This window comes from Leptonotus elevatus, chromosome 18 (genome assembly GCF_054856555.1).
Source record: "Leptonotus elevatus isolate MCC_2025b chromosome 18, RoL_Lele_1.0, whole genome shotgun sequence".
Classification (NCBI taxonomy): domain Eukaryota; kingdom Metazoa; phylum Chordata; class Actinopteri; order Syngnathiformes; family Syngnathidae; genus Leptonotus; species Leptonotus elevatus.
Genome location: NC_141256.1, coordinates 16534503 through 16672253, shown reverse-complemented (window position 1 = coordinate 16672253; position 137751 = coordinate 16534503). Strand labels below are relative to the sequence as shown.

At 42.1% G+C, this 137751-nt stretch overlaps 12 protein-coding genes, 1 long non-coding RNA gene and 6 other non-coding genes across 38 annotated transcripts in view; 7 read left to right on the top strand and 12 right to left on the bottom strand.

Moving 5' to 3' along the window:
- Positions 1-1034, bottom strand: part of LOC147158933 (low density lipoprotein receptor adapter protein 1) — a 15570-nt gene extending 14536 nt beyond the window's left edge. For 2 of the 5 annotated variants that reach the window (XM_086061014.1, XM_086061015.1), the window contains exon 1: positions 685-1034. In XM_086061014.1, coding sequence (XP_085917140.1) covers positions 685-769 — 85 coding nt within the window. In that variant the 5' untranslated portion in view covers positions 770-1034. The remainder of the gene's footprint in view (positions 1-684) is intronic. The other 3 variants (XM_086061016.1, XM_086061018.1, XM_086061017.1) reach the window with 2 other exon arrangements.
- A 563-nt stretch (positions 1035-1597) lies between these two features.
- LOC147158932 (E3 ubiquitin-protein ligase RNF19B) lies at positions 1598-13278 on the bottom strand. Its single transcript, XM_086061011.1, has 11 exons — positions 12971-13278; positions 10476-10626; positions 10201-10377; positions 7748-8250; positions 7210-7418; positions 6961-7108; positions 4631-4793; positions 4424-4538; positions 4229-4348; positions 3843-4086; positions 1598-3488 (listed from the first exon to the last, which is right to left on the bottom strand). Exons 3-11 carry the CDS (start codon positions 10354-10356, stop codon positions 3317-3319), a joined length of 1830 nt encoding a protein of 609 aa, XP_085917137.1. The 5' UTR covers positions 10357-10377; positions 10476-10626; positions 12971-13278; the 3' UTR covers positions 1598-3316.
- A 1785-nt stretch (positions 13279-15063) lies between these two features.
- Positions 15064-22176, top strand: znf513a (zinc finger protein 513a). Of its 4 annotated transcripts, none has more exons than XM_086061608.1 (5): positions 15064-15328; positions 16997-17121; positions 17217-17351; positions 19666-20439; positions 20854-22176. In XM_086061608.1, exons 2-5 carry the CDS (start codon positions 17082-17084, stop codon positions 21816-21818), a joined length of 1914 nt encoding a protein of 637 aa, XP_085917734.1. In that variant the 5' UTR covers positions 15064-15328; positions 16997-17081; the 3' UTR covers positions 21819-22176. The 4 variants fall into 4 exon arrangements, with proteins under 4 accessions (XP_085917734.1, XP_085917735.1, XP_085917738.1 ...); XM_086061609.1 differs by lacking the exon at positions 15064-15328 and adding an exon at positions 16386-16708; XM_086061612.1 differs by lacking the exons at positions 15064-15328; positions 16997-17121 and having other exon boundaries at positions 19718-20439.
- Positions 22177-24397: 2221 nt separating this feature from the next.
- snx17 (sorting nexin 17) lies at positions 24398-41605 on the bottom strand. Its single transcript, XM_086061552.1, has 15 exons — positions 41057-41605; positions 37080-37154; positions 35894-36011; positions 34330-34394; positions 32972-33082; positions 32791-32881; positions 31865-31952; positions 30567-30636; positions 30398-30490; positions 28840-29043; positions 27198-27326; positions 27012-27089; positions 26612-26686; positions 26454-26495; positions 24398-26143 (listed from the first exon to the last, which is right to left on the bottom strand). Exons 1-15 carry the CDS (start codon positions 41114-41116, stop codon positions 26024-26026), a joined length of 1419 nt encoding a protein of 472 aa, XP_085917678.1. The 5' UTR covers positions 41117-41605; the 3' UTR covers positions 24398-26023.
- Positions 41606-42211: 606 nt separating this feature from the next.
- On the top strand, positions 42212-44962 carry atraid (all-trans retinoic acid-induced differentiation factor). Its single transcript, XM_086061125.1, has 7 exons — positions 42212-42340; positions 42500-42630; positions 43301-43369; positions 43466-43537; positions 43636-43757; positions 43830-43930; positions 44011-44962. Exons 1-7 carry the CDS (start codon positions 42248-42250, stop codon positions 44113-44115), a joined length of 693 nt encoding a protein of 230 aa, XP_085917251.1. The 5' UTR covers positions 42212-42247; the 3' UTR covers positions 44116-44962.
- Positions 44963-45271: 309 nt separating this feature from the next.
- On the bottom strand, positions 45272-51808 carry eif2b4 (eukaryotic translation initiation factor 2B, subunit 4 delta). 2 transcript variants are annotated; one of them, XM_086061127.1, is made up of 13 exons: positions 51775-51808; positions 50994-51031; positions 50781-50916; positions 50499-50708; positions 50352-50434; positions 48741-48832; positions 48447-48561; positions 48290-48366; positions 47610-47712; positions 47316-47443; positions 47069-47246; positions 46282-46462; positions 45272-46137 (listed from the first exon to the last, which is right to left on the bottom strand). In XM_086061127.1, exons 1-13 carry the CDS (start codon positions 51794-51796, stop codon positions 45938-45940), a joined length of 1563 nt encoding a protein of 520 aa, XP_085917253.1. In that variant the 5' UTR covers positions 51797-51808; the 3' UTR covers positions 45272-45937. The 2 variants fall into 2 exon arrangements, with proteins under 2 accessions (XP_085917253.1, XP_085917252.1); XM_086061126.1 differs by having other exon boundaries at positions 50994-51034; positions 51775-51806.
- Positions 51809-60908: 9100 nt separating this feature from the next.
- On the bottom strand, positions 60909-62757 carry LOC147158927 (uncharacterized). Its single transcript, XM_086061526.1, has 3 exons — positions 62550-62757; positions 61251-61928; positions 60909-61178 (listed from the first exon to the last, which is right to left on the bottom strand). The coding sequence occupies exons 1-3, from the start codon at positions 62625-62627 to the stop codon at positions 61137-61139; spliced, it is 798 nt and encodes a 265-aa protein (XP_085917652.1). The 5' UTR covers positions 62628-62757; the 3' UTR covers positions 60909-61136.
- Positions 62758-63289: 532 nt separating this feature from the next.
- Positions 63290-68663, top strand: nme6 (NME/NM23 nucleoside diphosphate kinase 6). Of its 3 annotated transcripts, none has more exons than XM_086061528.1 (6): positions 63290-63487; positions 63651-63745; positions 65324-65363; positions 65772-65932; positions 66535-66625; positions 68630-68663. In XM_086061528.1, the coding sequence occupies exons 1-6, from the start codon at positions 63306-63308 to the stop codon at positions 68634-68636; spliced, it is 576 nt and encodes a 191-aa protein (XP_085917654.1). In that variant the 5' UTR covers positions 63290-63305; the 3' UTR covers positions 68637-68663. The 3 variants fall into 3 exon arrangements, with proteins under 3 accessions (XP_085917654.1, XP_085917653.1, XP_085917655.1); XM_086061529.1 differs by lacking the exon at positions 68630-68663 and adding an exon at positions 64755-64857 and having other exon boundaries at positions 63339-63487; positions 66535-67305; XM_086061527.1 differs by lacking the exon at positions 68630-68663 and having other exon boundaries at positions 66535-67305.
- baalcb (BAALC binder of MAP3K1 and KLF4 b) lies at positions 65989-70617 on the bottom strand. Of its 2 annotated transcripts, none has more exons than XM_086061530.1 (4): positions 70536-70617; positions 69812-70006; positions 68619-68839; positions 65989-67992 (listed from the first exon to the last, which is right to left on the bottom strand). In XM_086061530.1, coding segments are annotated over exons 1-4 (582 nt in total). In that variant the 5' UTR covers positions 70537-70617; the 3' UTR covers positions 65989-67827. The 2 variants fall into 2 exon arrangements, with proteins under 2 accessions (XP_085917656.1, XP_085917657.1); XM_086061531.1 differs by having other exon boundaries at positions 69812-70022; positions 70536-70610.
- A 1225-nt stretch (positions 70618-71842) lies between these two features.
- On the top strand, positions 71843-71925 carry trnal-cag (transfer RNA leucine (anticodon CAG)). Its single transcript has one exon. It is a non-coding gene; the product is annotated as a tRNA-Leu (tRNA).
- Positions 71926-72300: 375 nt separating this feature from the next.
- On the top strand, positions 72301-108516 carry LOC147158923 (uncharacterized). 6 transcript variants are annotated; one of them, XM_086061835.1, is made up of 9 exons: positions 72301-72348; positions 72734-72813; positions 77370-77476; positions 79774-79913; positions 80682-80773; positions 96960-97050; positions 103937-104163; positions 106069-106577; positions 106801-107865. In XM_086061835.1, exons 8-9 carry the CDS (start codon positions 106075-106077, stop codon positions 106937-106939), a joined length of 642 nt encoding a protein of 213 aa, XP_085917961.1. In that variant the 5' UTR covers positions 72301-72348; positions 72734-72813; positions 77370-77476; positions 79774-79913; positions 80682-80773; positions 96960-97050; positions 103937-104163; positions 106069-106074; the 3' UTR covers positions 106940-107865. The 6 variants fall into 6 exon arrangements, 5 of the variants coding, with proteins under 5 accessions (XP_085917961.1, XP_085917964.1, XP_085917960.1 ...); XM_086061838.1 differs by lacking the exons at positions 77370-77476; positions 106801-107865 and adding an exon at positions 108433-108516 and having other exon boundaries at positions 72302-72348; XM_086061834.1 differs by lacking the exon at positions 77370-77476 and having other exon boundaries at positions 72302-72348.
- On the top strand, positions 108336-120014 carry chrna2b (cholinergic receptor, nicotinic, alpha 2b (neuronal)). 3 transcript variants are annotated; one of them, XM_086061832.1, is made up of 6 exons: positions 108336-108712; positions 113159-113310; positions 113455-113499; positions 113599-113708; positions 115570-116623; positions 117049-120014. In XM_086061832.1, exons 1-6 carry the CDS (start codon positions 108640-108642, stop codon positions 117172-117174), a joined length of 1560 nt encoding a protein of 519 aa, XP_085917958.1. In that variant the 5' UTR covers positions 108336-108639; the 3' UTR covers positions 117175-120014. The 3 variants fall into 3 exon arrangements, with proteins under 3 accessions (XP_085917958.1, XP_085917957.1, XP_085917959.1); XM_086061831.1 differs by having other exon boundaries at positions 113455-113708; XM_086061833.1 differs by lacking the exon at positions 108336-108712 and having other exon boundaries at positions 113178-113310; positions 113390-113499.
- trnal-uaa (transfer RNA leucine (anticodon UAA)) lies at positions 110729-110811 on the bottom strand. The gene has a single exon. It is a non-coding gene; the product is annotated as a tRNA-Leu (tRNA).
- Positions 111271-111353, bottom strand: trnal-uaa (transfer RNA leucine (anticodon UAA)). Its single transcript has one exon. It is a non-coding gene; the product is annotated as a tRNA-Leu (tRNA).
- Positions 111793-111875, bottom strand: trnal-uaa (transfer RNA leucine (anticodon UAA)). Its single transcript has one exon. It is a non-coding gene; the product is annotated as a tRNA-Leu (tRNA).
- On the bottom strand, positions 112313-112395 carry trnal-uaa (transfer RNA leucine (anticodon UAA)). The gene has a single exon. It is a non-coding gene; the product is annotated as a tRNA-Leu (tRNA).
- On the bottom strand, positions 112774-112856 carry trnal-uaa (transfer RNA leucine (anticodon UAA)). The gene has a single exon. It is a non-coding gene; the product is annotated as a tRNA-Leu (tRNA).
- Positions 117435-134063, bottom strand: ptk2bb (protein tyrosine kinase 2 beta, b). 2 transcript variants are annotated; one of them, XM_086061830.1, is made up of 31 exons: positions 133932-134063; positions 131452-131682; positions 130067-130245; positions 129907-129994; positions 129336-129415; positions 129199-129261; positions 129049-129103; positions 128825-128965; positions 128669-128743; positions 128338-128439; positions 128122-128239; positions 127590-127629; positions 127476-127510; positions 127334-127378; positions 127003-127100; positions 126520-126601; positions 126337-126437; positions 125304-125419; positions 125110-125210; positions 124504-124593; positions 124095-124299; positions 123166-123274; positions 123038-123097; positions 122825-122941; positions 120839-120991; positions 120602-120637; positions 120492-120516; positions 119620-119654; positions 119408-119542; positions 118910-118990; positions 117435-117871 (listed from the first exon to the last, which is right to left on the bottom strand). In XM_086061830.1, the coding sequence occupies exons 2-31, from the start codon at positions 131650-131652 to the stop codon at positions 117656-117658; spliced, it is 2982 nt and encodes a 993-aa protein (XP_085917956.1). In that variant the 5' UTR covers positions 131653-131682; positions 133932-134063; the 3' UTR covers positions 117435-117655. The 2 variants fall into 2 exon arrangements, with proteins under 2 accessions (XP_085917956.1, XP_085917955.1); XM_086061829.1 differs by having other exon boundaries at positions 120602-120991.
- LOC147158916 (uncharacterized) lies at positions 121764-123323 on the top strand. Its single transcript, XR_015090999.1, has 3 exons — positions 121764-121967; positions 122814-122908; positions 123145-123323. It is a non-coding gene; the product is annotated as an uncharacterized LOC147158916 (long non-coding RNA).
- Positions 134064-137751: the final 3688 nt, after the last annotated feature.

Below are 137751 nucleotides of genomic sequence, written 5' to 3'. Positions count from 1 at the left end.
CTAATTAATTTTCGGTCGACAAAATGGTGCAGATACACGGCATTGTTTCAGTCGCTTTTGTTGCTCAGCCTCTTATTTGAAGAATTGTGTGCAAGGGAGTCTTTTTTTTCATTCTCTTAAAGTGGATGCTATACAATAGTCACAATGCTCTCGTCCTCATGGGAAATGTGGTCTTCATTCAGGCATAGCATTACCACTTTTGTCTATATGGCGCCGCCATCATCAACATAAACTGAAAGTTCCTTTGTGTCGCTTTAAAAGGTTACAAAACAATCAATTAAATGGTGAAACTAATGAGAAGTCATCTATTCTTTTTAAGCAAGAAATCCAGGAAGTAGTAATTGATAATTTTTTCGAAGATCACAGCGAACAACTGCCAAGAAGTAAATTAAGGATTACTGTATTTTTCAAATACTTGTCCCGACTAATGATGTCGAAAGTTGCGTTGAAGATCGCCAGATATTTTGGCAGGAACAGCACTTGGTGAATGTTCGCATCCTTTCCGGCCATTTTGTTTGTTGTGGTTCTTTTTTTTTTTTTTTTACTTTATTTGTCACAATTTCCCACAAAGTTCACAATAACTCAAATGAACACTGACAGAAACAACAATAAATATCAGACAAAACGGAAGAACAAAAACACATTATTTCGAATGATTTCCGCCATTTTGCGAGTCTGACTTACTTTCGTGCTTGGAAGTTCCCCAGTTGTGCCGCGGGACGCCGGGGCTCTTGATGATCGCCCTGCCGGCGTTTTTCAGCGCGTCCATGGCCGACGGTCGAAGTGTGCCGGTGGGGCAGCCTCGGGTCCGAGGCGGGAGGCTCCGCTCGACAAGCACAGGCAGGCGGCCAAGAGGCAGGAAGAGAGCCCGCCACCTCGCCTCGTCGTCCGGCTTTGCCACTCTCGAGGTGACCCGTTCGCTCCCCGCCGGTGGTTGTACTTCCTGGAACCCGCTGGCGAGCAACTGAAGCCGCCGAGCGCAGCTCCACACGAGCCGGCGTGTCTCCGGTGTGGAGGGGCGTGTCTTCCCGGGATCCAGAGGTGGGCGCCCTCACGCCCCCCAAACTTATACATATTTATGGTGTTTGTTTTGAGGAGGGAATGTTATTTGAAATGATTTGTTTGTCACATTTAATCGTATTATATGTTAGTATCATTTTTATCTCTCTCTCTTTAAAAAAACAAAAACAAACATTAAATACGTTTATTTAAATGGATTTATAATATGGATGTGAGTGATATAGTTTTCATTTTTTACGCAATGTAACGACTTCTTTAAAAGAGAAATCAAGAGTAGTGCGCATTAAAAAAAAATACAAATTCCAACATATATATCCAATTTTCTGCATGTTGGCGTCCTCTAGCGTTTTTAGCGAGTCATTGCAGCCCGTTGTACTCATGGACTTTCTGTGTACTTATTATATACTTCTTAAATCATTACAAAAGCGTTTATTCAAATTCAAACAAGAAAATATATTGCAATTATTCCATATAGTTTATATTTAAAAAAATATATATATTTTTATGAATTGGTTCATATGTGTATATTTCATATCTATGCAAATGCTTTCTTCTCAAGTCAACAGATGCACAAGCCTTGCACTGTAACATCGTGTGATTTTTATTAACTTATTATCATTTTTTTGTCACACTCATGAAGCAAAGCAGTGCCTGAACAGTCACCTTATTGTTCTGCTCGTTATGCATGGAGTGCTGGCCCGAGGTGGTGTTGGTGGTGTTGTTGTTGGTGGTGGCATCAACATGCTGCTGCTGTGCTGCTGCTGCTACAAGAAAGGTGGTGCCGTGTTCATTTCTGAGGCGTCAATCCCTGCCTGGCACATGCACACGACGCATGTTCCACGAGTGCGCGCGTGTTTGTGCGTGTGTGTTTAAGTGGAAGGTTAACAGACGCGCGCCTTGGACAAAAAAAGTATTGGGACACGTGCCTCTTGGCTAATCCAATATACCGCACCAGGATGCATCGGGTTTATTGTCATTCGTGTGTTGCATTAATAAAAAAATGATTGTCATTTATTCCATTAAGTTTGTTAAGAGTGGCTTTTTGCACTAAACCACTTTCGCGGGATCAAATCAAGAGCATGTAAACATCTGTATTAGTCTTTATGTATTTATTATTATTATTATTATTATTTATTATGTATTCACAGATTTTTTTTAAATCCATCCTGCACTATTCATAAAAAAAATTATCAATCGTTTCTGTGTTAAGGCCAAAGCAATAAAAACGATTTTTTGGCGCCCTCTTGTGGCACGTTGGTGCCAAGGAACTACGTTGAAATGAGTTGAGCAGCATTATTTTTGACAAATCTAGTACTTTGCTACCGTGTTAATAACTCACGGGTTTTCACCATGTGCGGTGTGTATAACCCTATTTATTTCTATTTAATTTCCGAGCAACGAGGGGCTGCTCCCTTGTACTTGCCACGTGTCCCAATACTTTTGTCGGCACGGCGTGTGATTTTCCAGCATTCTTAAGACCTGCGCCAGCGCCACAAAGTCACCTTGGCCTGCAGTTTCACGCGTGAGCGGCTTGGCCCGCCGGGTGCCGACTCAGCATAATAAATATCCTGATATATATCATACAATGTGTGTTTGGGGTACGGGGTATAAAATCCTACATCCTTTTCAGTCCAGAACTCATGCTTGCGAGGGGCCCTTTTTTGTTGTTTAAAGGGGTGCTAAATGAGAGAAGAACCCCAACGGAGAAGGCTGACATGCTCAAATGTTCCGGTGAGCTTTCGCCACGTGGACGTTTTCCAGATTGCTTCGAAACAGGGGTGGGCAAACTTTCGCACTCAAGGGCCACTTCTCATTTTCAGAGGGGACAATGGGGGGGGGGGGGGGGGTTATCATTAATTTGATTAATAATGACTCAATTAACATGCTATTGAATGACATATAAATGTATAAATATTTTAACAATTTTAGAACAAAAAAAGACCAAATTAATGAAACAAATCATACACTTCACACAATTTATCATTGAACAAATGAGTGAATTTGATAAAAGACTACAAAAATGAAAGAAGAAAAAAAAAACAATTACAGGATACTAAACAATACAAAAGCTTGGTGGGCTGGATTAAAAAACGCAGCTGGACCCCATTTGCCCACCCCTGTTTTAAAATGAAAGTCATGTTAATTCAACACACACGCACACGCACACGCGCGCGTCATTCATTAGCGTCTTCCTCACACTTAAAGGCATCTGGTGGGAGGGAAGCAGAAGTCGGCCATTGGGGGTCCATCAGCGCCCCCCGTTCCTTTTAAGGGCGGGTCGTTCCCGTGGCGGCAGTCATACATCCTCCGATTCAAAGACGGGGAAGGAGTTCCCGTCCGCCCTCCCCGAGCGTCCCAGGGACTCGGTGGACAGGCTGCGGCTGGACAGGACGCTGCTGAGGCTGGACTGGCGAGCGCCTCGGGGCCGCCGCTCGATCTCCACGCGCACTTCGATGTTGGTTCCGTCTCTGCGGCCACAAAGCAAAACAAAAATCCAGGTAACAAACCAAGGCATTCCAGTGGTCGTGACTTGTACATTTTCTTAGGAATGCCCACCTTGGCCACTGAAGGGGGGGGGGGCAGTCTAATACATTCATTGTCCATCCATAAATGATATGGCCCGCTTATGTCACTATTTTCAATTGTGGTTGGTGACCACCAGCTACGAGGGTTCCAAAACCCCCACATTCTGTAGATGCTAATCATTAGCATGCCAATTACTTTCCCATTGTAAGTTAGCATTAAGCTAGCAATGCCTTTCTTTAAACAACATCCAATCACAATCCAAGCAAAAACTCGCATCTCAAGTCCAACTCGTTTACCTCGAAGCGCCGTCGCACTCCAATTGTCCGTCGTCTCGGGGGTGCCCGCGGCGTTCCGGGGACTCTTCCGCCGCGTCGTATTCGTGTGCGGTGCCGGAGCTGGGGAGCGGGGGGGCCAGGGGGAGCGGGATGGGGAGGGGGGCGTCCGCTTCCTGCGTGCTGACCTCCTGCACGCTGGTGTCGGCCAGCGCCGGGCTGCTCTGAGTCCGCCAGTGGTCGCTCACCACGTGAGAGAACAAAAGATCTACAGAGTGAAGAAGACAACACAGATGGGTTCGATCACTGGTAACCAACCAGCGGCCTGCGGGCCACTTGGTACCAGATTGCAAAAAAAAAAATGACAACATTTTCGAATTGATCCCGGCAGATGTAATTGAGTCACTCACAGCTAGCGAGGTCCTCCAACGTGTCGGGCGCGTCGGCGGGCGGCCGACACCAACCGTTCCTGCACAGCGACATGGGCACCACCCCGTACACGTACGTCAACATGAGCGGCACGCCCACACCTGCACACATTCACCGCATTTACTTGGACTGCATTTTCACAACAAATAGATGCGCGGGATGTTCTTAAGTCTTACCGACGGTGACGGCCGCTATGACGGGCGAGACAAAAACCGACATCATCACGCCACTGGCCACCGTCAAGTAGTGCTTACTTCCTGAGATATTGTTTTTCTTACAACGACCGTGGACCTGCAAATGGGGACCAGACAAGGAAGTGATCTGATCTTTCAAGATCAAGCGGCTTCCTGCGTCGACACGGAGGAAAGCGGAGCGACGCGTACCTTTCGGCCCATGTAGATGGGTATGCCCACGATGATGACGGGGATGGCGAGGCCGGCGATGAGCGATATGAGCACGGGGGCGCCCAACAACATGCCCACCTGCCAGAGAACTTTGCGGGTCTGAGACCATGGCTTCTTGCCCCAGAAGGTGCATCCTGAGGGACTGAAGCACAAACGCCACACGGGGCTATCAAATGTCACGTTGCTCGATGCAACTGCTGCACCTCTGGAAATGGGCAAAATCAGGGCTTTGAAACAAAATGGCAGACTTTCTCTATCTTTTAAGCCGTGGGTTCCTGAGATTTTTTGTAGGTCTACCTACGACAGAAATGGCTGTTACGTTTCAGATTGCTCAGGGGCTGAATTTTCTTGGAACGGTTTCCTGGCAATGGCTAAACGGATGGCTTTGACGCAAAATGGCAGACTTCCTGTATATTTTCAGGCATGGGTTCTTGAGACTTTTTTGTGGGTCTACCTACGACGGAAATGGCTATTACGTTTCAGATTGCTCAGTGAAATTGGCTTCAGGGGCTGAATTTTCTTGGAACGGTTTCCTGGAAATGGCTAAACGGATGGCTTTGACGCAAAATGGCAGACTTCCTGTATATTTTCAGGCATGGGTTCTTGAGACTTTTTTGTGGGTCTACCTACGACGGAAATGGCTATTACGTTTCAGATTGCTCAGTGAAATTGGCTTCAGGGGCTGAATTTTCTTGGAACGGTTTCCTGGAAATGGCTAAACGGATGGCTTTGGCGCAAAATGGCAGACTTCCTGTATATTTTTAGGAATGGGTTCATGAGACTTTTTTGTGGGTCTACCTATGATGGACATGGCTATTAAATTTCATGTTGTTTAATGAACCTGGTTTTGGGGGCTGGATTTTCTTGTAATGACACCTGCAAACGGTCAAAAGGCCCCCAAATTGGACATTTTGAACCAAAATAGCAGACTTCCCGTGTCTTTTCAGGCATGTGTTCTTGAGACTTTTTGGTAGGTCAACTTATGACAGACATGGCTATTAAATTTCATGTTGTTAAAAGAAACTGGTTTCAGGGGCTGAATTTTCTTGGACGGAACCCTGCAAACGGTCAAAAGGGCCCCAAAATGGACATTTTGAACCAAAATAGCAGACTTCCCGTGTCTTTTCAGGCATGGGTTCTTGAGACTTTTTGGTAGGTCAACTTATGACAGACATGGCTATTAAATTTCATGTTGTTAAAAGAAACTGGTTTCAGGGGCTGAATTTTCTTGGAAGGAACCCTGCAAACGGTCAAAAGGGCCCCAAAATGGACATTTTGAACCAAAATAGCAGACTTCCCGTGTCTTTTCAGGCATGTGTTCTTGAGACTTTTTGGTAGGTCAACTTATGACAGACATGGCTATTAAATTTCATGTTGTTAAAAGAAACTGGTTTCAGGGGCTAAATTTTCTTGGAACGGTTTCCTGGAAATGGCTAAACGGATGGCTTTGACGCAAAATGGCAGACTTCCTGTATATTTTCAGGCATGGGTTCTTGAGACTTTTTTGTGGGTCTACCTATGATGGACATGGCTATTAAATTTCATGTTGTTTAATGAACCTGGTTTTGGGGGCTGGATTTTCTTGTAATGACACCTGCAAATGGTCAAAAGGCCCCCAAATTGGACATTTTGAACCAAAATAGCAGACTTCCCGTGTCTTTTCAGGCATGTGTTCTTGAGACTTTTTGGTAGGTCAACTTATGACAGACATGGCTATTAAATTTCATGTTGTTAAAAGAAACTGGTTTCAGGGGCTAAATTTTCTTGGAACGGTTTCCTGGAAATGGCTAAACGGATGGCTTTGACACAAAATGGCAGACTTCCTGTATATTTTCAGGCATGGGTTCTTGAGACTTTTTTGTGGGTCTTCCTATGATGGACATGGCTATTAAATTTCATGTTGTTTAATGAACCTGGTTTTGGGGGCTGGATTTTCTTGTAATGACACCTGCAAACGGTCAAAAGGGCCCCAAATTGGACATTTTGAACCAAAATAGCAGACTTCCCGTGTCTTTTCAGGCATGTGTTCTTGAGACTTTTTGGTAGGTCAACTTATGACAGACATGGCTATTAAATTTCATGTTGTTAAAAGAAACTGGTTTCAGGGGCTGAATTTTCTTGGAAGGAACCCTGCAAATGGTCAAAAGGGCCCCAAAATGGACATTTTCAACCAAAACAGTAGACGGTAACGTCCAATGTGAAGTGAGCTGAGTGAATACAGCGCTCGTATCTCAAATTTTCGCTTGCAAGTCAAAGAAAAAAAAACGTCATGGCGGATTTCCTTCTGGTCACGCGGACTAAGACTGTACCTGAGGTAGTGCACGTCGGTGATCTCCTGCATGCACAGCCAGCAGAACTGGCAAGCGCACACCGTACAGTTCATGCGGTTACAGCTGCCGTCGTTGGTCTTCATGATGTAAGCGCCGCAGCGAGGGCATGGCTTGATCTCCTCCGCATCTGCGGCAGGAAAAAGTGCAAAAAAGGTCCCGTTGATATGTTGTGCTCGCGCCAAAATTGAGCCCCGACCGAATTGATACCCGACTTGATAGCGTACGCACCTCCTGGTTCTTCATTGAAGACGTAGAGCGCGGCGGCGGCGGCGTCCTTGCTGCCCAGCGCGTAGCGTGCGCGCTGCCGCCGCGCCTGGTCGCAGGTCTGGTTGGGGTGCCACAGCTGGCGGCAGTGGTAGCAGAACTCGGCGTCGCAGCCGTCGCGGCCGCACTTCAGCTTGGGACACTCGGCGCAGCCGTACGCGATTACTGCGTAGCTGCGGATGAGGAACGACTTCAATTCTTCAGGCTTCAATGAATTCACACGTACGCAAGAGATCTCGCACCTGTTCTGCATTAATTATGAAAATCCTAGATTTGTTTTGGATTGATTGGCTACTTGTTGCTAGGCAGAATTCTTCAGGCTTCAGTGAATTCACACGTACACAGAGATCTCGCACCTGTTCTGTATTAATTATGAAAATCCTAGATTTGTTTTGGATTGATTGGCTACTTGTTGCTAGGCAGAATTCTTCAGGCTTCAATGAATTCCCACATCCCAGTCAAGTTCCCTTCTGTCCTAACTAACAAACGAAAGGAGGCAGACCTGCAGTCCGGCGCGGGACACCAACGCGTGTCCGGGTCGGCGGCCAGGAAGCGCCGCAGGTGGTACTCCTCGAACCTCTCCAGCAGCGCCGGGTCATCCAGGATGGTGCGCACGTCCAGGGGGGCCAGGGCCTCCGGGCACTGCGGGCACGCGATACCCACGCGGCTCTCGGAGATCTCGATGCGCAGGTACCGGCGCAGGCAGTCGGTGCAGGTGCGGTGCGGGCACGTCAGCAATCTGGGAAAGCGGCGGCGCGGCTGGCTCAGCAGGCACAGTGGGCACTCCTCCAGGCGCTCGTCCGCCGCCGGCTGCTCCCGGCTAGATGAGGACAGCGACAGGACGTCGGCGCCGGCGGCGCCGGCGGCGCCTGTAACTGCGGGCAGGCTGGACGCCGTGGACGCCGTGGACGCCGTGGCGGCGCAGTCCTCTGTGGGCGCAGTGGTGCCGCCGACGCTTTCTGCTGCGGAAAGTCTCCAATCGCCGGATTCTTCGGCTGACTGATCCTACACAGACGAGAATAAACGCTCACGCTCTTAAATGACACAATTCAACCCCAATCTGGCCTTGAAACCCGAAGCCTGTTTTTGAACCCAACTCAACTCAGTCTTGAAAGTCTAACTTTTGAAACCATAACTTAAAACGTTATCATAGCCTAACCTTATATCAAACCCAACTTTCAAACCTGAATCCTGGCATCAACCCCATAACCCTGATTTGAGACCCCAACCCTATTGACCCTATTTCGAAACCCTCCTTTGAAACCCCAACCCTGAATTGAAACCCAGTCTTGAAAGTCTAACTTTGTTTTGAAACTTAAAATTTAAACCTTAACATATTGAACCCAAACTTTCAAACCTGAATCCTGGCATCAACCCCATAACCCTGATTTGAGACCCCAACCCTATTGACCCTATTTCGAAACCCTCCTTTGAAACCCCAACCCTGAATTGAAACCCAGTCTTGAAAGTCTAACTTTGTTTTGAAACTTAAAATTTAAACCTTAACATATTGAACCCAAACTTTCAAACCTGAATCCTGGCATCAACCCCATAACCCTGATTTTCGACCCCAACCCTATTGACCCTATTTTGAAACCCTCCTTTGAAACCCAACCCTGAATTGAAACCCAGTCTTGAAAGTCGAACTCTGTTTTGAAACCGTAACTTAAAATTTAAACCTTAACATATTGAACCCAAACTTTAAAACCTGAATCCTGGCATCAACCCCATAACCCTGATTTTCGACACCAACCCTCTATTGACCCTATTTTGAAACCCTAACCTTGTCTCGAAACCTTGAAATAAGCAGTGGATTTTTTTGCAATCAACCAATAACCGGAGCGACTTTTAAACGCACGTCTGCAGTTAAGTAGCGACTGAAGGTGCATGCTGGTTGCGCCGCGCCGACTCCGGTTGCTAGGCAACCTCATTTAGGCAAATTAGCAATTCATTAAGTCAACACGCTAATGGATTTGGGCTGTAACAGGCGCAGGCAGCAGCTGAGCCGTCACAAGTTAATCATCTACAACCTCGCTCTCTCTCTCTCTCTCTCTCCCTCGCTCGCTCTCTCTTAATGCTCCTCTCTCAGCTTCCTGTCGGGACATCGTTGACGTTTATGTTTCATGACAAAGGGTCTCGTTTGTATCATTCGGGAAAAACGTGTTGTGGAAACGAATGAGGACTTCACGCTCGTGTTGTCCTCCTCACAAAATCCCAGACCGAGACTTTCCAGAGACTGGAACTCACCAAGACCAAGACAAGATCAAGACTTTTGGGAGTGGAGACCAAGGCCATAAAAATATTTTTTAACTCATTTGCTCCCAAAAACATATGAAAAATTATATTTGAAATATTGCCATGGTCCTAAAACTGTTTTTACACGTTTTTTTTTTTTTATGCAAGAGCATACAGAAGGCTTTGATGCAGCCTCTGACCTGAAGCGGTCGCTTCAAGCAATGGTAGTTATTACAAAAAAACGCCAGCAGGAGGCAGCAGAGTATAAGAGATCAACCAGGGTCTTGTTAAAAAAAATTGTTTAATTTACTCACAGTTCTAAATAGATTTGTGAATAATAATGAAACTTCGCTATATTCTAATGCTAATTGCTAATGCTAATTGCTGCAAAACGGAAACAAATGTACTTTTTTGATGAAAGACGAGACTCTAATCTTTCTTTTGGTAGGTTCCATGTTTTTATAACAATAGAACACAATATTCTGTGGGCCTTGCAAAAAATCTGTCAAAATCCAGTAAAACAGCCGTGGAGCGAAGAGGGTTGCTTCGGTCGAAGCTGAACATTTAACACTCAACACAGACAATAGAAAATACGACATCTAAAAAAAAATTTTGAGAGCCCTTGCGCTTATTTGAATCGCAAAAGTGTCAATGACGTTCATCCTGGCCAAATGAATCCAAATTGGAGTTTGTCAATGAAGGCGTGGAAGTCGTGCTTACCCGTGGCGGGTGTTGGCTGAGGGTGAGCGTGATGGCCACCTCCTCTTTGGGCCGGGCCTCGGCGGGCTTTTCGGGCCGCGCTTCCGATTTGGGCTTTCGGCTGAAGAAGTTGAGGAAGCTGAGCGGCCCCCCCGTCTGCTGCTTGGGCCTCTTCATGGTCGGCGGCTGGAGCGGCGACTGAGGATGAGCGCGGGTTCCGTGACAATTAGCGCCAGTGCGGTGTGTGTGCGTGTGCGCGCGTGCGTGCGTGCGTGTGCGTGTGTGTGCGTTCTCACAGTAAGAGAGGGAGCGATGGCGGTGACCGAGGGGAGGCGACCCCCGTCAGGAGGGGAACATCACTGCTACGGATTCATTGAAAAGTTTCCGCTTCCTCCTGATTGTACTCGAGTACTTTTTAGGCCTCCTCGTCACATCTGCAGCCAGCACCTGCATGCGGAAAAAAATTAATCCAACTGGAATTCAAGTCAAAAATCTAACCATCCAACCAGATTAAACATATTATTCACATTAATTTTGTGTTTATGGAATGAGCCTATACTGGAATATGAATGAAGCAGCAAAATCCAGGCTTTTTTTTCATCCATCTGAGGGTGCGGCCATTTTGCCACTTGCTGCCGACTGAAAATGACATCGCAGTTGCTCAGGGCTTAGGTAACAACCAATCACGGCTCACCTTTTTGTCTGGGTTTGGTCACGTTACATTCGCAAACTAAGCCCGTTTTTTATTTTTAAACGTGTTTGCATTATTTGTATGTTTAAAGACTTCATCAATTAAGTGCCATAGATGTAAGCCTAGATTCACTAGCATCTGGAATGGAATTAATATATAAATGTTATTAAATACAAAAATAAAATACTATTTTAAAATATGGGCAAAATATGTGGTCTTAATATAATTGATTTTTCATAATACATTTTTCAATGCAAACACAAGTTTGCCACAAACAACATGATTTATTTATTTATTCATCCATTTATTTATTTATTTTTGTGCAATGCATCAAAATCTGCCAAACATCATCCAACTCAAGTTGACTATTTTTTTCACAAAACCAAATGATATCATTATTGAGGTTCATCTTATCCTGCATGTCCATTCCACATCTGCAAAAAAAACAAAAAAATGATGAGGCCTACTCATGTTGCAAGGCCGGATATAAGTGCAACTCGGTCATGTCTGCCACCTAGTGGCGAATGGTGATATTACAACTTCACAATGTGTGTGTGATGGTTTAACATACTGTAATTTGCCATCACGTTGGCTAAATTCTTGCACGAGGCTTGTTAATGAACAACAAAATGACGCGACAGATGGGAACCTGACACACGCAGCATCTGTCACCGCCTTCACGCATTTCAAAGCCTCTCACGTGTTCACAATCCACGGACGAGGGAATTTGGAAGCAGCGCGCGTGCCTGTGTTGTTTTTGTTTTGCACCCCCCCCCCCCCTCCCACCTTGTAAAGCAGGAGGGAAACCTGAGGATGCTGCTGATGCTGCGGCCCTCCCCAACCTCACCCCCCCCCCCTCACCCACCCCCTCCCTCCCTCGGTGCAATCCTCTCTGGACGCCAGCCCACAGCAGCAATGCGGCTTTTCACGAGGGTGACCTCAGCCTGCCCGCGCATGCACACGCACACGCACACGCACAGCCGTCCTCTCGCACGGGGTCGGGGAAGCAAATATGTAAAGATGTATGTAACATATGTGTTTGTTTTTTTTGGGTCTATTTATTGACATCACTCGACTCAAAAGCATTCCTGACACTGATATGACAAATTGCATTCCTGCATTGTAGTGAATGTGCTACTGTCGATGTGCTTCGAAACTAATAAAGGTTTGAATGTAAGTTGTTTTTTTTAATATATATTTGAATTTTGTTTATTGTGTTTGTTTGAGCTCACTTGTTTACGTTGGAAATCAAGATTCCAATCAAAGTAACACAACTTGCCCTTAGTTGCATTTTTACCATCCAACTACAGTCTTGAATTTCGCTTCAACGCAGCCTGCAACACAAAGCACTTCAGTTACGTGCTGGCTCAGTCTGAACACTAGGGGGCACAATGACAAATGACTACATAGATAATAGACAAAGAAGACCAAATTTGGACATAGAGTGGCGCCTTCGATTTGCGTTTTTCCATCACCATGCGAGGAACTGAAAACACAAAATCATTCTTCCACCATAAAATGAAAGAAACCCCTTTTTACCAAATTTTTCAGACAAATACGAGTACTCAACGCTTGAGTAGTCGCCGTGACGATACCAAGTACCAATAACACTAGTACTTTTGATATAACATTAGTGTAACATGTAAACACAGAAAAACTGTTGTTCTTCTTCTGTGGGGTTTATTGGCGGAAGGCAAACCAGCTTCATTGTACATTAGCGCCACCAACTGATATGTTCCCGCCACTGCAGGGAAACCAACAACCAAGCGATGATGGCCCGGATGTCAAGGGAAGGCACCTGCGTCCGCGCTTTCTTCCCAACAGCGACGAAATACGCAACAAACAGATGCCTGGCGTGTTTTGAAACCAGAAGTCAAGGAAAACAGTTTGCCTGCTGTTGAATTTCGTAACTGTTGCAGCTTATTATTCAGCGAAAACGCAGCCTGCCCCGACTTGACGTGATGTGCACGCGTCGCGCACTCAAGCAAGGGAGTGGCGCTTTTCACGAGCTTGGCTTTTTTCGAAAGGAGCGCTTTGGACGCAACAAGAGGCCACGAAAACAAGTGTAGGGAAAGATGCATTACGTAAACGGCTTCCTACCTCGCTGTGCGCGGCGCATTACACGGAATGGCTCCTCCCCTAAAGCAGCATGGAAGATCCTCACACGGCGCTCAAGCCTGGTCGGACGCTGCCCTCCGTCGAGCCGGCAGGTGCAACCCGGGCGACGGGGTGCTGGCCGCTGGCGGGCGGTGGGGGTCGGCGGCCGGGCAAGAGTCGAACCGCGGCGAGGCGAGGCGATGGAGAGCCTTGGCCCGGCGTGCACTTGCTGACGACGGGCCCGGAGGGGTGGCACACTGCGGTGACATGGACCAATGGGATGACGCAGGAAGATGAGGATTCTCCTATTCATGAAATAAAAAAAAAATACAAATAACATCAAATTGAGATCGAGCTCACACTCCGTTTTTTTTTTTTTATTTCGCTGGAAAACAAACAAATATGAGATTCCGCTACGTCTTTATTAAATAAATACTCGCACGCTGATTCCCGACTACACATCATCAGGTGGGCAACAGGAAATAATCCAATATTACTCATTGGTCTGAAAATGACCATTTATTTATTTACCAAAAAATCAGTTCACTGTCACTCCCCTAGATGGGCAACCTAAATTCTAATATTTGCTCCATGAAACTGTATTAATTAATTAATCCCTGTCCTGCCAACTCTCCGTTACACAGTACTTCTCTTGACAGCACTGCTTCTAATACATGTGTATATGGCACTTTTTTTTTGTGTCCAATCAGATTTTAGCCCCTGTGTTGCCATGTCAATCTAATTCTCAGAATAAGTATGCTAGCCCATTTAATTAGCAATGAGCCTGTTTCTTGAACCAACCAGATTATTTATTTTTTTGCACTCACACAAACACGCACAAATACAAACATGGTCTCTCCCAGGCAGAGAAGCGAACCCACGGCAACCTGCGCCGTAGGCAAGTACAGCCCTGAACCAAACAGATTTCAAATTTGCTGCTGAACTCGATGATGTCGGCGTTCTCTGGTCTCAGCAAAAAAGTTGTTACAATCAACTTCTACTAGGCTGAATGACTTGAGACCTTTTCACACTGCACTTAGCAGAGCGCAGCGCACCATTGATGATCACAATCATTGTGTAATGTGAATGTACTGTCATGTCGGAACGGGCTTTGGCGGAGTGATTTCGGAGTGCGGAACGTAATTTAGAACATAGAGGAGGTAATAATTCATGTGGTGTCCCAGCATCCCAAGCTTTGGTAGAAACAAATGAAATTCATGTTCAAACAGCGGAAAAAGTCTCCTACTTCCAAATATGGGTAAGATGAGTGGCAAGCCCTTCCAAATACACCGAAGCACCGTGGTCCTTGCCACGCGGTGAACACCAAGAAAATCATGTTTATTTGAACAAGCATTTAAGTTTGTTTTTGTTGTTTTTTACTTAATACTGAGGTAACATGCACAAAGCCTCAAGAAATTTACTTTTTTGGGGGGTAACAAATTGGATGGAAAGCTTTAAGGGCTCATGAGACTTCATCTAGCCATCACTACCCCAAAAAAATTATATATACATATTATAACAGGTTTTTTTTTAACCACATAAAGAAAAACATCAAATTCTTCATGTTTTTTATCTTCTTAAAATAATATAAAATTTAAAATAAAAACGTGTATTGTCGTACGTGACTTCATCAGAAAACAAGATTTTAATTTTATTATTTCCCCTAATGTCTTCATAGGACAGTTTGCTCGTTAAAGCAAGGAGAACTCCTCCCCCTCCGAAATGCAGCTCTACCGTGACGTATTATCCGGTACTGACTTCGACCTATTTCAAAATAAAAGTCAGTCCTTTGTCATTGTAACTACCAAAGGAGTTTTAAGAAAACAGTCAGACGTAGAATAGAGAGACTAATGTCATAATTGCATGGATAAACAAGACAACAATCGAGATGTGTTTGAAACGCCGGTTGTTAGAAACACGGCAATGAGCTGGTGCATGTGTCCTTAATGTTGTGACCAAGCAACGATGAAAACAAACAAAGGTCTCCTTATATTTCGCGTTAATTACATCATGAAACGACGTCTAGCTCTAAATGAGCATTTTGACTTTGTTAAAAGGAACGTATGAAAGAACGCCGTAATGCCGCAATGGGTGACGCTCGCTTTAACTGTGAAGGAGCGCCTGCCCCCCGCGCCGGAAGTTCCCTTGTTGTTCCTCGCTGGGAGCTCACACAGGCGAATCAGAAAATCAATTAAGTTATGAAAAATACCATTAATTGCCTTTCTTTGTCGCCGCGGCTCGCGAAGAAATGGCGGACGTTCGTGTGTGGCGCTCTCGCGGAGCCACACTTCTTCTTTGACGGGGTGCGCTGCGGCGGCGACGACGACGAGGAGGAGGAGCAGGACTACTTTCTCCCTTTCGGTGAGTTAGCATGATTGCTCACTTGGACAAGTTGACGTTAGCTTACTCGTTTCAACAAAATAAAATGGGGGGGAAGCTACGCCGTGATTACCGGTAGCTGATGACATTTTAGGACGAGGCTCGTAAAAGAGGCGCTTTTGTGTGTGCCTCGCGGGGGTGACTATGTGTCAATCGGTGGCCTAAAATGTGGAATTGTGTGGCGTTTTCTCCGTATGTTGGCTGCTGCTAGCCGCATGCTCTTTTGTGGACATGTTGTCATTAAGTCTCCCCCCCTCCCCCTTGCATAAACAGCTGCTAATATTGTCTGCATTTTTCATGCTACAAGATGAATTATTCATTTACTCCCCAATCACTGTTGGGGTTTCTCTGCAGCGGACTATATAGTTAGTTACCTCATCTCATCAGTCATCTGAAAATGACAATGTTTTTCAACAACACTCGGGCGCGTCGTAAATGAGTCATTGTTGTCGCATAATTACTACGTCACTTAGTGGCCCTTCCGAAAAAAAAAAATATGGGGCAGATAATGAACTTAAATGACAGTGTAACATCATTACGTGGTTCATGAAGAGTGAATTTTACAAAACGAATACACATAAGGCGTTATGTCCGTCTGTGTCGTGCCTTGAGATTCGAGTTGAATCCGTTCCATGACCATGCTCGCTACGCAAAACACACGTATCTCAAGGCATTTCAAAGTCCCCGTCGGAAGGGAATGGAAATGACAAAATTTGTTACAGCCCTCCCCAAAAGGTTGTAACCTACTTTTAAGTAAGAATAGCCCTCTCTATACAGCATTCTATTTGATAAAAACATGCATTGATAACCTAATCAAATGCAATGCAAAAAAATTAAAACAGTTTGTGCATCACGATTTCCTGCTTGAACTCAACACTGCGTGCAGTTCATTTTGCTGTACGTGCCTTTGCCACCAGGGGGCAGTGTGATAAGACAGAATAGACATCAATAGGGTCACAACTGCTCAGTAAGATGCAGTAATGAGTACGTTTTTTTTTTGCAGGGGATAAACATTTTGTATTTGTTTTATGTTTTTTTTTTTTATATATATAAATGAATACAATGAAAATAAATATCAAGACGTCCTTTGTTTGTGGTGAAGGGAACAGTACGGTGGGCTGATGCTCTTCATTGCCACAAGTGGTAACAGAGTGCGCATTGATTCAAGAGCCGTTATTGGCCGCAGCTTGACGACCGGTCACCAAGCAAGCGCGCACGCCGCCTGCATCACTTAAAAGGCCAACCTGCACTTCCAACTCTAAAGACATCACAGACACGCTGTGACAAAGCAAATGACGGGCAACTTTTGGCTTCGCCGCCACTTCTAAGCGGCTGCCGTCGTTTTTCGAAGTTAAAAACAAGGTGCTTTTTTTTTTTTAAACCACATTTTCTATAGGCAATATTGCACAGAAAATCTTAACAAAAACAAGCTTAACAAGTCTTGACTTGTTCGTTGTTATGAATCTGAATTGAATAAAACACGCTTGATGAACGTATTCAGCGGTGGCAGTAAAAATGTTGGCTTGATGATGAAAATATGACAAAACGGCTCTCCAAAATGTTAATCCGCACATTGAGTCATGACCTATTCAACATCCTAACTAGATGTTGTTTTCCAAAGAATATTCCAGATTTTTTTTTTGTCTCCAGAATTTTCTGAAAATCCCTCACAGATGTACGACGACGAGGAAGTCAGCGGGAAGACGTCGCCAGCAAAGGAGAGGCTGACTGGAAGATGCCAAGGAAAAAACAGCAGCATCCACAGCCAGTCAAGTGTAAGTCCTCCCGACGCGTGCGGTTCGAGTGACCACTTGCACCACCAGCGGCGTCTCAATTCTTTTTTTCTTTTTTTTTTCTTTTCCGCCGTCAGTGGATGCAAAAGCTGCTGTAGCCGTCGAAAGTGCAGGAAACCTCGCCTTGGACACGGACTTCCTTCTGGAACACGACCTTCAATTTGGTGATCCTTATCGCAGCGGCAAGATTCTTGGCCTGGAAAAATTCTCAGGTTGGTCATCGACATTGTTTTGACTTTCCAAAATGTCCGCGTGTGGGGCCAACTGTGTTGGAAAAAAAGGAAACATTCTCAAAAAGCGGCAGACGTCAAACAAAAAGTATTTTTTTGCTGGTTCCTCCTGGATGTGAGTGGATCTGCAACGTACCCTCACGTGATAAATTTTACATACAAAATGTAAACTGGCAAAGCAGCAGGTGGCGCTATCACGGTTCGGAGTTTTTAGCCAATCAGAAGCCTGAAGGAAGCAGTTAGTGGCAAAAAGACAATGGCAACAAAAGTGATGGGGAAAAAATGAGGAAAGGTCAATGTGATACATACAATATGGGAAAAAATCAAACCAACAGGGGGCGCTATAACAGTAGGTTGTTTTTAGCCAATTGGAAACCAGAAGAAGGATATAAAAACAGAAGGGAATTAAATTCATCATCGACAGCAGCCGAAGCTTTTACATTATAAAATTCTGACTTGTATTGAGTGATGTCAAGTTATGACATTTTTTAAAATGTAAAATTCTGTTATGGATACTCATGAAATTGGACTGTTGTGACTTTAATGTTCCCATTTTGTCATGTGATTTATTTACTTTCTCCATAAAATTGTGACTTTCCTCGCAGAAACGTACAACGAAGATCTTGTTCATTGTAAAATCATTACAACTTCTTCGTATGTTCCAACTTATTTCTTGCCGTCATTTTATTTATGTATTTCCTACAGATGGCTTTTGTCAAAAATAAATCACAGCTGGCATAGTTTATCTTTAGCGCAAATAAACGCCTTCGACTTGAGCAAGCACATCCAAACTGCTCCGTTTCCTGTTGCGGGGTGAAATACAAGCACAAAACGTACAAAGGAAACGCGACGCCATTATTCTATAAAGTACGGAAAAAGAAAAAGAAAAAAGAAAAAGGAACGTATGACCATTACCATCAAGGACACCATCACGAGGGCAGCACATTCATCATCATCATCATCATCATCATCATCATCATCATCATCATCATCATCATCTGCTGTTGCCTCTGCTATTATCATTACCACATCATCATCATCATCATCATCATCATTACCATCAGCCCTCACAAGCATGGTCATCATCATCATCATCATCATCATCATCATCATCATCATCATCAGGCTCTGTAATCATCCACCAGGAAGGCAAGGTGGGGGGGGGGGTGTAGGTGGAGGGGGTGGGGGTTACCACCAAAAAGGGGGCGACCCAAACTCTTTGCTCACATTCTCTCTCGGCGTCTTGTGAGGCAAAGTCCCGTTTTGCGAGGCAAGCGTCGTCTTGTTGGCGGATCTCTGCAAGCGGTGAGTATCAAAAAAGATGACGTTTGCTGATGTCAGATTTTGGTCACAAGGACGCATGACACGCATGCACTTTGATGAAGATGATGATGATGATGATGATGATGCAAGCTCCTTTTTCTTGCTTTGAGCTCACAGCGTTGATGTTTGTTAGCAAGGGTGGGGATGAATGTCTGCGGTCGGCTTCCACGATTGGATTGACTTTTCAGCCAGATTTTTTTTTTTTTGGGGGGGGGGGGGGTGGAAGGCTCACGCATGGATCTGAATGGCAACGTCGCAGGAGGTTGGTATGGAAGAAATTAAGATGGTTTGGGACATTTTGCAAAATAATTGTTTGACGGCGAGTGTCAAATGTTGCGTTTGTGAGCTCTCGTCTTTTATCGTGTTTACAGCCACTGCCGGTTTTCTGTTAAGTTCAACACTGTTGTGCCTCATGGTGGCAATTTGCATGAAGAAATTGTGAAAATGGCACTTTTGGCGCTTTTTGAATTGAGCAGTAATAAATGTAATGACGCATATATTTGTGGAGACTCGGTTCAAGTTGTATTTTACACGTTAAAGATTAGATAGCTCTTGATATGAAAAGAAAAATGCACTGGAGCTGTTACCAACATCTTACAAATGCAAATATGCCATCTAGTGGCAGAAAAATTACCAACGGAAAACAATCTCTCACTCGTTTTTAACGTTTTTATGAAATTTCTGGATCAAACATTCCACCCCCCCACTTTTATGTTAACAAGAGTATGAAAACTTAGAACAAAATATTTTATTGTAAATTTAGAACGGATAAAAAAGATTGCGTTTAATCGTGAGTTAACTATTGAAGTCATGCGATTAATTACGATTAAAAACCATGAATAGCATTTTCTGTAAAGCACTTTGTATGTGAAGTGCGCTATAAATAAAGTTTTGATTGATTGTGCCACTTTTGTAAACGGATGATGTCGCGGTCAGTATTGTTGACCTTGGTCTCGGTGTCCTCCCTCCGCAGAGGTCGCTGCTGAGATCGGTTTCTCTGTGTATCCTCTGTGTGATGAGGACAGCTCCGACTGCAGCAGCAGCAGCAGCGGCGGCGACGACGGCGACGGCATGGATAGCGAGACGGAAACCTCCCACAGCAGCACCCCCGACCACAGCCGGGAAGACGACGGGCGAGCGGGCCGCTCCGAGCCGCCGTTCCCGTCCTACCTGACGTGCCGGGGCTGCGGCCAGCTCCGCGACGACCACCTGGGCGCCTCGGTCGACCTGCCGAGTCCTTACTGCCTGCGCTGCTGCAAGGCCTCGCGGGACCCCAAGGGCGGCGGCGGCGGCGACTTCGCCTTCGGGAGCCTGTCGGAGCTCCACGCGCACTCGCCGCTGGACGGCGCCGGCGACGACAAGAACAAGCTACACTCGTGCCACCTGTGCGGCTTCTCGTCGCGCTACGCCAACCACGTCAAGCGGCACATGAAGACGCACAACGGCGAGAAGCCCTTCAACTGCCCCGTGTGCGCCTACGCCTCGGCGCAGCTGGTCAACCTGCAGCGCCACCTGCGCATCCACACGGGCGAAAAGCCCTACAAGTGCGAGAGCTGCGCGTTCGCCTGCAGTTCCCTGGGCAACCTCAAGAGGCACCAGCGCATGCACATGCCCGCCGGCGCCGGGCCCGAGGCGCACGGCGGGCCGCAGCAGCAGCACGCCGCGCTCAGACCCGCCGGCGGCGTCAAGAGACACAACGCGGGCGGCCACAGAGCCAGCGAAGAAGAAGAGGACGAAGCCGCCAAGGGTACGTTGGCCTTTCAGTCCGCTAGCTTAATGCTAATGCTAGATAGCATCCGTTTGGGGGCTTTTTCCCTTGCAAGCAGCAGCTTCAACACAACCAGTGCAACATAAAGACCAGGGTCTTTGATTTCATTTTTAGAAATTTGTCTCTAGGCAGAGGATAAAGAACATGGCTGAGTACTGTTATATTGTCAGTCTAGGTCAGGGTTCACCCATTCCAGTCCTTGAGGTCCGAAGTCCTGCATGTTTTCGAGGTTTCCGCCCACTAGCACACGATCAATTGTGCTAGTGGGCGGAAACGTCTAAAACCTCCGGACTCGATGACCGGAATTGGTGAACCCTGATACAAACTGACAATGTAACTATCATTTTCAAATAAGAGAATTTGACTGCAGAATCCAATTGTGTATCGTTTCAGAAGTGGCCGCAGCCTCAGCCCACCTGACGCTGGCGGCTCAAAACGCCGACTACCTCTCGGCCTTTGAGAGTCTGAAAGGGGCGTCGCCGCAGTCCACGCCGGCCCCCAGCGTCGCTCCCAACCACCCGCCCGGCAACAGCCTGGGCGCCAGAGGCAGCAGGCCGCCGGCCCCTCCCCCCGCGCCGCCGTCGTCGTCGGCGGCGTCGTCGCTGTTCCCCTTCACGTGCCGCCTGTGCGGCGCGGTGCTGGAGGACGAGGACGGCTCGTCGGCGCAGATCTGCGCCAAGTGCACGCTGGAGATGCTGACCAAGGACACGTCGTCGTCGCCCGGCAGCCCCGGCGAGCGCGGCGACAAGGTGTACACGTGCGCCGCCTGCCCCTTCCTCACGCACTACCCCAACCACCTGGCGCGCCACATGAAGACGCACAGCGGCGAGAAGCCCTACAAGTGCCCGCAGTGCGACTACGCCTCGGCGCACTTCGACAACCTCAAGCGGCACCACCGCGTGCACACGGGCGAGAAGCCCTACAAGTGCCACCTGTGCGACTACGCCTGCGGCAACCTGGCCAACCTCAAGCGGCACCAGCGCGTGCACTCGGGCGCCAAGCCCTTCGTCTGCGCCGTCTGCAACTACAGCTGCAACCAGAGCATGAACCTCAAGCGCCACATGCTGCGGCACACGGGCGAGAAGCCCTACAAGTGCCAGGAGTGCGGCTACACCACCGGCCACTGGGACAACTACAAGCGGCACCAGAAGAAGCACGGCCACGCCACTGACGGCTGGGTCAAGATGGCCCCCGCCGCCCTGGCCAGGAACCAGGACGACAAAGGCGGGCCCCGGGGCGGCCACAGGAAAGAGGCGGCCGGAGGTGCGGCGGCGGCGGCGGCGGCGGACATGGCCTACATGGCCAGGGAGGGCGCTCAGACTTTACAGCACCCCAACTGGAAGCTGGAAATGGTCTAAAGTCGCCCGCCGCCCTTTTGGGTCAACATTTGGATGCCTTGTCTTCGGTTTTTGTGCTTACGTGTGCCGTCTCCCGAGTAGGAAGGCTTAACGACCGCTGGATCCCGAGAGGCTGGTTAAAAATGACGCAATGCAGCACGAGCGGAACCCCGGTCCTTGAACGTGTCGTTGTTAGAGAGTACAAGAGAGGCCACCAGAGGGCAGTATCGGAGCCGTCGCAACAATTCAGTTGACTTCATTGCTCCAAAAAGGAAACTTGTCCTGCCCGGCAGGGAAATCTGATTGACCAATTTTGTTAATAGCTCTGGAGGACCAAGAGGTCGTATTGGTCCAGAAAAATAAAGTAAATTTAACACACCTCCATCTTCCACCTTCTCTCCATGTCATGCACACACTCGTGGTTGACAATGAGGCGCTCTAACGCCGCCATGCCAGCACAAAGCCCACACCGGCATCATGTTGGACTTAAAAAAATAAAAATAAAATAACTACTGGCATTTCCAACTTTGTGATGCGCGTGCACTCATGGCCAATAATGAGGCGCTCTAAATTGGCCACACTGAAGAACAGCTGATGCGAATGAAGGTGCTCGCGTCACCCGACATTTGCGACAGCTCTTACAATTACCGCTCCAAAGCTTAAAAATAAAAGCGAAAAGAAAATGCCAGGTCAGCTTCATCCCCCATTTTGCATCCGTGTCACATATAACAAATTCCGGACACGGGTGGAATCCCCTTCGTACTGCTCTGGTTCTACCTGCGTTGGGACTTGTCGACCTCATTGTGGGATCCCCCTTACACGGCGACTGCTCAGATGCTACCCCTCAAAATGGGGGAAAAGTGACAGCGAACCTTTTGCAAGCAATTTGCATGACGGGCGAGCGTGCCTTGAAAGTGATGAACTCTAAGCAAAGTGCTTCTTACTTGTCGATTTGCCCCCAAATGAACCCGCAGCGCTCTCGAAGCCCGCGAGAGGGACGAGGGCTCATCTGTAACGTTTCTCGTCATCGGTGTTTAGATCTTAACGTGTAATTGTGCGCGTGTCGTCCGTTTTCTTTTCTCACTGTGAAAAATTAGCCCGTGGTTTACTTGAAAACAAAAAGATGGCATTATTAGAACGTCAGCATGTGTCCATTTTTATTTTTCTAATATTACTCTACCTAGAAGTACATAAGTTAATATATACAAATATACAGGATAGGATGGTGGTCTGTGTCGTTTTCCCCTGACAAAGTGGCGAGGAGCTCATTTTTGCTTTTTTTGTATGAAAGGAAAAAAAATGTGTGGCCAACTTGGCGCCATCTGAAACGGTCGATTCCCAAACAGCCGCCCGCCAAAGTTGTTGTGATCAATTGCCTGTGTCCTTTTATGCAGCGTCTGTCTCATCAATGCCTTAACAAAAGCAACAATTTACACACAAACACTTTGTTTCATTAAATAGCTCATGACTTGTCTCCATACAATAAAAAATACACTATTTCCTCATAATGTGGTCAAGTGTTGTTGTTTTTTTAACTCTGCTAGAGTACCATAGTTTGTCCATTTTGTTAAAAGTGTTGTTTTTTTTAACTGCTAGAGTATCAGTTTGTCCATTTTGTTAAATGTTTTTTTTTTTTTTTAAACTGCTAGAGTATCAGTTTGTCCATTTTGTTAAAAGTGTTGTTTTTTTTAACTCTGCTAGAGTATCAGTTTGTCCATTTTGTTAAAAGTTTTTTTTTTTTTTAACTCTGCTAGAGTATCATAGTTTGTCCATTTTGTTAAAAGTGTTGTTGTTTTTTAACTCTGCTAGAGTATCATAGTTTGTCCATTTTGTTAAGTGTTGTTTTTTTTAACTGCTAGAGTATCAGTTTGTCCATTTTGTTAAATGTTTTTTTTTTTTTTTAAACTGCTAGAGTATCAGTTTGTCCATTTTGTTAAAAGTGTTGTTTTTTTTAACTCTGCTAGAGTATCAGTTTGTCCATTTTGTTAAAAGTTTTTTTTTTTTTTAACTCTGCTAGAGTATCATAGTTTGTCCATTTTGTTAAAAGTGTTGTTTTTTTTTAACTCTGCTAGAGTATCATAGTTTGTCCATTTTGTTAAGTGTTGTTTTTTTTTAACTGCTAGAGTACCATAGTTTGTCCATTTTGTTAAGTGTTTTTTTTTTAACTCTGCTAGAGTATCATAGTTTGTCCATTTTGTTAAGTGTTTTTTTTTTTTTTTTTACTCTGCTAGAGTATCATAGTTTGTCCATTTTGTTAAAAGTTTTTTTTTTTTTTAACTCTGCTAGAGTACCATAGTTTGTCCATTTTGTTAAAAGTGTTTTTTTTTTTTTACTCTGCTAGAGTATCATAGTTTGTCCATTTCGTTAGTGTTTTTTTTTTTTAACTGCGCTATTTTGTCCATTTTGTTAAAAAAAAATAATCAAGATGTGATTTTAATAACTCGTTATTAATGGCCGACCTTCAAATTGTGTTTAATTCACCTGAATATTCAAATTTCCAACGATAAAAACGGGCGAACTTTTGCGACCGTCCTCCTGACGGCGACGCAGACGCGCTATAACCACGACACACGGAAAAAAACGAGGCGTCTGAACCCATGACCTGAACAGATGACCTTTCATTTTATTTTTGTTTATCCAAGCATCAGTAACTATTGCTTACAATTGAGATGTCGCGTTTTCTGTTTGCGGGTTTCTGCCGCTTTTTGAGATTTTTGTATTTTCTGTACATCCTGAAAGCAAACTTGCGCTGTTGGCAGAAAACCACACCAAAAAAAAAGGAATGACTTACTAATAGAACTTTCTAGACGGAAGAATGCTTCACTGTGTTCATTTCGTTGCCAGCAATGCATGAACGTTGTTTTTCTTCAAACGCTCCTCTGAGATGATTGGCACGAGCACATCAACAACAAAAAAAAACCACGTGAGAATCTGTCGACTACAAACAACAATGTAAACAAACATCATGTTAGTTCATTTCTGCTGGAGATGACGCACGCGCGTGCGTGCGTGCGTGCGTGCGTGCGTGCGCTCTATGGAAAGACATTAGTAGCAAATGCTCAGAATACGTAATCGCATGTACAGCGTATAAAACAAAGTGACGTAAAATGTTTATTCTTGTGCAAAATGCTTTAGTAAACTACAATTTGGCATTTATGAGAAACCGTTTTCAAAAAAATAAAAACTCTTAAAAATCATACATGGATTTTAAACATTCCACCACGCCCCCCCCCCTCTAGAAAAAACCCTTTGATCATTTAGTACTACTAGTCAACCACTAGGAGTACTAGTGAAGCAATACATGTTCCTAATAGAATTTGCTGCATACAAGACAAGGTTACTCATACGTGTAGATCGTAAATGCTCAACGTGTTTTCTGCACCTCCCCCCAAATTGTCGCTAGTTGAGTTTCTCGCGTGTGCAAAGTGCAAGCAGCTGGGCCAAAGCGGGCAACTTCTTGATTAGTGGAAGAAAGTGTAAGGCATCAAGACTGACGGACACTGGACACATCATTAGGTACGCATGGACATTGACGGCGCTAAATAGCACGCTGGCGCTACCGTATCGTAGTAGCACTGCCGCATGGATGCCGTTTGTTAGCCTGTCAATAAAGTTTCCTATTATCCGTTAGCATTAAGATAATTGAGGTGTTTGCAAAACTGAACCCGAGTTCACTGCCACCATACAGCACTTGTCTCTGAAATTGTCAAATGTAAAAAAAAATGGCTAAACGACCACTTTTGATAAGCTCAAATGGGTTTAAAAAGTGTTTAAAAAAAAAAAAAAAAAAAAAAAAAAGCAGATGGTGGCATTGGGGTGATGTCTTTTTATAGCCCATAACAAATGGGGCTCGTGTACCTAATGTTTTGTCCAGTGAGCATCCATACAAAATGTGATGTTGGCACGTTCAATATTCCAGAGAGTTCCGTGTCGTGCTCTCACGAGTGCCGTGTGTGTCGAAAGCTCGCTCGCGTCTTCTCACGTGAACCGACCGACTTTGTCGCACTGTAACATCAACGCACTGTCACAAAGAAATCCACTTGAACTGACCGCAAAAGAAAAAAAAGAAAAAAAAGCTGCTTCTCAGCCCGGATGCTACAAACCCTGCAGAGGCACAACGGGACACGCGTGTTAGCATTGGACTTAAGCTTGTAACCTTTGGGGGGGGGAGGGGCGGTGTAATGGCGAGGAAGAGGAGCTGCGGGGGAGGGCGGGGTGGGGCGGCGTTACAGGTCGTCGTCGCCGATGCCCTCGAAAGCGTAGTTGCCGTGGAAATCGCCGCCGCTGACGTCATTAGCAGAGTTGGAAGCGCTGATCCCTCGCAAGGACACCGAGCTCAGCTTGGTCTGCGGCGGGAAACAGAAGGCGGCAGAATGACGACATCTTTTAGAGAGTCCGCAATCGATGACCTCGTTTTTTGCCCCCCCCCCCGCTGCCGTTCATGCAATCACATTCTGATGCCTTCATGGTCTCGCAGACCGTCGGAACTTATAAAACTCAAACATGACTTCACTATAATAGTCGTATATATTTTTTTTTGATTCTTTTTTTTTTTTATTATTACAGGAGGGAATGGGAGGAAAACTTTTAGAAGTTCCGATTGCCTGTGAACATTTCTTTCATTCTCTTATTTTAAAATACTTTAATTGTCCTCACCGATAATTTGATGATCTGCTCGCGGCTCTGGTCGGGAGAGTCCTGCATTGAAATATAGATATATATATTTTTTTTTAAATACATCAAAAATCTATAAGCTGGAAAAGTGGATGTGAGTGATCAGTCCTGTTTGTGTGTTGGCATGTTCCATTTCTCACCAGCAGAGGGGGCGATTTCACAGCTTGCTGACAGTCGGGCCGCTGCATGGAGCCGTTGTGTCGTTTCCGCAACATCTGAGCAGGAAAAGAAAAAAAAAATTCGAAGATATTTTGACGCACTTTGTATAACCTTTCACACTGCTGTGACGTGCAAGTTGAAATTAGATTTTTAAAGAATTTTATTAAAGGTAATTAACAAAAATGCGTGATAGATAACTATTGCTCAAAGCGTTATGAAACCTAACAATGACATTATTTTTTTTTTTTGTAAATGAATGTTTATCCATGTATTCAATATTTGATTTAATTCATGTGCCGAGAAAGAATCACAAAAGGCTGCATGTTGCTGATGAGGTCGCGTGTATTGACAGTTGCTATGTCTCGCAACAATGCGGCGAACCTTCTTGATGCTGCCGCCCGACTTCTTGACCATCAACTCGTCCACCATGGACTGAAGGCAGATGCTCATCATGATGGCCTGAACGCGCACACACACACAATATCGTTCGCATGTTTTCTTTCATCAGGAAAAAAAAATATCACAGCAATCGATTGCACAAAAGAGCACGTCAAAGCGGCGGCTGACCTGCTGGCTGGTGATGGTGACCCAGCGCAGGCGGTCCTTGCTCATCAGATACTCGAAGGCCAGCTCCAGTTTTACGTCGCATTTGGCCGACGTGCACGGGTTGTTGGTGCCGTTGGCTATCGGGACTTGCTGCAAAACAAATCACAATACATTGGGTGGGGGTGTGTACACTTTGGTCCTGTTGCGACATATTCCCGCAGATGCAATTTGCTGAGCAGCGACGCATCACTGCAATGCCAAATGAGCAACTCAAATAGAAGCGGGGGCGGGGTGGGGGTGGGGGGCTAATGAGGGTGGAAAATGAGCTCAGGAATTCATCACCCTGCGAGGGAGCATTGGGGGGGGGGGGGGGGGGTCTGTAATGAGACAAGCTGCGAGGAATGCGACATCAACAGCGCCTTTGTTTTGGTCGCCCTTTTGTTTAGAAGCTGAGAGGTGAGCGGGATTCGGCAAAAATTTGCCAGCCGTCGAATGTGTACGATATCCTTACTACCAGGAACCGGATTTGATCCTTTTAAATTTCAGCCAAGATGGACGCCAGAGGGGAAAAATAATGAAATCACAAATGGAAGAAAAGTAGATTATACTAATATATCATTCTGAATATAATCAAACTAAAAAAATATCGAATACAGTCATTTCTGGACTATAAGCCGTGCTAGCTAAATTTGGGCAATACTCGAGTTTGTTCCACATATAAGCCGCACCCGACTATAAGCCGCAGGTCTTTCTTTTCCATCATGCGGGCGCAAATTGTCTCGCTCTCGTTCTTTTTCTTTCTGTATTTGGGCTCACTTGTTTTGTTTTGCTCTGCCTGACGCTCTTGCGCTTCCTTTATAGCGCCGCACCTTTGTATTAGCTGCAGGGTCGAATTCAAGTGAAAAAAAGTACAGGCTTACAGTCCAGAAATTACTGTAATTTATTATTATTATTATATTATTTATTTAGAAAGGCCTATGACATTTAATTATAAATAGGATTTTAACTTTTTTTCTCTGTATCACTTTGAGATCATGTTGATAAAAAAGTGCATTACAAATGGGATTTATTATTATTTTTTATTTGACTTTAATAAATGTTATTGTGAATAATCATGAGAAATGTTGAATTAAAAAAAACATTTAAAAATCAAATACATTGCATATTTATTTATATTTATTATTATACACATTATTGCTATTATTACAAAATTCATATTTTTACAAAAATACTATTAAATCAAATGATCACAAAGTATTAAAATAAAAATATATTGGGGGTTTAAAATTGTAGTATTCAACAGTTGTGCAATAAATGGTTAAGACTGGGTTCATTTGATTTACCTAAATGTCATTATTATAAATGTGATTAAAATGTTTCCATATTCAAAATGTTACAGAATTATTTTTTTTTTGGGGGGGGGGCACACGTGTGATCAGTGTTCCATCTACTGAGTGTTGCTGGCTTGCAAGAGGCGCCTCTTTAGGATGCATTGCAGCAAGCGAAGGACGTCTGGATAATTATGCAAATGAAGGTGAATGGCGAGGATTGCTGGCACGTTTGGCGGGAGAAGGAGAAGGCGTGCGGGAGAGGCTCGGCAAAAACAACTTTGGCGTTGGCCTGCCAACGGACGCTCCTAAGATGGCCGCACGGCAACACTTACGGACGACGTGACCCTCCAGCAGCGCATGCGCGTGACCTTGAAGCTGCCCTCCTTCATCTGCTGGTTGGGCAGCTTGACGTGGAAGTTGAGCTCGTTGTTGCCGGCGCCCACGATGACTTGGCAGCCCTTCTCGGGGAAATCGGTGGCGCACGGGTCGAACTTGATGTAGCCGTAATACTTCAGCGTCTGGCCCAGGTGGATGAACTGAAGAGCGAGGGACAAAATAAACACAGGGATGTGATTTGACCAAAGTGAAATGATCTGAAAATTTAGCCGGGGGGGTCCGGGGGCCGCGGGCACCCAGCTCGGTCCAGAGCTCATGGGTTTTCCGTGTTTTTAAGTACTTTCAATGCACTCAGATGACAAAGAAATAGACAAAACAACAGCATAAATTTTCAATGTATATTGAACTATCCCATATAAAATTGCAGTTTTAGTCAACTCAAAATCAGTCACATTCAAAAACATTGGACTGCCTTTGCTTTTAAAAACTATCACTGAGAATATCATCATATATATTTACCATGCAATAAATCATTTAATCAATCATTCTTAATTTAATACATAATGCATGACAAAAACATAAAATACCTCATCATAAAAACACAATATTGACTAAGATCATCTCTGTAAGTGCTTACATCAAGACAGTCAACATATTGAAAGCTGAAAAGTGCAAACATGCAGCATTCATTTGAGTTTGTGTCAATGATTAACCATGTTAAATATTTATGGCCATTTTTATTACGTTATAATATTTTCGAAAATTTGATTTCGATTCATTTGAAACGTTTACCACCGACCTCAAAATTCACGACTCTATCAGCAACTGGTACAGGTTCACGTCTCTCTATGACCGCTTCCGATTGTGACGTCAATAAGGGATGGAGGCCGTAAAGTTTTGGAGTTTTCGTTCGGGCACCGAAACTTCCAGCGATGGAATAATTTGTTGTTCTTGACTGGAGTTCTTTCACGTGTTTTTTGCTCTTTGCGTGACTTTCGAGAGCTTTGAAACCTCTCGCACCGTCGTCAACGGTATCACGGCACCAAATGCAAAGCGCTTTCCCGGCACGATCGATCTTCCGAATAAAGTCACTGAACAAATTCGTCACAGTCTTCTTTCCGACATTTGTAGATATATCCTTCTCTAACCGGTCCCATCGAAACTTGTTTTTTACGATCTTGTCAATTTCCTTATTCGATCACGGACATCTTTCTTTAAACGCCCGGCAAAAACGTCTGAGAAATGAACAATGGCATACGCCTATGCCTTTATAACAAGCGCGTTTATTGGTCAACACGGAGACTTCAGCCAATCGCAAGATCCGTTTCATTTCAGTTACGGAAACACTAAAATGGAACGCTGTCGAGAGACGAAATCGGATTTTTTACCACTTAAAAAATTGTAACATTTTATTTTTGGAGATAAAAAAAGCGGAATTCTGCGAATTAGCGGAAAAATCACATCCCTGTAAACAAGTTTGAGTTGATGTCAATAAAAAGAAAACGGTCCGTTTTGTCAACGGACGCCGCAAACAAGCTGCGTTGTTGGCCGTACTTCTTTCTTGGAGCCTTTTTCCTGCAGGGACTTGAGCTGCCTGTGCTGATCTTTGTTGACGAGTATCCAGCCTCGCTCGATGTCAGACACCGTCTGGTTGGGATGCGATCAATGGAATCCCATCAACGTTCGCGCCAACAAAACATAACAAAAAAAAGAAGTTTCTTACCTGCGCGTAAAGCAAGTTGAGGCCAACTCTGTTGTCCATGACGTCCCCGTCGTACGCCACGTCCCAATAACTACGCACAAACATGCACAAACATTGCGAAAAACAATCTTGTCACTTTCAATTTCAGCGCGCAGACATTTTCCCCAAACACGCTTCCTAATTTTGTACTCGGGGGGGGGGGGGGGGGGGGGGTCTGTGAGTCGTCCACCTTCCAACTTTTTTGCGGGTTTCACATTCCTCATCTTCCCCCCCCGCTGTCCCACATGCGCAGAAAAGTAGGTCAGATGGACTTATAAGAGTTCCCTTGAGGCTCAAACCCGAGTCAACATCCAGAGGGCCTCGGTACGCACGCGCGCGCGCGCGCTGGAGACGAGGCCAAGAATGTTTGGCCACAATTTTGAGAGCAAGAATGAAAGCAAACAAAAGCACCACAATTACAATGACAGTCTAAGACAGCGGCTCTTTTTGGGTGACGAACCCTACGTGAAATATTCTTTCAGCCAAGTAACCCCTAAACTGGTTGGGGGGGGGGGGGGGGGGGGTCGACTTAAAACAGAGCTGTGCTTGTCTCATTTATTCAACTTTAGAACTTTATTTGTATTTCTGGAAATATTTGGAAATCAAAAGATATAACAAAAAGAAACAACAATCACTAAAGATTTGTGCACATAAAAATGATCACCAATAATAATAATAATAATCCTCCTTTGGGATTGTAGTAAAGAACTGATTTTAAATAAAAATTTCAAATGATTAAAAGGCGACGCTTGGTGTCATATGACAGGGTTGGGTCGAACCAGTGTGGTTTGGGGAGACTGGGTTTTTAGGAAAATTTAATTGTATAGCCTACATATATAAAATGTATTTTATGAACTTATATTTTCCTGAAAATTAATTAATTAATTTTATGAACTTTTATTTTCCTGAAAATTAATTAATTAATTTTATGAACTTGTATTTTCCTGAAATATTGACATAATTTAATAATTATTATTTATAAAGGATTTTTTTGCATGGATGCTAATTTTTTTAAAGTTTATTTTAAAATCTCGCGTACCCCCACTTGAGAACCACTGGTCTAAGATGTCCAAGTCCCCGCAGAAAAATCCGTGAGGAATTGTCACATCAAAAAGGTTTAAGCGTGTCGTCCCATAGATGCCACAAGATGGCAGCAAAGCACTACCATGAATCTCCTCAACTCACTTCGAAATAGTTGCTCGGCATGAAGACGCCACAAGACGGCACCGAGGACGACTTTAATAAGAAGCCATGTGTCTCGATAGAAACGTGGACGCTACCTTTTGCGCAAGAGGATGTGAAATTCTGGACTGTGCAGGCTGCTGATGGACACGTAGGGCAGCTCAAACTCCTGAAGCTTCCGCACAACTACGACAAAAAAACAGCAAACAACACGCTTAAGACGCTAAGACGATAAGCACTTGAAAAACAGTTGAGACAAAAATAGCACAAATTGGGTCAATCCGATTTTTTTGAAATATTCATTTAATCCTGCGATTGGCTGGCAACCAGTTCAGGGTGTACCCCCCGCCTACTGCCCGAAGCCAGCTGGGATAGGCTCCAGCAACCCCCGCGACCCTTGTGAGGACAAGCGGTACAGAAAATGGATGGATAGATGGATTTAATCCAAAAACGTTGGGTCAAATGAATAATCGACAAAACAACCCAAGCAACGGCGTTGATTTGTTTCTGATCTATTCGTTTTACTCGGCCCATTTTTTTTGCGTTTGCTTTGTCACAACTTTAGATGAATACCAGGCTTGTAGGCGTTATCGTATGATATCCTATGCAAAAAAAAAAAAAAAAAAAACATGAAAACGTTGTGCACTATATGAAGCTAAGAACAGGATTTGATTTCAAGGGAAGAGACACTTAAAAACTGTTGCATCAAAGAAAACCCAAATAGGGTCAAATAGGAAGTGAGCCAACTTTTGTAATGTAATAATAAAGAAATATCTGAGCGATGGTAGCGTCCTATCTCGTTAACAATTATCTGCCGGCGAACATCTCCATGATTTATGCGTTTCCTGACGAAGACAAGCTGCTCCCGCAAAGAACGCCGCGTGCTGAACATTCCATTTGCCTCCGCAATCAACATGCAATCTTATCGCCGACGATGGAAAGCAAAAAAGTAATGAGTCGAGCGCCCGATTGTGCGTGCAGCAAAGTTATTGCTTTGCTTGCCGGTGGCGTTGCGTAAACGTACAAGTGAGTCCTCCTTCTTCTCCTTCGCGGACGAGGAAGAGACTGAAGTAGGCCACAAGGTCTTCGGGGAGATCCAGTTTGCTTGCGACGACCTTCGGGCAGAACCGCAAAAAACGCGTCGACGTTGAATGAATTCGCAAAACACAAAACAAAAACACAAGAAAACAAAAGCAACTGCTCACATCCAGCACGTCCTCCGTCTGATCGGAGCTCAGCACGTTGACCGTCACCTTCTGACCGTTGGACAGGCAGACGTCCAGCGCAACTTCCTCTGTGGGAATCTGCTGAGTCTCCTGCGAGAGCCACAAAAGAGGCGGGGCAGGTTAGCGATTTGTGTCAAAGATAAGAAAAAAGGACTTCAGGTTTGACCGAGACATTGCAAACAAAAGACAAATGCGGACCAACCAGAATTGTTTACTATGTTTGTTTTTAATCTGATCTGCAACACCCAAAAAAAAATAATCTGCTTAACTAAGCAAGAAAACACATCTGCTATATCCTGATAAAAAAAGGGAGTCCACATTAGAAACTAAACCCAAATTTGTCGGAAAGCGCTACAGCTAACGTGGTAGCCAAATCATAATTATAGTAAATATGTATGAAGAACACTTGTTTGCGCCATTTTAAGTCATTCAAATTAAAAAAAAAACGTGTAAACACTTTTTTAATACTTTGTCCTCTACCAAAAAAGTATTTACACGTTTTTTTTTTTAAAAATGTTATTTTAATGCAAGAGCATACAGAAAGCATTGATGCAGCTTCTGACATGAAAAGGTGGCTTAAAGCAATGGTAGTTATTACAAAAAAACGGCCAGCGGGTGGCAGCAGAGTATAAGAGATCAGCCAGGGCTATGTTGCAACAAGCTCTTTTTGACAGTGTTTTCACCAGGAATGTGAATATTGATTAAATTGAGCTATATTCTAATGCTAATTGCTCCAAAACAGATAGAAACATACTTTTTTTTCCTGATGAAAGAAGAGACTCTAATCTTTTTTTTTGGTAGGTTCCATGTTTTCATAGCAATAGAACACAATATTCTGTGAGCCTTGCAAAGTCAGTCAAAATCCAGTCAAACAGACAGGAGCGAAGTGGGTTGCTTCAGAAAAAATGGCTCTGAGTGAGTTAGTTAACATAAAACATGAATAAAGTAAGGCGATTATTGAGCCGGCCTTCTTTTTTTGACATTAATGTTGAGTCGACCGAGTATCAAACAAAATTGGATTCCTACTCAAATTCTGTTGACAATTTTGACATTCATGTGGAGTGTGCAGTGAAAATATCATGGCAAATAATGAATCAAAAAAATCTGTGGACCTTGCATAGTGACTAGCGGAACACCATCCATATCTATCTCGGGAGCTCTCACCCCCGATATTTTTTTTGTGAATACTTCTCCATTGTGTTTTGTCCACTAAAAGTCTAGCAACTATAAATGTCAGGTTTCCAGACGCCATGTCTAATGAATGCACCGCCTCGTTTTTTTAAGAATGAAAAATGGCGTGCTGGTAAAGCATCCGGACGACGAACGCGGGCACCGACCTGCTGCGCTTTTCTTAGGAAGCTGTTGAACAACTCGCTGGTTCCGAGCAGCGGGTCCTGGCGCACTGTGAGAAAAAAAAGAAGGAACGCGACAATGAGGCAAGCAAGCCGAGTATATGAACAGTGAGCGGCGTTGATGGCGAATGTTCATGCCTGTATCGAGTGTAATTATCTACTACGATAAAAGTAAGCGTGCCAACACGAAGACTGAGGCCTTTTTTATTCCAATGGCGGCGAGCTTTTTGTTGCAAGCGCACCGGCTTGCGTTCATTTTTTCCACGTCGAAGCCATGATTGTAAGCCTTTTGGCCAACAACAGCGTCCACTCACAGACTTTGAGCAAATACGGGCTCCAACAACGCCGCCTTGTTCGGCGGTGGCGGCTGGCGCTGAGAGGATTTAAAAACAGACCCCCGCTTTTGGCGTTGTCGCCAGCTCTGCAAACTTGTTTGTGTACGCGCACGGTTCAGCTTAAGGCTAATGTGCTTAAAAGGTGCAGATGAAAGTCCATTTTTTGGGGCGCTGGAGCGTGACGTGAAACACGGACCGGGGGTTGTTTACTTGAAACACAAATGGAATGAACTCGCTTATTTTGCAATGCATGCAATCATCGTTCTAGTTGATATGGTTAAAACTTTGGAGCAGCCACTGAAAATCTCAACTTGTTTTTAGGTTTGCTGGAAAAATAATTTCCTCTGTCAAGGTAAAAAAAAAGAAGCTGAATTTATGTCTTTTTTTTTTCTCTTCTTTTTCTTCTTTTTTTTCTCTTTTGAATTTCTGTCTCTTATTAGAGATGGATTTATTTATTTACTTATTTTTGACTTTTTTATGTGTTCACATGTCTTTTTTTGTGGGTTAATTCATGATAAACGTGTCTACACAAAATGTCACCTTGCTAGGTGAAAACTGACATTTTCTATTGTTCAAAACAAAATGGCAGCATTCCTGTCGCTTTTTTTGGAGAATAATTTTTAGGGGTGACTTTTTTGTGGGTCGACACCTGATGTTGTCCATGGCTAGTAAATTTCATTTTTGCGAAATGAAAACGGCCTTGGAAGACTTAACGTTCTTGGTAGGATCTTGGAAATGCCCAGAGTGACTCGAAAATGGCTGCTTCAAACCAAAATGGCAGCTTTCCTGTGTCTTTTTGAGCAGGGGTTCCTTTAGACCTTTTTTTGTGGATCTGGCTACGAAATGTCATAATGCGAAGTGAAAGTGTCTACAAGGGGCTGCATTGTTAAAAGATTTGTTTTTTTTCTTCTTCTTTTTAAAAAAAACAAAAGTCATTGAAGTAAGGCAATCGTGGTGACTATTGTGACAGGCAACCCAACCCAAATCCGTCACCCTTGTACATTTTGCAAAAAAATCAGCTTTCAGTTCCTTAAACCTAAAAAGCTCAACTAAAACTACAGACGAGATAATTGGTTTTATTTTCACACTGGTAAAGATTTTGTTTTTTTTTCGTGTGGCCAACGTTGGTGTTTGAAAAAACGGTCCAAACTGTAACTTATGCATACAACAACATTTTGGCAGAAGACATTTCTGTGGTGTGCTCAGCAACTGACCGGCCTGCATGTACTTCTCCAGTTGCTCGCGCCTCTGCTCCACTTCGGCGAGGGTCAGCGTGAAAATCTTCTTTGGGGGGAAGGAAGGCACCACGTTGCTGCCATATTCCTTCTTTATCTGCGGGGCCCACAAAGCAGACCTTGTCAAGGCTGATCAGATTTTTGCAGCCACCCCCCCTCTGCCCCCCCCCCCCCCCAACCAGTGAATACAAACATGTACGTGATTCTAAATTTCTCATTTGACGACATCCACGTCACTCACCAGCTGTTGATAAATCAATTAATGTGCCGTTATTTTTTCTTTTATTTGTTGCATAATTTATTGCTTGCTTTTCCTTCATTTAGGTTCAAAATAAGTGTTTGACCCTCGTACCAACACAAGGTGTGACAAAGGTAAGTCACGGTGACTTCCTTGTTGGCGCCTCGGGTGATCCACACAATCGAGAAACGTGTACAGACAAGGTGGCCAACGGGAAGCCCTTCGCACCATTAGTGCCCTTGCAGACGATGAGTGCGTTGATCCTCCTGCACGCGGGCGCGCCCCGTTGCTAGGCAACCGTCAAATAAGTTGACATGGACATGGAGGACGGACGCAGGAGCCAGACAGCCGACGACTTGGACCTCGCGCGGCCAAAATAACTCCCTTAAATGTTTTCATCCCCACGCTGGAAAAAAATGACATCATTTGACCGACAACGGCCAGTGGGCGGTTCTGCTTTGATGCTTGGGGCCCATCTGTGTCTCATTTGAAAAACAAAAATAATGGCGTCTGCGTGAAGCAACAAACGGCGCCGTCAAATTAAAACGCGAGCGTGCTCATTTGAGCTAATCACGAGCCTGGAGAAAGTCAGGGGCGGACTTCGGCTATGTTCGCCATCACTCGCCTATCCCGTACTCCCTTATCACTTTGGAAGGAGTTTTAATGGTGTCTTGAGATATGAGTTAAATTTGTTCTGTGACCATGCTCCAAACTCAAAACATTTGTAACTCAATGTATCTTTCCCTGTTGAAGTGAATGGAGACGCCATTATTGCGTTCCAGCCTTCCTCAAAAACAACAAAAAAGGCACCACAGGATAACCTTCGCTCACTATATTTTCCAATCAGCACTTTAAAAATAAATAATGGAGAATTGTCGTTGGATGTGTGAGAAAAAGGGACATCCGAGTTGGTTGCGTGCGACTTACCTGCTCGTGGAGGCCGAGGAGTTGACTGTAGCGCACCCGGCAGTGCAGGACGCCGTTGACGTGGATGTTGTACGCCTGTGGGACGGACACAAGGACACGCAAATGTTAATATTTATTTATTTATTAGACATGAGAAGGCGAAGCTTCAATTTGACCTTTTTCTGGTTGGCCATTTTGCTTTGGTGCAGACATTTTTGCACTTTCATGAAGTCCTCCAAGTTATTACTGGATACAAAATGTCCCCTTTTGTGTGGCGCCTTGAGATGCAAGTTGTCTTTTGTTTTATGTTTGACAGTAAACTTCATCCAAAATGACGGATGGGTCAAACTTGGGTCACTCTTATCTCAAGGCGCCACTGTATCGACTTGGCAAAGCTAAAACGTGAAGATTCCAAACTTGAGGATTGTTCACTTTTAATAACGTCCAACTTATTTGGACTTTGTTTTCATGAAGAGGAACCACAAAATTAGATGCGGGGAAATGGAGCACGCCAAACATTTTCCAGCCAAACGCGTGTTGCGCAACAGGCTGCCGTTACTACTGCATTGCTCCTCTGCTAAATCACCGCTTGCATGCGGCGGGCCAAACGTCTACAAAGCCAAAATAGCAAAAACATTTGGGACAGATACTCCGTAAAGCGTCGATAAAACATGTCATTGACGGAAAAAAAATCGGAATGTTTTTCACGCGGCATCGCTTGCAAGTCCTGCAAAAAAATCTCGTTTTGTTGAGAATTGGCTCTTTTGTCTTGTTGAAATGGAAATAAGCGGCTAGTAAAAAAAAACAACTTGGGTGGAATTACGATGGTTGCTCACGTTTTAATGAGCGGTTTACATGATGATCAAACTACAAAATATTAGAGCTGGACAATTAAAATTCAAATCGACATCACTATGTAGTAGAATGACATTTTCATATCGCAAAGGTTGCCATTTAAAGAACAAAAACAAAATCCTCTGGTAGGTGGCTTTTCTTTTAATAAAATGTATTTGTTTTGTATTTATTTATATAGTGCCTCGGTAAGTTCAATGCTTAAGAAGTGCAGTCCACATGTTTACATATCATCATTTCATTGGTGAAGTCATTAAAGCCTCAGATTTGCTTGCATTATTTTTTGTAATCTGATTAATGGCTTACGTTTCTGCCACACTTGTTTGGTCGAATTTTGTCAAGCTGTCATTGTGAGCGGTGAAGAAAAAAAAAACTGCAAGTCCAAAGTCGATAAACCGTCTTTCATACTAATTTATGATTCACTTGACTTTATTTTAGCACATTTATTTTAATTTATTAGGGATTCATTTATTGCTTGTGCATGTTGTTGAAAACTATGGCAAGAAGCCATTGAACAATAATCGCATATTAAATTGCAATTGCATTATTGAGGGGGGATAAAATTGCTATTATTTTTCAAAATGGTTCAGTTCTACAAAATATGAAGCACTATTTCCAGCCTTGTTGCACTCAAACAGAGAAGAGCGTTCGGCCGTTGTGTTTTTGGGGAGTAATATTTGTCCTCCGTCGGTGAGCACGGATCACAGGAAATGCATTCTGCACGCTTTGCAGTAAGAGGCCATTTCCCATGCGGGTGTCAAGAGACCACGTGGACTTTAATCTTCTGGCTCGCCTGTGTCAATTGAATATTTATAGTCAACAGCGCCCTGAGTCATCTGTGCAAACAAATGGCGAGGACGACTCCAGAGAGCTAATTCTGCGACAGGACAAAAAAAAGCGTCGGACTTTGCGATTAAGGGAGAAAGAGAGTAAGAGGAAGGAAGGTAAAAAAATAAATAAAAAAATGTGGGCGAGAGCTGGAGGAGCAAATGTTGAAGAAAAATTAAATGACGTGCAAGAAGGCAGGAAGGAAGAGTGACGATGCACATGATTGCTTTTACAGTACAACTTGCATTTTTTTCCCCACACGAGGTCTTCTCCCTAATCACCATTCAGACAGAACAAGAATCACTTAATGCTAAGGCTAGCCTAATGCTAACAGATAATTGGAAACGCCATAGACGAATAGCATCAGTGTCTCAGGCTTCTAAATCTTCAAACAGAAAGATAACAATACTCAGAGGTAGGCTAACAATTATTTTAATAAATGACTAATCAGCTGATTAGGGTTTTTTTTTTTATAAAATGAATCTAATAAAAATCTTTTTTTAATGCTCATCTTTTATTGAAAAACCAGACACCATTTCAAATTGATAGTGGAGAAAATGCACAAACATTGATTATGAATCATTTACTGGTTTGGTTTGTAACGTCAGGGAAAAAAAGGGAAAAATGTTCATTGTTGTTTTCCCAAAGTAAAAGCAGACATTTGCCAATGTCTTATTTTGATTAAAACAAAATCGAGAGAGAAAATTTGAGAGGCTGAAATTAGTGGAAATGAAAAAAATGATCACATATTAAAACCTAATCGCAACATTGAGGAAGAAATGTTAAAAATCGCAATTAGACTAGTTTTCAAAATCGTTCAGACCTACTCATAAGTCAAAGCAAAAATAAAAGTGGTCGCTCGTATTTCAAGGCGTGACTGTATAGTTCAAATCCAGATTTGACTCCATTGTAACATCCCTGCTACTAGTGTGCCAAATTGTCGTTAAGACGGATAAAGAATAATTGCTCAAACGGCTTTCCGTAACTGTCCTCGTTGGAACTATTGCGAAACTCGCGCTCAACAAACGACGTCACGTGACTCACTGGTTCCAAAGTACAAAGAGCTCATCTCTTATCACGGCCAGCAAGCAAGTCCCGTCCTGAAGCTGGGTCACCCCGACTTTCATTTTTCAGTTAGAAATGGCTAAAATATTGCGTTATTGGTCTTCACTGCTCACACGTTATCAGCCCTTTTTCAAACACGGTTTGGAGCGTCCATGAAGAAGAGTCACACAATCGGAATGCGGCAAGAATATTTATTACCGAGATGCTCTTTTTTTTTTTTTTATCCCCAGAGCTGACAAAACAGCAAGAAGGCCAAGCAGTTCCTTAGCAACAAAATTTGTGCTATGGACTTGGCCTACCGACATTCTTAGGAAACACTATGACGTACACAACGCAAGACGCCTGCAAGCCAGGACGGCATCCGTAAAGCCGAAAATTTCAGAAGTCCACACTCAATTTTTTTGAATTATCTCATCAAATAAATTCATTCACTGCCAAACAGACTTCCCCGTAAATCCAGTTGTTTTTCACCATTTTGATAGAAAATTGTGTTCTGTGAGAATCCTCACGATCGTGACACACACTTTGGAGTACCAACCATAACACGAATCATACGTACACGTACTCTGCTTGAGTGCGAGGGGTCTAAAGTTGCTCCATTTACTGAACGTTGACATTTATTTCCCTCGTAATCAACGCGACGAAAGCTTTGCTGATCTCGAATCACTAGCGATGCAATGCCGCCATCTGCAGGTCCGGTTTGTCATGACAGTGGTTTACAAACCTGACGAAAACCCTCTTCTCCGTGCCTAAACGTTGAAAAACGGACTTGACAAATATGTACGCCAGTGGCAGCAAACAGTTGAATTCCGGTTGACGGCTAATAAACGTCCATTAGGAGTGAATGCGTTTAAAGAGGGGGGACTGACGGGAAGACAAACGCCACAACATGCTGCCACACAGCAGACATGGCATCTGTAAAGCTGAAGTCTGCAAAGAATCATTGTTTTTTTTTCATATACAATGAGCATATAACTGTAGAAATGTTCAAAGCTGATAGGAAAATTCCTCCCTATATACTACACTGTGCGTGTATTTTTTTACATTATAAACAGTATGTCAAATTAGGTATCTGTTATCTTTAGAAGTAAATTGTATTTTACTGTATGTCCCTGAACGTGTCACACGGTGTGTTACAGCTGTTTCCCATTTTATTAGGCAATCCTGCAATGAGCTCATAATGCATTCAGCATTATCTTGAAGCTACTAAATTTAAAATACTACTCACAATACGGGGGTGTGTTAATGCTCACCACATAAGTAGATCCATTTTCTCCCGAACGAACCTCCGTTTCGGGTATGGAAAAATGCATGTTTATCTCCAAGCCAGCGGTACGTGAACGCCACCTCGGCTAACGATGCTCAAGACGCCACAGTTGTCCTGAATTCCAATCAAATAAAACGGACAAATCCCACTGCAGTGAAGGTCACCGGCGACTTGGGAGGTTCGGGAGGCATGCACGCAGTTCAGCTCGGTCCAGTGGCGCCGTGTCAGGCTGCAGGAGAGGAGAGGAGAGTTAGCATCCACCTCCGTACGAGCTAGCTTCGTCATGAAAAAGGAAAAAAAATTATAGAAAAACTTGTCCCACGTCAGTCGTAAACTTTTCAAACTGCCGCAGCAGACATGTTGCGAGTGTGGCTCAATTCCACTCCCGCCAGCAGGGACGTTAAATTCTCTCTTAAAAAAAAAAGAAAAGTTATTTCTGAGTTGTTGATTTAAATCGAGTTTAGAATGGTCAAAACTGGCACCAGGCGTTGACTTTCGCTAAGCAGCAGATGTAGCTAACTGGATGGGAGATGCAGCTGGTTTCTACACACTCGGTGGGAAGAACCATTCTCGATGCAACACGGGGACGGCGCTCGTATTTTTTTTATTCAACATGTTCCCCTCGCCATCTATAATCAACGAATAACACTGGACAAAATCCCTCAAACTCTAGTAAAGTCGTATAAAAACACAATATCACTGAAATAGTCATTTTAAAGATGTTGCATCGGTCAATTGGAACAGTCCTGGCACGGATCATTTTCTTTCCATTCGGGGGTGGTTGAACCAACAAAGGTTAGAATAACATTGCAAAACGGTGTATTTTCTTCTTGTTTAGCCGGTTATATTTAATCTAAAGGTTCATTATTGTGTATTAAGTGTATGTACTTAAGTTAATGTAAAGCAAGTGCTTTACTTGTGCTCAAATCACCCCACTTTTGCTTGGTACGATCCAAAGTGACGGCGAGAGAAGGCGGCACATAAAATGTACTGTAAAAAACACTATTTATATATTTAATTTTTTTTTATTTGTCATTATTATTGATTGAAATGTGCGCTGCACTTAAACGGTAGCCTTTTACACAGCCATTAAATGGAAATGGGGGGCTAATGTTTTAGCAAGAGCTTTCGGTCACGTGTCCACTACAGTATGATCACATGACTTCAGCTGGTAAAAATGAAAACTGGGCATGACCAGCTGACGTCTCCTCTGTTTGTTTTTATCCTTTATTTGTGTATTTACCAAAGCCAGCAACAGATCGAACCGCAGGTACTACCCCGAATTGCCATTTTGTTTATTACGCTATCATTATTAGACGTAAAATCAGAGTAATAACGACGCACGCTCGTGATTTGTTGTGCATTAATAATACAGTGTCCGTCTTATTTAGCCGCAAACCGTCACTCTAATTGTGGTTTATATCCACAGGTATGTAAACAATGTAGTGGGACGGTGCTGAATGTCTCCGCGGTGGGAACATTTTGCTCCTCGTCCAACGGCCGTATCGCCGGACGTTGCTGCCTGGGGGATGAAAGCAGCAATCGTGACCGCATCATCGGGTAGGACTGCCAAGTGTAAATAAACACGACGCTATTTGCAGCTTTATTATTAGCCACCTTCTGGTAGGAGAAGTGGACATTATGGATCCATGACTGTGGAAAATGCGATTACAGTTTTCCCAGTGAAAATCTGAAATAGGAGTGACCCTACTTTTCGAGATACGAGCTGTTTTTCTGCTGATTTTTTTCCCCATTGACTTACAACATGAAACAAAATAATTACAAACTAGTGGTTTGACTTCAGCTAGCTAGCTGGAGGCGCTGCAATAAATTAATCATGATGCACAAACTGTTTAATTCTTTGTATTTCAAATTATGTTATTATTATTAGAGTATGTTGTATAAAATAAAATAAATGTCAACTACATTTTTTGTTAGGTATTTGGGAAGGCTTTTACAGATGAATGACATTTTCATTCATTTCAACAGGAAAGACCATATCAAACTCATATCTCAAAGCATTCATTGAGCCATAGTGAACACGTCATTGGTTAGGATTGACAATGACGCGGTCGAGACTGTGGGAAATATGACAATTACAATTTTCCCAGTGTGATTACTTTATGCAGTTTCAGTAGTCTTAATTGTTTTAATGTAATTAATATACAAGTCATATTTGATGCATTTCAACTATGATCTAATGTAGTATGCTGCTTTTGTTTTGTTTTAGGCTGGATTTTTCCAATTGTTCCTTAACTCACGTGGACAATCTCCAGGAAGCATCAGCTGCTTTAATGATGTATGCACGAGTCATCATACTGAGTTGACACATGGACACGTTTGATGCATTCTTCCGAAATATGTATTTTTTTTTTTTCATTTCTGATTTTCACAGCGATCTGTCCTCAAACTTCATCGTCAACATGAGTGACTCAACATTTCAAGGATTTAGCCAATTAAGTCATTTGTAAGTACAGTAGTGTAATTCTTTTGACTTGTTATATATATATATTTTTTAAATTTATTATTATTTTTAAAACAACTGCATTGTTCTTTTTATTTCAGGATTTTGCCCGCAGACATCGGCTGCCCAAGTGGGAATTCCTCCTGGGATAAGGTGGAGATAGACGAGGGAACGCGCCATTGCAAAGGCCAGAGGAACATGTGCAATCAGCCTGGGAAGATGTGTAAGTTCTCACCGCGGGAAGCTGTTTTTTAGTCACTAAAATACGATAAGCGATACTGATGCCGATCTGCAGCTGTGAACTGTCCCGAGTACTCCCAGTGCGGTCCGTACGGGCCCGGCTTCTTCGAGTGCAGCTGTGCCGACAGCTACCACGGATACAAGTGCCTGCGAGAGGTCTGTTCCTTTTTCGTTTTTTTTATATGTTTGTTAATTTCTTTTGGAATAAAGGCATTTGTCCATGTTGTCCCCAACAGGGCGAGTTCCCAGCCCTCCAGGTGTTCGGGCCTCTGGGAGCTTCCACACTTGCCCTTTCCCTCCTGCTGTGGTTCACCGAGAGACGAAAGGCGAAGTCTCTATAGGCTACTCATGATTTAAAAAAAAAAAAATGTTACGTGCGTTTATCTACTGAGCTGAAAGGGAAGTGCATGCCTTGTATGGGTAGGGATTCTTAGCCGGTTTTTTAGTATCACTGTCACCCTCAAAGTGTTTTAAAAGTGCATGTTTGCTTTCTGTGAATTGTATTTATTTTTGAAGCATATTGACAAAGTTCAGTCTCATAGTTGTGCTTTACCAAACAAGGTCTGCCTATTAATAACAATTGTGTTTGTTTTTGACCATCGAAGTGGCATGTAAACCGATTTAGCGCTGGTACCTTGGCTTACAAGTGCCCCATCCTTTTTTTCCTTTCCATTTTTAAATGTTAGAAAGTGACAATAATCCTGAGGCACACGTAACAGCAATATCTTAGTATTTTATTACGGACTGTAACATTTTGTGAGTTTGGTGGCATGAAAAATACAAAAGATAGAAAAGCACGATTTCTGGGATGCTTTAAACCACTGATAGTTATGTACAAAAGGTATCATATTTGGAATTGGAATACTTTTATGTGAATTGTTATTTATATAAATAGATATTTAAAAAAAATTTTTTTAGACAGTTGAGACCATTCTGCTTTTTTTCTTGCTCCTAATGCATTATTGAGGTATCGGGATCAAGACTCTAGCGGCAGTAAATCAAGTGACTTGAGTTTGGTGCAAAAAGCAGTTACGGCGAGCATGGTGGTGGAATGAAACTTGTATGTCAAGGTATCACTGTATTGTTATGCTGCTTAGCTTGGACGTAAACAAAACACGATGATTGTGCGGATGTATGTGGCATTCAGGATCTAACGGTAAAAAAATAAAGAAAATTACATTCTTGGGACTTTTTGTGTTCTATTTCATGTACAAAGTGTAACAAAACTTTCCATTTAGTTTGGTGCTTACACTGCTTGACCCTATTTTGGTTTCAGGTGAGTTGGGGCCTATTCAGTAAAAAATCTCATTACGAGCGCATATAGACAAGCACTCACACATTCAAACCTAAAGATTTTTTTTTGTTTTTAGTGAATACATTTGAGTAGGATAAGTTGTCACAGGAACAGCCAGGAATGGGTTGTCAGGACCATTTTCCAACCCCCCCCCCCCCCCCCCCAAGTCTTACTAATTAAAATAAATCAAACTTTGGATGATTTATAAAAACAAAGCTCCGCCAACTTGTCTGGTATACAGTTTTCTAATTCCTAATCGGGATCACACCCAAAATGGCTGCTCGCAACTAAAATGGCTGACTTGCATTCTATTACAAAAGACATGTGGATTCAGTTTCATGTAGATCTGTGAAACCGGTGGTGGGTGCTGATTTTGGGTCAATCATGTGGGACCCCGATACTGTGTTCCCCGCAATTCGCACTGGACTCACTGAACCCTACCAGGCATTGTGAAACTCTACAAGTGAGGCCAACCCCAAAACAATGATGCCACAAGGTGGAGCCAAAGAGCTACTTTTACTATTCTACAAGGTTTTGGGCTAACTGCAGCTTCTGTTTTCATAGTTCTTTAGCATCAAGACGGTAATGTTTTTTTTAATTTTTTATCAGACTTAGCTTTGGCCTGAGCACAGAAACTGCAAATTGGTCAATTTGCGTCGTCATGACAATGGGGGGAATTTTGGGGCTAAGTTAAGGCCTTCTGAAAAAGTTATTTCAGGAATTTAGAGCCTTCCCAAGAAGGCTCTAAAAAAAAAACACACATCAACTCAGTTTAAAAGTGTCATTGTTTTTGTGTGTATATATATATATATATATATTTGTAGATTTATTGCATGCTCAAAGCACGTTAGGTCGCACGTGATCCCGGCTCACTGGTCGACGCTTTTGACGCGCAGCACCACGGGCACCGACGTGCACGGGATCATGCCCAGCTCGGTGATGACGGCGTCCACAAAGTCGGGTGGCGTCACGTCGTACACCAGGTTGAGCAGACCCAGCGAGCGCACCTCCTGCCAGTGCGCCAACTGCGCCTTGCCCTTCCGCGTCACGATCAGGTTGTCGGGATCGTCTGCGGGGGGAAAAAAAAGGATCCATCGTCGGCCATTAAATTGATTTTTTTTTTTTTTTTACTCATTATCATGCAGTTGACTTTGAATAGCAATTTCGAGTGCAAACAATTCATTTGTATTTATTTCGAAAATCTTGTACTTACCAAGCTCGTTTGATACGAAGGAGTCCGTCTGCACCCGCTCGCAGAATTTGTACGTCTCGCAGCACACCAGCACAGGCACGTTGAAGGCTTTGGCAACCAGAGCGATTTGGGACGTGCCCACGCGGGACATCATGTAACCGTTGGCGAGCAGCGCGTGGGCGCCCAGGAGGACCTTTGACACCTATGTGCGCACAAGGTCACGCCCAAGTCACAGGTGTGTGTGTGTGTGTGGGGGGTGTAGGACCAAAACAAAATATGAATAAATAAATGAATGAATAAAAGTGAAAATAAAAACGGATATTAAAAATATAATTAAAACATTTAATATAAAAAATGTATATAAATGGAAATAAATTCATCAACAAATACAGTGTGTGTGTGTGTATATATATATATATATATAACTAAATAAATAAAAGTCAAAATGAATACAAAAACAAATAAATGTGGAAATATATAAATGGAATTAAATATCAAGCAATAAATAAAAACGTTCTGCTCTCACATTTATTTACATCCCTATTTTTATTTTTATTTTTTTAACCTTTTTTTTGTTTTTGTTTTACTTTTTTATTTATTTATGGATATATATATATATATATATATATATATATATATATATATATATATATATATATATTGTTGTTTTTATTTCCATTTATAAAAAAAAATTCATATTTATTTTCATGCATTTAATTTTTGAATGATATTTTTCATGTCCATTTTTATTTATTTTTAACGTTGGCAGTTTTGGTCCTCCATGTGTGTGTGGCGTTTGCGTTTTAACCTCCGGGAGGATGTAGGAGACGACGGAGATGAGGACGTAGGTGCAGCGGATGCCGCGCTGGACCAGACGCCTCAGGGCCTCGCGGCCCTCCAACCGCGGCCTGCTGTCCACCACGATCACGCGGAACTTCCTGCCCATGTTGAAGGCTTCGTAAAGGATGTGGTTGACCAGCGACGAGCTGCGCGTGGCAAAAATCAAAGTGAGACGACTGAGCGTCCGGAACATCCGATTTCCGATTTGAGTTTACCATCCGTAGACAAGGATGACGTCGCCGTCGCTAATCTTTTCGATGGCGATGGCCGCCACGGCTTTGGCCGCCAGGACGATTTTTTCTTCAATGTAGCAGTCGATGCAGTTTAGCAGTTTGCTCTTTGCCTGTGAGGAATACCTGGACGTTGTGAAGCTTTATAGGCAGTATATAGACAAGTTTAAATGGAGCATTTCAGATGAAAAGACATAGTTTCTTTGTATAAATGTACACGGTTGAATTGTTTTTGTTGTTGTGTAACTTTCAAAGCGTGTTGGGGGAGGGGAAAAATACCTCGTCTTCCTTGCAGTGATTTGGAATGTTGGAGATCTCCTTCTTGATATATTTGATTGCATTTCCCATGCTGGCCGACAGAGGGCGACACTGATTCAAGAAACTGCAGAAAAAGGCAGAACCAAAACAATAAAAAAAATGCATACAATGTAAATATAAATATTTGAAAATACTGTTAGTATACTAATAACATTGCATTTTTAAAGTTATTTTCTGATGTATTTAGTATCAAACTGAATGAATCTAAAAATATTCATTGAAAAAAATTGTCATTTAAAAAATACAACATTTGACATACATTTAAATAAATAAATGCATTAAATAATCCTTAACAGCACATATACTGAATATATTCATCAAGCGATGAAAATAACTAAATCATAAATGAACAATGCATCAGATTTTTCAATTATTTTGACTAGGATTGAAAATAAAAATGAATAAATACATAGGAATTTAAAAAATAAAAATAAAAACAATGGTAATTACTCATTTCTAAGGCAACATTTGTGTCTGTAATATGTATGTATAAAATTATGGTATATAAAATATTTTGACAGCTACTACATCTTCAATACTTGGACACTCACTAAAAGTTCATGTAAAAAGCACTAATACAAAGGTAAGAATGATGCAATTATAATTTTAAAAAAAACCATCTTGCGGTAAATAGTTTTTACCTTATGTAAGGTTTCAATTTGTTGACCAAGTCTCTGGCTAGCTCTTCATTTGGCGGAGTGGTGTAGTCCCTTATGACCTGGTGGAGCAGAGCGTGTACTCGTTAGTTGCTCCTTCTGAAACGCAAGACAATTTGAAATGCGGCGGGCGTCGTCAAACCTGTTTGAAGGCGTGCAGCAGCGCCACGGAGCGAGCGTTGGATCCCGCCACGATGCCCTGGGAATACTGGAGGCCGAGTCGGACGATCGCGGGATGGATGACCGATGAGGGGATGCTGGCGAGGGACACGTAAGAGATCATTTCTACAAAATGACCTTTTTTAAGATCCAGTCAAACAAGACCAGCGTTAAGACGACCCATGTCGGGATAAAAGTGGAAACCCACCAGCACACGTCCTGTCTAATGAGACTTGGCCAATACATTTGATCAGTTGAATCAATTGGGAGAGCTTACCCGACTTGCTGCGTCAGGGGGGCTTTGCGACTGTACTGGTGCAGGTGTGAAAAGAGGCTGACCTTGTAACCGTAGTCTGACCGAAGCGGGATCTGAAAGCAAAGCAAAGCGGCTTCGCTATTTATTTACTCATCAGCGTCACATTGAACGGCAAAAAAAAAAAGTAATAAATCCCAGGACAAAACACAGCAAATTGGTAAAAAGTCGTTGACATGCAGAGCCAAAGCACACCGATGGGCAGATTTGCCTCATTTGCAGATAATAAGCACAGCAAGCGGCTCCATTTGTACCTTTCCAGTAGAATCGAGCTCTGCTGTCTGAAAGAAATCATCACCACATGCTGCTAAGCCATTTCATGTCATTATTGATCCATTTTGTTACTGACTGATATTTCTTTTTCATTTTATTCCATCTCCATGTACAAAGAGAGAGAGGGTTCTTTCCGGCAATCGATTGCTTTCCATCCATCTGACAAAAGCATTTGCAGGCAAATCATAAGGCAGGAGGAGCCATATCGCCCAAACTGCAAGGCCCTTTTAGCTTGAAGACCTTCAACAGGTCAGTTACAAAGCAGATCATACGTGCCGATTAGTGACGTTAGTTGAGTTACTCCTGCATATCGTTAATTATACGCACAAAACAATAAATAACAGTTGCTTAATGGAAAAAGTTCAGAATTAGTGTCTAAATGCAAACATGTTAAAAACCTGGATGTTTGTATGTACCCTGCGCTTAGCTGGCAACGAGTCGATGATGTAACATGCTTCTCTCGTCTCAAAACCAAATGAATCTGCAAGCACTCAGCGGCTGACCAGTCCCTTCTGCATGATGCATTTTTGACAAAACAGGCTTACTCAAATGGAGCTAACCTAACTAGTGTATTTTCACTCGTTGCTGTTTAAATATTCAGACTTTCAAACTTGAGGCGAAAGAATGCTGCACAGCTCCCGCAGAGCAAGGGAAGAGGCGGAGTTTTACAAAATTTTTCATATTTTTTAACAATTTAAATTGGTTAATAGTGTGTCAAAATAAGAGATGACACGGGGACGGAAAATTATTATCGATTTGTGAAAAAAGAAAAAGAAAAAAGACGTGAACTTGATCATATTTGGACAGACCAGGTTTCCACCCAACGGCAACGATAAAAGACAATAACGGCTTCAGCACAAAGGAGGCGACAAGCGACAAGCGAAATACGTACCTCGTCGCCTTCCATGCCTTCAACACACGGGACACGGTCAGCGGCCGCAACGGCAGCAGCAGACGTCGCTCTCTTGATACAACATTTTTGACTGTCTATTAAATTGGAGGGAATCTAAACACAAACGTTTCCCTACGGTACGTAATTCCAGTATGAAGATCTACCCATTTCCTATATCATTTATTATTATTATTATCATTATCAACTGTTACAAAAACAGTCAAGAAAACGTCCTTTTTGTTGCCTCCCGTGTGCGGAGCCCAATCAGTACATGGCCGACTTTCAACATATCACAGGCCATCATAAACTGGTCTTAAATGTAAAAAAGAAAAGAAAAGAAAGACTATTTATTGCTATCTGTTTTTGTGTGTGTGTTTTTTTTTTTTTTTTTTTTTTTTAGAATGAGGTACCTGTTGTCGTCCCAGCTTCTTAGTCAGCTTCTTGACCACATCAGGGTCATCCACTTGGACATGTTCGGGCAGCCTTTTCACCACTACGGACACACAACATGGCGGTGAGTATCTCCACAGTCAGTTGTTTCCCACATGAGGTGTTACCAGGCTGCAGCTCGTTGGGTGGCAATTTTGGTTTGGCGGCAGACGCGGCGGCGGCCTGCTGCTGGCTGCCGTCGCGCTTTTTGCCTTGTTTGGAGCTCCTGTCGGAGTCGTGTCGAGGTCTCCTCTCCACTTTCAGCTCCACTTTGCTCTTGGCCGCCTTGTCCGATGGCGCGGCAGCGTCAGCACCGGCGGCAGGCACTGAGGGAGGAGCTAAAAGATGTACACAAAAAAATTCAGGCTGGGTGAAATGAAAAAAACACGGGAAGGAAAACGATGTCTTACCTTTCTGTGAAGGCGGCACAACAGAAGCGTCAGGCTTTGCGGAGTCATCTTTTTTTTCTTTGTATTTCTTCTGCTGCTGCTTTTTCTCTTTCCTCAGCCGCTGCTTCTCTTCTTTGGTCAACTCTTTGCCTTCGCTCTGTGTCATCCAAATACATGACAGATGATTATCTATAATTGTTGCATATATATATATATATAAATACTGCTACTTGCCTTTGCGCGCTTAATGTCTGCTGTCTTGTCGCTTTCATCTGCTGGTTGAGTTTGAAAGAATCACTTTACACTTCAGTGACACATCGTGGCACAATGAAAAAACATTTGAGCATTTATTCAACATGCTTGGTATCCAGCTTAAGGTCTATGAATTAGGATACTCTTTGTCATTAATAAGAGGACACTTAGGCGCACTGATAGAATGATTAGTTATGATTTTATCACGTGTATAACATTTTCGCACACTAGCAGCCTAGCAGGGCAATTCTGACATCCCAGTAAGTCGATTAATAATCAATGCATTTGTTTCAGCCTTAGTCATTTTACTATAGTGGGAAGATATCCTTCATTTGCAGCTTGAGGTCGATGTACTAGAACGCTTTGTCCTCACTAGTGAGGCAATTCTGCACATCAATAGAACGACTCCGTCTGACGAGTATCGATATTGCCACTATTAGTGCAACCTATGTGTTTCAATTTTAAACATTTTAACCTCACTAGGTGAACTCAATAAAAAAAAAATCGGATGAGTTAGCTTTTAAACTATCTATGCGAATTTATAATGATAACGAAATTCCGTCCACCCACAGTGATCACCAAAGACCAGCGTTAGCTTCCACGATAGCTTCGGGGAAATTACCTGCGTTGAGAGTTACATCTCAAATATTCAAACTTGGGCTGTGTAAGCACGGGTCGTATTTGTCCCGTCTCTCAACCTAAAACATCATAAGCACGCGAAAAGCGTCACAAAAAGCAGCGTTTACACGCTCTCCTCACTCACCTGTCACTACGTTGTCTGCCATCTTTCCGGATAACGCCTCACTTCCGTTTCGGCGCAAAAGGGACGCAAAAAATGTATATCGCCCCCTACAGGTACAACTGCACATTAATCATTTGTTGTGCTTGAGGGTCATCGAGTACAACTTGTAACCTTTTTTTTTATTTTACCTGAATAAATGAATGAATAAATGGACGAATGAATGAACGGATGAACGAATGAACGAATTCATCCATCCATCCATCCATCCATCCATTCATTCATTCATTCATTCATTCATTAATGTTATTTCATTAAAGTAAGTATGCCCTTGTATTTTTCAAAGGCAGAAAGTCCTCCATATTGGTTTACACACAAACAAGGCCATTTTATTCATCTTAAAAAAATAGAAACGGAACAAACTGAAAGTCACATTAATAAAATCTTCATACAATATGAATTAAAATATATGTGTGCTGGCCTGTTGTATATTCTGTTGTATGTAAAATCATCAAGTTTGATTCTGGTAAGGTTGGGAATCATTTTTATTATTACAAGCACATGCTTTTTATTTTTTATATTTATAGAATTGTAGTTGACGCTGTGTAGGAGTTATTAATGTAAGACAGATTTAAAAAGGTGTCAGCATAAAAATATATATGGATCTGATAGGAAATAGTTGTGTGTTCTTGTAGCATAGTGTATTTCTATTCCAGGATTAATATTTAGCACTTTGAGATTTCATTGGAAATGTAAAGTGCATTATAAATACATTTTATTTCTATTATTTGTATGATTAAAAAATATCACTAGAAATACTCATAAAAAAAATGAATAAAAATAAATAAAAATAATAACAATGACTACTGTATATTCAAATATGTACAATAATTGTGAAGGGGCAAAGACTCAAATACTTACAATTACAAATATGTAATGCAAAATTTTCTAAAATAAATTCCAAATTTCACTTCTTCAATTAGGTAATTTTATAAGTCACCTTTTGTACAACAATATGCAAAATGCAATAAATTCACCAGTGCTTCAATTATTTTATTGATTTATTGACCTTTCACATGCGCACCCACACACAAGAAACACCAAATAACTCCACGTTGCGCACCAAATATTCAGCTATCATTGTTACTATGACAACCATGCATGTGGCCGGACGTCTGCTGACTGAGTGCACGACGCAGTAGCTGGTTGAAGGGGACCAAACCTCACAGAAACACCTGACTTGGTTCCGTTTGACCAGCCACAGCAAGGTGTTGCTTCAGCTGAGCAAAGAGAGAGAAGAAGGAGATGAAGAAGGAGATGAAGAAGGAGAAGAGGAGTGACAGAAGGCCCGTGCGTCCTCTTCCCTCTGACCTAAAGAAAACACATACACAAATATAGCATTACTTCTCAAACACGATTGAGCATCTAAAAATGAAGCAGTACAGAGGGGGGGGCAGAAATCCTATTTTTAGATCTCCTTTTTGTCCAAATGTGGCCATTTTGACAGCTTCGCATCACTGAACCTCCTTTGAGCCCTCCGACCCCTCGCGTCCCCCTTAGTGAACACCCGCAGCGGCTATAAAGGGGGCGACAGCTGCGCTCTGTCAATCCTCCTTGACCGTTGCAGCAGGCTAAAACCGGCAGCCTTCCTTGCACCTGTTGTCCTGACACACGCTTGCACATAAAACACACACACGGACTTGACATACACTGCCCCCCCCACCCCCACCCACAACCTCATGGCGACAAAGGTTTAACAAAGGAATTGATTTTATTTTACTGTAAATTATGTCCATTTGTGTGTAAAATGCTTCTAAAAGCTGGAAGTCGACTAACCCTCCTTCGCCCCCCCCCCCCCCCTCCCTTGTCCGACGCTGGTGTCCCCTTGGAACCACACACTTCCTTACATTCCATAAGTGGCTGTATGAATATGGGGATATAAGGAAGCATGTCCTCCCAAGGGGCAAACACAACTGGATCCTGCGTGGAAAACAAGGCGACCTTTCAACGCATCAGGCTGAACAAGACCCGACCCCCCCCCCCCCACCCCTGCCAAAAAGTCAAGGAAATCAAGCAAAAGTGCTAGAATTTAGCATTACATCGAGGAAAACAACGATTGTGCGGCGCTAAGTTTCTTCGAGGCCTCAGACAAAAATCAGGGGTGTCCATTTTTGATCTGGCTAAAAACGACTTTAGGACACCCTCTGGTCAAGGTTATTGCAGCAAAATGTCATCATCAGAATATAAAATAAAACAAAACAAACTTTTTACTAACCTTTCTTTGGTTCTGCTTTTAGATGAGTCGCTTTGGACCTTTAGCAGTAGCTGGTCTTTATCGAATGCAACATCATCTTTTCCTGTGTCGTCAGCTTCCCTCTCAAATGTCAGGAATCGTTAAAAAAAAAAAAAAAGAGAAGAAGAAGAAGCAAAAACCGCCTTATTTTCAAACTATGTTACCAAAATGGAGCACTTCCTGACCAGCACGACTCGCCCTGCTCCCGTCCGTCCAACCGTGCTGCTGCGGCCTCGCCACTCGGCCTTTTCTATCCCGCCCAGGCGAGGCGAGACGAGACGCCCCCCCCCCCCCCTCCCAACTCCGAAGCGGCCTCCCACCTGTTGGTGTCCTTTAGAAGCTGCGGGGGCCTCTCCTTTGCGCCTGCTGTCCGGCCCAATCAGGGCCCTTGACAGTGGGGAGCCGGCCTGTGAAATCACACCTCTCAGCTGTTCACGCTGGCCTCGAGACACCCTACACCCCCGATGCCTTGAGCCTTGCGCTATACCACCAAGCAACCCCCCCCCCCGATTTGACTAATTCTCCCCCCTCAAACACTCGACCCGGCCTCCATTTTACACCGAACGTCAATGGCTTCTTTTTTTGAGAAAAGGGCAGAACAATGCCCTGACTGTCGGGCAGGCATGTGTCGTGGCGTTTGGCAGCGTTCACAGCTGACGGTTTCATTTCTGCGGAGGAAAATCTTACCTTGGACCAGGACGGTGGCTCCATTGGAATTTCTCCGGTTCTTTTCCAAACAATTCTTAAAGAACTGTTCTTAGAACGGTTTTGAGAACATTCTTACATATGGTAGAATCAAGCCCAGATTTCTCAATGAGAATTGCATGTAGACTAAGTCCAGAAGGCCAGATTCTAACGAAATCCAGAAGACCAAGGCCAGATCATGACCAAATTTCATCAAATCAAGTCCAAAAAGACAGGTGGCGCGGTGGGTGACTGGTTAGCACGTCCGCCTCCCAGTGCAAAGGACGTGAGATCGAGTCCAGGCTTTGGCCTTCCTGGGTGGAGTTTGCATGTTCTCCCCGTGCTTGCGTGGGTTTTCTCCGGGTTCTCCGATTTCCTCCCACATTCCAAAGACATGCATTGCAGGTTAATTGAACACTCTAAATTGTCCCGAGGTGTGATTGTGAGTGTGGATTGGTTGTTCGACTCTGTGTGTCCTGCGATTGGCTGGCAACCAGTTCAGGGTGTACCCGCCTACTGCCTGAAGCCAGCTAGGCTCCAGCGCCCCCCCGCGACCCTTGTGAGGACTACGCGGTTAAGAAAATGGATGGATGAAAGTCCAAAAGACCAGATCCTGATTGAGGCCAAAAAAGATCCTGAAGGCCAGATGCTGACCTGCATGGTCAAAAGGGCTGAGTCCAGAAGGCCAGACCCTAACTAGGTCTAGAAGACCAAGGCCAGGTCCTGACCAGGTTTTTCATACAAGGTCCAGAAGGCCATATGCAGACTGAGGTAAACAAAAAAAAAAAAGATCCCAAAGGCCAGATGCTGACCTGATCGAAATGACCAGACCCAGAAGGCCAGACTCTAAAAGACCAATGACAGGTCTTTACCAGGTTTATCAGATAAGGTCCGGAAGGCCATATCCAGATGGTCGGCAATCCAGATCAATCAAGAAAACCAGGTTCTCACCAGGTCCAGAAGGTTCCTAAATAACTTGCCTAAGAAGCACCTGTGGCTAAAGCCAAACTGTGGCAGGGTTTTTACTTTCTGGAACCTGGATTTGCTACCTCTGTTGATGTTTGAAGATATTTGCTAAAAACAAGCTGGAAGATCATGTTTTTCCGTCCTTACTTTATTTTTTAAAAAGGTTTTGCGCTAGCATGATTGTGTGTGTTAGAACGCCTTGTTGTCTGCTCTGAGTGTCTGCTGCTTCAAACACATAACGCGGAAGATTTATTTCCACTTTTCCAGGGGCAAAATTCATGTTTGTTGAGTGCATCAATGAATCAAAAAGGCAATTGTTTGACCTTGGACGGAGGTCAGTATTATTGAGTGCTGATGTCCACACATATCCGCCGGGTTTTGGAGATGAGTAAGCCTTGGACAAAGCTGACAACTCTTGCTGCCTTTTGTTGATTTTTACATCAGCATAGTGCTGTCATTTCATTACTTATGCATTGATTATTTATTGCAACACGTTTAGCTTTGCTAGAGACGATGCTAACAACTACTCTCGCTGCCCTTTTGTCCGCATATCGGCAACCATGCTTTGGCTGCCCAACCGTTTCCACGCACATTTCTTTCTTTGGGCTTGCTGTTGACACGTCGTCCATACAGCCCAAATCATTGCCGGCCCATATTTGACCGCTAAAAGGCATCTGCGGGGAACATATGGCCGTCAGCAGCCCTCTGGTTCATTTTCCTCTGCCGCAAGCACAAGCCACCGCGCTAAGGTCAACACCTGTGTTCTAAAATCAGCATCCGGGGTCGGGGCGTGATCGGAACCCGGGGCCCTCCTTCACAGAAAGCTAAAGCTCAGAGCGGGGGGGCTTACATTGAAACCCGACGCGCTCGCTATTTCCGAAGCGCTCACCGTCCACAAATAGTAACGCAGTTATTTATTTTGATTTTTTTTTTTTTGTTGCTCTCTTTGACAGGATGTGGTCTAAATTGGACAGTTGTTTGATATTTCCCATGGCCGCTGGCCAGCGTGCGGGCCGCTGAGCTCAAATGCAACATTTCCACTCATGTCAGCTATGCACCAAGGCCTTGCCAGCGTTATATCGGGCCACTTTGGAGTATCGGGTGACTTTTGTTGTTGGGAGGAATGTGCGGCCGCTCAAATCAGACACAATGGCCCGGGCGCAAATCGTCATCTGGTTGTTCCTCTCCACGGGGGCAGCTGATCACTGTCACTTGTCGACAGCCCCGCGACAAACTCTCATCGGCTGGTCTATGCATGCACCAGGCCAGTAATGCCATCGCTGTGCCATGCCGGAAATGATCCTTTATCAAAGAACAATTTCTTAAACATATTGGTCATGTTGAATTATTAACATTGTTTTTCAGTTTCAATTTATATTTTAGCCGTTTTGGATTTAGTTATAGCTGTGTAGCTCAATGAATAGTATTCTTTGTATTCGTATCTGTCTCTTTCGCCTGAGAAGAAAAGGGCAACAAGTTCTTTTCTATGTTATCTAGAAGGGAGTGTAGTCTAGTACCGGTCGAAGTGAGACAGGCTGATTTATTATTGTTTAGGTCTAATCTGATTTGTATTCCTGAGAACTTTTGCCTTTTTGTGAAGGGGAGGAGACTTTTCGTATTCACCCACTTTTCAATAAATAATGATGTGCAGGAGAAGGAGGGACACACTTTTGAACAGACCACTGCTTGGGTGACTTCGATTGTGTGATCAGAAGCTTCTGACTAATTACCTTTGCAAAGGGACTTCTTCACCAGAATCTCACCATTCAGTTAATTGAACACGCAAAGAGTAGAATACATATATTCTATACTCTAACAGTCACTAGGTTGTCAGTAGAGTCGGATGTACTAGGCTAATATCGCACATATAAACAGCCACAGAGGAAGATAATAGTAACATTAGTGTGATATTTGCCATGTTTTGTAATGACCTTAAAGACATCACACACATATAACTTGTCTCTACTTGTCTGTATCGAGCAAGCACCACACCAAGTCAGCGTGACAGTAAGCTAGCAACCAATGTTTGTAGCCTACCAAAAAGCTCAAGCTAGCAAATGACGGAGGTCCAACCGCTTGAAAATGGTTATTTTTACAGCCTGAAATCATATGTGAGCTATTTATATTCAGGAATAATATTGTAAAATTTTGTTTGGGTTATATTACTAGTTGAAACTATTATTGTAGGCAATATATAAAAACTGTTTAAGGGAGAATGGGGATATCAAGTAGGCCTCAGAAGGGTTTGGCCGCTGTACGTTGATGTTTTGTTACATTTTTGTTTTATGGTTGTGCAATGTAGAAAATTAACCTTGACTCAATAAAGGTTGGGAAACACTGCATTAGCCCCCCCTGCATTGTACAGTATGTTTTCTATTCCCTTGAGAACAAGCTCTCTGGCTCAAGTTTTCAGCCAAGATGGAGGACCAAACGTAGCCTGCCTGGTCTGCGTGTTTCCCCCCCAAACTGGGTCAGTAAGTTTATTTTTATCCCGCGTTCGCATACTGGGAGCCCCCATAGTTCCCCCCACTAATCACTTTGCAACCCCAGGTCGCCGCTCTCACTCCAGGAAAAAACAAAGGGACCACTAACACAGTGTTCATAAATGATTTATTTATTGGCAATTACATAACTGGCTTGTCCCTGTAAACGATTATAAGCCTATTACGAGGATACCCTGTTGCAGTATACTGTAATGCCTTGCCAATTTGCTACAATGATCTCCCCCCCCCCTTACTTGCCAAATAGTGAGCTTGCACTTAAATGTTGAACTGCAACAATTCCCTCCTAGCCTCTCAAGACACTAAGTTGATAACGATCCAAAAAGGCAGCAGGGGGGCCTACGGCCGTGTCCAATCCGTTTGTATCACGTTGCTGACTCATTAACCGCTGATACTGGATTAATGCCACCCTCTTGTCCTTCCCCGGGCACGCCAGTTGCCCAACGCCGAGGTTGACGCAGCTGTCGCGGGGAGAAAGTTCAAAGGTCACCGGCATTCAGGCTCAAAGAGAGAACAGGTGAGGATTTTGTGTGGATCCTCCGAGGTCATTACAGTTGAGGGCGAACCTAGTTGACTTGGAAAACGGTTGGTTTTCAATGTGTTTGTATTTCCCTGGTGGTCACAAACGGACGCATCCATCCGGCAGTCACGGGGAGAGGCGTCAACGCCGCTTTGGAGAACCTCGTCTTCACTCTGCTGTCTTTTGTGTGGCGTCCTAATGAGGCGCCGACGTGTCACCTCACCGCTGCCCCCCGAAAGGTGTCGCCGCAGGAAAGACTTTCTCAGTGAGAACATGAAAGGATTTGAAGGGGGCGTCACGTCCTCCTTTTATTGGGAAGTGACCTGGTGACACGCGCTCCATTGAAGACCATCAAAATTCTCCTGCAAATTTTCCTCACATCATTCCAACTTTAACAACGCTGTGTTGGCACCACGTCGCAGTCACGATCCTGCCGCTGAAGGACGGATGGGCGCGTGGGGGTCGCGGCTCAGCTGCCAGACCAAAAGGGAGCGGCGGGCGACAACTGGGAGAAAGCGAGCCGAGCGGCCACGGTGACAGCCAGATGAAGTTTTAAAGTACGACTGAAAAGATTGAGTACACTTTCAAACGCAAAACCCTTTTGCTTCTTTGAATTTGTAGTACGTGGCGACTTTGCTACATTTGTCTCATCATCAGCACGTCTCGTTCAGACTTCAACGCGGTGAGCTTGGATTAGATTAGAAGCTCCAGTAAACGGTGACTACAAAAATGTCAGGAAAAGCCTACGAGAACAGCTGAAGTTTATCCAGGATTAACCAGAGACACTTTTAATGGTGGCAGGTGTGTACATGAGTTTAAATATGGCTGCTTAATTATGAACCAATGTTAGTTACCCCAAAAAAACGAACAAAAAAATCTTTACAGTAGCCTTTTTATTTGACTATTTATGACTGAAATGTCTTCTAATTCATAGATTAACACCTTAACACCCTCCATAATGGGTACTGCTGCAAGCCTCTGGTCAAAAGTTTTCAGCCTGGATTTGGTTTCGAATTTCCGCACTCTGTCTGCGGATGTGACGTCGGGTGTGCGTTGTGTGTGTGACGTCAGCAGGTGGCAGTAGCGATTCGAAATGGAATATTCTAGTTCAGTAGCTTTGAAAAGAGAAACACAAAAAACATTTGTAAACTACATATGAGGTTTATAAAACGAAAACTGTAATTTTAGCAAAAACGTCCTTTTTTTCCCCATCTTGGTGATTTAATATCTACACGAGCCTTCGGGGTTCATTTGAAATGTTTTTATTTTGGTATTGCTTTATGAGGAAGGTCAGTCATTTGACAATTATAGTTTTCATTATTGCGTAACACTTAGTTTTTGTTTTATCTTGCACTCTGGCATACTACATGTATTAAAAAATAAAAATTTAAAAATAATAAAAAATTTAACTAAAATGAGGCATTAAAAAAAACTAACAAAAACTTGCAAACCTGCTCTAAAAACAAACTGATTTTAAGAAACAGAAGTCAAAACGAAATATAAACTTAAAAAAAACTTCATAATGAAAAATCCAGATTTAACACTGTTCTAAAACACTGCAACCACATTATTTCAGTTGTTGCTGTTACCTCCTGTCTCAAAAAGCTGTCTTTTTCTCCCAATTTAATTCTGTCTACAGTACCTACCCATCCATCCATCCATGTATACTGTAAGCTAAGCCGGACATCAACCAGACAGCTGGCCCACATGACCAGGACAGGTGGAAGGGACAACGTATTTGTGGTACTTTCACCCACTCCCATTCCTCCATCTTGTCCTCTGGCATTTCGCCTCGAGCGGGGTGTGGCCCTTTTGGCCCAGTTGGCACGCACTTGACATATTTCACTTTATCATCTGTGCCATATTGATGTCATACCACAGACATCCAGCGCTTGTCCTCGTTAGGGATGCGGGGGAGCTGAAGCCTATCCCAGCTGACTTTGGGGTGGGAGGAGGGGTACCCCCTGGATGGGTCATCAACTAATCACAGGGCGAGGAGAGAAATGTGTAATTTTATTATCATATAGTGCATCATATCAGGATAGATAAAGTAGTAAACAACAAACAAAAACATGATGGTTCATTGAATTATTAAAAACAATTCAATTATTCAAAATTTGTATAATACATGACATTTTGAAATATATGTGATGTGTCCGACTTTCCCCATTCCCAAGAACAAACAAGGCAACAGTAGCAATCTAAACAAAAGTCATTTTATTCACACTTAAATGCAGGCCGCAAAAGGCTCAGGACGGAGACGGCTAAAACAACAAACCGTACAACAACAAACTTCAACGTTAACGATAAAAACTTGAACATGTTTGGGCCAGACGAAGAGGAAGAATTTGAAAGTCGCTCACCAATCAGCTCTCAGCACCTGGGAAATACAAAAGACAGACCAGAGGTGACAGCGCCACTCTCAGGCAGGGAGGGAAAATGCAACAAGATGCCACAACACAACCTGGAATGAATGGGTGAGGGTCATACGAAGTGAAAAGCGCAACATCATCACATCAAAGCTGAAGAGGTGTACCTCAAGCTCCTCTTTGTGCACTGCGAGGCTCTTGAACGCCTCCTCCAGCTTTTCCACTTGTCCAAGGAGCACCTCGTTGGCGGGGCTGGTCTTGGCCTCTTGCTCAACGTGCAACCCGTCCTCCTGAGAATTTGGTGGCTCTGCCGTGTCTGCTTTCAATGTGCAGAGCTGGGAGTACATCTCCTTATTCTCCGCTACCAGTACGGCGTTTTCTTTTTTCAACTTTCTGCTGAGCTCGTCCTTCTCCGAGATGGCTCGGCCCAAGTAGGCCATCTCGCTTTGAAAAAAGCAAACCGTGTCCACGTTGTGCACATGCAGGTTTTCCAGCTGGAAGTGAAAATAAGCGGCCATGTCATCCACGTAGCGCTGCATGCCCTCCTGATGAGTTTGAAACTGGGCGGCCGTCTCCTGCTCTCGGCTGGCCCAGCAATGTTGCCACTCCTCATTCACGGCCGCGATGATGCCGTCCGAGTTGGACTGGCCGGGCTTCTTGAGCGCTCTCAGGAGCCGCTGCCTTTCGTGGTTGTGTCGGTGGTGCTGGGACAGCAGCTGCTCTCTCAGGGCTGCGTTTTGTGCCGCCAGATCGTGGTTGGAGTACTGGCAAAAGATGGGACCGTTCCCTGGAGGCCGCTGGTAACCTCCTCCAGGGGTCATCCCGAAATGCGCGTGACAACGGGGCTGCACAAGGAAAACATACAGAACATTTTTCAAATCTGGGAAATATATTACAGTTAACTGCAGAGTTGGCAAATCCAGGTCCAGGCAGTAAAAACCCTGCCGCAGCTTAGCTTTCGCCGCTGATGAAACGAGCACCAATGGAGCTAGGTAGCTTGCACCTGGGGCTAAAGCCAAACTGTGGCTAACTAGCTAGCTCTCTAGCAAGTAAATGAGCAACGAAAATGAAAAATACCATATTGGAATATATAGATCATTGTTTTTCGGGAAATGTTATGGTATCAGTCTTGAACATTCCTAACACGTACTTATTGGTAGTCACATAAAATAGCAGCGGACGATAAAGTAAGTTTAAGTTTGCGGTGGGGGACATTCACGCAGTCACTGAGCAAGAACTGAAATGGCCCAGATAAATGAACGAGTTATTTTATCAATACTAATAGTTCATCCACCACCTTAACACATACTAATACTGTACTGTACTTACAGTACATAATACAACAATCAAAACTATTTAAAATGTCTTCCTTGATTGATTGGAGGACAGACATCGCAGTATTTCAAGTTAGTTGACAGACCACAAATAAAACCAAAGTTTTCAAATGTTGTGAGGAAAAAACTCACCCTGCTTTGTGCCAACTGCTTTTTGTAAATGTTTGCTTGGCTCCTTTTCTTTGTGTTTCCAGAGCAGCGTTTCTCCATGTTAATGTTTGCTGCAAGCTGTCAGGATTCACTACAAAAGGTGCTTCTCTCCCACTCTCTTATTTTTTTTTAGTAAGAGTTGGAAGATTGAAGTGTGTTTGGGAAATAAAGACGCAAAGGATGAAAGATGAAAAAAAAAAAGCACACACACAAAGACATTAAGGAGGAAAGCAAAAGCTTTGAAGTCTTTCAAGAGGTCATCAACTTGGTCAACCCAAGATGTTTACTTGCAAAAAAAAAAAGCCAGCAGTCACAAGTGATGCATAACTCTTGTAAGTTAGTGCACTTAGTGTGTTGAAAAATAATAATGCACACACAAATAACCATACAAAATATTCTTCCCATTCAAATTATAGCTCCAGTCTCCTTTTTGACCATATGTGGTTTAGCCTACATGAGAAAAATGTAAAATGTTTTATTTTCTTATTCGACCGCTCTTTTCGTTATTATTATTATTAATATTATTACATATTATTGTTTTCTTCTAATGCACAGGTCGGTATATGTTGGCTGTGTGCTCAGTTTTTGTTGTAATTTTCATGTTTCATAGAGACATGTTTGGTTGCTGATTTTGATTAAGATTTTTTTTTTTTAAATAGAGTAGGAACAATAATACTTTCAAGGAGGAACATAATAAAAACGTACCATTTCCGGTGTCTTATTTGACTGACGGACTAAATGGTCCCCACTCGCATCCTACCTTATGATTTATACCTTTTCTACCTACCTTTGACGGCTATATATGACACAGCAATAATATTGATCAAAAACATTAAATATTACAGACACGATGGTGTCACTAATCGACGTTCTTTAATAGTCTCTACGAGCATTTTGGAGCACACCAAAACCGACTTCCGGTAAGCAAGTTGAGCTCGACGGTTGTTTTTAGCTTGACATGCTAACAATGAGCTTCTCTTAAAAATGAATGTAAAAGCAGAACGTTGTTTGCTTACCGTTTCCTGGATAAGGCATACTTTTCCCATGTGGTCTTTTTTTTTTATTGTTGATTTTTTTCCCAAGCAATGTTGCTGACGGCTTGTCGCCTGTCCAAAGCGCTGCAGCTCACCCTGGCGGTCATCAAACCCGATGCAGTGGCTCATCCTCTCATGCTGGAGGTACCTATCATTCAGTTGAGGAATCGGTTGGCGAGTACCACCTCACAAAATAGTTGACTGTACTCTCCAAATACCATCAGAATGGCCAACATTGAAGTACAGTCGTGTAGTAAGTAACTGTTCAACACAAGGCAGAGGTTTTATTCCTAAAAGTATTCTAAAAAATGTCTGTCAGGTCAGTTTAAACGGTAATGTTGCGCCTAAATATAGGAATGTGTAATGCATTTAAGTTAAAAAAAACAAAACATTACTTAAATAAGTGATGAAAAACAAACAATTCTAAATGATTGCAAATGTATTGGACTGCCAAGTTACATGTAATTGAAATGGAACAACAGTATAACAAATGTAATGTAGTGGATAAAATCAAATAAAAATGCCGCTGTTACGGTTTTGCACAAATTGAACTTTTCGTTCAGTCATTCTTTTCCTTTTCATTGTCACCCTTGAGTTTTTATTTATTTATTGACATGATAGGAATTAGTATTTTTTTCAATTTTTTGTGATCTGTTTGCATTGACATCATTCCATTTATTTTCTTTTTTAAACTCACTTTTGTGTGACCCATAAATATGAAACAGATATTTGACGGAAAATGCGAATACAGAACATAAAAGATACTTTCTCTGCAAGGCATCCATCGTTAACTGATGGTGGCCGGATGTTGTGAAGTCCGCAGCCACCACCAAAAATCAACCAAATGATGGCTTACAACAGCGGCGTGGCTCTGGATTGGGTTTTGATCCCATCCCGTTGTGACCACGTCGAAGTATCCTTGAGCAAGATACTGAACCCCCAGTTGTTCCTGATGCTGCGTCATCAGTAGGTGAATGAGTAGTCAGCTTTGCGGGCCTTGCGAGGTGGAAAAGCGCCATATAAATGACCACGTCCATTTACCATTTATAACAACAACAAAAACTCACTTGAAGGTCAAGGTACCATTGTATACTGTAAAAAGCAACAAAAAGATTAGCCACAAACCCATGTTTTCTAAAAATCGATCTTGCAGGCTCTTCACCAAAGTATCCTGGATAACCACTTTGTCATCGTTCGATGCAAAGATCTGGTGTGGAGACGACACGACTCTGAGATGTTTTATGCTGAGCATTCAGGTGCGGGACCCGCTTGCTTGTATTAACGCAATGAGCCGGCGAGCGTGTGAGTCAGCGTTGGCCTGTTTTTGTGGCCGCGAAGGTTAAGAGCAAATGATTCATCCTGATTGTGGGAATGTTTAGCGTCGGGCCAATTCTCTTAAGAGCTGTCGTTGTTAATGTGATGGTGAGTCAGCTTCCAGGACGATTGATTTGCTGGTTAAAGCTAAAAACACAACTTTTGATTTTTTTTTTTTAATAGATATGACGAGGACTTTTCTAGGGTGTGGAAAGCAGTAGAATAATTTTAGCGCTGATGACATGAGAGATGTCCACCAATAATGATTCTCGTTTGCCATGGCAAATAGCGACGCCATTCTGCCTATTAGCATGACACAAGCTGTTACACGACGTACATACTGCTGTCTTTATTTTTAACTATTATTATGATTGATTTTGTCGTTATTGTTGTCATACTGATTTTCAGGGCGATTCTTCTACCAAAGACTTGTTGAGTTCATGTCAAGGTAAGCAAGATCCTGCGAGGCCTTGGTGTACGCAACTTGGCCACAGGGCGGCAGTAGAATACAGTTCTGTAATCTGTCGTGTAGAAGACTTTCACAACTACTGTCAAGGGGCTCGGTAATCAGCAGTAATCTAGTTGTTTTACGCAGAGGATAAAGAATATGTCAGAATGTGTTTATTGTCTATATTTTTGCTTGCACGGCAAAGCAAAAAATTGTCCGAATGACGTAGCGCCAAAGTCGGATCACTTGTATCTCAACACACCGCCATACAAAGACAAAATAAATACACACCTGAAAAGCTGTCAAATGTCGCTCAATCTGGTTTTCACGTTGTTACTAATTGGACATAAAATTGATAACATAACTTTATATAGAACTCTCAGTTGTGTTTGTTTCGTCCCGCCACAGCGGCCCAATGCGGGCGTATGTTTTAGCTCGAGAGGACGCCGTCCGCCACTGGAGGGAACTGATGGGTCCCACCAAAGTGTTCCGGGCCAGATACACCTCGCCCGCCTCTCTGCGGGCGCGGTTTGGGCTCACGGACACGCGCAACACCACTCACGGCTCAGGTGTGGACTACCTGAACTTTTTGATAGCAACTGACGTCAAAGTCTTTTGTCCGTCATCCAAGTGTGTAAATAAGATCATATGAATTAATTAAAATAATAAATAATTAATCGGTCGGGCCCTAAACGTGATGGGGACTTTTGGTTGCCGGGATTATTGTCAGACTTGAAAGTCTGTGAAAGAAAAGTGAAAAGTACCCTGAATGCACCATTTCTTGCGTACATTAGCAACTAGCAAGTGTGTAGCGTATGTTATTCTGTTGTTCCCGCGCGTCCTTTAAGCTGTTTAATGACACCGCAGTTACAGTTGGAGTTAACTGTAAAACTAAACACACGACAATAAGAATTACATGCACTGTATATTTAATTACAAAACATGCTTCGTGTTTAGAACAGCGATAGCCTAGCGCTAATCTCGGGGACCAGGGTTCCCTATCCCTGTGTTAAAGGAAGCTAATGGTGGTAAGCTAGTGGCTAACGCTAGCTAACTGTTAATATTAACATCATACTCTTTTTAATGACGAACGTGAGTCGCATTTTGGCTTTTCTTTTCACGCAACTGTTTGAAACTACCGTGCTCAAATTCAAACTTTCTTTTCTTCCAGATTCGACCGAGTCGGCCCGCAGAGAAATAGCTTTCTTCTTCCCGGACTTCCGGCCGGAGGAATGGATGGAGCGCGAGGAGCCGTCTTTCCGGTCAGGACAGATACTTTACGATCCTCAGCAACACATCCACACACTCTCTGCTCAGAGCTGACCTGAGATCTGCTGTTACGGAAAATGAATTTGCCTCCTTACACCGGAGTTACTGAGGCCGTATTTTATTGTCATTAGAAAACACACAAATCCAGACAGTACTCAAGACACATATTAGTACAAATAACACAAAAAAAACAAACCCCAGACTAAGCGTCACTGTAAAAAGTGCAATCTTCAATTTCGCCTTCCTGAGCCACAGTGGAAACGACGTATTTGCCCTTTAGCATCACTGCCAAAGTATTTATTTGTGAGTTGAGGCCCTTGATTGACTGTGCCACGTTATTAAAGTCGTCTTTCCCGCGTACACGAGCTTTGTGTCAATGTGAAAAGTCCGCCGTTTTTTCAAAACGAACCCTGAAAATGTACATTTCGCGCGTCCTTCACAGCGATCCAAAAACATCAGACACACACTGTGGTTTGGCTATGCTAGCCCTTTAGCACGTGAGGAACAAGGTTTGGTTAACTTGAGCCAAAAATAGATGCCTCAACTTTTGACATTTCTCCCAGCCAGTCAGCGAAGAAACTGAAATACAGGGGAAAAAAACTACATTTATATTTTTGGTGATCAATTATTAAGAAATGGGAAAGTCACTAAAGTTAATAAAATATTCTGTACATTTCTGCTGTTTAAATTTTGATCTGGCAAGTGACATATAAAGTGTTTACATATATATTAAGTGCTGTCCAATGAAAAACATGTCTCCATTTTTTGGGGGCGTGGCCAAATCCCATATCATCCATTCAATCATTTTCTGTTCTGCTTATCCTCACTACAATACAAATTTTAAAAAAAATTGAGATATGCTTTTGATTCAATTGCAAATTTCAGTTAAAAAAAAGAAATAGAGCAAGGAGGAGATACTGTAACGTGTTGTTCATTTCAGCACTTTCAGTCAAATTTAAAGCAGTTTTGTGACGAGTTATCATTCAACAGCTTTGCTTTTGTACTTCACGATCAGTCATTTGATTTTTATTTGCCGCTCTGTTGTGTTTTGAAACAAAAGGCGGGCTTGACTTCCCATTTTCCTTTTGACGTCTTCTCTGACCAAGTAATACATTTTAAGCATGTGCAAAAGACAGCAAAGCGCAGCGATGACCTACTGTGAAAATCAACACGATTCAACGCCACTGGCGCAAGTTCATGTGTTGAGCGCCGCCACCTGCTTGACGGCCTCGGCGGGCTTCATCACCTCGTAGGTGGTCAGCGACTTCTTGACCTTGCCGTTCTTGTCCACCTGGTGGATGCTCTGCGTCACCGTGATGGTCACCTGCTTGGTGGACATGCGGTTGTCCTGCCATTTTGTCTGCCGTGGACGACACAACGCAGCTCAAATCTCCCAATTATTCATTACTCATGCTTCAAAGCTAAATAGATGTATAAATAAATAAATAAATAAAAACATTTTCAAAATCATGTTTAAAAACAAAATTTGCCGATTATTATTATTATTTTTTTTTTTACAAAAGCTTCAAAGCTAAATACTGTAAATGTTAAAAAAAATCAAATAATAGCTTACTCCCTTTTTAAAATCTTTAACATGTTTAGAAATATTTGGTTGTTCCTCATGCTTTAAAATAAAAATAAGTTCTTACCACTGGTTTATGAAAAGTACAAATAATATCAATATTCCTCATCCCTCCTTTAAAACCAAATGTGTTCAAAACCAGTCCAAAACTTTTTTTTTTCCTGACTCTACTTTTATACTAAATAAGCATGTTCGAAAACACTCCAATAATTCCTTACTAAATATCAGTTGATCCTGACTCATGCTTTAAAGCCATTTTTTTTTCCAGACACTGCTTTTAAAGTTACAGCATGTTTAAAAACAATGTGACAATTCCTTCACTTTAAAGTTGGATAAATGTTTAAAACTGTACTTCAAATGTTACTACATGTATTATGTCTTGTGTGGGAGTTGATGTCACTCACAATCTCTTCAGTGTGTAAGACACTTGTGCGCTGCACGGTGGTGGCCGAGGACAGCGGCGCCCCCTCCTGCGCCGGAGACGCCAGCGCATCGTGAGGGCCGCCGCCGCCGCCGCCGCCGCCGCTCGGCTTCACGTCGCTCAGGCTCGCTTCCGACGCCGTCGAGCACACTTTGAGGTACGCTTGAGCGGGCGGCGGGATCCCGTCCTCGAAGAAATCGGGAACTGGAACACAACGGGCAAGCCACGTGATGAATCTATGATGAATTACGTCCGCCTCGGTTACGTAAGGCTGTTGCCATGAGAGCCAAGTGGGCTCGTTTCATGTGGCCTGTTGTGCCCGACGTGTCCATTCATCTACGTCAGGCCTCAAAGCACAGCAGAAATAAATCCATTTTGGAAAGACGGCTTCCCTTTCACAGTGCACAAAGAAAGATCCAAACTCATTTGCTCCTAAAAACCTGTAAAAACGTTCTATTTTAAATATTGCCATGGTCCCAAAAACGTATTTATGCATACTTTTTTTTGTGTGTGTGTGTTTTTGTTATGCTAGAGCATACAGAAGGCTTTGATGCAGCTTGAAGCAATGGTAGTTATTACAAAAAAATGGCCAGCAGGTGGCAGCAGAGTATAAGAGATCAACCAGGGCCATGTTGGAAAAAAAAGCTATTTTTGCCAGTGTTTTCAACAGGTTTATAAATAATGATTCTAATTGCTAATTGCTGCAAAACGGAAACAGATACAAATATACTCACTGACCTTTCAGCCAATCCAGCCGACCCCAATGTTTTCTAAAAATGTTACATTGAATTTACTTCAACGTCAATAAATGGCAAAATGACGACCGGCTTCAGCTTATCAAATGATCTTTATAACCCAATCTGTTGGGTCAAAATAATTATACCAACATCTTTTTCTTGTCTATGTTGCATAAATGAATCATTCGGATGACTTTGGAATGGAACCTAACTTACTGTGATCACCACATGAACAGAAACGGAGAATCGTTCAAAAATAATTGCTTGTTTGGATCACTCATTTTGAGGGAAAAAACGGGTATGTTTTTGTAAAAAAAAAAAAAAAATCCAATTTTCAACAAATTTCTCTGTTTATCTGACTGGAATATTTTCCTGAACTAACTCGCATGTTGTCCTTTGGACGATTCAGCGTATTTAGTCGTGCTTACAGTCTCCTTACCGAGACTGTGGTTTTTCTCTGACGCGAAGCAGGCCTCGGAGCCGTCGGACGGGATGCTGTGGATGGACGAGAGGGGGATGTCGGTGTCGGTGCCGGTCAGCCAGGTGGACTCGGTCTCTTTGGTCCAACTCTCCAGGTAGCGAGGCTCCAGAGCGTCCGTCCTGCTCCCGCCGCAGCCCATGGCGCTCGCGCGCACTGAAAAAACGTTTTGCTTGAAAAAATAAATAAATAAATATATATATATATATATAACTAAAATTATTCCTTAATTAATAGACTGTTTGTTATTTAAAACCTGCTTTCAAACATATATATGTACATGACATCTTTATATTGGTATAGATGGCCACATGAGCGAGTCACAATATTAGGAACAGCGCTCAGTTTGATGCAGTGCAGTTGTACAAAACCACCAACCACAACATGGTTAAATACCCCCTATCTCCCCCCACCCACCCACCCTCAAATTCGAAATTTGCACATGCACACGCTCAGGCGCTAATTCACTGAATGCAGTCCACGCAAAATACAAATGCATCCACACGTTAAATTCATGAACGTGTTGATAAAGTGTGTTGTGCAGGCCGGCCGGGAAAAAAAGAAGAAGCAAATGACGTGAAATGAAGGGCGATGAAATTGTGGCTAAACGTGTCCGGCGACAGGCTCGTTGATTGGGATGGAGGATGGCGAAGATGGTGGTGGTGAGCTGAGGATGGAGGCTTACTGCTTAGTTGGCGGAGGAGATTCTCTGTTGACGTCTCGCTTCCTCGTCCTTGCTGCTACTCCTTGCTGCTACTCGATGCATGTCTGAGAGACCCCCCCCCCCCCCCCGCACATGCACACGTGCTGTCATGTTTCTCACCCATGGTAACCCCCCCTTGCACCCCCCAGGGCAAGTTTACTTAACTATTGACATCAAATCAAGTTCCACTTAAAAAAAAAGAAAGAATTTTAGCTCTCTAAAATATTACCATAATGACCCACAATAAAATGCTGTAAAAATTAATTTTATATTATAAAGAGTCTAAACATGGAAAAAAGTCCCCGTAAAATAAACATGACTCAAGTAGCCTATTCCTCACCAAGGTGATGGCATCAGATGTTACCGGGTAAATTAGATTTCTAACCTGCATCCGCCGCAATTAATTTACGTCAATCCGAGTAATTAGCTTCCTTTTTAGATTAAAAAAAAAAAAAATTACTTTAGAGTTCATTCATTTTGCGACTTACGAATAATATCCAAATGTTGTTGTTTAACGTTGCTTAAAAGTGCAGAACCGACACTCTTATTAAATAAAATAAGAATCAACATATTAGGAACATAAAAATAAATGCAGATTAATAAAGAAATAAGTAAACAGTATTTTAACGTCATTGTGATGGTGTAGTTAACATTGTGTCCACAAGAGGGTAGTCACATCCTTACTCTGAAAGAACGTGGAGGGTCAACACGAGCCTATTTTTTCCTGTGAACTATAAAGTGAATTTTATTGGCACATATTTGATTTAATGCCCCTTGCTTTGACTGTGTTGTATATTATGCTTATGCGAGCCTCCTTAAATACAACATTAAAAAAAAAATAATAATAACTAAATCAACACTTGTTTTCAGGTGGCACTTGGCATAAAAAAAAATTGCGAACCAGTGGTCTATAGTATACGCACACCAAAAGAGCTGCCCCCCCCCACCCCCCCGCCAGAGGTGTGGCAAGGGTGGTCGTGAATCTTCCTTCGTGTAGACAGCGTGGTCAATATGAGGCTGGAGCGCCTTTGATTTGTATGCTCCGAGTAGACAAGTGGTCAATAGGGCCCGTCCATTCCCACAGCTGGAGTATAGAAATGCGCTTATATGGAATCACTGTAATACATGGCGGCCCACATATCAGGATGCAAGCAGTACAAATCTGTCCAAAGGGGATTGACATGCTGGATAATAACAAAGTACAAATATTTCTTTTTTCAAACACTTTTCCGCTTTGGTGATGATTATTAACTGATAAAATATAAAATATGTGGACCTTTTGACTACATGTCAGGATGGCCGAGCGGTCTAAGGCGCTACGTTCAGGTCGTAGTCTACTCTGTAGGCGTGGGTTCGAATCCCACTTCTGACAACTACGTTTTCTTGCTAACCATATTGTTGTTTACGATGCATTTAGATTACTACTAATATTAATCAGTAATGTTTTACAATTTGAACAAATAATTACCTTTTAAGTGACTGAAGGTAACAACTGTGGTTTCACATTGAGAATCACAATCACAACTCTGCATTGACAATCAAACCGCAGATGAGTTCAATTCATCCAAATGTCCTCCGTTTTATTCAAGGTAGTTTTAAGTGAATCATATATCGTATTGTCTCCATTTGTATCCTTTTTTTGGTACCTCATGTCGATGACGACTAACGGTAGTGACTGAATCCTTCTTCCACCAATGAGCGTGAAGAATCTCGCAGATCAGAATTGGACCAATCACTGACGAGAAATATTTTGCGCGGGTGGATCTAAACACGGAAGTGTAGAACGTCAGCGCCCGTGAGTTATATTTCACATTTGTAGCTTATCATTCAGTGTTGTTTTATCTGTTATTTACTTTTTGGACCATAAGAGGTTGTTTTAATCAATAATAATTATGCCAGTGAGGGTAACATCTCTCTTACTGGCAATTCTGTCAAAATGCATTATGAAAGTGCCAGTAAGTAAAAGCAAAGCTGCCAAGTTTTTTCACGTTGAAAGTCAAGAGAGCTTAAGAGTTGGTGATGCACAGGAAAGATAATTAGCATATTTACGGCAAAAAAACCTTGATCCTATCATAGCTACGACAGGATTTTGCTATCAGTTTATGCAGTGTGAAATATTGAAACAGATGCTAAACACTGATACACGCTACGAATGTAAGTAAATTATGCAAGTTTTGCAGATTTCATCAGCAAAGAGTTGACGCTGGCTTCCTCAAGTTCCTGTGCTGCAAAAGGAGGAAGGGATGTGCATCACCTACAGGTGAAGGTTCAGTAACCTCAATCACATATCCAGGCATTTTTTGTGATGACTTTTTTGGCCAGAGTGGACCTGACAGTGGAAATTTCCTTTTTTGTTGTTGTTGTTGTTAAGAACCATGGCAGAAACAGGTTGCGCTCTGTCCATCCATCACGTCCTAGCATGACACTTTTTCATTAGCGCAAAGTGCTCCAGAGTGACAGTATGCAATATAATTCAGACCATTGAAACAATGGAAGCTGTTTTACGGAGCTGGAACCTTTGATTTGGATTTGGTGTCTCAGTTTAGCCTTTGATAGATATTTTGCCAACACCAAAGTGGTGTCTTCCAAATCATCTTTGCTTTTTAAAAGCAATGGATAATGTCAATAATTTGTTCCAGTGTATCACATCTGGAGCAGTTTTATATTTAATATTTATATAAAAATACGGCAAAAACAAAACAGAGATGGTGATTATTAAGAGTACAGATATATTTTGCTGTTGTTGAATAGAGGTTTAGCTCAGTTTTTGCTCATGTCAACATCAAATCGGTGACATTTTGTTGTTTTTTGTCGACGGTGTGAGGGGGCGGGGCGGGGCAGGAGTGACATGATGCTACATTCAAATCTTGCTAGCAGCTTCATCTTTACCTTTTAAGTAGAAATCAGCATCACACCAAAACAAAACAAACAGATCATGGCTGACCAAAGAAATATTAGAACCTCAACATAATAAAACACGTTTTCATCGGTGGTTTGGCTGTGTGACAGGATTCTCCATTTGTGCCACCGCAGCAAAATCGCCCTGTGTGACGGATTCCTCAAATTTCCCCCGCTTAGCGTCATTTGCATAAACGTGAGAAGCGCGACATCCATCTTGAAGTCGTCCTTCTTCAATTGATATTTGAAATTCTGCCATGCAGACTAACGGCCCGTAAATGCAGCCTTTGCACTTTACCCGGCTAAACGCGCAACTCTAATCCTATTAAAGGAGGGTGGGAGAAATGTTCCAGAAAGGGCGTTTGTTAGTATTCATAGATCACAGTTCCGGAGATCGACTCTTACTTTTAGGGAAGGACTGATGATGTTAATAGAGACTTCTGAACTGCTGACAACTCCCGAGGGGCAGAACTTCTTTTTTCTCTCCAGGCAATCAATTACGCCTGCACAGTAATCTTTCCAATCCTTCTTTTTTTCCTGTTGTGGTGCAGGTGCAACTCTCGGACTGATTGTGAAAGTAAAGTCTTGGCGGGGACGTCGTGGGGACGTTAACGAGCGTCATTTTTGGCGAGATCCCTTCGAGGATAACGGGTCTTGCCAAAAATGACGGTATGGCACGTACAGTGGTTGTAAAAAGTCTGCACACCCCTTTTCAGAAGCCAGGTTTTTGTGACGTATGCTAATTGGATGCTACACTCTAAAAACAGTTGGGTAAAAAATAACCCAACAATGGGTCAACAAATAGACCGATCATCTACTTGTGTCAATTTGACCCAATTTTCTGGGTTGTTTTGTACCAAAAAAAAAGGGTCTTTTTGTATCACACAACCCATAAAGTTGGGTCAGATCCTCTACTTGGGTTAATTTGATCCAACCTTCTGGGTTGTTTTGACAAAAGAAGAGGCCATTTTGTATAAAACAAACCAGAAAATGAGGTCAAATTAACCCCTAGAGTGGATTGGTTAATTTTTTATTATCTATAATTCACTTTGAAAACAGTTGGGTCAAAAGTAACCCAATTATGGATAAAAAATGGACATATCCACTTTATGGGTCAATTTGACCCAACTTTCTGGGTTGTTTCATACAAAATGACCCAATTTTGTGACCCAGGTAAAGGATCTGGCCATTATTTATTCATTGTTTTACATTAAAAGACCAATTTCTTGACTCAAATGTAGAGGATTGGTCCATGTTTTGCCCCAACTGTTTGTAGAGTGTTGGGTTACTTTTGACCCAATTGTTTTTAGAGTGTAATTGTCCAATACAAACATCCACAGCAATGAATGAGTTACTCCAGGTTTGACGATGGCGGCAGTTTGTTTACATTATGCGCGACGGTGAGACTGCAAGTTGGTGGTTTATTCACAGTAGCCACCTGATGACCTTTTGCTAACGGTTATTAATATACGAGTGACGGACAGCAGAGTTGAGGTCTTCCCCGACTGTGTGGCTAATCACCTCGTCAGCCTCCACACGTCTTCCGTCCTCCCCCTCCCGTCCGTCCTCATTCGTTTTCCGCCTCCTCGTCTTCATTAAGCGCTCGCTGAAGGCCGCGAGTTCACCACATCGCGGGAGAAAACAAAAAAACGTCATTTGACTGATGGTAGATCCGCGACCTGCGTTAAAAAAAACTGTTGCTTGCTAAATCAACATAGGAGCTTAAGATGAGGAGTTTTGGAAATATTGCATATTTCAACCCAAATACCGAAAACCCCCCAAAAATTGACACCTCCACCATGAAAAGGTTTATAATTGCTTATAGATGCCAGCAAAGCACTACTTTTGTCCAGATGAAACGCCTCAGCTCATGGTTCCTTGGCAACAATATGCCACAAGATGGTGGTAAAGCACTACTTTTGGCTTAATGAAGCTCCTCAACCGACTTCATCATAGTTCCATGGCACCAAGAGGCCACAAGATGGTGCCAAAGTAATACTTTTATTGCCATTGTATTTGAAATTTGTAGATAATTCTGTGCTATATATATTTTTTTTTATAAATTAGAAGCACGTAACCAAACTTTTTTTTTTTTTTAACTAAAATGAATTCATGGCATTTCAATTCATATCAATCTATTTTTTTTAATCTATTTTCATATTAATCTATTTTATTTGATAAGCAAGTATTGTTACAAAGTTGGTCATAAAATGAATTCCACGGCTGTATTTTCCTTTTTACCACGATACTTCTGCCTCAATTGCTACATTTTCATGCATGTTGAGACAAACCCTTCGTCGAGAGAATATTTATAAGTAACGATTTCTAAATACAATTGCTCTCCTCTACTTGAAATGGAACCAAAATCCCACAATATTTATAGTTGGCTATCAGATCATCTATTTGATAAGATGTTATCAGCGCAGCTAATGAACGCGGACGTTGAATTATTCATGCCGCAAACTCCCAACGCGGCACGCTAATAATTAGAAGGCGGCGTTTCTTTCTTCCGTTGTATTCTAATTTGAGCACGGGAGTGTTGATGCGATGAAGGACAGGGGGTGAGCGTGGGGGAGACAGAGAAGGGGGGGGGGTGGTGTTTGGGGGCGTTGACGCGAGGTAAACCCGCTAAAGCGATTAAGCCACTTAAATGCAAATTCAAACGCATTCCACTGACACGGCGGGTCGGCGCTTTCATCGAGTCAAATTGTGCTTTGTAAAAACTCGTCCTTTCTCAACCTTTTTGCTAAGTTCTCCTTTGTTGTGTTAGGCGAGAGAAAACGCCTTGATTAGCCGCAGCAACGAGATCGTCCTCGGGAAAAAGTTCACTTGTCCCACCAGAGAGTTGAAAGTTGTCTGAAAGTTGTCGGAATAGCGCTTCTTACGATTGTCCGTGAATCAGCTAAATTGATGATAGCGGCAGGCGGCCATTTGCTTCTTTTATATGGAGCACCAAAACGGCCAAAATGAAAAATAAATAAATGAATTCAAGTGAAAATATCAACCATTGAAAGGCAGTTTGCAACAGTGGGAGCCCAACCCAAGACATGCTTAGGACCGCCCCCTCATTTGAATAACGTTTCGACCTGACAGCATCATGCAGCATGAAATAAATAAATGTGAAAGCAGAGCGTTTTAATTCTATTTATATATACATTTTTGTATTTATTTTTAAATTTATTTTTATTCTTTGAATCTCATTTTTTTTTTTTTTTTACTTTTATCTATTTATTTATTTAGGGAGAAATATATATTCTGTTGTTTTTATTTCCATAATTTTTTTGTATTTAATTTTTGAATTATTTTTTATATCCGTTTTTATTTTCACTTTTATTAATTTTAGTCATTTATTTATTTTTGAATTTTGGCAGTTTTGGTCTTCCATACTTTCACGATAGACAAGTAAGTCCCAATTTGGAATTGCACATCCTTGGTGTAGTACCAAATTGCGCCACAACATGTCACCAAGAAGCACTGAGCTTTCCGATCATCTGAAAATGTCATCATCTGATCGGGGCTAGCCATTACAATCTTTAGTTGTCTTTAATTTGACGTCTCAGGTTGACACAAAATTTTGATTAGGACTGACAAATACGCTTGACCTCAGAAAATTGAAAACGGTGCTAAGAAATACTTTGAAATGTTTTGACGTGGTCTATCTGTAGATGTTCCCCCGACGTGATAAACAGCTCTTCACTGTAATCTCGTTAATTCTCGCTGTTGACGTGCTCGGGGGCGCCGTGGCAACCCGCTTAATCGGGCCCCATCCCGTCGTGCCCTTTTTGCGCCCCGGCCTGCGCTAAGCGTGGCTTAATTGAGGCGCGAGGGCGCTCACACCTGCATGCAAATGCCTTCTCGTATATCACGTCGGTGTTGCGGGGGTGATGAACTCAGTTTTTTTTTCTTCTGTTTTTATAGAGCTTTGTAATTGTGCGCCAGTTAACCACGGAGGTGACGGTCGCTCAAACAGCCATTTGGGAGGGAAGCGGTGACCTACATTGACGAATGTAGCTGCTTTTTACTTGGTGAAATTATATTCATTTATTCCTATTTATTGTCTTCATTTTGCAATGTTAATCTTGGCATAATCACTTTCAGTACTGTTTGTAGATCCTGGATTCTTTTTTCGTCCAATCAGATTCCATCCTCTGTGTTGCCATGTCAATCTAATCTGCCCAGTGCCTTCAGATTTGTAGTGCTGTCTTAAGATCTATTAGTAAAGAGATTCTTAAAAAAAATAATTAAAAAAAAATCTAATTTGTTGATGACATCATCATGTTTCCCAAATCTGATTGGTTAGTCAGAGCAAACTTGTTCCAACCAACTTTGACGTGTAAAACAATTCCAACATATGAATACATTTGTGTACTTTAGTCAATCTGATGTATTTTAAATTACATTTTTAAAAACTTTTATTTGTCATATTATTAATGAAATATTGATGTACGCGGCACCACTGCTTGCTTGTATACAGCATTTTATATAACAATTTTGACTGGTATTGTGACCCGGGTATCAAATGCAGAGTTCGCCGCTGCCCTCGCTAAAGCATAAATTAGCAATAATAAGCACACCAAGCGCTCATTTTGTATTCAGTTGCAAGCGGCAGAATCATTACACACATTCATGCGTTATCTTATCAGTCGGCATTTAAATTGGCCAAAAAGCCATTTGAGCTTTCCTGCGTCGACGCGTGTGTGAATTGATGAGAAGGTCAGCGTCTTTTAGTGTCGCTGTCACAAGGCTCTTGCGTTAGACAAACTGGATTTGTAAATGAAGGAAATGAGCCACCGCCGTTTATTGTTCCGATTTAGAAAATGGCGAATAAATGTTCAAATGACTTTCCATACGGCGTGCGTAAGATTCAACGAGCCATGTGTGCAATGATCGATTAATGGACAATTCTGTCCATGGCCTTTGAGTTTATGCATGAATTCACGATGCGCAAACTGTTTCATTCTTACTGAATCTTCTTATAAGTGCAATATTTCTTCAGTTTTTTTTTTGTTGGAACAGATTAACGGACTTTCTATTCATTTCATTGGGGAAAGATGATTTGAGACAAATGTTTTGAGTTATGACTTTTGTTGCGCAACAAATTCAACTCATAAGTCAAGGCACTTCAAACAATAATCTACAAATATGTTTTAACTGCTCTTCTGTTGTTTCTTACAAAGTTGCACTTTTTTAATTTTGTCCGATTTATTGGCTGAGTGATTAAAAGCGAGTGCCTGAAGGTTTCAGCGTTTTGGCGGGACTGGACAATTAGACGAGTCCGTTAAGGAGCGGCTGCCGCGAATGGGCGAAATCAGCAGTGATGCAATCAGAGGAAAGTGGAGGAGCTTGTAGCGCGTTCGCTGGAAGGACGCAAATGAAATTACAGCCGGCTTGTGCGCGTTTCCCCCGACGACTCGTGATGACACGACGCTCGTCAACGACCGCAATCAGACGCCTCGAAGCTTGCCCACTGGCTTTCCTTGAGCAAATTGCCCTTTTTTTTTTCTTTTTTTTTTACACGAGCAATCTGTTAAAGACAAAGGAGATGTAAAAAAAAAAGTTGAATACAAATCCTATATTAGTTACAATGATAGTCATATTTTTTCTCTTAAAAGGAATCCCGACTGTAATGACAGGTATTATTTATCTGGTTGTAACTAACATAACTATGAGATTCGTTTTTCAAAAATCATTTCCAGTTTGTAGCAACTTTATCTGGACGTACGCCGCTATCGTTATTTATGTCGCAAAGCGCTCAGTGCCTCGTAGCGTTCCTAAAGGGACGATCCAAACTCTTGAATGCGTCTGGTGAATGACGAGAGCACGGCGTGGGGGAGGGCGACTCCACCGATCGCATGTTGTTTCTTTAGGAACGCTACGTGGCTTAACTTACTTTTTTGAAAGGCGTTTCACATTGCTCGGCAGAGAGCCAGCTGCCATTTTACGTCACAACGCACTGAATGCGTTGCGATGTAAGGAACAATGGTGGCAAATATCAATATAATATAATATTTTTTTTTTCTTAAATGACCTTTTGTTCTACAACATATGAAAGTGTTTTTCTCATAAATGACATTTTCACAATTTTGCAATTTTCTTGTAAAATGATATCTTCTTTTAAAAAAATGCCTCTTTTTTGCCTTTTATTCCCCCAAATTACTCTTTTCTTTCACAATATTACAACTTTTGTATTTTCTTTTGTTGTAATATTTAGAGAGAAAAAAATGTGTATAGGGGTATTACAGTTTTTGAAATGTTTAAATATTCACCATTTTTTAAACTGACATCTTATTCCCTTTTTTTTTTTACTCATTTCTTTGTGCAGCATCTGCCAGGCAGCGACCAATGAAATCCACTCATGAAGATTTACAAGGGATGACAAAGGATTTGTGTCCCGTCTGCGATTTATAACACTGCATGCTGCGTCAGGAGAAATTGAAGTGTTAAAGAAGAACACGTCAGACTGTAAGAGAGAATACTGCAGTTTGGGAGATTTTGTTTTTTTAATACAAAAACATAGCCATACTTATTTTATTTTTTTTATGACGAAAGTCACTGCCGTGATGAATAACAAACAGGATATAAACTGCAAGAGGACCAAAAACCTCATTTGAATCTTCATTATTGAAAGTGGTCCTCACGATGACGTCACCATGTGAACTCTGATTCCAAAAGCGAGACAATAACATGATTATCTTCCGCATTCGTAACTTGCAATAGTTTTTTCTACCGGCTCGCTCACAGAGTGTCATAAATGGAGCGTGAGTGAATAATAATTTTTTTTACGTCACGTCTTATCATGTATGCATGCAAATGTTCCGCAAGGTTGCTTAATCAGCGGAATACTTTGACCCTCCTTTCATGACATCAATCAAGGCAATCACGCCGCTCGCTAAAAGTCCCATTAAAAAGAAGGAGAAAAAAAGGAAAAGGGAAGAAGGAAAACATCATGATTTAATGCATGCTCATTTAAAGCAACATGTTAAAAAAAGTTTTTAAAAAAATCATATATATATATATATATATGTGTGTTATTTATTTATTTTATATTTTTATATTTATAGACTTTTTGAAGTTTATGATTAATGATCATGATTACCATATTAATAAAAAATAATCACAATTATCATTGCAGCCATAACCGTGCGGCCCTTAGCATAAGCTAGCATATTTAAGCTACACTACCGTATGTGGTTATTTATTCATCTCCACAAGGTGTATTTCTCTTTGTAGATCGGCCGTAAACCTCAACTGGGAGTGACGTGACCATCTTAAAGCCTCTTTTGGAAGATTTGTCCAGTATTTGGCAAACCGCTGCTTGTGAGGTGAGTTGAATCACTGCCGCCATACAGCGCTCGTTTCTCTCGCCCGCGCTCGCGCGTCAAAGCGACGACTCGTATTGTGGAGTCGCTCGTATCGGGAGGCACCTCTGAGCAATGTTTAAATCGCTTTTGTTTTCAGTCTCAGTTTTACAATCAACAGCTTGAAGTAAGCTCACTGTTGAAAGTATCTGAAGTTGATCTCGATCTGAGCGCGTTCTGCATCATGTCGATAAATGTCAACGTCTCCGTCGTCCGCCCCCGCGCAACCTGACTTATTGCCTTTTTATCTTCCCATAATCCCTGTTGCGACTAATGGGAACGGCCGATTCTCCACGAGAGGCCGCTTGTATTTCCGAGGAACGACATCATCCAATTCCCTGGGCGGGGCGTGGCCCACGCTTTCCAAAGCCGCTTTGAAAAGGGCAGCCATCCGAACGCCGATAAACAACATGCTCGGCTTTATTTGCGCCATCGCTCTTTCGGGGCTCGCTGACGGATTTGGCTCATCGTGTGAGCCGACGAGCGAAAGGATTTGGGCGGTCACGGCGTGTTGTTGTTATGAAGAGTCACTTTCGAAATGCTTTCATGTTTGCCATTGAAATGACTTGAAGTGACAGCCTCAAAAATCGCTTGATTGCTTTTCGCAGGTGGTTTTTGTTAGCCGCGCTGCTATCAATTTAAGCAAAAACATACTTTTTGCTTTATCACAACTGAATTTTTTTATTTTGGTTCTAATTGGGCGCATTTTAGTTTATTAAACTGATTTATTTTCCTCATTTAGTTTCGAAAATTGTAATTTTCACAGGATTAATTCATGATATTACGACATTTTTTTTCTACAAAAAAAGTCGTACGTAAGGATAAACAAAAAGTTTAAATTTTTTTACAAGGATTAAATTGTAATATTCTGAAAAAAAAAATCACACTTTTTTTAATGAATAAAGTTGGCATTGAAAAAAAGAAAGCACATAGCAAAACAAAAAACAAAAACAAGTGACGTCAAAAACTTTCGGGATTCTCATAAAACAAGGAATGACTGTTGAGGCACTTCCACGCTCCAATGCAAAAACCCGTCCAAATTCTTTCCCGATGAGCTCAATTAACGTGTTAAGAGTGCCGTCTCTAAACTCCAAAGCGCTGCCATCCCGAGAGAGCGCGCTCAAACTTTTGAGGCCGCCAAGTTGTTAAAGTTGGCCTCCCGCTGGACGCCAGCAGGCCAAACATCAAACACGCTTCCACGTTTTGGTCTGCCAACATTCAAGTTGCTTTAAAAAAAAATAATAATAATATTTTTTTTTTTAGGGGAAGCAAAAGTGCCTACGAGAGATAATTGTGCGATCATTGGGGAGAATGTTGCAGCAGTCAACTGAGCTCTCAGGCGATCGTTTATTCACAAACATTTGGATCGTCTCTTATTTGACAGAACTTGCTAAACTGTACCCGGGATGTCAAACACATTTTTGTGACAGGCCACGTTGTACTTTCTCAACGTCATTATTTATTACTAGGGGCGTCAAAATGAGTGTGTTCATTTAAAGTTCCTTTAACGCCACTCATTCCAGGTCGCAACACAGCAGACATGTCCACATCAAAATTTAGCAGTAAGAAATTGAATAATAATGCATATATTTGTGGAGACTGGGGTCAAGTTGAATTAGAAAAATGCACTGAGCTGTCACCAATGTCTTACAAATGCAATTATGCCAACTAGTGGCAGAAAAATGACCTAATCACAAATCTATATCACACTCTTTTTGACAGAACAGTACATCACACTGACACACTGAGGGCACCACAATTTATGGACTGTTTTATGAGAACTCTAAAGACATTTATTTTTAGCAGAACCTATGGTCCCCCCTTTTGGATGTTTTTTATAACTAAAAAATGCACGCTGTTTTCTTCTCTACTTGTATCCCTTTGAGATCTTGCAATGTAAAGAGCATTATTATTATTTTTATTATTATTATGATGATGATGATTATTATTATTATGATTATTATTATTATTATTATCTATTTAATTTTAACACAATTTTATGAATTATTATGAAATTACTGTATCCTTCTTTCCACATGCAATATTGCAAATTTATGTAATATTGCATCTTTTTTTTCCTGACAAATTTATTTTTATTTTTTCATGTATTATTCTGACTTATTGTAATTTCCTGACTTTTTTTCTCCTTGAAACCGGAAGCATGCTGCTGATTGTAATTGCTGACTTTTAGACACCCAAGTGCTACAAACATACGCTCATGATGAAAGACAATCATTATTATTTTTCGGTAGCGAGCGCCTATCAAACACCAATTAGCGTGCCTAAGATCAAAGGTAGCTTTTCGCTACGTGGCATCAGAGGAAGCGAGTGCTGTTATTAGTCTTAATGGGGCTTCATTCGTTATCGTTGCGAAAACCGGAGAGATTGATTTCTCCCTTTCCAACGTCGGGATTTATCTTTACACTGATGATTGCGACGTTATTCCAACTCGCCGGCGTCAATGTTAAAAAAGTGCGATCGGCATTATTGCGCGGATGAAGCAAATGGTGTGGAAAGCCTGCAATGTGTGTGCAATGATGTGTTCAATTGCGGAGGAACATGATGTAAGACTCCACATTGTACTTCAATTACTCCAATTGTAAAAAAAAAAAAAAAAGCAAAAGGGAAAAAAAACTTTTAGTATGCAGATGAGTTGCCACCATGGTCAGAATTTCATCCAATCATTCAAATTGTTTTTCTTCATCTTTTTGTCCTTTTCTTTCATATTCTCCTCAACCATGGCATTTTGGCTGTGCTGCTTCCACTTCTGTTTGTGCATGCAGATTTTTTTGGTTTATCAGATTTCAAATTAGATCGCTATGACATCAGCATTTTTCTGTCAGCTGATTGGTTGGTTAGAACAAAATATGTTCCAGCCAGCTTTGGTTAGAGCAATTGCCTTCCACCACGAGGCCTGCGGAGTACCTGCGTTCGAACCCTGCTTGGACCACATTTGAGTACTTTAGTAATTTATCTTTCAATTTACTTCATAAGTACATGCATTCAAATCTTAGCATTCAGTTTTTCAGCATTCCCACGCAATTTCTGCAGAAATGGCACTTTGTCTAGTTGTTTCTATAATTGCGGCACACTCACCACTGCCGGAAAACCAACATTCAAGAGAACATTTTGAAATTGTGCTCCAAACATTTGGTCAAGTTAGGTGCTTTTATTATTATTTTTTTTTTTTAAGCTAGCATACGGATTGTTTTGAAAGGGAAAGGCGCCAAGCAGATGGCAGCTCAGCGCTCTTTCTTCGTCGATGCAACTCGCTGGTGCTTCCAAAGAAACATCTGCCGCCATCATAAACTCGTCGACGGCGCACGAGCGGCAGCCCGCAGGACCCGACGTCGTTGGGCCAAATCGTCCATTTCGCTGTCTGTGTTTGTAATCAAGAATTTCCCTTATATAGGCTACTGAAGATATATTTTCATCCAAAATAAGTTGCTAAATTGGGCGTTATGTCATATGTGGCATCTGCATAATGTCCATTCATCATTCAAGTTAAGAATGCATGTTTTAGCCTTTTTAACCTTTTAATAATTCTGGAGGGCTTTCATTTGAGCAACACAGCCCCAGTTTAGCGCCATCCCTGCAAATATGTATGACATCATCATGCATGGACGGTAGCAAACCTTCCTTGGACTGCGTGACAAATAACGTCTGCGACCGCTCGCTGCCTCTTTTAGCAGACGTGAAAACCCGGCGGTCACACTTAACACGCCATCAGCCGGACGGCCGTGAAATGCGGCCAAGCATCCATGACGGATGGAAATTGATAATGAGATCCCGAGGGAAAACTTTTTTTCTTTTTCTTTCAATCAACTTGCACTGTTATAATGATCCCACGAGCTTTGCTCATCAACAGAGTGTGACTGACGAGTTGAGGGGCTTCATTAGCGACAGTGGCTAGCAGATTTTTTGGAGGGTTTGGCTTGTTTCCGAACATCTGGAGAAGACGCTCAAATGTCGTCACACTTTTGTCTACATCACGTTAATATCGCGATACCCACTTGGCTTTTTTTTGTATTAATGTTAGTTTTTTTTCTACAGTTTGGATACTTGACTTCCTCTTACACACTCAAAGAGCAGCAACACATACAAACAACGAAGTGATCAAATTTGGATTCTCTGTATTATTTCTTTTTGTCTTGGTAGTAAAATGTCCAGAGGTGGCAAATCCAGGTCCAGAAAGTAAAAACCCGACCACATTTTCGCTTTAGCCCCAGGGAGCTAGCTATCTCCCATGGTGCTCGTTTACCTGCTAGGGCCTAAAGCTAAACTGTGGCAGGGTTTTTACTTTCAGGTGCTAGCTAGCTAGCTCTCTAGCTAGCTCCCATGGTGCTCATTTAAGTGCTAGGGAGCTAGCTAGATAACTAGCTAGCATTAAGGCCTAAAGCTAAACTGTGGCAGGGTTTTTACTTTCAGGTGCTAGCTAGCTAGCTCTCTAGCTAGCTCCCATGGTGCTCATTTAAATGCTAGGGAGCTAGCTAGATAACTAGCTAGCATTAGGGCCTAAAGCTAAACTGTGGCAGGGTTTTTACTTTCAGGTGCTAGCTAGCTAGCTCTCTAGCTAGCTCCCATGGTGCTCATTTAAGTGCTAGGGAGCTAGCTAGATAACTAGCTTTCATTAGGGCCTAAAGCCAAACTGTGGCAGGGTTTTTACTTTCTGGACCTGGATTTGCCACCTCTGAAAATGTCATCTGTCTTATTCTTTTTTTGGTGGTTGTGAGGGGGTTAAAAACTAAACATTGACAACCAAATTTCGTTCCATCTGTCATCAATCCGAGGCGAGTGTCTTGTTTGGTGAGCGGGACAGTCAGCCCGTGGCTTGGACTGTGTTCACTTATTCTGATTCATCAAGTGTGCCGGAACATGAAGACAGCTGCTTCAAATTGATTGTCACGCAAACAGGTTCGCAAAGCGCCGATGGTTGGCGGGAGGACGGAAGGGAGGCGCGACACGCGCTGCTGCCCGCATATGCTCTTAAACTTACAAAGCAAATCACATTATCTTAATTTAAAAAAAAAAAACAGCTATAAAACGTTGCTTAAGCTGCTGATGTATTCATATTTTGATATTTATGAAAGCATATTTTTTTTTAATTTTTTTGTCAAGAGCACATTCAGTTGTTTACTTGATCTGCTGACTAAACGGGCCGTGGAATGCATAGCGAAATTTTTGGAGGCTGTGCCGACTACTTTTAACACTAATGTGGTGTAATGAGGAACACAAACGTTAGCAGGCTGCCCAAACAGGCTGCGGAATTCATGACGATTTCAAAATAGGCAGTCAAAGAGAGGAGGTTGTTCTTATTACTTTTAAAGTGGAAGTCAACCTTAAAAATGTATTGACAATTATATGTTATATGTGACCTCACTAGTCTATTTTTTTTTTTAAAATACTGATTAATTTAAATTTTTTGGAATATGAGTTATGAAGCAAAATACAGCCGTTTTTATCCATCTGAGGGGGCGGCCATTTTGCCACCTGCTGTCATCAATGTTGCTCATGGCTCAGGCAACAACCAATCAGGAGTCTCCTGTTTTTTTAAGCTAAGCTGTGATTGGTTGTTACCTGGGCAAATGTGATGTCATCTTCAGTCGACAGCAAGTGGCAAAATGGCCGCCTCCTGAGATGGATAAACATGGCTGGATTTTGCTGCTTAACTCATATTCCACTAACGCAATATTTACCAGAATACCATATTTAGACCAGCAGGGCTGCATAGAACATATTATTGTCCAAAAATGTTTTTAGTTGACTTCCCCTTTAACGCTATTGCCAGGTCATGAGAAACACAAAGTTTTGCAGCCCAGCCCTAACTTGCTGCCCAAACGGGCGTGATATTGAAATTGACTGTAAAAGTCCATTTTCTGACCACTATTAATGCTAATGCTACCAAATGAGGAGCAGAAACATTATTCACATAATTTGCTGCCTAAAGGGGCTGCGGAATGTACAATGATTTCTGAATCCGCAGCCAAAGTTGATTTTCGGAGGCAAATGTGAGGTGACGAGGAGCACAAAGTGAAAAGTGAATGTCAGAAAACTTTTTTTTACAATTTTTACAAGCCTGTGTTTACGTTCCTGTGCCAAACGTTTCTTCTGTGATTGGCCGGCGTCCATTTTGATTGATTTAATGTTTAATTTGAAGACCTTATCAACATAAAATCCCAGATGCTACATGGTAAAGAGAGTTTTATGACTCTATCGTTCCATAAAGACATTTTAAAAAGTGTTTTATGGCTTTGGGTAACAAAATCACATTGGAGAAGCACTTTCTCACTGGTGTCTAAATGGATTTAATTTTCAAACTTAACACAGTACTGACAATTGTTTATAAAAAAAAAAAAACATAAAACAAAATGCAATTAATAGAACACTTGAAGTAATTTCAATTTGTAATATATTTCTGTTGCTGCCAAGCAGAATTGTCTCTGTGAGGAGTTTCCATGTGCGGCCATAAAGAGAGAGAGAGAGAGAGAGAGAGAGAGAGAGAGAGAGAGAGAGAGAGAGAGAGAGAGAGAGAGAGAGAGAAAAAGAAGAAACTCCGACACAACAGTAAATCAATAGCAACTTGACAAAGACCTCCCCGTTTTATTTCCGCTAAGATGGAGACAATCATTGATTCTAATTTGTAATCAGTGATTGGAAATGACAAATGAGCAACTTTCGAGTCCACTCGCGTCTGCCGATAGACAGTTAGGCCAATTTATTGATCCATGTCATTGAATGAACTTATTTACTTTTCAACCACTGTGGGTGGATAAAAAAACAATTGGAGAGTTTGTTATGTGCCAAAAAAATCAGAAGCTAAAGATGCTACGTCCACATATCTTTGCCTTTAAGTCCGCTAGCTTTATGCTAAGTTGCTACGGTATAATGGGAAACAGCAAAAGACAGACTTTGAAGTTGCTGATCGTGGGTCAATATGGCAATGACAACAGTCTTTTTTTGGAGTGCGGGATAATTTACTCCCGTGAGCCAGACTGATCCGTTTCCTGGACGAGGCCCAGTGAATTATAATAATAATCATAATAACGTCGGGGGAGTAATTCATGTGACGTGCAAAGAGATGAGCTTTCACACGGTAACAGATGATGACCGGCTGCTGTCAGCCAGTCAAGGTTGTTCATTTATCTTGTCTGACAAGCAGCGTGCTTGACGTACCGCCCGCTTGCTTCTGGTTCTGCTTTGGGTTTGTTTGGGATGGGCATGATGAGAAATGGATTTTTCAAAAATATATATATTTGCAGTTATTACATCTTTACCAGCAGAAAGTCATTGATCTCATGTTCTTATCAAAGATAACGGAGGCGGAACAAATTTGCAGAATGTTGTGGTGCATTTGAAACATGACCTAAAATTGGCCTTTTTTTTTGGAGCCAGTTTCCAAAATGTGAGAGCAATTTTGAGCTGGAAGTTTGTTTTAAATGTTTTACCACCTTGCATTGGGATGAGGAAAATGGAGTGAGGTTCAGGCTGCTTTTCCGGTAAAATGGATTTATAGTTTGCACATGTGAATGGAACCAATAGGATGTTTAGCTCTGAGCCGCAGGTTTTCGCTGCCTTCCCATTATGACCTTTTACCTTTTGGACTCTTTAGTTTAAAAACAATTCATTCATTTTTGTATTTTCATTTAGTCATTTAGAAATAAGAATAGGCTGGAAAGTGTTTTTTTTTGCTAAATATTAACTATATTTATAATGCAATTTTAGAAAATCACAAAATAATTAAGACATTTTTAGAACTATTAAAAAATATATATATATTTATTAATTGATTTAAATATTTCAAACATTTACATATGTGTAAAAATGTGTAATTAATAAATACAATTAAGAATGATTTTTAAAATCTAGTAAATATTGAAAAAATATAAAAACATAAATAATGCTGACATTTTGCATTTAATTTTCTCCTTGAATTTATGAGCTATTTGTAAAAGTTTGTGCTATTTTTTTCTGTATGGAGACATATTTATCATGCAGGAAAAAGGAAAGGAAAATGATTTGTAATGAAATGTAATTTTTTTTATTAAATATTTAAAAAATACAATACAATTTAAAACATTTTAATCATTTCTACCATAACATTGAAAATATAAACGTAAAATAATTGTAACAAAAATTAAATCCCTTTGAATATAATTGTCTTCATCACTTTCAATGTTTTGATCTCTCGCCTTTAAAAAAAAAAGCTCACTGATTGACTGTCAGACAGCCGATCTATTAAAGTCCGTTGGTCTGTCAACCTCTTTAATTGCTTTTTATTGAAAGTGACACGCTTATTCTGAATGGACGTCAGTGCCATAAATTAAGCGAAAATACAGCAAAGTAATCATTTTTTTCGGCCATTATGTATTCATTTAACACCAAGGACGTTTGGGGCACTAAAGAACTCGATTTGGACCTTTAAAAAACCCACAAAAAAACCCCAGCAGTGACAGTTTTAAATCACCGCTTGGAGGCAGATAGATTCTAAAATGTTCTTTGGGCTGGATGTTGTCCGGAGCGAGGGAGCGAGGGAGGGAGTGCGACCTTGGACCCGAGCGGAGCGCCTCTGCCGTTAGTGTCCCACTGACATTGGCGATGTGATGGCTTGTTTGCGTTTGTCTCGCTTTTGTTGCGCACTTCCAGACAGGTGGCGACACACCTTTCAGACGCCATTTCCCGGCGGTGGCTTTTCAGATTCCTAACCAGCTGCTCCCGTCCTCTGCAGTGTTGCTAATAAATAGAAACATTTATTTTCCTGACAACTCTTGACTTGAGAATGTCAGTACTTTTGCCCCCCCTTTGGTCATCGGCAGTGATTGGAAAAGGACGGCAGACGCTACAGCAGCTTCTTGTCCAAGTTGCCCGATTTCTTCTCCCTCCGGCAAAGTCACACGTGCTCCGCGCTGTGAAATGACCCCGGGCGCGATAGTGCTGAAGAGGCGTCTGCGAGTACAAATGACTTCCCTCTTTGTCGAGCCGCGGCCGTGATTAATAGCCATAAGACGCCATAAGACGCTTGTGACATGTCCCCGTTGACGTTATTGCCGTTGATCTGTTTGCTGACTGGTTGCTCATTTTTCGTTTGCTGGTGCAGGGGCGTGCAAAGGTTGATGTTGACGGGGCATCTACAGACCGACCCCCCCCCCCCCCCCCCCCGTCGACCATCCTTGATGAAGGTGCAGCCAAACGATACGTGTGCGATTGGTGATTGATTGAAAATCTTGCGAGGAGAGGAGGAGTCCTTCTGCCTCCATGTGCCTTTTGTAAAATATACGACTTGCGCCGTGGTTGCGCAGATTGATCGCCGTTTGAGCACACGCGTTATATATGTGATCATCAGCGCATTTGATCATCCCGTAAGTCACACCAACATCCCGAGGACCCGACGCCGCTCGGCTGCGGTGATCGATAACGGCGAGCGGCTGCTTCGCTGGAGATTCACGTGCGGACAAATGAGTGTTCACGGCAAAACGAGAAGAGAATTCTCCTTGACGATAGCTCCATGAGGGAATTTACTTTCAGTAGCGTAAACCTTTAGGAGAAGTGATTAAATCTAGATGTCGCTTTTTATCACAGGGCTAAATGTGGTCAGCATTTAGAAAGAAACGAACTGCTCAGCCGTCACATGTTCAATAACCACACGATTCAAACTTGGGACAAGTAATCGTAGTAATTGATTAATTGATCTTTAGGAATTCGGCAAGTTGTGCAGAATTGTGTTCTGATTGTGTTTTGGGTTGGGTCATGGCGTCATTTTGGTATGATGTTGGGTTATTATGCCGATGCAGTTGTTATGCTGATGTAGGTTAGCAGGTCATTGTGTTATGGATGTATTATGTCCATGCAGTTACTTATGTCCCTTTTAACAATAATGTGATGATGAGGTTTTAGCCGTATTAATCTCTCTGAGCTTGCCAAGTTTTATGCAGTTACTATGTTCCTTATGACAATAATGTGGTCAGTTGCTATGGTCCTCTTATTTTGTGTCGTCACTCTTATAGACCTTTATTCTGTCATACCTTATTCATCCATATATATATTTTTTATTATTTTTATATTTTGTTTATTTAAATATTTTAATGTTTTTTTTTTAAATTATTTAATATTTACTTATTGTGTTTTAGTATTTTATTGACATATATATATATTTTTTTTATAGTTGGCTTTACTAGATTTGATGTGTATGAAAGTGTGCGGATCTCGATGTGCAGCACTTTGGAATCGCTTGTTTATAAAATGTGCTATAGAAAAAAAAGTGGATCGGATCTCCTTCTTCCAGTTGAAGCCCGCAAGTATAAGAGCAGAAATGGCTCCAGGAGGGGATGAATGATTTCTATCAGTCGTAATTCCAAAACCGAGGTGATGAGCGGGGGCCGCAACCAGACATCGATCACGCTTTGAAATATGCACGCGGACGAGACGACGGAGATTGGTCGTCGGTCAGCCGGGTGTTTACGGCGAGTCGCCGCAGAGGCTGGCGTGTAATAAGACCTGGCATGTCGCACGTGAGTTAACGCCGGCTTGTCCTTTCATGTGACAGGATTTATCATGCAGTAAATCACCCTCATATAAAGCTGGGACAATTACGATGCATATTACAGACTCGGGTGGGACAAAATGTCCATATTATGATACATGGCTTCTAATTAAATATTGTTTGGAGTCTCCGCCCTATTGTTTTTGTATTGACTATCTTTAAAAATGAGTCTGGAAAATACTTGCAACAGGAAGTAGGCAAAACGTAGCAGACTCCCTAAAGTTAATTTAGCCTGAATTAGCCGTGTGGATATTTCATTAGAGTGCACAGACTCTGTGAGTGAGCTCATGGGAGTTTTGCGTTTCCTGTCTGACTTCACTTCACTTTTCTCTTTGTACGTTGGCATGTCTGTGAAGTTCATTCGTTTTTTTTGTGTGCGTGGCGATGCCGATGACTTTGTAAACGTGCTATAGCGGAGTGCCGTGTCGTTTTATTTGCTGGCTAGCAAGATCGGTTGTCTGTCAAAATGCAACACTCGAGCTCTGCTTAGCTTTTGGCTTTGACGTGACAGCGGCTGAGTATCGTCTGGCAAATATTGAAAGCCAGATCTCGTGACCGTGTGGCAGAAGTGCTAACTACCACTTGGCCGCGCTTCTTGTTGTGTCATTTCGCGCGTCACTGCAGGGAATACAAACAGGGCGTCCTTGATTTGCGACAAAGTTCTGCTCCTGTTTCAGTGAGGTAACCGAAATCTGTACGCGAGTTGGAACGCCTCCTCAACCGATGCAATAGCAAAATGGTAATTACAGTAAATATTTGTCTGAAAAGGCTTGTAGGTAGTAACCAAATGTACAAGAGTGCCTTCTTTCTTATCTATCTTTCCTACTCAAATTGGCATTTTTTTTCTTTTTTTTCTTTTCTTAAAAAGCTCAGTATTGTTCATTCGGAAATGTCATCATCATTGCTCTTTTATTTTTTTTATTTTTTATTTTTTTATATATATATATATGTATATATATATATATATATATATATACATATATATATTTTTTTTTTGTATGTGCATGCGTGCGTGCGTGCGTGCGTGCGTGCGTGTATTTGTTAGCTCACCAAAAACCTATTAGAAAAAATCCCATACCGTTCACCTAAACCGAACACCGCCGTCAGGAGACCCGAAGAAAACCAAGGAAGGTGAAATCCAGCACCGACCAGACACCACCCACCGGGCCACCCACCAGAATTCTTCCCCAACCCAAGAAACATCTAAATTCCAACAAATCCAAAAAAAAAAAAAAAAAATCAGGGAGACCTCAAATTGGCATTTATTTGCAGTGGGCCTAGTGTCCAACCTTGTGGAACACCACTTGCCTTTTTGACGATCATGTAAACTACACCCAAAAAATTAATAAATTGTGGTTTGACTAGTGAGCCTTCTGAAAGCGACCAGTTTTCTTCTGTAACAGCGATCAATTGTGACATTTATATCGAGTATTATGAAAAAATCTGAGGACTGAGTATAGAGCCTTGTGGAACAACACCATTCGCTCGATGCAGATCGTTACACAAGTCCAAGCACTCTCGAGTCTATTTCTGAGTCCTAATTACAGTAACAGTTACAGTCTGTTCTTCTACTTAAGCAAAGTACTAAGTACTAGTAAGAGAACTTAATTGGCTTGACTTGGATTGGAGCTTCTTGAAAAGGCCGCCTTCCGGTTGGTCCTGAAGGCAGCTGCGACGTGCTTTCCAGTAGATAAGCCGAGCGACTGAGCTTGATTGATGCGATCCCCGTCACATACACCGATAACCTCACCCCTCCCAATTCTACGAGTTCTATCCCATTTCCAAGGAGGGTCACCGATACACGTCTGGGTGATAAACGCTTGACAACGCTCCTTCGCCACGCAGGCCCGTCTTGTAAAAAAAAATGAATAATGAAAAAGCCTCCTGGCGTTCTTGTAGAGCAGACGAGGCTTTTTGGCTCCACTCCGGACGTCTGGACCGCTTTGAAAGAAAACCCAGACCTCATTACGTCAGACGACCGGCAGGAAATGAGTCAGCCTGCGGACGTGATGATCATGGATCACATCACTTTGACATTGATTCCAGCCACTGGAAATGCAACTGGTGATAAATATCAAAGCCCAAATATGAAGAATACCACACAGTTGGCAAAAGTACTCACAATCTGAGGAGATAAGGAGGTATAAAAGTACAAGGTACTGATTCAACTCATATATTAAAACTCACAAATTCACTGCCATTGATTCAACTCATATATTAAAACTCACAAATTCACTGCCATTGACGGCTATAAACGTCAAAAATTAATTTGAACTATTTCTATTAGTTTAAAATGTTTTCCACTTTCGTTAACAAGAGTATGAAAACCTCGGATTTTTTGTCTTGTACATTTAAAACAGATATAAAATTTGTGATTAATCGTGAGTTAACTACGGAATTCATTCGATTAATTAATTACGCTTAAAAAAAATTATCACCTGACACCCCGAATTTTTAATAATCTTTTTTTTTATTATATGAATTTATGGCAGTGAAAGAGTTAAGTACAGACTGAAAAAATCGACAACAGAGTATTTGTACTAGTTTACTTGCGCTCCACTGAATAACAATAATTTTGAACGTGAACACAATCAGGCAAACCTAATTATCCAGTTTGTATGCTTCCTGGAGGATGTCGTCTCCGACTCTTAATAGAGGTTGTCACTTGACGCTGCCGTCCTTCCTGGAAATAGTTTGCCAGCCAATTAAATGACGGATGCGCACGCTGCCGTGATGGACGACAAACAAACTGAAGGCCGCCATCATGCGAGAGTGCAAAATCCAATCAAGGCTCACAAAAAAAAATTAAAAATACAAGAGCAGTGGGAGATGGATCTTGGAGTCAAGCCATTCCGTGATGATTCCCATGCGGATGGGCTTGGAATTTTGAAATGTGATGTGAGGGTCTCGGCTGCGTCCTTATCCAAGCGGAAAGTTGCGGTCAATATCAGGCGGCACGAAGATCAGCCAGGTCACCCCTGCAAGGTTTTCAAGTGTCCAATTGAAGCGCAGTGGAAGGCCAGCGCAGGAATTTAACACTAATAACGCCAAAAACGTCTTTTATCTCTTTGATTGATAGCTAAATGATTCGTTTTGGCAGAGTAAAGTCTCAAGCGAAGCCTTTTCTTATGCAGCAGCAGTTTGAGAAAGTCATGCATGACTTGACTCGTCCTTTTTCGAGCATCTCGTCTTGCCGCCATGATCTGCCTGGGGCTGGATGGCTTCTCTTGGAGGTACCAAACGGAAGCCCTAAGTGGGCGGAGTTTTTGTCTATTTCTGGTCCTGTTTTGTGGCTTTTCAGGCTCAGCCCTTGTTTTTGTGTCTTGCTTTTTTTTTTTTTTTATATTGTTTTGGTTTTATATTTTGAAATGATGTTAGTTTCAATTCCGGTGGTCTAAGGTTGAATTGTGCTTTCTCCAGGTGGCATATCTCAGTCCCATCGCCATCTGGAGATGTTCAATAGGGTTTAGATCCGTTTACTCGGCGCCACATGCGTCAAAGCTGGCAGTTGAATTGTTAAATGAATACCGCTGGTATATTAATGAAAACTGAGCAACAACTTTTTGGGTTGAGTAACTCAAAAAGTTGGGTGGGTTTTTTCTTGACCCAATTTGGGTTATTTGTGACCCAACTGTTTTGGTGCTGCTAGTGCAGCACTTATTATTTACAAGTAAGACTGGCTGCTATAGTCGTGTATCTCAAAGTATTTTTTAGTTTTTACTTCACAAAATAAGGGTAAATAATCACCTTTTCTTGAGCAGAATACATTTTTTGCTTATTACCTTGCGCTGTTGTGCCACCAAATCAAGTCAGTCTTGCGGCCTCTCACCAGTTTGCCTCGCTAATGGGATTTCCACACATTGCATTACGACAGTGGGAGCTAATATGCTAGGATAATATCTCCGGGAAAAAGGTGCACCCTTCTCTAAAATTGAATTGGCCGCCGCGAGGAAGCAACAGAGGCGATGTGCTTACTGTAAATACGCCGCCGAGCTCACATGCCGGGTCTGGAATGTCTCCTGTTTTTGCGTTCCAGATAACTTGGCGTGCCACAACGTTGCTTTACAGAACCCAATTACAGTTCCCGCGCTATTTTATGTGTGTGTGTTTTTTTTAAATAAAGTTTCAACGTATACAATGATACTGTTTAATGCCATTTGCAGCTAAACTAAACATTAAACAAAGAGCATAATAATCAACTTGGCTCTTTGCTAGCCAAATGCTAACATCATGCAAAATGCTATAGACAGGCTAATGAATAGCATCAATAGTTGCAAGGGACTGAATCTCAAAATATTGGTCTTAATATTGCAGATTTTCACCGATTGTATCAAAAGAATTCCCTCCAATGAGATACGGCTTTGCGTTTCAATGAGCTCGCTCAAGTAAAAGGGAAAAGGATGGACACCTTCTCGGATAAATCAGCATGGATATTAGTCCATTCAACACGCCTCCTTTTTGTCTGCCTCAACCAATATTGAGGGATCAGCGTGCCCGTGAGCGCTATCAGTTTGAACTTTGATGCGCACGCTCAGCGGCAGGTGCTCGCGTGTCACTTTCATCTTCACTCGCCTGAAGGCAGTTCACAAGAGAACAACGGAAAAACGTCCACGTCAAAATTTTGCAGTAATAAATGTAATAATAATGCATGTATTTGTGGAGACTGGGGTCAAGTTGTAGTTTCCAATATTAAAAATGCAGAATTTCGCAAGTTACTTCATGTTAAAGGTTAGATAGCTCTTAATATGAAAAGAAAAATGCACTGAGCTGTCACCAACGTCTTACAAATGCAATTATGCCATCTAGTGGCAGAAAAATGACCTCAACACAAATCAATATCACACATATTTTTTACAGTACAGTACATCTTTTTTTTATTTTTTTTTATTCAATTTTATGAATTATTATGGAATTACTGTAGCAATGACTAAAAGATGCAGCCATATTAGTTTAACATTTTTTCCACTTTTATGTTAACAAGAGTATAAAAACTTTTTTGGTTCATTTTATTGTACATTTAGACAGCAATGTTGCAATTATTTGTTAACTATTGAAGTCATGTGATTAACTACGATTAAAAAAATTAATCCTGACACCCTAATATATACATATATATATATATATATATATATATATAAAATTGACATAAGGTATTTGTTTTCTTTGCAGCATTGTACTCGACTATTTAGCTTGGTGGCAAGATTTTCTTTGTGATTCTCCTTTTTAAAAAATGTCATGTTGGAGAAAAGATCTTGACCTCATCCGGCGCTGACAGTTACACAACACGTCTTCCTCGCCCGCGCTGTCGGTGTCAAGGGCTCGACTCCCAACGACAACGCCGCGTTGTTCCTCTCGTGTTGCAAAAGCAGCTGATGACACGGCTCCGGTCAGGGTGACACGCCGCCCAGGTGTCTAAATTTAAACGGCACATTGCGTACGTGTCAGTGATGGAGTCCAACTGGAGCTGACGCGGACGTACGACTTCTGTGACATTCCCCTTCAAAAGGGACATATTGTGGAAAGATGACTGTTTTACTTAGCTTGTTATCAAATAGCCTCTGGAGTGCAATCCCAGTTATTTACATAATAACTCCGCCCATCTCATGACCCTAGGTTGAATGAAGATCCAAAACCACTTTCAAGAGACAACCAAAGTCTGGCTGCCAAGACTCACTGCCACAATTCACATCCACGGTCATGTTAGGTAAGATGTGTTGAATTTTTGTTGGAGAAACAGGTTAGTGTTAGCAAACATTCGTACCTTTTGAGAAGCAGCATAAAAAGACAAACACGCAGTACAAGTAGGAGGGGAAGAAAAGAGGAGAAGTGGCAGTAAAAGAGGAGAAAATCCAGTATCTGGTGAGCTGCCTCCATGAGTGAAAGTGCTTTTTTTTTTTTGACGGGTTTTACTACTTATTTCCGTGCAAGTAGAAGCCACTGTAGTCGCAAGTCGTTCGGGTTCAACCCCTGGTCGTCATGGTAACAAAAGCCCAACTCCCCGTTGGCCCCGATAGAAAACGGGGTGAGGTGAACAGTTGCTCACTTGCATGAGACAGGGACAGGAAATGTGGCGTAATAGTCGATCCTTGGGGTATTTTGACGAAAATCTGTCACAGATGAGTTATGAAGCCGCCCGGGAACGGTTTTAAATTGTGAATTGTGAAACAAAAAAAACATGCTCAATATGTCTTGCTGAAAAAACACACAGTGGCAAAGCAGCGTGTCGAGGGTATATGTTTTGACAGGGCTTGTCCAAAAGTTGCCAGGCCGACCTACTTTATTCCGTCATTCTTTGCAAATGTTTTGTTCGCCGCCACCGCAAAAATGTCCCAAATGTGCAAAAGAGCACACAATTATTCTTACTCAACACAAAAAGCAGGAGTGTCAAATCCAACCTGGGAAGAAAACCAGACAACCGCTTTTCTCTTATAGTTTGAATTCTCTCAAGCAGGCCAGACAGTCTGTTAAGTTGGACGACGTGCACGTCATGTCAGACAAAAGAGCAATTGAGGGAAAAGTAGGCCCCAATTCAAATTGTATTTTCTTTCTTTCTTTTTTCTGTCTGTCTGTCTCTAATTTTCACTAGTTTGCAATCTATTTTTAGCTAGCTAGCTAGCTAGCTAGCTCGATCTAATTTTCGTTAGCTAGATAGCTATCGCTAGCTAATTGTACCTAACGAGCAAAAATTTGATAAAGAGATAGCTTTTTCTGTCTAATTTTAGTTATCTATTTAGTCTTAGCTACCAAGCTAGCTAATTATCTCTATTTTTGACAAATGAGCAATTGAGGGAAAATTAGGCCCCAATTCAAATTTTATTTTCTTTCTTTCTTTTTTCTGTCTGTCTGTCTCTAATTTTCACTAGTTTGCAATCTATTTTTAGCTAGCTAGCTAGCTAGCTAGCTCTATCTAATATCGCTAGCTAATTTTACCTAACTAGCAAAAATTTGATAAAGAGATAGCTTTTTCTGTCTAATTTTAGTTATCTATTTAGTCTTAGCTACCAAGCTAGCTAATTATCTCTATTTATTTTTAGCGAGCTTGCTATCCTGCTATCTGTCCATTCTCAAGTATCCATCCATCTATCCCTCAAGCTGTCATCATGTCTATCCATCCATCAGTATTTATCCATCATTTAACTACTGTAATATTTTAACCCCCAAATAAACATCAAAAAATAAAATGTGATCATAAAAAAAACAATGCTTGGATTGGCTGATCTTATTTAGTTGATAGCGTTCAGCACACAGAATTGTTGTCAATGCAACATGACTGAACAACAATCCAGTGGCGATTTTGTTTTGGGGCAATTGATGCAGTGCCCCGCCACATCCAGCAGATAGCACTGTGGTGAAAAAGGCCCGTAAATTGACTTTCTGTTCCTGCTGTGTTATGTTTGCTCTTTAAGGCAGTGGAGCCTGAGCTTGATGCCCCCCCCCCTCCCCACCCCACCATTCAAAAGGCCAGTATGTATCTATATCCCCCCCGAAGTCAAACGGGTGGTGAAGGCATCCCGTGCGTGTGCGGGTAGCTCCTATGCAGCTGCGCAGTGTGGCAAAAGCCATAAGAATTCATTATCTTGAAAGCCGGCGTGGCCGAGAGTGTGCAGCCAAGTGGCTTTGCGGTGCGGGGGCGAGGACGGCTGATTTTCTCCCGTGTCCTGGGAGCGAAGATGCCACTTTCCATCACGGTGGCAGAGGAGCGCGAGATGGCGCCTTGATTAGACGAGGCAAGTCCACCATGGCTTCTGCGTATCTTCTTCCCAAATTGCAACTGAGACCTTCAATGTCCTGATTTGCTTCACTTTGAACTCCATTTCGTCTGCACTTGTTATTTGTTTCCGGGGGTTGAACAGTGATCAGCAGCCTTGCGGAAGTCGTTTTTAGTGCGTCTGAAGTATTTTTTATTTTTATTTTTTTATTTTTTTTCTATATATATTTTTTAAATATTTTTGTTTTATTTTATTTTTTCTTATTTAGTGCGTCTGAAGTCTTATTGCCATTGTTGGCCAAATTGCTTGATGTCAGTTCAGCGATCACGGCTGTAGAAATATGTTGAAGCAGCAGCAAAAAGGGGACTTTCCTACCTGGGACTTTCCCGACCTAAACCACCTTCGAAAAATACCGCCATTATCAGCTCACTCGAAAATATGGCTTGGTTTCAAAAAGCAGAGACAACAAAGTTTTTAAAGAAAAAAAAACACGTTAAGCAGAATAGTGACTTTGCCGCTAATATTTTGACACCTCAAGCTATAAAACAACTAAAACAAGATGGAGAAAAGGCTTTAATGAGAAAATTGCGATTTTGACGTGTCGTTCTTTTTATTTATTCTGCTGATGCCACACAAGCTCTGAAACTATTTTATTTTTTATAATTATTATTTTTGACTCCTCAGTCCAATTACAAAGTCATCGAAGCTTATAAATCAAGGCTGTCTAATAATTTTCCTTCAAGGCCACATACACAAAATTTGACATTGTCCGACTTTATTAAACATACTAAAACTAATCAATCAATCAATATGATTTATACTTATTTATAATATTATTTTGGTATATTTTTAACACCTGTTAGAAGTGATGAGGCAGTTTGGGGTTTTTCATTATTTTGGGGGGGCCCCAACACATTCAAAACCAAAACAAGAGTCATCCGTAATAAAACGACAATTTTTAAAGCCCTCTTGACTTGAGGATCTTAGATAATCATGAATGTGACATGTTCACAAATCAAACCTTTCCACAAATTTCAGAACGTGGTGGAAAACATTTTATCTGCTGAAAGAAATTATTTCATTCATGAGGTATTATATGAGGTATTTTTGTTACTATTTTAGTTGCAAATAGTTCCTTAGCATATCTAGAAAAGCTCTCTAAGTCAAATTTATTCGTAGTAGTATATACCGAGGGCCACTTAAAATGGATGGAGGACCGCAAATGGCCCCCGGGCTGTACTTTGGACACCGATGTGAATGCTTGCTTGTCTGCATGTGCTCCAGCTGGGAGCCAACGCTTACTATGAGTAAAAATAATAATAATAACAATAACATTGAGAAAATCCCAACAAATGTTTTTGCGAGATTGTTTGCACAAGTCAAACAAAATGTTGTGGAATATGAACGTACAGTCGCTGGCCTGGCCGTAATTAAAATGCACTTTGCCGCGCTGAGCGTTTCTTCGAGTGCTGCGGCACTAATCAGATGGCGCGTTGCTCTCTCAACAACCAGCTCATATTGTTTCCTACGGCCGGGAATCCAATTTCATTTCAGATCAAAATGCATTATTTATATTGCCTCCTTTTACGCCAACGTCGATATATACGCTCGTCGCGTTCCAAACGGCCTGACGTCGGGGAGATGTAAGCGCCTTCGTTTATTACGTTCTCGCTTGTCATATTTTCTATGAATGCAGAAGTGGGATGAAAATAATGCCGGCGAGACAAATATTAATGGGGCAAACTTGTAGAAAGTTATGCAAATTTTTTTATTTTTTGTATTTCCCGCTTAGGACAGAAGCTTCTTGCTTTCTTGTAAACAATCCGTTTTTGCGTGGAGAGTAAATGAGATCTTTATTCTCATTATTTGCCGCATCTTCACAATTGGCGACCCCGACGTGATCAATAATGACAGATGTCAATGCAAGCGTCACAACGGTCAAGTTGCCCGACTTTTGAAAGAACGACGAGCAAACAAAAGCGAAATATATCCGTGATTACCAAAACGGGGCCTCAAGCGGAGTGTTTCGTTCTCATTAGTGATGCGGCATTTCTACATTATTAAAATATTGCTACCACGAAAAATAGATTTAAAAGGACATTAAGATTTGTTTTCGCAGTGTTGTATCTCATTTGCCAGTGTACAGCAGTAACGCGGTCTTGGCGAGGGTCTCGGTCACGGAATCATTAAGCGCGTGACAAATGGCTGTTAGCCCGAGGCGGCGAAAAATATAATTTGTCTGCAAAAGAAAAGGAAAAAATAGCAACAGGTGACAATGCTGAGATTCTCCACCATTTATGGGGCAACACTTGCACACAACACAACACCGCTGACACCCGTGGACACACGTCGAGTTTGCTAAAACATGCATGATTTAAACATATCAAATGTAATCTTCCCAGGTTAGCTTAGCGCTAGCTAACGCGGAGGGATTTACAATACAATCATTCAAACAATTGCTACTTTAACATGCATGGAGCAGCAACACATACAAAAAGATCATACAACAAATGATAAATTGTATATTTAAACACCAAACTGTGCTAACGGAAATTAGTACGGTAAATACGTATAACAACTGCTACTTGGACACACGGATCGGCGACACCTACAAAACAGATTTAAATAATACTAACAATCATAGTTTCTGCCTGTAAACTGTCAAAAAAAATCATCAAATCGATCTTGCTATAGCGATGAAGCGCAATATTGGGGAACTCCATCCCCAAAATATCGTGAGCGCTTGTCTTCAACCATTCAGACTGCGTTGGGCTCCCCAAGTGGATTAGCCGACGTTATCAGTCTCGGCCAGCACACTGCGCTTGTGAAGCTTTCCGTCCTCGGGCATCGGGCCGGCGGGGGCCCTCCGGGGGGGGCTGCCTGGTCATTTGAAAAATGCTGAGAAGGGTATATGTTTAGATAACATTTCTGTGGGTCACCAAGTGAAAACAACATCAGAATTTGGGGGTGGGGGGGGCGGTATAGACTGAAAGTTAAATGGTCACAGACGGAATTAGACCAGACTTCTAGAATGTCTGACAAAAATCTCAAATCCTACATTTATAAATCTATTTTGTAGTTTTTACATTTACCACTTCAAGGCTGTGAAAATGAAAGTTATGAAAGACGAACAATGTTGAATTTGAGCAGAATTGTGGAGAAAACTACGTTTTCATTTTCTGATAAGAAAAATATATTAGAATTTTTTTATATTTAAAATCAACACAATGAGAAAGTGAATGTATGCAAAACTTATTTTTGGTGACATGCAATATTCCGTCAAGCACTTCGCGCTACGCGACGAGTCGTGCTCTGGCCTACGCTGACAGTGACAAATGAGTCCCAGATGGTGCCTTCACGGACACGCTACATGCTAGACTGCGGGATTTTGACCCTGCAACCTTCTGATGCGCATGACAATAACATTTGTTCAAATAAGAACTTCCAAAAGATTTTGCCACAATAAGGACTGACACTCAAGTACGGATTCAAGCTTAGAAACAACACCTACCAGAAAAATCTAAATAGTGCAGTAATGAAGTATTTGCCACCAGCGCGCACATTTTTTTTGTGACATTTTATCACTCGCTTGAAAATGAGAGGCCTGACCACAATCATTTGGAGCTTCGCAAAGGATTTGTGCTTGAGCATAAATGTATCCGCTGGCATTTATTCTGACGTGCCGCCACATAAGAGCTGGGACTTTTCCCCCCACTAAATGAAAACGTGGATATGCTTTTCATTTCAGTGGATTGTCTTTTCCTCTTAACACACACGCTGAGATTATGTTTGCAAAGCCAATCTGTATGCGCGTTGCAACGGTTTTGTGCAAAGCTTACACAAATTTGGATAGCTACTGAAAATGTTGAACTTTTTAACTCTAGTAATGTCATCACGTAACATTAATAAACAAGTGACCTAACTCACATAAACATAAACTGAGCATAATTGACTAACAATGTAACTATAACAACTAACCATATAACTCCTTTAATGCAACTAACTTACATTGTAGCTAATTCACTTTAACATAACTTACAGACAACATAACTAACATAACCTGACTAACTCACTTATTTGAATTAACTTAGCTAACCTACTTAAAGTCACTAACTGATAACGTAACTAGCGTATTTGACGTAAATTAAACTTACAACGTAGCTAACTTAACACGGCTAACTTATGTAATGTAACAACTAACTAATTTAAGGTAACTAACTTACAATGTAACTAATGTAACACAACAAACAACATAACTATTTTACTTAATAGAACTTACTGACAATTTAGCTGCTATAAATCTCTTAACTGACTATCATGTTACCGAACTTAAGGTAACAGATATAACTAACAAGGTAACTGACCACATAGCTAACTTATTCAGTGTAACTAACAACACAGCTAATTTAACGTAACTAAGTCACTTAATGTAACTCAGAACATAAGTTTCTCAAGGTAAATGCAACCAACATACTTCATGAAACTAACCTACTTAAGTTTTTTTTTTAATTATTACTTAATGTCGAGTTGAGTTAACATGACTGATTTACTTAATGTAACTGACTAACTTATTTAAGGTAACTAATACTGTAACTCTAATATGATTTAACAAACAACGTAACTAATGTAATATACAATAGGCTAACTAACTTCACAGAACTGACAACCAGAAAACTAACTAACCGGATGTAACTAACAAACAACGTAACTAACTTAACATGAACAATTTGTGCATAACCTGACTTATTTTTCTATAGTGGGACGTGAATATGCCCCCTGGTCATAAAAAAAAATTCCCCCGTGTAGACACATGTGAATTCGATTAGTCCCCCCTTCCCTTCCCTTCCCTTCCCTTTCCTTTTCTTTCCTTCCCTCTTCCAGCTGACAGCGACGTACGAAATCCTTCACTCCCACCGCTCTCCTCCGTCCCACCCGTCCCGCCATCGCTCATCCGGCAGCGCACGGCGGCTCACTCTCCAGTCAGCAGCTAATTGTGAGCGCGTGAGGCCGCATCGCTTTCCCCCCAAACACGTCGTCGACCTCCTTCATCTTTTGCCACGGCTGGAATATTGAAAGTAAAAAAACAAGAAGGGAAAAAAAAGAGATTGGTAAGTTTTTTTCCAAGTAGTTTGAATGTAGGCCTATCCTACAGTTGACTTACACTATTGAACCAATGCTATAAGAAACAAAAAAATTTTTTAACTGTATATTTCTGTGTAGTACCACATTGTGCCACACCTTGGCGGGCAGTACTGAGCTCGACTGAGACAGATGCAGTGTAATAGGAAGACTGAGAGGCAGAAAAGATCCCCAACAAATCTTCAGTAATAATTGCTATTCCCACAGAGTAGGCTGAACGTGTGTTAAAGGAGTTGTTTGAAGGTTTTTAGCATTATGAAACAGCTATGCTAATGTCCTTTAGCCACAGGGTCAACAACGTTTCACATTGTATGTTAGCATTAAGCTAGTGGATGAAATTGCTGTTTGAATCCGAGATAACGCCATCCTATCCAAAAAGCGCGAGAAGCTCATGAAATAAATAAAAATACAAATTAAATACTGTACATTAAAAAATACCTTCAAATACTATAAACAACCTAAACAAATAAAAATGTTTTTTTTACCAAACCATCCAGATGAGGTCATCCTTTTCAAACAAGAAGCTGACTAAATAAGCAATAAAAAAATAAATAAACCCCCTAAAGTACGTTTCAAAATAGAATAGATAAAATGAAGAATTGCATGACATGAACAAAAGAATGATAACATGCAAATGTGTGCAGCCATTTGCAGTGAATGACACGTCAGTGAAGAAACGGATTTTGGCGTGCGCGACACGTGCGGCCTCACAGCGCAGCATTGCTGGCGAGGTTTCACTTTGGATATTCCAGGATATGCTAATCAAAAACAATGAGCGACGCGGTCAAACTTGAACCCGGGAAGGTTCCAACCGTGCCTCTGCTGCGGAGAAGAACGCACTCGGGCACCGCCGCCTCGGCCCAGAGGCCCGCTTCTTGTTTTCCGCACACTTCCAGATGTCCAACGCGGACACGTGGCAGCGCCGTCGGTGGCGAAAGCGTCCCGACCTGCCGTCTGTTGTATCGTCGACAACTTTGAAAAGCGAACGGAAAAAACCCGTGCTTGTTCTCCAAAAGTAACGCGAGCGCCGCTGTGGAGTTTTTTTACGAGCCTTGCGTGACACCGCTCGGCATCTGCTCCGTTGCGACCCAAACCGCCGGCTTTTATGCTTTTGACAGGATGCAGTGGCAAAAGGAGCGCATAAAAACATGGACACTTTGTCGTCTCGTAGGCTTAGGAGACTATTTGTGTCCCTCAATGTGCCCCATAGGACAGGACTTCCAAAACTCTGTGGTTCTCTCCATTTTGATCTGAACTGTCAATATTGTTCTTTTTTATTTATATATATTTTTTTGCCTATAGTGGACTTGTTTGTTAATTTGTGAATGCGTGTCTGTTATTGTAGGGAATATTACGTAGTTGTTATGGAGAAATGCTGTTTTAATTGACTCTGGTCGGCATTACAAATGTGAATCTGTTCGCAATTGCCTCATTTGGAATGAATAAAGTTGGGAAAAAAAAGGGGGAAAAACGCTTAACCACTTCTTCAACGAACTTGCGTGCTTTTTATTTGCCACTCACGGTTAAATTTTACCGTAAAACTGACACATAAACTAAACTTGGTATAATGTTCAACCAACGCTAGCTTAACGCTAACATATGATGTGAAACGTCAGAAATTCGCAAATGTGTTCTGGTAATTAGAAAGCTAAGAAACAAACTACTAATTTAGCACACATGGAGCAATTAACTGTTTCCTGTTGTGGCAGCAAAAAGTACTACACCGAAAATGTACTACACTGTTTTATCTTAATACAGAAGTATTTAAAAAAAAATTCATCATTTGTTTTCTAAACAACGAAACATGTAAGACTCCGTGTAATTACGCTCATCCAAGTTATTCACGGTCACTAATATCTTCTTCTTCATTGCAGGTTACCATGCGGCCTTGGTGGACGTGCGTTCTGCTGGGCTTGGTTGCCATGGCAACCCCAGCCATTAGCCAAAGCGGGGACGGCGATTACGGCTCAGGCTTTGACGTGTACCCCTCCGTAACAGCCGCCGACACGCCCTCGCACCCCCCCGCCGACGAGCCCGCGAAGGCGGGAAGCGACCCCGCCTCCGCCCCGCCCCCGCCCCCGCCTCCGCCCTCGCCGGAAACATGCTCGGTCCGCTTCAGCACCCGGGGCGTTTCGGCTCGGGTTCTGAAGGCTCGCGAGGAGGAGGTGGCCTACCTGCGGGCCATCCAGCACGCCAACAAGGCGCTGATGGAGAACCTGGCGCAGTACGTCGGCGCCGAGTTGGAGGAGCGGAGCTACGAGGACGTGATCCGGGCCAATCTCGCCGGCGTGCGGGAGGAGCACAAGAGCTGCCGGGAGGTGGCGGAGAAGGCCGAGGAAGACCTGGAGAAGCAGCTTCAAGGGGGAGTCCTGGACACGCAGAAGTAAGAATGTCAAAATGAAATACACAAAACCGCAGCAGTATTTCGAGAATAACAAGTGTTACCATAATAATAATAATAATATAGCTCACACGTACGGACCAAGATCTCGAGTTTGGCCTTTGACTGACTTTGAAATCGTGAGCGATTGCGTCGCCATTAGGCGTCGACAATCCATCATTTCCGTCCTCCGGTAACTCCTGTCCGCACGTCTTTTCCCGGACAGAATCCGAGAGGAGTCGGCGGCTTTTGACGACCTGCTGCGAGCGGCGTCGGACGTCGCCGGCCGACTGGAGAGCTCGACGGGCGCCCTTCACGCCGCCTTCAGCAAACAGCTGAGAGGCACAATCAAAATCCACGTTTAAGACCCGGTCCTCCGCGGACAACAAATCCCCACCCTGGCTCTGTCGCCTGAAAATGCGGCACGATTCTGAAGAACTGCGGGGGGGCGAAGGGCATAATGGCAGGCCTGTGCAATATTTTCCATCCATACGTTACTGCAAGCAATTAGGAGAGGACGCATATGGGGAGCGTTCGGGTGTTTATGAGTCGGCCTTCGGACGTAATGACGCAGTTCGTCTCCTCCAGAGGAAGGCGACGTTTGGCCATCTGCTTGCACGCTTGCGACCGATGCCGGGACAAACTTTGCCCCTTAAGAGGCCGTCAGGAAACCACACCGACTTTCGCTTGGCTTCCCTTTTCGATACAGCGGAGGATCATTTGGGTTTTCTGTACCGGTGCAAACTCATGAACATTTTGAAGACCCCGTTAAAGTCCATTCAGAAATGTGTTTTTTAAATACGTTAAGCATGTTTGGAGATCATTGCTAAAAATGTGCAAACAACTATGTCGTGATGATTTGTGGAAATGCTGTAGAGTGTGAAACTTTTTTCTTTCTTTTTTTTACCATTTCGGCCATTCAACATTCAGAAAATCTTCAGTTCTGATATCCCACTGGCGTGGCTGCTTTAGAGTGCCTCGTTGTTGTCAGCTGCAAGTGCGCCCATGTCACATAGACGCGCCCACGTGATCGCCAGTCTGTGGACTGGAGCTTTGCGCTGGCATGGCCGCTTTAGAGTGCCTCGTCGTCGTCGTCGCAGTGTGTGTAACTCCATGTTGGCGAGGATTAATAGCATTTTTTATTTATATAGATGGGGAAGTATATGATTTGCGATACTAATGTTTTGCTTTATGAGTACGGCCACAGAAAAAAATTAAACTTGTATCTCAAAGCATAATGTTTAATCTTGTATGTTTAATATTTTGTATTATTTTCCACGTGGCCCCCCAAATGGCCTCCTACCTCCCTGCCATTGTCAATAAAAGTGGAAGTAGGATCAAAACTACCAAACATAAATGTTATTTTATAAAAGTGAAAAGAAAAAAGAAAAATTATAATTATTTGTATTTATTTAATACAATTAATAAAAATTGAAATTAAAATAAACAAAATATATACTGTACATACATAAATAACTAAAAATAAAAATGAATAAAAAACAAGATAAAAAAAATAAAAATTTAAATAAATGTGTAAGTAAATACGATAAACATAATGAATCCTCAATCAATAAAAAAATATATATATATATATATATATATATGATTTTGAAACAGCAACAAGCATTTATTTCCCAGCACAAGCACACGCTCGCTGCCTTGTGAGCAAGAGAGAGAGAGAGAGAGAAAGGGAGCGTGAAAGTGAGAGAGCAAAAGGAGGCGTGGCCGTGAAGGCAGCAGACGTTCGATCCGAGTTGGAATGTAGTCGCATGTGTTCCTTCAAAAGTGCAGGCAGTCCGTTCAACTCCCTCATGAACTCACTAATGAGTGAAAACCTTTTCTTTTCTTTCTTTCCCAGGAGCGTTTGGAGCACATTAAGCAAGCGTGGATGATGATTTGTTGCGTTTAAGGAAGCTGCTGCTGCTGGACGCCGAAACTGGACTGGCTGACTTTTGTGGCAAGTGCGAGTAAAAGTTGTGCGAAATGTCTTGCGGCAGCCAAAATGACACACTTTGTGCCCCCAAGATAACACTTTGACAGCAACTTCCCTCGTCTCGGTGTCCGCATGGAGCGAATTAAGCGCCCGTGCGCGGCCAGGACCGCCAATTGGATCTGCTCGCTGCTCTTCTGTCAGGCAGGTACGTGAACGCACCATCATCTTCATCGTGAGGCTTTGATGAGGATTTTGTCATGTTTGTTTCAAATGAAACAAATAGAGTTTGTTTGTACCTCAACATTTAGGCCTATCAAAAAATCATCTCGAGTTACATGCTTTTGGTAAAATAAGATAAAAATATGAATTCCTCTGTGCCACTGGTTTCATAAAAAACGGATTTGTAGCAAAAATGTATAAAAACAGTGTTTCGCCAAGTTGCATATTTTATATTGGAAAAAGGAATCCAATCCTTTACAACCACTGACGTATCTATTTGTCTGCTACGTTTTTCAACGGGTCGGCGTGAAAATAACCAACATGTCCCTGTAGATGGCGGCGTTGCATCGCTTTGGATATGAAAGCACAGATTTTCAGTTAGAAGTTAAATGTCGAGTGTGAGTTATAGAAATGTCAACATGAACATGTCAAAAAAAAAAAAAAAAAAAAAAAAAAATATATATATATATATATATATATATTAAAAAATAAATAAATAATAAATAAAAAAGAGCAATGATGATGACATTTCCGAATGAACAATACTGAGCTCTAGGAAAAAAAAAAAAAAAAAATGAAGAAATGTCAACATGGTCAAAGTCGGGACACGTTTACGCAACTCGCACGCCAACAGATGACGTATGCGCGCGTTCTGGTATAAACAGTGAATGTGCCTCCATGTAAAAAGACACCCGTGTTCAACTCGAACCATTCGGTCGAGTGGCGCTCACGTCGTGCTTCTTTGGTGTGTACCTGTAAATAAATGATTTTGCCATCAAAAGCCCTTTCTCGGCGGTGTTGTATTATTTGAGGTGTCACATCGGCAAAGAAAAGAAAATGGCTTCAAATCATTGTTCGATGGAAGCGTTTTACATTCGCTTGAAAAAAAAAAAAAGTCATTTTTGGGGGGCTTTGTTTTGAATCATTTTTGTAGTTTCCATTTTTAATTTTTGTTTTGTTTTATGGATTAAAAAAAAAAATCTGATTTTTTTTTTCTTTTGTTTTTCTGATACAGTAATTTTTTTTAACATCTAAGGTGTGTATAGTTGAAGGTATGTGAGGTGTCCGCCATTAGGGAGGCTGCAACAAGTCACTTGGAATCCAAATATTATATCTTATGAAAAACAGAAACCGATGCTCTATTTGTCTGAATATTTTTTTTCTGTTTTTCAAAATGTATTTTTTTTCTGTTTTTCAAAAAAAAAAAATTCCTGTTTTTCAAAATATATTTTTTCTGTTTTCCTGAAATATATTTTCTCTCCTGTTTTTGTTTGTTTAATTTATGGATGTGGTCATTAACGGCTAATGAAGTCATAACTCAAAATGTCCACTTTGTCGTCCTCAAGTCTCTTTTTTTTTTGTGACGGTGCTTTTTGACGATCTACTGAAAGGCTTTTTTTTTGCAATCCGACATTCATAATTTGAAGGCTCTGGCTTGAGAAGCTGCTGAGTGCGCTTCGCAAACTGCTCCATTGTCGCGCCTGCCAACACGTCTGGCTGGGGTCCACTTCGAAGACGGTGCGGGGTGCACTGGAATAATACAAAAAAAAAGAAAGAAAAAAAAGAAAGCCCAATGAGCATTAAGAATCGTCTTAAGGCGATCGTGTACTAGTCCATTCTTTCTAGTAACGCGCATCTCGAGTTGCCCTTTGTGTGTCTCATCAGGTGAATGTGTGTGCGCGCGCGCACGTGTGTGCGTGTGCAACTTATGAATTCCCATCATAGCTCATCCTGGCTTGCTTGGCAGCACTCCGACCCACCAAAAGCCCTCCAGCAAGACGATTAGCATGGGCAATAAATCACACATTTGCATGCACGTGGCAGGTTAGCTAGGAAGACCCCCTCCACCCCGCCCGACCCCCCCCGACCCCCCCGGGGTCGTAGCGAAGAAACAGAAGAAAGTCTCTAAAAAAAATAGCCTTGCATGTATATCAGACCTCAACGACCCTGAAATGACATTGGTTGGTCCTTCATGAACTCCAATTTCTTGGGAGCGTTTGGATACCAGGAGTGGGGTTCGAACCCACGAGGACGCTTGTCCATTGGATCTTAAGTCCAACGCCTTAACCACTCGGCCATCCTGGTACAAATTCATGTGTTTGACTTTGCTTTTTGGAGATCCAACTTCTTCGAATAGCAGATATGAACCCTTTAACCTTGGTGACTCCATTTGCCGGATTTGCCTCACGATGCTGCAATCTAAAAACAGTTGGGTCAAAAATAACCCAACGATGGGTCAAAAATAGACCGAGCCTCTACTTGAGTCAATTTGACCCAACTTTGAGTCAAGAAATTGGTCTTTTAGCGAATAACACAAGGTCAGATCCTTTACTTGGGTCAAAAAATTGGGTTATTTTGTATAAAACAACCCAGAAAGTTGGGCCAAATTGACCCATTAAGTGGATTGGTCCATTTTTTCAAATCCTTATTTGGGTTACTTTTGACCCAACGTTTTTAAGAGTGTGTCATCCATAATTACACGTGTCAATTAGAGCACTTATATGTGTGCTAAGTTTTTAAATGTATAGCATAGCATAGGTTAAATACCAGGAGTGGGGTTCGAACCCACGAGGACGCTTGTCCATTGGATCTTAAGTCCAACGCCTTAACCACTCGGCCATCCTGGTACAAATTCATCTGTTTGACTTTGCTTTTTGGAGATCCAACTTCTTCTAATAGCAGATGAACCCTTTAACCTTGGTGTCTCCATTTGCGTCTTTTGCCGGATTTGCCTCACGATGCTGCAATCTAAAAACAGTTGGGTCAAAAATAACCCAACGATGGGTCAAAAATGGACCGAGCCTCTACTTGAGTCAATTTGACCCAACTTTGAGTCAAGAAATGGCTCTTTTAGTTTACAACTCATAAATATTGGTCAGATCCATTATTTGGGTCATCTTCTATAAAACAACCCAGAAAAGTTGTGTCACTTTTGACCCAATGTTTTTTTAGAGTGTGTCAACCATTATTACATTTACCTTGCACTTAAGATTTGGATGCTACTTGTCAATTAGAGCACTCATATGTGTGCTAAGTTTTTAAATGTATAGCATAGCATAGCATAAATACCAGGAGTGGGGTTCGAACCCACGAGGACTATTGTCCATTGGATCTTAAGTCCAACGCCTTAACCACTCGGCCATCCTGGTACAAATTTGTGTGTTTGACTTTGAATTTTGGAGATCCAACTTCTTCTAATAGCATCGAACAGATGAACCTTATAACCTTGGTGCCTCCATTTTGTTGACTGTGGGTCAAAAACGGACCAAGACTCTACTTGAGTCAATTTGACCCAACTTTGAGTCAAGAAATTGGTCTTTTTGCGAATAACACAAGGTCAGATCCTTTACATGGGTCAAAAAATTGGGTTATTTTGTATAAAACAACCCAGAAAGTTGGGCCAAATTGACCTATTAAGTGGATTGATCTATTTTTTCAAATCCTTATTTGGGTTACTTTTGACCCAACAGTTTTTAGAGTGTGTCAATAATTTTTACATTTACCTGGCACTTAAGGTTTGGATGCTAGGTGTCAATTACAGCACTTAGCAAGCCTACATTTCAACACAAGTTACGTATAACTTAAATACCAGGAGTGGGGTTCGAACCCACGAGGACTATTGTCCATTGGATCTTAAGTCCAACGCCTTAACCACTCGGCCATCCTGGTACAAATTCGTGTGTTTGACTTTGCTTTTTGGAGATCCAACTTCTTCTAATAGCAGATGAACCCTTTAACCTTGGTGCCTCCATTTTGTTGACTGTGGGTCAAAAACGGACCAAGACTCTACTTGAGTCAATTTGACCCAACTTTGAGTCAAGAAATGGCTCTTTTAGTTTACAACTCATAAATGTTGGTAAGATCCATTACTTGGGTCATCTTCTATAAAACAACACAGAAAAGTTGGGTCACTTTTGACCCAACGTTTTTTAGAGTGTGTCAACCATTATGCCATTCACCTGGCATTTAAGATTTGGATGCTACGTGTCAATTGGAGCACTCATATGTGTGCTGAGTTTTTAAATGTATAGCATAGCATAGCTTAAATACCAGGAGTGGGGTTCGAACCCACGAGGACTATTGTCCATTGGATCTTAAGTCCAACGCCTTAACCACTCGGCCATCCTGGTACCTGTTGTCTGTGTTTGCATGTTTCCCAAGGAACTCGAACCCAGAACCTCTCGCCCCATGCTAAGAGCTCGCTTGACGTGATGTTTCTCGGTTCTTTACAGAGCTAACGAATTGCGACTGAATCAACAGCACTTTGTTTGCTTTTAGCCGAGCTTCGAAAAGCGACCCGCCTTTTACCCTTAGAAAATGGACGGGCCGTATTTTTTTTCATACTATTTTTACTTCAAAACGTCGCCGTTGGATACTGAAGCACATGCTGCTTCACCATGATGACCGATTGTGTCTTTTCCCGCTCTGCCAGTGGCGTGTCACGACAAGACGCACTCGCACGCCGAGGACGAGCTCTTCAAGAGGCTGTTCGCCGGCTACAACAAGTGGTCCCGACCCGTTCCCAACATCTCCGACGTGGTTATCGTCAAGTTCGGACTGTCCATCGCGCAGCTCATCGACGTGGTGGGGTTTTCCCAATCTTGTTACAATTCTGCTGAAGTACAAAGTGGTCACCTCTGACCGTCACGTTTGTTTTGTAAAGGCGGCAATTTAATCATTGGGTGTGCCTAATATTTTGCCCTGCGGGGTTCACTTCCTGTCTGTTAGGACGAGAAGAACCAAATGATGACGACCAACGTGTGGCTCAAACAGGTGGGAGCAAATGGACCTTTTCATTCCTTACTCAATTTCAGCTCCAAGCATGAGCAAACGTGTGTTTTTCTTTTTCTTTTTTTTTCTTTCATCCCCCAGGAGTGGAACGACTACAAGCTTCGCTGGCGGCCGTCAGATTACGACAACGTGACGTCCATCAGAGTTCCGTCGCAACTCATCTGGGTCCCCGACATCGTCCTCTATAATAAGTGAGTACACAAACGCGATGTTGGTCACGAAAACGTCGCAAGATGACGCCAGATCTATTTTCTAAATTGAAGAATTGAAAAATCGACGCCGAGAAACAATGTTTATTCTGAGTTGTAAATTCGGCTGCATTTATTTCTCAAATCAAATCAACTCTAAGATGTTTGTTTTTTGTAGGTAGTGTTGTAAAATTTGTGTAAAATGATATGAAACTGTTTTGTGATCACACTTTGTGGTACATGATGAAAAATATTAATTTCAATAATGCATGTTTTTTTTTTTTTGCTTGGTCCTTACCCCTGCAAATGGGGGGTGTATTATTGTGAAGTGCTTTGAATAGGATTAGAATTTACTTATTTATTTATTTTTCTTTAAAATGTATTATTGCTGGGCTATGCATGAAGCTAACTGACATGACTGTGGCGCCATCTAGTGGTCTTGTATGACAAGTGTATCTGTAAGTACACAAGCTCAGCTAAGAACTGCATCCAAAATGCTAAATATGGATTGGACAATATGCTCGAGACAGACAGACAGACAGACAGACAGACAGCGATGATCGCATATTGCAAGTGTTTCTCCGACTGATAGGAATCCAATCTCGTTTTTTGTGATCCATATCTTGCTTCATGCATGAATCCATTTGAATGAAAAGCAATCACGGATGACGTTCAGCTGTCCCCATCGAGACGGTTTTGGTATTATGTTATCCAGTATGTAAGAAATATCATCTGTTATATTATTACATGTTTTATTCATTTGTAGGAAATTATGGAAATGGAAATAATGTTCATGAACTATGTATGGAATTATGAACAGTTCCAAATCGCAGCCAGTGTTAGACCTTTAGGCTTCTGATCAAAAGTAACAACAACAAAAAGCAGGCAAACCTACTAGAACAACTGAAATTTATTTTGGGTAATCACATGGCCTTTAAATGGTCGCAGGTGTGTGCTGACTTAGAGGGTGTGCACACTTGTGCAACTTTAATATGTCACTTGTTCATTTTGACTTATGCTTATGTTTTTGAAAATTTAGCTGTAGAAACAATATTGCTCTCAAAAGTTTTGAGATGATTAACTTGGTCTCATTTTTTTAACTCATTCACTGCCATTGACGGTTATAGACGTCAAAAATGTATTTGAACTATTTCTATTAGTTTAACATTTTTTACAAGAGTATGAAAACCTAGATTTTTTTTATTGTACATTTTTTGTATTTTGAGATATGATATATTTCAGAAAAACAAAAAATATATTTTGAAAAACAGAAAAAAAATACATTTTGAAAAACAGAAAAAAAAACAGATTTGTGATTAATTGTGAGTTAACTTGCAATGTCATGCAATTAATTAAGATTTTAATCGCCCAACGCTCCTAATTTTTAATTTGAATTAATCGCATGACTTCAATAGTTAACTCATGATTAATGATAAATTTGATATCTGTTCTAAATGTACAAATAAAAAAAATACTAGGTTTTCATACTCTTGTTAACAAAAGTGGAAAAGATGTTGAACTAATAGAAATAGTTCAAATTAATTTTTGACGTCAATGGCAGTGAATGAGTTAATTTCACAAAACCCTGCCATTTGGACAGGGGTGTGTAGACTTTTCATAGCCACAAATGCGTTAGGACTGGGACCTGCACGTGAGGCCATATTTACTTGTGCGAATCGCGTTTGGTGCGCCGGCACGTCACTTCACGGACGCAATCCGGCGCAATTGTGTTTGGAATGTGAACAATGACATAAAAAGATCAACGACAACAAAAAGTCCCAATTTGGGCATCATGACCCGAGTAGCCTCCGATGGAAATGTCCCTCTCCTGCCTTTTGACCATCACGATGCCGTTTGTTGGCAGCGCGGACGGCGAGTTTGCGGTGACGCACATGACCAAGGCGCACCTGTTCCACACGGGCGCGGTGCGCTGGGTCCCCCCCGCCATCTACAAGAGCTCGTGCAGCATCGACGTCACCTTCTTCCCGTTCGACCAGCAGAACTGCAAGATGAAGTTCGGCTCGTGGACCTACGACAAGGCCAAGATCGACCTGGAGCGCCTGGAGACCTCGGTGGACCTCAACAACTACTGGGAGAGCGGCGAGTGGGCCATCGTCAACGCGGTGGGCACCTACAACACCAAAAAGTACGACTGCTGCCACGAGATCTACCCGGACATCACCTACTTCTTCATCATCCGCCGCCTGCCGCTCTTCTACACCATCAACCTGATCATCCCGTGCCTGCTCATCTCCTGCCTGACCGTGCTGGTCTTCTACCTGCCGTCCGACTGCGGCGAGAAGATCACCCTGTGCATCTCCGTGCTGCTGTCGCTCACCGTCTTCCTGCTGCTCATCACCGAGATCATCCCGTCCACGTCGCTGGTCATCCCGCTCATCGGCGAGTACCTGCTCTTCACCATGATCTTCGTCACGCTCTCCATCGTCATCACCGTCTTCGTGCTCAACGTGCACCACCGCTCGCCCAACACGCACAAGATGCCGCGGTGGGTGCACGCCGTTTTCCTGGACCTGGTGCCCAGGTGGTTGTTCATGCGGAGGCCGGCGCCCAACGCCAGGCGCCGCCGGCTGATGATGCAAAGGCGCCAGGGATGCCGGATGGCTTCCGGGGCGAGCGTCAGCACCTCGGCCAGTTGGGGCAAAGACGCCCCGTCCCGCTCGCTGGAAGATTTGGAGCTGGGGACCTTGACCTCGTATTTCTCCTTCCGCCCGCCGTCGCCGCAGCAGCAGCAGCAGCAGCAGAAGACGCCGCCGCAGAGCGCCAGGAAGCTGGCGGCGGCTCGGGCCAAAGAGGAAGTCCCCGCGCCGGACTTTCTGCTCTCGCCCAGCGTCATCCACGCCTTGGAAGGAGTGCACTACATCGCCGACCACCTGAGGGCCGAGGACGCCGACTTCAGTGTGAGTAGCTCAGGAATGTTAGATCACAAATGATCCATTTTTGATGGATGGGTTTTTATGGTCAACAGTCCGGCAGAACCCGGAATTTTTTTTCCCCTCCCAGCTCCCATTTTAAATCCATCCCCGTTTTGTTGTTCTAGCCTCATCCTAGCTTGTGCTAAGCTAGTTCATTCCTCGGGTTCCGGAGTCCAACTTTTGTTTGTTGCTAGGACGACGCGCGATACGCTGCCTAGCTGCGCTAGCTCATTAGCTGACCGAAGATTCCCATACACACGCAACGGCCAATTCATAATTCAAGCCGCCACCCTAATATATAGCTATATATATTTCTGAAGTCAAATGAAGTATCTTAAAATGTGGCCAATGAGCAACTAATCATTGATCATTCAAATAAATCTTCCGTCTAAACGCTTGTTTGCGTGCAGGTGAAAGAAGACTGGAAGTACGTTGCCATGGTGATCGACCGCATCTTCCTGTGGATGTTCATCATCGTGTGCCTGCTGGGCACCGTCGGCCTCTTCCTGCCTCCTTGGCTCGCAGGCATGATATAAAATGGCCGACACCTCGGCTGACCCGAGCGCCATCTCGTAGCTCCGGAAACCCAAACTATACTCGCGCTAGCATTAGCATTGCTAGCATTGTGCGCCCCCGGCTGAATGAACGCGACTCGTGTACGATCATGGATGCTAGCATGTCAGCTAATGGTGAGTGGTTTATGTTTCCGTTCCTATTCGGGGTTTCGGCTTATTTTTAGTGATTATTCGGCTCACAGGAACAGATGTGCTACCGTTCCAAGCTTTGGACACAAAAATGACAAGATTATTTTATTCTCTATAGCACTCCAGTCACGTGGTTTGTGCGGTAAAAGTGTGTAAATACAGCATATGTAAAATTCTACTCCTGAGAAGTTCATCATGATTCAAATTTCTTTGGGGAGCACAAGCCTCCATTTTGTTGCAAACGCACGAGGATGTACAGCGTATAGTACATAGGACGACGGTACAGATCATTTCAAGATGTCCGCCGGTTGCGTCAGGGCTCGACAGGCTTGGCCAGGTTGGCGCGCACCCTGGCCTGGTCCACGGCGTCCAGCATGTTCTTGCTGTCCATGGCCAAGGTGTGCGCCGCCGCCAGCATCTGCTTGCGGCACTCGTCCCGCAGCGACGTGATGGCGTTCTGCTGCGCCAGACGCATCTTGCTGATCAGTTCCGCCATGTCGTTGTTCAGCAGCTTCTGGGTGCCCTCGATCTGCGCCCCGAGAAAAAAAGAAAGGAGGAAAAAAGGGCATTCATCACATATTTTATATCTGTTCTAAATGTACAATAAAACAAATTCCTAGGTTTTCATACTCTTGTAAACAAAAGTGGAAAAAAATGTTCAACTAATAGAAATAGTTCAAATGAATGTTTGACGTCTATAGCCGTCAATGGCAGTGAATGAGTTAAATCAACGTTACATTTGCTGCCCAATGCCCCTTCCCCTAGAAAAACGACAGTATTTCCTCAAATAGAGGACAGGTGCTTATCTGCTCAAAAAAGTAGTAGCCATTTATTTGAAGGAGGGTATCTATTTTATTATTGTTGATTATTTATTAGTGTTCTATGACCTCATAGTGAGGCGCTGAGGTACCAAATGTGGTTCCCTGTATGATAAAAGTGGTAACTTTTGTTTTTATTTGACTTTATTTTTGTATTTCTTTTATCTTAGCTTTTATTTATATCTTTTCGTTGTAAATATTTATTTTATTTATTCATTTTTCTTTTGATCAGTTTTATTTTTAAGTGTCTTCTGAAAAGCGCTATACAAATAAAATGTATTATTATCAATCATCATTATTATTATTATTATTGCATTCTAGGACAAATATTGGAATCAGAAATGTTTATTAAATTATCAAACAACATTGCATATTTTATTTCCTGAAGTAGTTGACAGGGCATTTAAATGCTCAAATGCAGACATTTAAAAAAAAAAAAATGTTATTATTCACAAATTTAGCCAGTTTTCCACTGTTTTGTCGAATGAAAAGCATGCATATCCAATTGTTTTCACTTTGCTGTCCAAGTTTTAGAAAATCCACATCAATGCCTGCTAACATGCTAGCCGCTAATGTGCTAGCCTCGCTGCTCTGCGCCTCATCACATCAAAGGTAAGTTGCAACTCTCGTATGCCCGTAATACATTTTTTTTCTTTCCATGAGATGCTACATCACATGTAAAAAAATGACTCAAAAAAGAGAAAATCAAATGGGAATGAAATCTAAAAGAAGGCGGTGTATCGTTGTACCTCGGTGAGCACGGACTTATGCAGAGTTGGCAAGATGTCGTCCACGCTGCTGATGAGCTCCCTCAAGGCCATCCCCATCGACTGCCAACGCAAAAGAAGCGCTTTGTCAATTTCAACACACGTTACCGTTTTATCACCGGAACCTTTGACCTGACGTAATCCAACTCTTAAACGTATTCATGTATGCAGATCGCCACCAAATGTTGCTAGTCCAAGTTAGCCGTGACAATGTTGGCTCTGGCCAACCAATCACAGTTCAGAAAAAAAATGCTGACGTCATGGGAGGATCAAGTCGAAATGTGATTGGTTAAAGAAATGACATTGACTTAGCAACACATAGAGGTTGCAATCTGATTGGACAAAAACAACAACAAAACAAAACATCCTCGTACATGTGCCGGAAGCAATGCAGCCAATAGAAATGCAGAAAATAGACTGTTGGGAATACATTGTGAAGCAATACGAAAACTGAAATGTCATTTTGAAATCGCAACTCACCTGTACGACTGTGACGTACTGCTCAGGCTGCATGTCGACGATGTCGTTCTTGAGCTTCACCACCACTTTGACCACGTTCATCACGCACGGGTACACCTTGTCATCGGAACGGTCCAGCTCAGCGGTGGGCGCCGCCTAATTCGGCGGGAAAAAGGTTAAGAAAATTCAAATCAAGGCAGCGTAAATGATGATCGTGCAAGAATTGTTCTAACCTGCGCTGTGAGCCGAGGAGGCTTGACTGGCGGGCCTGGAAGATACAAGACACTTGATTAGGTGCACTTGTTCTTTTTCAAACTCAAGGAGACGTTCAAAACATTTTTGGTTGGCCATGCTAGCTCTCATTCGGTTTTCTTCATTTCGCTGGAAATTCACTGGAGCATTAATCCCACATTTCTTTAAATTACAAATATGTAAGATAATCATTTAGATTTATGTGCTATATTGCTACACACATGATTTTTATTTTATTTTTAAATCTTATTAAAATATGTTTTGCGGACCTTTTTACTTTATTTTATGCACAATTTTATGACTGCATTTTGTACTATATTTCTATATGACATTTTTATGTTATTTCCAATCAATTTAAATTCAGTTAGCATCCATCATAAATATGATTTATGTACAGAGGCTTGTGGGAAATTATTTAAATTTATTTCTTCATGGGTTAATAAAAATATGTTTTATGTACAGATTTATAGCCATGTTTTTATTTTATTTCATTATAATAAAATTTTTGACGCAAAGCATAAAAACATGATTTTATACAGCTGTATGGCCAGATGTTTTTATTCGGCTTAATAATGAAGATATTGTATTGATTTATATTTGAATGAAAATTGTGTCTTATCTTGCTGTAATCGTACTCAGTCATATATTCTTTATCCTCAGCAAAGAAAGACTAACATGAGTGCTATACTGATGAAACTGGGAGGAGTTGAATAATGACTTGTATATGCCATCTGTCTGTCTCATACTGCCCCCAGGTGGCTAAGGACGGGAACACCAAAACGCGTCGCACTTTTGTCGTTTTCTTTTTTTGCTCGTTGACTGATTTCCTTTTACGTTTACTTATTTTACTTACCATCGTCAGCATCTCCCTCGTTGGGCTACACACACACACACAAAAAAAAACATCTCATGAAGACAACAATCGTTTGGGATGATGAAAGTACAAGTCAAGCGCAAACCGACCATTGGCGGTGGGGGTCCTTCTGGTCCCACGGGGTCCTGCAAAAGAACAGGCAGGTTCATTTGATAGCAAACGGACATGGAGCCTCTCTTTGGAACGCTTAAGAGGGGCACATCGATTTTCAGACTAGCGGGTCGCCCTCGGCGTGCGAGGCGGCCCCCGCGGTGCGGCGCCCCCCGCGGGGGGCAGGTGGGCGCGGCGAGAGGGTTGACAAACGCGAGCGAGGCTGTGTTCCCCACCAGGAGTCGCTCTTCTTTCTCCAGCCACATTTTGTCGGCCGCCATCTGCGCCTCCTGGAGGCGCAAGGTGTCGCGCATTTGCTGGCGCTCCATCTGCCAAAGGCGTTGGGCGTCCTCGCGGCTGTTGAGCTCCGTTCGGGGGAACTCGTTCTCCTGCAGGGGTGGCAAACGGCCGTCAGGGTTTACTCTTGCTTCAGCACGCATTTTGTTTTTAATTGACAAAAGTTGGCTACGATGAGGTTTTTTTTTTTGTACCTTTCTGCTGGGGTGCCTCCTGGTGGTGCAGTACCAGAGTATAATAGTTTGGGATTTTAATTGATTGTTTTTATTTCGTTTTGACTTTTTTATATTTTTAATTCAGTTACTTTTAATACGTTTTTAGAGTTGGTTTGTTAGTTTTTTTTAATGTTTGGTTTAAGTTTAGTTTTAATATTAGATTTTTTAAATATATATATACAGTATGGAATACTGTATTTATCGAGAACAGGATGGGGGGGAAAAAGGTCACAAAGTAAGGTAAAGTAATGACTGTTTGACATTCCTTCTTTTGTACGGACATATGATACTACAATACAAAAATAATAATCTAAAAGGAACTCCGAAACCTCATGTATATTAAATGTTTTTTTTTCAAATTTTGTTTAGTTGAAAACGAACAAAATCGTTTTCATTAAGTAAAAACTATATTTATACGCAGTAACAAAATGCCATCCTTTGTTTTCACATTTTGCCCCAGAATGAGCTTGCTACATTGATTTTATTTTATTTTATTTTTATTGTATTGGATTTTATTTCATATTAAGGTCACTTTAATTGAATTTAGGCTGAAGTAGTATTGTTACATATTGGCCTCTAAGGGGCAGGATGGCGCGCTCGTACAGATAACACACCTAAATACGTTCGTTTAAATGACCAGAAGAAGAAAGTCGCGGGGGCAAGAAGATACCAACGAAGAAGAAATTGGTGAAAAGAGCACGAAGAATTGAAATGTTTGCTGGATGGTGGATTAACTTTAAAAAAGTAAAATACTCAAATAAAAAGACGAATTTGGTATGGCTGCTTCATGGAAGACGAGAACTGACCAATGATATGGTGGAAAAAAACAACCAAACTACAAAAGAATTGGCAGGTAAGCGCTGCTGTGCTTGTGATTGGGGAGGAAAAAAAAACGAGGGAAAAGAGGAACAATTCTGGTTTGTTGCTCCTAAAAACACATAGGAACAAGGTAGGAAAGTTATAAAAAGGAAAATAAATTTTGAAGAGGGAGTTTCAAACTATTTTTGGAGTCAGTGATGACAATTAAAGGGCTTAGCTATTATGAATCCAATGAAACAAAAACAAAAAATCACGCTTGAGATATTGGACTTGCAATGGTGAACTTAATGGTGTGTAAAGATTTGTGTCATAATATGTACAATGTGTGTAATTCTTTTTCTTGTGTGTTTAGTTGTCCTGTCAGTACAACAGTTTGTGTCCATCTTGTTTTTGTTTTGCTTGAATTTGAAATCTTACAATAATGCATTTATTTGCATAAGGTAAGCATATTTATCCACTCATATTGAAAAGAGTAATACAAAATAGCTCTTCATCGTATATATTTGGAACAGATACAAAATGTGCGGTGAATTTGAAATAAATCGCCAGTTAACTATAGAAGTCATGCGATTAATCACAATTAAATCTTTTACTCTTTTCTCCCATTTAACATACCTGCTCATTAGCCACACGTGGCCTGAGACCTCGTAACACCAATGTGTCGTATGACACCAGGGAGCTAAAATAGCTAATTGGGCTAATTTTCACTTGGGGGTGGGGGGGGGTGTACTCACTTTGGTTGCCAGCGGTTCAGACCTTTTAATTTTGAGGGGACAGCAGCAAGTTCACTTAACTTGAGTGGTGGTGAAAATAAAATAAAATAAAATAAAAAGTAAATTGGGCCACTCAAACATCACCGGCGTATTGATTTTTTTTTTAGGGTGGTTTTACCCCCATGCTGCGACGTCGGGGGGACCTGAGGGGCAGCGTGTTCATCGAGTCCACTGGTGACTGATATTCACACGGGATGGCCAGGTCCGGCGTGCTGGCGCACAAACCTTCGTTCAGCTGCGTAGAGACACACACACACGCACACACACACACACACACACGCTTATGTTCTAGGGATATTTGAACCAAATTAAAAGCCACTCTGAAAAGTACCTGAATGTGCAAGCCGATGCTCAGCGTGTTCCCAAAACGTCCCGGTTTCTTTCTTGAAGGCTGTAATGATAACAAGAAGCGCATGTATTGATTGAGTCATTTAACAGGTAGCGTGCAGCTTCGTCTACCTTGGGAGGCGGCTGGGAGAAGTTGAACTTGGTGTCAAAATATTTGGTGGAGCGCGCTCTGTCCCGCTTGCGTTCCACTTCCTGCTCCTTCTCCATCTTGTGCACGTCGCTGGCGAAGATGGTTCAAGTATGAGTTAAAAAAATAAATAAAGCTGAATTATTGTACAGGTTCAAATGGTTAATGTCGTGTTTTAAGAACTTAGTGGGAAATGTATCAAATATATTTAAAAAATGTAAAACCAATTTACATACAATTTACATTTAAATTTGGCTTTAAAAATATGTATTTTTTCAAATGTTTAAACATTTAATAAAAAATGTTAAAAATTTTCTTGTGACAAGAAAGACAATTAAGACTGTTTAGAGAACTATTGAGAACCTTTAGGAATTAATTATTTATTTTTTTCAAATGTTTAAAAATATCCACAGCTTTTAGAAATAAACATTTTCACAATTTTCTTGTGACAAGTAAGACCATTAAGACTTTAGAAAACGATTGAGAACGTTTAGGAAAAAATATAATTTTTTTTAAATGTTCTAACAAATCTACAGCTTTTAGAAATAATAAAACAAAATTCAAAATTTTCTTGTGACCAGAAAGACCATTAAGACTGTTTAGAGAAATATTGAGAATGTTTAGGAAAAACAAAATTCAAATGTTTAAAAATATCTACAGCTTTTAGAAATAATAAAAACAATTCAAAATTGTCTTGCAAAAATTGTGAGCATGTTCAAAATGTTGTTGCGACAAGAAAGACCATTAAGACTGTTAGAGAACAATTGAAAATGTTTAGGAAAGGCTGCTACCTTGAACGAACCCTGATGTGAAATCAACATGAGCTTGCGTCGCAAATCGTGTCCCCTGAGCGGGATACGAGCTTTTAACGGCGAGGTGTTTACGCGACCACGAAAGGTTCCTTGCCGAGTACCTGATCTTGACCACCAGCTCGGTGAAGTTGGGCCTCTCTCTGGGGTCGTAGGACCAGCAGCGCGTCATGAGGGAGTAGAGCGCCGGCGGGCAGTTGTCGGGCTTGGGCAGCCTGATGCCTTGCTCCAGCTGGTTGATGACGTCTCGGTTCTCCAGCCAGAAGAAAGGCTGCTGGCCTCCGCTCAGGATCTCCCACATGCATACGGCTGCGGGGGTGGGGGGGGGGGGGGTGGGGGGGGGATGACACCATAAAGGGATGCAAATCAAATGGGACGCCGCTTTTGCTCATTGGGGCCCAATGCAGTGATTCATTGTTTCTCACTTTGTAGTAAATTAAACGAACAAGAATCCAACTTAAAAACATAACGTAAGTATAATTTAAAGATCAAATCAAATGCAAAAATACTGACCAAACATCCAGACGTCGCTTGCTGAGGTGAAGCGTCGGAAGTTGATGGATTCCGGCGCCATCCACTTGATCGGCAATCGTGTGACGGACGCTGCAATTTGAAAGGGAATCCTCATTGATTGAGTAATATTAGTATTATAGTCGACCATTTTTGTGAGTATCAAATGTATTTTTTGTTTTTTTTATTACTGTTCCTCTGCGGACAGGAAGTAGGAAGTTACATCAGGAAGTCAGCCATTTTCCTGTTTTTTCCTACTGGAGCACTGCTTTTTTTTTTGTATACAGTATTTTGGTTGTGTGTTAATATCTCAGTTGCGTATATATTTCCTACACCGTATCTTCTCATCTCCGAAATGATGCAATTCATAAAACGAGCAGTTCAGCACACATTCACCTTCGTACTTCTGCACCAACGTATTTTCAGAATGACCGTTTTTTTTTCTTTCTTTAGGCTTACTCAAATATATCTAACCTACTATTTTCACTCCTTATCGTCTTAAAACAAACAAACAAACCGTCGTCTTCCAATCTTGAGTTGCCGTCATGCTGCACGGCTCCCGCAGAGTTTGCTCTGTTGGTTTCCCGTACAAGAATTTGCGCCACTAACCTTTGTAGTACTCTTCGTCTTCGATGTACCGCGACAGTCCGAAGTCTCCCAGCTTGACGCAGTCTGGGCTGGCAACCAACACGTTCCGAACGGCAATGTCTCTGCATTGACCCCCCCCCCCCAAATTTTTTTTTTTTATATATATATATATGCAGAGATGGAGGGTAAACGAGTATACGGTGTCGTTGGTTGACCTGTGCACCATGTTGACGCCTTCTAAGTAGACGAGCGCTTTGCAGATTTGAAGGCTGAACAGCACCAGGGTCATGTTGGTCAGCTTGTTCTGGTTCTGAGTCAGGTAGTTGCCGAGCTGGGGACACGTATGACACGCGCGTGCGCAGGTTGGGTCGTTATTTGACGAATAAAGTATCTGCTCGTAAGCATTTAGTCGTGTCTAATTTATCTGATTTTTATGACTGTGAGTATTTTTTTCATGCTCAGTTTGTGTTTGTTGTTGCTCCATGTAATAGTAAGTAAAGTAGTAAGATGTATCTTATAATTACTTTCACATTGATGCTAATTTATCTTAGTCCCGTCTGTTAGGGGTTCAAATTGCCAAGTACCTTGCCATTTGATCCGTATCACGTTTCATAGGTTACGGTTCGATTCGATACTGATGAATCCCGATATGAATCTGCAAGTCGATTATTGCGATTTATTTTTACTCAGATTTAGAAAATACTAATCAGTAAACTTGTACGTGTACACTGCAATATTTGCATGAAAATGTATTTATCTGAAACTGTGAGCCGCTCTATTTAACAAACAATCTATCATGTTTGAACAGCATTGAGGCTTGATGTTCCATTAATAAAAAAAAAATTCCATGCTTAAAGTGTGAACACTAAGTATGACATTTTGTTGAATATTTCCATAAAAAATTGATATTTAAACATCAATTTGGCCGCATATTGAATCGATACGAGAATCGTGCGCTGTAATATCGCGATATATTGCCAAATCGATTTTTTTAAACACCCCTACCGTCTATTATATGTACATTATATATTAGCATTAAGCTAGCAGGTAGCTTCGGCATGACAGTGACCCCAAACATACTGCCATGGCAACAACAGGGCGACTCGAAGGGGGGGGGGGGCACAGAGGTCATAGGTTAGCGTAGCTGTTCCCCAGATCAAAATCCGATAGAGGATGAGGAAAGGGATCTGAATGTTTGCGTTTCGAGTCATTATTTGCACCTCCCGCCTGCACCTCACCACGACTGACCTCTCCGTACTCGTAAAGCTCCATGACGATCCACACGGGGTTCTCCTCGATGATGCCGATGAGCTTGACGATGTGAGGGTGCTTCAGGTTCTTCATGATGACTGCCGGCAACGCCCGGGAAGAAGCGTTTTCGTTTTTTCCTTCCGTGCTCATTTCTGAATCGTCGGATCGTGAAAAACCTACCCGCTTCGCTCATGAACTTCTCCATGACGTCGGCCGAGCAGTCCTTGCACGTCTTGACGGCCACTTTCACCTGCTTGCCGTTCTGGCCCAATTTCAACAACGCATGGTTAGTCGTCACATGTCAATGAATAATGCAGTGGACCGCAAAAAAAGTGATTCGAATTTCCTGTGTGTCAATCGTGGTGATTATGATGATGACAACACAAAACGCGCTGTAGATAAGTTTAGCCCCATTCCGCTGAGCTTTTACGGATTCCACTCGATTTTGATGGTGTGTTGAGTCCTAGTTTGGCAAAACAATTGGCCACTGTGGAGACTTGCACTTTGTTAGTGTTACTGTTGTTTTGCCCATGGTTCTTTTGGCCCGCCCCAAGTCACTCAACCCCTCGATTTCTTTATCAGACTTTTAAGAATATTCGACTCGCTATCTCAGCCACCCTTTGGCCTTTTATGTGTCCGCAAATCAGAAGTTGTCAGACTTACCGCTGCTGCGTAATCGCCGTCGTAGACTTCGCCGAAAAAGCCCTCGCCGAGGATTTGCCCGAGTGTGATGTCGCCGCGGTCGATGCCGTACTTGACAACTTGACACATAAATGATAAATGATATATTTTTGTAAACTAGCGTCTACATTTTGTTGCGGGTCAAACGTGTAATCAAATAATATAAAATAAAATAATATAAATACAAAATAAAAGTCCTTTATTTGTGCAAACGCATTTTTATCATTATTTAACCATGACGATGATAAGTTTACATTTACAAATGAGTTATTTTTCTTTTCATTCTGAACGCGACGCGGCGAATGCAACCAACCTGATCTGGGCCTTTCGTCCAAAATCTCACAATAGATATCCGAGCCTGAAAATACAAAATAACCGATGAGGAATTTCATGGATATTTGACTTGCTTGTTGAGAAAATAAGAAATACTGCACAGAGCTCGGAATGACGCGTACCCATACTGTGTCGCGTCGAGCTGGTGTCGCTTTTACTGGGGAGAAAACGTCAGAATTAAAGCGACAGCAGCCTTCACATGGCCACGCCTCTTCTGTGTCAAAACGTGGACTCACCCAGTTGGAATCTCGGGGAGGGAGTTCCGCGTGCTGGAGTCTAACAGACATGACACAAAACACCCGTGAAGTCAACACTTCATGAGGCGACGGGTGTACATTTGCCTACAGATGCCACACGATGGCGGCGGAGCACTACTTTTGTGTTCCACAGGGCAACGGCCTGATGACATGAAGCTCCGCCCCTCATTTCAACATACAGCGGTGCCTCGAAATAAGGATTTTAGCTTGTTTTTGATCGATAGTATCAGTCATGCAGACACAAAAACGAAGACGAGTTTCACAACTACCGTAAGTGACAGTCCGCTGCAGTAATATTACTCGTTTTTTGCCAATAGGGTAAAGAATTCCTACACCGGTTTGCTCTTCATTAGCCCGTCGTTAAGATTCCCCCTTATGTGTTAGCATTAAGCTAGCAGACGTTATAAACGGGGCCTGAGCGCAAAAGCAGTGACAAAGTGGTTGCCAATCATCAATTGGAAAAAATGCCGACATTGTATTCCGCTAAGTTTGAACTTGCTGGCGCCGCTACCGTGATTTTGCCTGTCGATGATCGACTCCTCCGAGTTGTTCTCCAAGCGCCAGTACCCGTCGATGAGATCCATCATGTTCTCGGCCATGGGCACGGTGGCCACGTTGATGGACAGGTGCTGCGCCGGGACAAAATGGCATTTACAAAGACGGCATGTTTGTTTGGGGAGGAGGAGGAGGGGGGGGGGGGGCGCAGTTTTCTGTTGTTGGTACGTACTTGTCTGGCGCCTTCTACGTTCAGATCGATGAGAGCCTTGCCGTCGCTCTGAGACAAACATTGCACTTTTTTGATCTGCTTGAAGTCGGCCAGGAAGACGGGCTGAGGAAGACATTGGTAGCGATAGCGACAAGCTAAAATAGGAATTAAATCATATTTGGCCTTTTTGTAAGGTCATCCGGATAAAAGCTGGTTAGGATATTGTAAAATAAAAACTGGTGGCCAAGTGGCATTTATACCACCGGGAAATTCAATAATATATTCTTCAATAGCGTTCTAGTTAGCGACCAAAAAAATCTTTGGAATTAACAAAAATCTGTGCCGCGCTCACCGCCGAATTCTTCTGCGTGCGTTGGCGTATTCCCCTCCCGCCGATGACCAGCTCCACGGCCAGACTCCAACCTTGCTGTTAACACGCCGCCCGCGTAAGCAACGGCGGCCCGCTGGCTCCGAGGCGGCCATCTTGAATTTGCGCGGCCACACTCACCACGAGCTCGCAGGGGAAGACCTCCTCGTCGTAACTGGCGAACTCCTTGAGCGTCTCGAAAAAGGCGACCATGCAGTCGTCCTCCTTGAGCGTGGCGAACTGCTGGAACGTCTGCTGGATCAGCTTGCGCAGTTGCTTCGACTGGTCCGGCAGATGGCGTCATTTTAAATGCTTGATTGAAAAGCGTTAAGGTACGAGTTTCTCAAGTGGAACAAGTTTACTACCTTCATGCTGTTAATCAGTTCCGGAGGAAAGAAAAGGTCCAAGCCGACTTCTTTTCTTCATGTGGGGGGGGACGGTAAGAATTAAAGCCACGAGCGCCTCTCAACAAAATCCCTTTTGTCGTTTAAAATCAAAACAAAAAGTCAACTTACTCGAGAAGTTCAAAGTTGGACTTCTTCTCAAGTCCTTTTGCGTTCATGTCCTTATAAAACCTCCTAAAAGTAAATGTGAGCCACTTTTTAAGCACCCAAAGTCGAGCTTACGATGGACCATTTTGTATTTTCGTCACCTGATCTCCAAGCAACCGAGCTTCAGCGCCATCTTGTCGCTGACCTTGCTGGCGTGATACTGCATGTAATCACTTCGCACCTGCCATCAAATCACAACAAAAACTTTTATTTTTTTTATTTATTTTTTTTATTATTATTATTATTATTTATTTATTTATTTTAAATAATTTTTTAACCTTAAAAAAAAAAAAAATCACAACAAAAACACACCACAGTAAGACTTGAATGGCTGGGACAGACATTTGCCATCACCATATTAACCGTTTCGTGTCGTTTTTGCAGTCGATAACGGACACGGATGGAGAAAGTCCTCCTCGCCAGCAGTTGGCGCTACACTGCGGCCGTTTGACACATCGGCAAATCGTGCGTCAGAAATAAATGTCGGTCTTTATTCACAATTATTTGTCATTCAGAGTGAATATTTGTATTTGTATCAGTCTGAAAAAAAAAAAAAACGGCCTGGTAGTACGTAAGCTTTGCAAACTTTATAACTCTTGACTTGAAATTTTGATAGATGATTGAAGAGTGTTTATTATCTGCATCAAAAAAAATCAAAATCTTTTCAATGACCTGTTGATAGAAGTACACCAGCGTGGATCGGTCATCTTTGAACTTTTCCAGGAAGTTGACGGGGATGTATCTGATGCGAAGGTCATACCTGGTAACCAAATCGCAAGAAGGTGAAAAGCGCGCGCTCTCTCCCGTTGGCGAGAAGCCGGCTAGCGTTTACCTCCACTCGGCCTCCACGTGGTGGCTCTCGTAGCGCTGCTCCACCTCGCCCACGGTCAGCTGGGGATGCAGCCAGTGAAGCTCCTCGGATTTCAAGTGCTTAAGTAGAAGGCCGAAGCATCCGTCGTGCTCCACGTTGGGACCCAGACGGCCGCTGATCAGGATGGAGCGGATAATGGCCTGGGGGGGGGGGTGGGGGACATGGTCCAAAACAGATGCATAAAATCGTCAAGTGCCTCAAATTTCGTCAATTTGTATTAGAAACTAGTGAATGCAACAAATTGAAAGGTCGAATTTGAGAATTGGATGTTTTTAAAATACTCCCAATGGTATACAGCACTATTGGAATCGCTCAAATCAGGGCGCCCTATGATGATTTTGAACCTGGTGACAGTCTATTTTGTTCTCATACAACTTCTCTCGTGCTGTGCTAAGCTATGCTAGCATGCTATAAGATATAGCCTGCGTTATTCCTACTCGAATGTTCATATATGTTCTTTTAATCAGACACAATAACAGTTCCTCGTCGGTGGGCAACCGAGCAAATCTCCTTTGTTCTTTAGCTACTTTGCTAAGCTATGCTAGCAGGCGCCTAGATGGATGTTACGACAATTTGTCTTGGATAATTTTATACATATGTTCTACATGTAAAAAATAGTGAAGAAAGTGCGTCTTTTAATCATTCATCAAGTCATACAGTGTGAGTATGTGGACAAGCTAGCCATTTTCCTTTGTTCTTTGCCACTGTGCTAAGCTATGCTAACAGGCGCCAAGATGGATGTTAGCACAACAATTTTCTTGGCTATTTTTCTACATATGTTTCACGTGTAAAAATAGTGGTGAAAAGGCATCTTTTAATCATTCATCAAGTCATTTACAGGGTTAGCTTGTTTGCGCGCGCTAAGCTAACAGACTCACTAGCATGTATCCAAGCTACATTTAACTTCTTTGCGCCATTGCTGACGATTGGTGAAATGAATAGTGCCGCTACTGCTACTCCTCGTTCTTCAGCCATTGCATCAAACTGTGCTTGCTGGCTACCAAGATGGATGTTACATAATTTCCTCTTAGTTGTTGAAATATGATTTATATGAGAGAACTACATTCAAAGGGCATGATTTAGTCATTCAATAACAATTTTACATTGCGAGTTTGTCAACAAGCTAGGCATTTCCCCTTTGTTCATTAGCCATCGTGCTAAATTGTGCTATCATGAGCCTCGCTGTCCAAGTGCAATATAAATGATGACCGTATTTTTGTGTTTGGTGGGTTTAAAGGAGGACAAATGAATCATATCCTTCAGCTCCAGCCCAAAGCAAACAAATGATATAATAGATTAGTAATAGAAGCGATCCAAAACAAAGCTCGACTCCTCATACTCCTCACCCTGATTTGCCAGGAGCTGTCACACTTGACCAGCTTGAAGTTCTTGCCCAGGTTATTGTTGGTGCAGAAGCACACCTTGAGAATCTTGACGGGCCCGCCGTCGCCGGCGTTTGGCGCGGAGTTGGTGCTCGGCTCAGTGGCGCTCTGTCTCGGGCTGGGCACCTTCCAGGACAGAGTGTCGCCGGACATCACCTCGTACATGGTTCACGGTTCTGTTGGCTTCATATCATCCTACACCGGCAAGAAGAAATACACAAATATGGAATGTAAGTTAGGCTCAAATTCCATTTCTTTCTAACATATTCATAAGACAAAACGAGATAATAAATGGTGTTCCCTCAACATACACACAACCTTATATAGCCTCTGCTACCTGAATGCTAACATACAATGGGAAACACAGGCTAACAATTAGCATCTGTGTGGCAGCGTTAATACCTTTTTATACAACGGATGATCTGAACACACGGGTTGCAAAAACGTATTCAGACAGACAAGATATATATATATGTATATATATATATATATATATATATATATATATATATATATATATATATTCTTAACAACTAATATCAGTGTTGTTGTGAACAACATTTCGCCTGTCGGTCTGTCTGTCTGTCTTCCTGTCCTACACTGCCCCAAGTGTCCAAAATGAGCAGCACAATTGAAGGAGAAAGTGTGACAAAAACTGTAGAAAATAAAATAATGGTGTTACTATATGGTTTTTTTTTTAGCTAAGCTAGGCTAACACAGAGCCAAGCTACATATTACCATGGCAACATCATGTACTCAATGGAGTGTATGACTGCAGTCAATTCCAAACGGCGAGTGCGTTAACTTGGTGAACATCGTTAGAACAGGCGCATTAACTCAAAAAAACGAACCGTTAGACGCAACTTCAAATATTTAGCTGCTCCGGAACACGATTCCACCCACCTCACAACACGGTGCATCCGTCCAAAAAAAATATTTTTTTTGATCTGCAAAAGGAAGCTCGGCGTGGTACGTTTGCTTTGCTCTCGGGCAGGCTTGTGTTTTGTTAGCCTGAGGCCGTGCATTCCCTAGCAGGCTCGTGTGTGTGTGTGTGTGTGTGTGTGTGTGTCATGGCGTGGGAATGAGTGAGAGGGTGCAGCGTTGCACCATCACCTGAGCGTAGGAGGAGGCCGGATGGATGGACCACAGTTGACGTTGAAGACAAACGACTTGGGCAAAACATTGGATTTCAAATTCGAGCTGTAAGCACTTTTGAACAAGCTCCGACAACCCGATTGTCAATCTTTCCCAAGTAGGAGTTCCTCAAAGTTCTCTTCTTTTTATCAGTAAAGTCAACATTGCAGCTTTTTCACCTGTCGCTGATCTGTCTGGAAAGTAAACATTATTCACGCCTGTCGTCCGCTTGACTGATTTTGACATTTTTGTTTGCGTTTATCCAGCAGCGATGTCAAAATATGACGCACACAAAAGGACACACACACTTGAGTTGTTATGGTCATAACAAGCATTCCAGGACGAGATCTGGATCCCAAACGAAAGTGACCGTAAACACACACACCAAAAAAAACGGACTTTTTTGTTCAGCGTCGAAACTTTCAAGAGAATTTGGCTTTTCATAACATTCTTTCAACAAGTGCGTCCGTTACATCCAGTGACTTTGCTCACGAGGGAAATCTTGGTTACATGGTTGTTTTAAATGCAGTGTCATTCTTTTTATTTCCTATTTCGTGTTCAACGGGGAGTGGCAATAAACGGCGTGAAACTTTATTTTTAAAGAATTGCTCACTCTCTGTCTGCAAAACTGTTGCTGGTTTTAATTTAAGATTTCCGCAATGTGACGGTAGAAGATCGCAAGGTTGTTGACAATACATGGCAGAGCTGCGGATTCTGAAGGCCCTGGGCAGATTAGATGGATTCAGCAGCATGAGCGGAAATCTAATTGGACAAAAAAACTAAAATCACATGGAAGCGGCGTAACCTGACAAACGCTCCAAAAATCAGAAAAAATTGTCCGTTGGTTAGCTTTGTGTTACATTTTTGTACGCGTTCCTATATATGTTCATTCGACTTATATTTTTCTGCATGTAAGTCTTACAAAAGTGAAAAAGTGGAGCCCCGGCAGGCAAGCAGGCACTGGAATGTGACAGCTTGTGTGCTCACCTGCTCAGACTTGCACCGCTCCTGAGCAAAGTTCTCTCTCTCAAACAAAATGGCAGCTAAGACCACAACTTTTAACTTTTGGAATCATTTCATCACTTGGACAAAGTCAGCAGGCACCTTTTCACTTGTATAACACGAGCAATATGCTCATAAATCACCACAAAGGTGGTTTTGAAGGAAACTCTTGGCCTGTGTGTGTTTTATTTCCTTGACCTGCACGTTCAATTCCATGTTTATATAACATGCGTAGGCGCGTTAAGCATTTATTGTACATCTACACGAGAGTTGTTTCATATGAAAAGGAAGGAACTGTTGCCTCTTACCTGCGCGCGTGTGTATTCAATCCGTTAGAAATAACAAGAAATATTCCCTCCTGAGAGAGTCGTGTGGCCTCCCTCACTCACTCCCGTCCTGTCCCGTCCCGTCTCGTCTCGTGTGTGTGGAAGGAAGGTGGAATCACTTCCTTATTGCTGCAAAGACACGGCAAAACAGACACTCAATGGTGCACTACTACTGAAAACATATTTGGAACCGGGCCTAACCAAAGATTTCAGTTATTATTTTCTTTTGGAAATGGTGTGTTTAGAACGTTTATAAGTATAAGGAAAATGTGATTTCCTTACTAAAGGCCATTTGCTTCATGTAGGCCTATTTATTTATTTCCATTTTAATTTTGTCAGCCGTTATGTATTTTTTTGTATGTTGTCATTATTGTGGAATAATTAAAAAAAAAATTATATTGTTTTGTTTCATTTTATTTATCTATTTTTTTGAAATTCATTTTATTGAGTGCTCTATGCAAAATGGCTTTTATAAGCAAATTGAATTTGTAAGTCTTTAAAAAAAAAAAAAGATTTGAGTATCAGTATCGAACTATCGGTCTAAAAAAAGTGGTAACAAACATCCCTAGTTTTGTATGATTTTTTTGTTTATTTATATATTACACTGGTCAACAACAAAATGTATTCAGAATGTCTTAAAAGCGTGCGCTATACAAATGTTACCATGCGTTGTCATTTATAGAGATGATGATTCAGAGAACATCCCACCTTAATTCATAAATGTTATTAAATATATTACATATTTTATATATAATATTACTGATGTGCTCGGGAAAAACATGAGTGCAGATTCAGCGCAAAAAGTCATTGATAAAATGTAAATTTTGTAAAAATGTGTTGACCAGTGTTCTTATTGCAATATTGTTTGTGTATTATCCATTATGAACACCAGAGGGCACCACTACTCAACAAATATACTATACGTCAAACACAAGTTCATAAAAAATAAAAAAATTCAATGTTTTTTATCCCAACACACTTATTTGATATCTTGCTGTATTTTAGCATGCTAACTATTTACATGCTAAAGCCCTACAGTACAATCTGCATTTACATTACAAGCACATCCATCAAAGACAGTTTTAACACGTTTGTGTATATCGGAAAACGGATGTTTGTGTTTTGCGTGCTCCTCAAGAAATGTTTTCCCACACTTATGTTTCATTCTTTCAGTCGTCCTTGAGTACCCCGTGCCAGGGGAGGGTCTTTTTTGGCATAGCAGAGAATATGCAAGGCAGACAGCTGTGAGGGGGGTTCACGTCTGGGGCACAACAACAACAAGAGCAAAGCTCGCCCGTTTAGCAGCGCAGCACAGCGCAGCGCAGCGCAGGCCTCCATCCGGGCCAAGAAGGGCAAGAATCTCCGACAGGTGGCTGAGATTTGCAGCGAGGGGAAGGGCACTGCTATAGCCGCACTTTGATTTTGATTGGAATTCAAAAACAAAAGTCTTTCAAAGTCATTCGACAGGTTGACACAAAATGGAGAGGCTGGAGAAAGTGACGGTCCGGTCCGCGAGGTCGTGTTTTGTTTGCGCCACTCCTCAAATCTTGAAGTGATCTTTTTTTTTTGGGGGGGGGGGGGGGGGCTTTTTACAGTGTACAGGCATGTCTGAATTGATTACATTTAGAGTTGTTGTGCGCTTTAAGTGTACTGTCGTACAACTTCAAAGTTACAAAAGTATTTGAGGATAATTATCATGACCATAAAATGCAATAATGTGACTGTGCACTACAATCTACATTTTTAATTTTTCGATTTGAAATACATGAACTCTTACTGTATGACAGACATAAATGTGTGACTTGATGTCAAAGGTTGATTGTTTTTTTTCTATTTTATTCCACTCCAAGCCATGTTGGGTCATTTGATTCGATTTCATGTTATGCTTGAAGCGAACGTGTCCCATGTGCTTATCTTGAGTTGCAATTTGCTCTGCGGCCACAGGAGGAGCCCTCAACTAAATAACTCAACAAGGGCTGGTTTGTTATTGTCACTCGTGAAGCTTTCTTCACCCAGCATGACTCCTTTTTTTTTTTTTTTTTTTTTTTTTTTCCTCCGTTCGGAACAAGTGATGCTTCTGCTGACTGTGTAACTATTACCACGAGACATTTTTGGGTGGGACATATCAAGACTATTTTTAGTGGGACTGCTGCGGGGGGAATGAAGTGTTATAAAAGCCGCGCTCGCTCCGGCCGGCCCACCTTAATGACCGTTGACCCCGCCCCTCAAGCTGCCACTGCAAATAGCTGACCTGGAATGCTTTTCATCTTACACATCTCACCCCACCCCACCTTGTGTGTCCTCAAGTCGTATGACTGACTGACAGTGAACTCCGGGGTCATCGCGGGCACCGGCATTTTCTGGCACGGGTGCTATGTGCGGCCGCGCAGGCTAACGCTGTCGAAAAAATGCGACGTGAAGTGGGTTTTGTATTGTCGCGGCAGGAGAAGAGATGCAGAGTCGTGCACCGTTTTTCATGCGGGCTGAATCATCAACTGATTACACCGAGTCGTGAAATTGAATTCAAGGAATCGACTTTCGAGAGACGTTTATTGACGAATTTCTCAAGATACAAGCAGCCGCTCGATCCAGTTGTATGTTTTCATTTGCAAACAAAAATGTGATTTTACAAGCGCTAAAATGGTGGCAACAAGCAGCAGATAGTGAGCAATTCTTAGTTGTGCGTTGTGTAGTTCACCAAACTTAATAATTTTAAAAAGTATGGTAGTTTAATGTGTACAAAAGCTAATGAGCTATGCTAGTTGTGTGCTAAGTTAGTACGACATGCTAAATCCTGTGCTAGGTTTTAAAGGGTGCTGCAATTTATGTCCATTTTGTTTAATTCAAAACATCTATCCTCGTTAACGTGCCTCGTGCAGCTGCTCAACGTAACGAATGAGGTCATTTATAATCTAACTTACTTTTTAAAATCAAGTACCAAAAGAAGAATGTCCAGACACATTACAGATTTGAACCCTCACCTCCTGTTTTACAGGTCCAAGCTCCGCTGCACGATAAACTGAGCCGCAGTAGACTTGATGTCATCATTGAAGTGTTGTGAAATAATAGCGAAGGATGTCTTGATGAACCAGATTGAACATGTCATTGAAAATTAATTTACATTAATTAAATACAACGTGTGTTAAAGGGTAATGAAAGATAAATTGTGAAAAAAAATGACAAATTATCAATTTAATTGGATTTAAGAAAAGCTCAACTTCAATCTGTTGAAGGTGGTGGGATTTGAACCCTCGCAAGCAAGTAAATAGATGTCAGGAAAGGGAATACTGTGTTTACAGTATGCTAATACAACGCTAGCATGACCGTCAGAATGTTTGAAGACTCAAATGATCCCTTCGTTTTCAGCAAACAGCTTGCACAGTTTGACGCACATCAGGTGTAAAGTGACATATACGGTAATTAACAAGCACTCAACAGCCATGCCGGCGATACCTGTTTCTGATTGCAGCACGGGCCATATATGGGGTTTTCCCACCATGGACTCTCGCATGGGTGGGGCAAGGCACTTCAATACAATAGTTGCCATAACAATCTTCATCGCCATGCATTCCATTCAACATTTGAACGGGTTCCTTATGCGGTCGCAAATTGACCTAAAATGGGAAGCTTATAATATATTAAGGCCCGCCCACTGAAGGAAATGATCCAACAAAAATGTTCTCTGCTGTAAACACAAAATTACTTTTGACACTGGCACTGATTGACATATGCAGTTTCTCCTCCCGAGTATAATACATATAATTAAATAATTAACTGAATAATAATCATGACTCGCCGAAGT

Excerpts from the sequence above, each read along its gene's own strand:
- LOC147158932 (XM_086061011.1), bottom strand. The coding sequence starts at position 10,356 with ATGAAGAGGCCCAAGCAGCAGACGGGGGGGCCGCTCAGCTTCCTCAAC. Across the intron at positions 4,794-6,960 it reads ACCGACGTGCACTACCTCAG|TCCCTCAGGATGCACCTTCT; the intron begins GTACAGTCTTAG and ends TTTGTGCTTCAG. Across the intron at positions 4,539-4,630 it reads CCATCTACATGGGCCGAAAG|GTCCACGGTCGTTGTAAGAA; the intron begins GTACGCGTCGCT and ends CCCCATTTGCAG.
- znf513a (XM_086061608.1), top strand. The coding sequence starts at position 17,082 with ATGCCAAGGAAAAAACAGCAGCATCCACAGCCAGTCAAGT. Across the intron at positions 17,352-19,665 it reads TGGCCTGGAAAAATTCTCAG|AGGTCGCTGCTGAGATCGGT; the intron begins GTTGGTCATCGA and ends CTCCCTCCGCAG. Across the intron at positions 20,440-20,853 it reads AGAGGACGAAGCCGCCAAGG|AAGTGGCCGCAGCCTCAGCC; the intron begins GTACGTTGGCCT and ends GTATCGTTTCAG.
- snx17 (XM_086061552.1), bottom strand. The coding sequence starts at position 41,116 with ATGCATTTTTCCATACCCGAAACGGAGGTTCGTTCGGGAGAAAATGGA. Across the intron at positions 36,012-37,079 it reads TCCTCGGCCTCCACGAGCAG|ATAAAGAAGGAATATGGCAG; the intron begins GTAAGTCGCACG and ends TGGGCCCCGCAG. Across the intron at positions 31,953-32,790 it reads AGAAGAAGGAGGACTCACTT|TTGTGCGGAAGCTTCAGGAG; the intron begins GTACGTTTACGC and ends TTTTTGTCGTAG.
- atraid (XM_086061125.1), top strand. The coding sequence starts at position 42,248 with ATGAAAACTGGGCATGACCAGCTGACGTCTCCTCTGTTTGTTTTTATC. Across the intron at positions 43,370-43,465 it reads GCATCAGCTGCTTTAATGAT|CGATCTGTCCTCAAACTTCA; the intron begins GTATGCACGAGT and ends TGATTTTCACAG. Across the intron at positions 43,931-44,010 it reads GATACAAGTGCCTGCGAGAG|GGCGAGTTCCCAGCCCTCCA; the intron begins GTCTGTTCCTTT and ends TGTCCCCAACAG.
- eif2b4 (XM_086061126.1), bottom strand. The coding sequence starts at position 51,796 with ATGGCAGACAACGTAGTGACAG. Across the intron at positions 47,247-47,315 it reads GTCATCCTTGTCTACGGATG|CTCGTCGCTGGTCAACCACA; the intron begins GTAAACTCAAAT and ends TGCCACGCGCAG. Across the intron at positions 46,138-46,281 it reads CTTCGTATCAAACGAGCTTG|ACGATCCCGACAACCTGATC; the intron begins GTAAGTACAAGA and ends TTCCCCCCGCAG.
- LOC147158927 (XM_086061526.1), bottom strand. The coding sequence starts at position 62,627 with ATGGAGAAACGCTGCTCTGGAAACACAAAGAAAAGGAGCCAAGCAAAC. Across the intron at positions 61,929-62,549 it reads AGCAGTTGGCACAAAGCAGG|CCCCGTTGTCACGCGCATTT; the intron begins GTGAGTTTTTTC and ends TTCCTTGTGCAG. Across the intron at positions 61,179-61,250 it reads TGCACAAAGAGGAGCTTGAG|GTTGTGTTGTGGCATCTTGT; the intron begins GTACACCTCTTC and ends CATTCATTCCAG.
- nme6 (XM_086061527.1), top strand. The coding sequence starts at position 63,306 with ATGGTCCCCACTCGCATCCTACCTTATGATTTATACCTTTTCTACCTA. Across the intron at positions 65,364-65,771 it reads CTTGTTGAGTTCATGTCAAG|CGGCCCAATGCGGGCGTATG; the intron begins GTAAGCAAGATC and ends GTCCCGCCACAG. Across the intron at positions 65,933-66,534 it reads CAACACCACTCACGGCTCAG|ATTCGACCGAGTCGGCCCGC; the intron begins GTGTGGACTACC and ends CTTTTCTTCCAG.
- baalcb (XM_086061530.1), bottom strand. Across the intron at positions 68,840-69,811 it reads AGAGAAAAACCACAGTCTCG|TTCCCGATTTCTTCGAGGAC; the intron begins GTAAGGAGACTG and ends GTTGTGTTCCAG. Across the intron at positions 67,993-68,618 it reads TCTTACACACTGAAGAGATT|ACAAAATGGCAGGACAACCG; the intron begins GTGAGTGACATC and ends CGTCCACGGCAG.
- LOC147158923 (XM_086061835.1), top strand. The coding sequence starts at position 106,075 with ATGCGGCCTTGGTGGACGTGCGTTCTGCTGGGCTTGGTTGCCATGGCA. Across the intron at positions 106,578-106,800 it reads GGAGTCCTGGACACGCAGAA|AATCCGAGAGGAGTCGGCGG; the intron begins GTAAGAATGTCA and ends TTTCCCGGACAG.
- chrna2b (XM_086061831.1), top strand. The coding sequence starts at position 108,640 with ATGGAGCGAATTAAGCGCCCGTGCGCGGCCAGGACCGCCAATTGGATC. Across the intron at positions 113,709-115,569 it reads GACATCGTCCTCTATAATAA|CGCGGACGGCGAGTTTGCGG; the intron begins GTGAGTACACAA and ends GTTTGTTGGCAG. Across the intron at positions 116,624-117,048 it reads CCGAGGACGCCGACTTCAGT|GTGAAAGAAGACTGGAAGTA; the intron begins GTGAGTAGCTCA and ends GTTTGCGTGCAG.
- ptk2bb (XM_086061829.1), bottom strand. The coding sequence starts at position 131,652 with ATGTACGAGGTGATGTCCGGCGACACTCTGTCCTGGAAGGTGCCCAGC. Across the intron at positions 127,101-127,333 it reads GGACGAAAGGCCCAGATCAG|TTGTCAAGTACGGCATCGAC; the intron begins GTTGGTTGCATT and ends TTATGTGTCAAG. Across the intron at positions 119,543-119,619 it reads CTCCTCGGCTCACAGCGCAG|GCGGCGCCCACCGCTGAGCT; the intron begins GTTAGAACAATT and ends CCGCCGAATTAG.